This window comes from Hordeum vulgare, chromosome 2H (genome assembly GCF_904849725.1).
Source record: "Hordeum vulgare subsp. vulgare chromosome 2H, MorexV3_pseudomolecules_assembly, whole genome shotgun sequence".
Classification (NCBI taxonomy): domain Eukaryota; kingdom Viridiplantae; phylum Streptophyta; class Magnoliopsida; order Poales; family Poaceae; genus Hordeum; species Hordeum vulgare.
The window spans coordinates 270,961,269-271,105,447 of NC_058519.1; positions in this window are offsets into that span (position 1 = coordinate 270,961,269).

A 144,179-nucleotide genomic window follows, 5' to 3' on the forward strand; every position below is an offset into this window, starting at 1 on the left:
ACAAACAGCAACAAGTACCGCTTTCCACCCAGTGTCGGTGGTGTGATTGGCTCACAAAGATCACCGTGCCACAGGTCCAGTGGCTGGACTGCTGTGTATGTTGCCACTCCTGGAAACGGGAGACGTTGTTGTTTGGCTATCATACAGCCCTCGCATACCTGGTGTACTTGCTCAATTTTGGGCATTCCCTCGGCCATTTCCTCTGCTGCGAGTGATCGCAGCACTCTGAAGTTGGAGTGCCCAAAACGCATGTGCCACAGCCAAGCATCCTCCTTTGCATGAGCAAGCAGGCACACTGGTTCTGTCGGGTGTATGTGTAGGATGTACATCCTATTCTCACTCCTGGGTACACGGGCCAACACTGTCTTTTGCCTGTCCCACACCGTGAGGATTCCATTCTCTCTGGCGTACCTGCATCTATTCGCATCGAGTTGTCCAAGACTAATGATATTGTTCTTCAGCTGCGGTATGAAATAGATGTCAGACAAGACTTTGTGCTCTCGAGTGAGACACTGCATCACCACTGAACCGCAACCACAGATCCGCACATCTAAGTCATATCGAAACTGCACATTCCCTTTAACAACCCTACCCAATTCAGCAAACTTCCCTGCATTTCCTGTCATGTGGTTACTCGCCCCTGTATCCAGATACCACGTGACATCTCGGTCACTTGACAACTTCGGGACGACCTTCTCTTTGTTGAGCAGCACCTGTTCTATCGGTGCCGTCTCCGAAATCCTCAGCTCTTTTACATCATCAGCATACCTGGATCATCTTCCTCTTCTGCCTGAGCGATGTTTGCATTTTCTTCTTTGGCTCCGGGCAGTCAGATTTAAAATGGCCCATTTCATTGCAATTGAAACATCTTACCTTGGTTATGTCAAACATCATGTGTTTCTTTTGCTTGCCGCGGTCGTTGCTCACGCCGTGCCTAGCCCACCAACCTCGACATAGTAACCATGCCCACGGCCACGCCCATGGCCGACACCATGACCGTGTCCGCCACCACTGCTGCTCGCACATGGTACGCCTTTCTTACCCTTCAACAAATGTTCCGGGGCCTGAGTCATGAGCATGAGCTGATAGTCCTGGCCATCAGAACGACGACGTTGGCTTGTCTGGTTTTCCTCGAAGGCTGGCAGACGTATGACAGCCTCAGCCACAGACATCGTCGAGAGATCTCCCCATTGCTCGATGGTGTTGACGATGTCGCCGAACCGCGCGGGAACGACATTGAACAAGGATTCGACAACCGTCTCCTCAATGATCTTCTTGCCAAGAGACCGGATCTCCCCGACAAGGGTCGTCATCTTCTGGATGAACACCAACACGGTCTCGGATTCTGCCATTTCCATCGGATCCAGCTGTCTCTTGAGCTGCTTGATCCGCGCCTTCTTGACGCGTTCCTCGCCGATGAACATGTGCCGAATCGCTTCGCAAGCTTCATGGGCCATTTGGCAGTCGTCCAACACCATCATCACCGTACCGAGTATGGACTGTGACAGAGCGGCAAACGCCTCGTCGTCCTTAACCTGATGGAATTCGGCAGTGCCCTCCAACGTTGGCCACACACCGAATGGACAGATGATAACCTTCATCCTCATTGCCCACAGACCATAATTAGGGTCCGTGAGCATGGGGTACTGGATCGGAACACCACCAGACCTCTCTGGCGTGCGCTGCACGATTGCCGTGGCTTCGTCGCCGGTTCTCTTCGGGGCGGCGTGTACTTTTCACCGCCTCCACTAGTGTCGTCCTTCTTCGGCGAAGTACTCATCGTCAATCACTGCCGCCACAACCACTCTAATCTCTGCCGTCGTGCTCCGCCTCCGTCAACCTGGCAGTGCCAAATGTTGGGGACTCAACCCAGGATTACACACACACACGAGGTGGAAGAACACAGCAAACAAAAATCTGAAACACAACGAGAGCGAGGAGTTTTGCGGTGCGCACACACTTTGCGTGTTTTCTGTTTTTCCTTTTATTCAGATAGCAATAGTATGTCGGAGAATCTTGCCCACGATCTATGTCTTCCGCTCCACCCTGTTGGGAAACCGCGCTGGCCCATGAGGCCTGGCGCGATCGTGGAGGCTAGTCTGATAGCCAGCCCCTCCCGTATCCCTGGTATCACCCTAGATGGGTACTTATCCCTTTCCCCATATCCTTATATAAAAAGAGGAGAGACAATCATTGTAACAGAGATTCAAGATTAATAATGCATTGTTCTTCACTCTACTTCCTGCTGTTCTGTGACTATGTGTGTTCGATTACTTCGTCTAATTCATCTACGATGCCCGCTCTAGCTCCGCAACCTTGGACCGGACTTGCCGGCAGGAGTTGAGGAACACGTCATAAGCACGCTTCGCTCCACCAACTCTCCATCAAGCCTGCGTCAAGCCTGCACCAAGCAGGCTATCGTCGATCGCACGAAGGTATAAATCCGACCCCCGTCTTTGCAAAAATGGATTCCCCTCATTATCACGGTTCCGTTTTTGCGATTTGTTTACTTTTTCGAATTTAATCTACCTATGATGTGGATTTCTCTTTCATGAATTGACTGACGAACACGTCGCGGACCAATGTCGATGTTCATGGATTATGAGAGATTTATTGACTACACCTAGGAAGACGGTGATAAGAAGTATTTCAGATGAGCACGACACCGCCACGATGTACCAGATGTACACGCGTTGTGACGTCCCGCTGACGCACGATCTGTATTTCTTGAGCTGCTACAGTGTCGTTGTCATCACCATGGCCCTGCTGACCACAACCGCGACGTGCTCCTAGCCGCCCGCTGCACCTGAGCCGCTGCCGGTCGCGCCTGCTACGTCGCCGCACCGGCCGCTGGCCGTGCCTGGCCAACAGCGCCTGCGCAGCAGCACCGCCCCGTGTTCCTGAGCCGCTGTCGGTCGCGCCCGCTGCGCCGCCACTGCTGCGCTCGCCTGGCTGCCGCATCTAGCTAGCACGAAAACTGCATCCTGCAGCTGTTGTACGTGCATGCATGGCGTATGTCGCGTTCCGCACCGGCCGTTTGCGTGGCTACCGCATCTAGCTAGCACGAAAACTGCATCATGCAGCTGCTGTACGTGCATGCATGGCTGGCGCGCCAGTCGCCGCTCGCCAGGATGCCGCACAGGTCGCGTGCTGCGCCAGCTGCCGCTCGCCAGGCTGCCGCGCAGGTCGCGTGCTGCGCCAGCCGCCGCTCGCTTGGCCGCCGCGTAGGTCGGCCGCCCCGCCGGCCGCTCACGTGGTCGAAGTCCCGGCCGCTCGCCTGGCTGCCGCGTAGGCCGCCCACCTCGCCGGCCGCTCCCCCGAGTGCAGGCTGCTCCCGTCCCGGTGATGCCGTCAGGAGCAGGCGCCACCGCCCGGGCGCTAGGGAAACCCTAGCGTCGGACACTGGTAGGCAGTGCCGTGAGCAGGCCGGCCCAGTAGGCTGCGTTTTTTTACCCGAGAATTATCTGTTTTTGCTAAAAACACATTTTTGGACTTTAAAATAACTCAGGAATTTGTTTATCGGGCTATTCTTTACGTATTAAATATGCGTAATTTACTATCTCATTTAACATGATTTTATTATATGTTTTATTGCTATAGATTAATTGTTTCTCACTCTTAATCATTAGGTAAATCATATAATAAAAATGTACTACCTCCGTCCAAGTGTCTAGGGCATGCGCGTAGTTCTAGGTTGTTAATTTAACTAGCTAAATATATATTTTATGCGATAAAAATTACATCTTTAGAAACTATATCCCCACATGAATGTAATGATATATTATTTATTACATATAATATATATTTCAATAGTTAAATTAACAATATAGAACTACACGCATGTCCTATACACCTGGACGGAGGGAGTATTAAATAAGAAAATGTAATTTCTTGTTGAATAAGTTTTTCTACAGCGCATTTATGCAAAAGATTACCTGCTGTAATCTCATTATTTTTGCATAAGTTGCACATGGCCGGAATCGTCAACAAGGACTTTCCTGAGTTGGCCCAGACAAGGCTGAACTACCTGAGTTAATCTTCCGACTGCGAGATGTGGTTCGAGGGCAAATGCCTTCTGAGAGCGATTGGTATGTGTCACGCCCAAGATGCGATCATATACTCAATTTGGCATGAGGGCCTCGTCAGGGATAGAAGCGCATCTCGTCGTGTCGCAAGAATGGATATCGTTACAAGTACATGTACTGAAAAGAAGATATATATATATATATAGAATTGGCTTACACTCGCCACAAGCTACATCAGAGTCACAGCAGTACAATACATAAGCATCGTGAATAAGAGCAGGGTCCGACTACGGTCGAAAACAAACAACAAAGAAGAACGACGTTCATCCTTGCTATCCCAGTCTGCCGGCCTGGAACCCATCCTAGATCGATGAAGAATAAGAAGAAGAAGCAACTCCAAATGAACAATCAATGCGCTCGAGTCAAGTAACATTTACCTGTACCTGCAACAGGTTGGGTAGTAATCTGTGAGCCACAGGGGACTCAGCAATCTCATTTCCAAAGGGATCAAAACTACCAAAGCTTAATAGGTGAGGTGAGGTTAAGTGGTGAGGTTGCAGCATCGGCTTAGCATAATATGATGGCTAAACTTATGAGTACAAGAAAATAAGAGGGGGAAGATCTACGCATAACGGACGTGAACTACTCATGATCAAATGAATGATCGTGAACACCTACCTACGTCAGACATAACCCCACGAAAGAGATCCTCGATCGGAGAAGGAACTCACGAAAGAGACAGTCACGGTTAGGCACACAGTTGGCAAGTTTTAATTAAGTTAACTTCAAGTTATCTAGAACCAGTGTTAAACAAAGTTTCCACGTTGCCACATAACCGCGGGCATGGCTTTTCGAAAGATTTAACCCTGCAGGGGTGCTCCAACTAGTCCATCGCAAATTACCACAAGCCGCATAGAAATCCTCAATCACGAAGCTCGCGATCTCGTCGGATTCCCTAGTGGAAAACCTCAACCCTGAGATTACCCAAAGCATCACCGGAATCCCGATGCACAAGATATCTTGTCAAAGGTAAAACTAATCCAGTAAGGCCGCCCGACGTGTCGACGATCCCGATAGGAGCCGCGTATCTCGTTCTCAGGACACGACGGGTAAGCGAAGCGTACGGTGGCCTGATAGAAATCTCCCAAGTTGCCCCGGGTTGGCCCCGTACGGTGCTCTGTTTCGAACCAGCACCATCAGCACTGGCCCCCCTGTATTATGTGAAATTACTCCTCGGGTTCATGACGCCCTATGCTTTCAGTGTTAACAAAATTATTATGTTGGGAAAATAGTACCAATGTCCCCATAACAACCCCGATCGTGTTAGGAGCGCTCAAATATGGAACATAACACCGGTAGTCGAAAACTAAGGGGGCAAAGGTGGAACAAAACACCAGGCTAGAAAGGCCGAGCCTTCCACCTTTTACCAAGTATATAGGTTCATTAAATTAAATAGCAATTAATATGGTGATAATACAAGGAACCCATGTTATCACATGGAAGCAATTACACCTGCAACTAGCAACGCTAACAAAAGGGTTAAGCAAGCAGTAACAAAGCCAATCAGTGGTTTGCTAGGTTGAACAGGTTGAAGGTTTTCATGGCATTGTGGAGAGGCTGATATTTAACATGTGGTAGGCAACGAGACATAATCGATAGAAACGATAAAACTAGCATGACAATGATAGTAATGGTATCTGGGGAAATGGTCATCTTGCCTGAGATCCTGCTTGGAAGAAGAACAACTCCGAGAAGTCGGCGAACCAACGTAGTCGAACGTGTCCTTACACTCCGACACGCTTGCGGAACTCTATCGAGACGGAGCAAACCGGAAACGAACATCAACACAGATATTCACCACACGATGCACAACATGATGCACAACCTACTATGATGCATGATCAGTTCAGTGATGCAAGGCATGGCATGGCAATTCACCTCACGCAAACACTACACATTAAGTGAAGCTCGATATGCAACGAGTTGCATATCGATGAAACTCCACGATTAATTATTTAATTCACTCCCGATTATTTACACGACAATATTAAATCGTTGTTAACATGGCAAGGGGTGAAGCGGTGGTCCTACATGTCATCCTAGTCGGTTAACACGAGGGACTTAGAACGGACGCTACGACACAAGAGACATGCAACACAAGATTATATGCCATGAATGCGTCATGCATGCAAGTTCAAACATCACGGGCAAGAAGAGAAAGAAACATGTGTGGCCACGGCGAGCGAGAGGGAACCATGGCGGCAAGATGGAAACGAAGGCACGACAACGTTCCTATCCCGATAACTCATCGAGATATCGTGCCAACAAATAGGAAGCGTGTGCAGCAACGTTAAATAAAGATGGGGTGATCCCGCTACCGGGTTCCCATGTGTCGGGGGCACAACAAAAGAAGAACACGTGCAGCGGACAACAACTATAGGCACAAACATGCTGTTACATCTCATACATCACATGCACACGGTCACGACACGTTCCAACGGTATACCTCCGAAGCGTGCGAATTGGAGGGGTTCGGTTTGGAGAAGGAGAACCACGGTCGTCGTGGATGTCATGGTACTCGGGTCTCGTCGATGGTAGTCGTACTCTTGGCGTTGTGGTTCACGGGTCTTCGGCGTCGGTAGTCGAACACGTTTCAAAGACGGCCGGGGTCATCGAGGACGTAGTTGTACACGCGATCTTGTCGGTTCCATGAAGGAGGGGATGGTGCACGCGGCGATGGCAAGCGGCAACACAAGCAAGCAATATCTACTAGCATGCAAGCTTAGCAGAAACAGCAGCCACCGCTATAGCAACTAGCACGCTGCAAGCTTCCTAGCAGCAACTAGCACTAGCATGCATCGGCAGCTATTAGCTCGCATCAAGCACTAACAGTCTAGCAGTAGCATCGGCCACGGCAAGTACTAGCAGCAACTAGCAACTAACAACAGCAACCAGCAGCAAGCACTAAGCTCGGCAGCAGCTACTAGGAAGGAATGGCAACAATCATCTGCAGGCAAGCAGCAAAGCATCACAAGCAGGCAAGCACAAGCCAAGCTGGCAAGCTCGGCCAGCAGCAAGCACCAGCATGAGCATCTCCAAGCAGCAGCCCGCAACAGCAAAGCAAGCAAGCATCAACACTTGCAGGCAACAGGCTCGGCAGCAACACATGGGGAACGACGACAGGGAACATCAATCGGCAGGGGGAGCAACATGCAGCTCGGCAGGGAACGGCGCACCGGTGAGAGGTCGAGGGAAGCATGGGACAAGGGCACGGGGCGCGGGGCTCCTGCAGGGGGGCGGCGACAGGTAACCGACGCGAGAGACGGCGAGGAAGGCAGGAGGCACTCGGGCGGATCGGCCTCGGCCAGGGCGGCTGCCGCACGGCCCACGGGACTGGAGCGGGGCTCCTCGTTGTGCCCGTCGTGCCCGAGGCACGGGACATGGAGGCACCGCCACAGGGAGCCGTCGGAGGAGCTCCAGGCTCCGGCTGGCAGGGGAACCTGCGGGGAACCTGCTCGGCGGGGGAGATCCGGCCTGGCAGCGAGGGAACGGCGGGCAGGGCGCGCGGGTCGAGGGGGCCTGGAGGGGAGGAACCGGGAGGAGAGGGGATCGCCGAGGGGGAAGAGGGGATCGGGCAAGCACGGGAGGAAGAGAGGTCGGGAGGAACGGTGAGAGGAGAGGCTGCGCGAGGGGGAGGAGAGAGGGGATCGGGGAGCTAGGGTTGGGCCTGGGATGCTTGGGCCTGGCCTGGCTGGCTGGCTCCCTCCTCTATTTGGGCTTTTTTCCTTTTTAAAACAGAGAAACACACACAAAAAAAAAGGATTTAACAAATACAAAAAAAATACCCTTTGGCTCCTTTAAAAACCACACCCCAACTATAAGAAATAGTTGGGCATTTTTTAAAGAAATAAAAATGAAACCTTTTTATAAGAATAAAATAAAACCCTTTTAACAAGAGAATAAAATAAACCCCTTTTTAGAAATAAAAATGCAACTCTAGTTTGAAATGAAACAAAAGAAGAAATAAGAGAAAAACCCAAGGGATTGCCCCCACATTTAATAGAAGGTTTTTTTTAAAGAAGACGAACCTTTTTTAAATAGGGGTTAAAACGGAAAATTTTACGTAACCACAAAACAAATAAAAGAGGAGAGAGGGGGAGTTCCTATTGCACTCAAGGACACAAAGAGCACTTGAAGCACACACACTCAAAACACCACGCGCAATAGACGATGCGAGATGCCATGCATGATGCGACGATGCAAACTACATGATGATGCAACCAATAAAACTAACCACACGACGGAAACGAAAATAAAGGGGAATCTTATGGAACGTCGGTCTCGGGTTGTCACAGTATGGGGACCCTGCTGGCCCCCACTAACCCCAAGTTTGCGCCAGAAAATGCATAGGCTCTACATTTCCTCCATCACCACCTCTGCCCTACTCTGAAAGACGAGTATATGGCTGAACGGAGTGCTTCTGGCCTTTGGACCTCTCTTAAACAACGGTTTGAGAGGCTGAAGTACATTGTCAAGCCACGTGCAGAGGCAGAGTGGATCCGTCTCAGGTTCGCGGACTTCAAGACGGTTGAGGAGTACAATTCGGCGCTACACCGGATTTGTACAACTCTTCAGCTATGTGGTACTGAGGTTACCGACAGTCAGAAGATTGAGAAAACCCTATCCACTTTCCATTCTGACGTGGTCCAATCCTCACGGAACTACCGCCAGGGGAACTACATGAGGTATTCAGAGCTGATCGACATCCTCCAGGTGACAGAGGCGCATGACGAGGTTCTAAAAAAGAACTTTGTTGCGCAATCACTTGGGGGGAGTTCTCGTGAGGAGGTGAACGCCCTCAAGGTCCGCAAGCCTCTCCAGAAGAAGAGAAGTCGCAAGGGCAAGGAGAAGGGCCCTCAGCCCCCACTCCGGCTAAGCAGCAGAAGCCGGAAAAGGTGGAGCAGAGGCATTAGGGCTGCTTCAGCTGTGGATTGTTGGAGCATTTCTCCCGCTAGTGTCGTGCACCAAAGGAGGTGGTTGCTGCGTACAAGGCTCGGAAGGAGCGTGAGACGCACCTCGCCTTGGTTCCTGAGGAATCACCACTTGCGCCCCCAACGGCAGCCATGATGATTTCTACGCCTCCTCTGGCGCCCCTCGTGGCGACCTCAGTTGTGCCCATAGCGGCAGCCTTGGCGGTCTCTAACGATGCCGACGTTGCCATGGAGGTTGAGCACACTGTCGGCCCTACCGGGCCGCCACTGGATGTTGACGCTGCTACCAAGATGATGACTATCGAGGAGGGACTCACTAGTCTGGAGATCCAGGCTGAAGTCGATGGCTTCTTTCCAGAGTCTACTTAGCCCACCTCGTTAGCTATCATGATTCCGTGTTTTTTTTCAGACAATGCATTTGAATAAATTCGATTTGGTTGTCAGCTCTATGAGAGCACAAAACTTATTCTTTATTTCAGGACGCTTGGATGACATTTATATCATTCATTTATTTCATTATTTATACATGATAGTATGTTATGTTCTGAAATGCGTGCATTTATTATTAATGTATGTTCTTCCTCGTTACATTAATTAGATGTCATATTTTAGAACGCGTGTGGCGCCCGAATGGAGGAAACGTGCCTTGCCGATAGCGCCACTATACATACCATTTTATGTGAAACTAAGTACTTTGAGTCTATTAAAAAATCTCCGGGAAGTATTATGACAATCACCGGCTGCGGTTCGAACATAGTTGGCTCCGGCCGAGCTACTATTATACTTCCCATGGGAAGAACTTTGATCATTCATGATGCATTGTTGTACCCGGAGTCGACTCGTACTCTTTTGAGCTTTAAAGACATCCGTGCTAGTGGTTTCTATTTTGAAACCGATGATGACAATGCCAAGGAGTGCCTCCTCATCACAAAGCGGGATGCAAATGGTAAACATGTTATCGAAAGGCTTCCTTCGTTTGAGACTGGGCTATACTACACCTAGATAGTAGCACCGCCCGTGTACACTACCCTTAAGACCATCTTTAGAAGCTCCGAACTTTTCTGCCTCTGGCATGATAGCTTAGGCCATCCCGGACTTAGGATGATGTGGAACATAATTAACAACTCACATGGCCATAATGCTAACGTGAAAAACATCCCGAATCCCGATGATTTCATATGCTCCGCATGCGCCACGGGGAAGTTAGTCATTAGGGCATCGCCCCTAAAGGTGAGGGATGAAATCCCCGCATTTTTGGAATGTATCCAAGGGGACATATGCGGTCCAATTCATCCCCTGACAGGGCCATTTAGGTACTTCATGGTACTCATCGATGCTTCCCCTAAATGGTCCAACGTTTGCCTGCTGTCAACATGGGACCATGCTTTGCAAAGTTGCTCTCTTAGATCGTACAAATGAGGAATAATTTCCCTGATCATCGTATAAAGTCTATTCGAATGGACAACGTCGGAGAATTTACTTCAAAGGCGTTCGGTGATTATTGCATGGCAACAGGAATCAAAGTTGAGCACTCGGTACCGCACGTTCATACACAAAATGGACTTGACGAGGCATTGATCAAAAGAATTAAATTCATTGCCCGACCGCTCCTTCAGGGTTGTAATTTGCCAACTACATGTTGGGGACACGCTGTGTGACATGCGGCCAAACTCATCAATTTTAGGCCGTCGGCCTACAACATCCACTCTCCTGTTCAGCTTGCGCAAGGGTCGGCACCGAAAATTTCCCACCTTTGTAGGTTCAGTTGCCAGGTATACGTACCAATACCACCACCCCAGCGATCAGCAGTGGGCCCGTTGGTTATAAGACTGTGCCCATAATGTTGGAATTATGCCCTAGAGGCAATAATAAATATAGTTGTTATTATAATTCCTGTATCAAGATAACCGTTTATTATCCATGCTATAATTGTATTGAATGAAGACTCATTTACATGTGTGGATACATACACAAAACACTGTCCCTAGCAAGCCTCTAGTTGGCTAGCCAGTTGATCAAAGATAGTCAGTGTCTTCTGATTATGAACAAGGTGTTGTTGCTTGATAACTGGATCACGTCATTAGGAGAATCACGTGATGGACTAGACCCAAACTAATAGACGTAGCATGTTGATCGTGTCATTTTGTTGCTACTGTTTTCTGCGTGTCAAGTATTTGTTCCTATGACCATGAGATCATATAACTCACTAACACCGGAGGAATACTTTGTGTGTATCAAACGTCGCAACGTAACAGGGTGACTATAAAGATGCTCTACAGGTATCTCCGAAGGTGTTCGTTGAGTTAGTACGGATCAAGACTGGGATTTGTCACTCCGTGTGACGGAGAGGTATCTCGGGGCCCACTCGGTAATACAACATCACACACAAGCCTTGCAAACAATGTAACTCAGTGTAAGTTGCGGGATCTTGTATTATGGAACGAGTAAAGAGACTCGCTGGTAAACGAGATTGAAATAGGTATGCGGATACTGACGATCGAATCTCGGGCAAGTAACATACCGAAGGACAAAGGGAATGTCATACGGGATTATATGAATCCTTGGCACTGAGGTTCAAACGATAAGATTTTCGTAGAATATGTAGGATCCAATATGGGCATTGAGGTCCCGCTATTGGATATTGACCGAGGAGTCTCTCGGGTCATGTCTACATAGTTCTCGAACCCGCAGGGTCTGCACACTTAAGGTTCGACGTTGTTTTATGCGTATTTGAGTTATATGGTTGGTTACCGAATGTTGTTCGGAGTCCCGGATGAGATCACGGACGTCACGAGGGTTTCCGGAATGGTCCGGAAACGAAGATTGATATATAGGATGACCTCATTTGATTACCGGAAGGTTTTCGGAGTTACCGGGAATGTATCGGGAATGACGAATGGGTTCCGGGAGTTCACCGGGGGGGGGGGGGCAACCCACCCCGGGGAAGCCCATAGGCCTTGAGGGTGGCGCATAAGCCCTTAGTGGGCTGGTGGGACAGCCCAAAAGGGCCCTATGCGCATTGGAAGAAAAATCAAAGAGAAAAGAAAAAGAAAAAGGGGGAGGTGGGAAAGGAAAGAAGGACTCCACCCACCAAACCAAGTAGGACTCGGTTTGGGGGGGAGTCCTTCCCCCCTTTGGCTCGGCCGACCCCCTTGCGGGCAAGGTCCCCCCTCTCCCACCTATATATACGGAGGTTTTAGAGCTGATTTGAGACGACTTTTCCACAGCAGCCTAACCACATACCTCCACGGTTTTTCCTCTAGACCGCGTTTCTGCGGAGCTCGGGCAGAGCCCTGCTGAGACGAGATCATCACCAACCTCCGGAGCGCCGTCACGCTGCCGGAGAACTCTTCTACCTCTCCTTCTATCTTGCTGGATCAAGAAGGCCGAGATCATCGTCGAGCTGTACGTGTGCTGAACGCGGAGGTGCCGTCCGTTCGGCACTAGATCGTGGGACTGATTGCGGGATAGTTCGCGGGGCAGATCGAGGGACGTGAGGACGTTCCACTACATCAACCGCGTTCACTAACGCTTCTGCTGTACGGTCTACAAGGGTACGTAGATCACTCATCCCCTCTCGTAGATGGACATCACCATGATAGGTCTTCGTGCGCGTAGGAAATTTTTTGTTTCCTATGCGACGTTCCCCTACAGTGGTATCAGAGCTAGGTTCATGCGTAGATGTCTTCTCGAGTAGAACACAAAAGTTTTTGTGGGCGGTGATGTGCGTTTTGCTGCCCTCCTTAGTCTCTTCTTGATTCCGCGGTATTGTTGGATTGAAGGGGCTTGGACCGACATTAGTCGTACGCTTACGAGAGACTGGTTTCATCGCTACGAGTAACCCCGTTGCTCAAAGATGACTGGCAAGTGTCGGTTTCTCCAACTTTAGTTGAATCGGATTTGACCGAGGAGGTCCTTGGATGAGGTTAAATAGCAACTCATATATCTCCGTTGTGGTGTTTGCGTAAGTAAGATGCGATCCTACTAGATACCCATGGTCACCACGTAAAACATGCAACAACAAAATTAGAGGACGTCTAACTTGTTTTTGCAGGGTATGCTTGTGATGTGATATGGCCAACGATGTGATGTGATATATTGGATGTATGAGATGATCATGTTGTAATAGATAATATTGACTTGCACATCGATGGTACGGCAACCGGCAGGAGCCATAGGGTTGTCTTTATACTAATGTTTGTGCTTGCAGATGCGTTTACTATTTTGCTAGGATGTAGCTTTTGTAGTAATAGCATGAGTAGCACGACAACCCCGATGGCGACACGTTGATGGAGATCAAGGTGTGGCGCCGGTGACAAGAAGATCGTGCCGGTGCTTTGGTGATGGAGATCAAGAAGCACGTGATGATGGCCATATCATGTCACTTATGAATTGCATGTGATGTTAATACTTTTATGCACCTTATTTTGCTTAGAACGACGGTAGCATTATGAGGTGATCTCTCACTAAAATTTTAGGACGAAATTGTGTTCTCCCCGACTGTGCACCGTTGCTACAGTTTGTCGTTTCGAGACACCACGTGATGATCGGGTGTGATAGACTCAACGTTCACATACAACGGGTGCAAAACAGTTGCGCACGCGGAACACTCGGGTTAAGCTTGACGAGCCTAGCATGTGCATACATGGCCTCGTAACACATGAGACCGAAAGGTCGATCATGAATCATATAGATGATATGATTAGCATAGGGATGCTTTCCACTGAAACTATACTCAACTCACGTGATGATCGGACTTGAGCTAGTGTAAGTGGATCATGAACCACTCAAATGACTAGAGAGATGTACTTTTTGAGTGGGAGTTTAGCGAATAATTTGATTAAGTTAAACTCTAATTATCTTGAACATAGTCTAAGTCCACTTTGAATATATTTGTGTTGTAGAGCATGGCTCACGCGACAGTCACCCTGAATTTTAATACGTTCCTAGAGAAAGCTAAGTTGAAAGATGATGGAAGCAACTTTGTAGACTAGGCTCGTAATCTTAAGCTAATCTTACAAGATGGGAAGAAGGATTATGTCCTTAATGCTGCGCTAGGAGATGAACCACCCGCTACGGCTGATCAGGATGTTAAGAACGCTTGGTTAGCACGTAAGGAGGACTACTGAGTAGTTCAATGTGCAGTCTTGTATGGCTTAGAACCGGGACTTCAACATCGCTTTGAGCATCATGGAGCATTTGAGATGTTCCAGGAGTTGAAGTTTATCTTTCAGAAGAACACCCGGATCGAGAGGTATGAGACCTCCGATAAATTCTAAGCTTGCAAGATGGAGGAGAACTCGTCTGTCAGTGAACATGTGCTCAAAATGTCTGGGTGCTCAAACCGTCTAGCTGAGCTGGGGATTAAACTCCCGCAAGAGGCTATCACTAACAGAATCCTTCAATCAGTGCCGCCAAGCTATAAAGGCTTTGTGTTGAACTACAACATGCAAGGGATGAACAAGTCACCCGGCGAGTTGTTTGCGATGCTGAAAGTCGCAGAGTCTGAACTCCGTAAAGAGTATCAAGTGTTGATGGTGAATAAAACCACTAGTTTCAAGAGAAACGGCAAAGGCAAGAAGGGAAATTCAAAAAGAGCAGCAAGCCTGTTGCCAATCCGACGAAGAAACCCAAAGCTGGACCTAAGCCTGAAACAAAGTGTTACTATTGCAAGGGTATGGGTCACTGGAAGCGGAATTGCCCCAAGTATCTGGCAGATAAGAAGGCGGCCAAAGAAAAATCAGGTATATTTGATGTACATCTTATTGATGTGTACTTAACCGACTCTCGTAGTAGTTTCTGGGTATTCGATACCGGTTCTATTGCTCATATTTGCAACTCGAAACAAGAACTGCGGAATAGACGAAGGCTGGCGAAAGATGAAGTGACGATGCGCGTAGGAAATGGTTCCAAGGTTGATGCAATCGCCGTCGGCACAGTTTCACTTCAGTTTCCATCAGGATTAGTTATGAACTTGAATCATTGTTATTTAGTGCCTGCGTTGAGCATGAACATTATATCTGGATCTTGTTTATTGTGAGACGGTTACTCTTTTAAGTCAGAGAATAATGGTTGTTCTATTTCTATGAGTAACATCTTTTATGGTCATGCACCCAATGTGAGAGGATTGTTCATATTGAATCTTGATAGCGATACACACATACATAACATTGAGACCAAAAGAGTTAGAGTTAACAATGATAGCGCCATATTTTTGTGGCACTGCCGCTTAGGTCATATTGGTGTAAAGCGCATGAAGAAACTCCATGCCGATGGACTTTTGGAGTCACTTGACTTTGATTCACTTGACACGTGCGAACCATGCCTCATGGCCAAGATGACTAAAACTCCGTTCTCCGGAACAATGGAGCGTGCAAGTGACTTGTTGGAAATCATACATACCGATGTGTGTGGTCCGATGAGCGTAGAGGCACGCGGCGGATATCGTTATTTTCTCACCTTCACTGACGATTTGAGTAGATATGGTTATGTCTACTTAATGAAGCACAAGTCTGAAACATTTGAAAAGTTCAAGCAATTTCAGAGTGAAGTTGAAAATCATCGTAACAAGAAGATCAAGTTCCTACGATCTGATCGTGGGGGTGAATATCTGAGTTTCGAGTTTGGTGCTCACTTAAGACAATGTGGAATTGTTTCACAGTTGACACCGCCTGGAACACCACAGCGTAATGGTGTGTCCGAACGTCGTAATCGTACTTTATTAGAGATGGTGCGATCTATGATGTCTCTTACCGATTTGCCGTTATCGTTTTGGGGTTATGCATTAGAAACAGCTGCATTCACTTTAAATAGGGCACCACCAAAATCCGTTGAGACGACACCATACGAACTGTGGTATGGCAAAAGGCCAAAGTTGTCGTTTCTTAAAGTTTGGGGATGTGATGCTTATGTCAAAAAGCTTCAGCCTGAAAAGTTGGAACCCAAAGCGGAAAAGTGCATCTTCATAGGTTACCCAAAAGAGACAGTTGGGTACACCTTCTATCTCAAATCCGAGGGCAAAGTGTTTGTTGCTAAAAACGGAGCTTTTCTCGAGAAGGAGTTTCTCTTGAGAGAATTGAGTGGGAGGAAGATAGAACTTGACGAGGTTGTCGAACCTGTCATCCCTCTGGATGGTGGCGCAGGGCAAGGGGAAACTTCTGTCGTTGCGACGCCGGTTGAGGAGGAAGTTAATGATGATGATCATGAAACTCCGGTTCAAGTTTCTGTTGAACCACGCAGGTCGACGAGACCACGTGCTGCTCCAGAGTGGTACGGTAATCCCGTCTTATCAATCATGTTGTTGGACAACAATGAAGCTGCAAATTATGAAGAAGCAATGGTGGGCCCAGATTCCAACAAATGGCTAGAAGCCATGAAGTCCGGGATAGGATCCATGTATGAGAACAAAGTGTGGACTTTGGTGGTACTGCCTGAGGGCCGCAAGGCTATTAAGAACAAATGGATCTTTAAGAGGAAGACGGACGCTGATGGCAATGTGACCGTTTATAAAGCTCGACTTGTGGCAAAGGGTTTTTCACAAGTTCAAGGAGTTGACTACGATGAGACATTCTCACCCGTAGCGATGCTTAAGTCCGTCAGAATCATGTTAGCAATAGCTGCATTTTTCGATTATGAAATCTGGCAGATGGATGTCAAAACGGCGTTCCTTAAAGGTTTCCTTAAGGAAGAATTGTATATGATGCAACCCGAAGGTTTTGTCGATCCTAAGAATGCTAACAAGGTGTGCAAGCTCCAGCGATCCATTTATGGACTGGTGCAAGCATCTCGGAGTTGGAACAAACTCTTTGATGAGGTGATCAAAGCATTTGGGTTTATACAAGTGGTTGGAGAATCTTGTATTTACAAGAAAGTGAGTGGGAGCTCTGTGGCGTTTCTAATATTATATGTGGATGACATATTGCTGATTGGAAACAACGTAGAGTTTTTGGAGAGCATAAAGGATAACTTGAATAAAAGTTTCTGTATGAAGGACCTAGGAGAAGCTGCTTACATTCTAGGCATTAAGATCTATAGGGATAGATCAAAACGCCTGATAGGAATTTCACAAAGAACATACCTTGATAAAGTTTTGAAGAGGTTCAAAACGGAACAGTCCAAGAAGGGGTTCTTGCCAGTTTTACAAGGTACGAGATTGAGTAAGACTCAGTGCCCAGCAACTGATGAAGATAGAGAGCATATGCGCTCCGTCCCCTATGCTTCAGCCATAGGTTCTATCATGTATGCAATGCTGTGCACTAGACCGGACGTTAGCCTGGCCATAAGTATGGCAGGTAGGTTCCAGAGTAATCCAGGAGTGGATCACTGGACAGCGGTCAAGAATAACCTGAAGTACCTGAAAAGGACTAAGGAGATGTTTCTCGTGTATGGAGGTGATGAAGAGCTCGCCGTAAAAGGTTACGTCGATGCAAACTTTGACACAGTTCCGGACGACTCTAAGTCGCAAACCGGATACGTATTTATTCTTAATGGGGGTGCGGTAAGCTGGTGCAGTTCCAAGCAAAGCGTCGTAGCAGATTCTACATGTGAAGCGGAGTACATGGCTGCCTCGAAGGCGGCTAAGGAGGGTGTCTGGATGAAGCAGTTCATGATGGATCTTGAAGTGGTGCCAAGCGCACTGAATCCAATAACCTTGTTGTGTGACAACACGGGTGCCATTGCCTTAGCAAAGGAAGCACGGTTTCACAAGAAGTCCAGACACATCAAACGACGCTTCAACCTCATCCGCGACTACATCGAAGGAGAGGACGTAAATATATGCAAAGTGCACACGGATCTGAATGTAGCAGACCCGGTGACTAAACCTCTTCCACGGCCAAAGCATGATCAACACCAGAACTGTATGGGTGTTAGATTTATTACAATGTAATTCGCATGATGATGTGAGGGCTAGATTATTGACTCTAGTGAAAGTGGGAGACTGTTGGAATTATGCCCTAGAGGCAATAATAAATATAGTTGTTATTATAATTCCTTTATCAAGATAATCGTTTATTATCCATGCTATAATTGAATTGAATGAAGACTCATTTACATGTGTGGATACATAGACAAAACACTGTCCCTAGCAAGCCTCTAGTTGGCTAGCCAGTTGATCAAAGATATTCAGTGTCTTCTGATTACGAACAAGGTGTTGTTGCTTGATAACTGGATCACGTCATTAGGAGAATCACGTGATGGACTAGACCCAAACTAATAGACGTAGCATGTTGATCGTGTCATTTTGTTGCTACTATTTTCTGTGTGTCAAGTATTTGTTCCTATGACCATGAGATCATATAACTCACTAACACCGGAGGAATACTTTGTGTGTATCAAACGTCGCAACGTAACTGGGTAACTATAAAGATGCTCTACAGGTATCTCCAAAGGTGTTCGTTGAGTTAGTACGGATCAAGACTGGGATTTGTCACTCCGTGTGACGGAGAGGTATCTCGGGGCCCACTCGGTAATACAACATCACACACAAGCCTTGCAAGCAATGTAACTTAGTGTAAGTTGCGGGATCTTGTATTACGGAACGAGGAAAGGGACTTGCCGGTAAACGAGATTGAAATAGGTATGCGGATACTGACGATCGAATCTCGGGCAAGTAACATACCGAAGGACAAAGGGAATGACATAGGGGATTATATGAATCCTTGGCACTAAGGTTCAAACGATAAGATTTTCGTAGAATATGTAGGATCCAATATGGGCATCTAGGTCCCGCTATTGGATATTGACCGAGGAGTCTCTCGGGTCATGTCTACATAGTTCTCGAACCCGCAGGGTCTGCACACTTAAGGTTCGACGTTGTTTTATGCGTATTTGTGTTATATGGTTGGTTATCGAATGTTGTTCGGAGTCCCGGATGAGATCACGGACGTCACGAGGGTTTCTGGAATGGTCCGGAAACGAAGATTCATATATAGGATGACCTCATTTGATTACCGGAAGGTTTTCGGAGTTACCGGGAATGTACCGGGAATGACGAATGGGTTCCGGGAGTTAACCGGGGGGGGGGGGGGGGGGCAACCCACCCCGGGGAAGCCCATAGGCCTTGAGGGTGGCGCATCAGCCCTTAGTGGGCTGGTGGGACAGCCCAAAAGGGCCCTATGCGCATTGGAAGAAAAATCAAAGAGAAAAGAAAAAAAAGGAGGAGGTGGGAAAGGAAAGAAGGACTCCACCCACCAAACCAAGTAGGACTCGGTTTGGGGGGGAGTCCTTCCCCCCTTTGGCTCGGCCGACCCCCTTGGGGCTCCTTGAGCCCCAAGGCAAGGTCCCCGCTCTCCCACCTATATATATAGAGGTTTTAGGGCTGATTTGAGACGACTTTTCCACAGCAGCCCGATCACATACCTCCACGGTTTTTCCTCTAGATCGCGTTTCTGCGGAGCTCGGGCGGAGCCCTGCTGAGACGAGATCATCACCAACCTCCGGAGCGCCGTCACGCTGCCGGAGAACTCTTCTACATCTCCGTCTCTCTTGCTGGATCAAGAAGGCCGAGATCATCGTCGAGCTGTACGTGTGCTGAACGCGGAGGTGCCGTCCGTTCGGCACTAGATCGTGGGACTGATCGCGGGATAGTTCGCGTGGCGGATCGAGGGACGTGAGGACGTTCCACTACATCAACCGCGTTGACTAACACTTCTACTGTACGGTCTACAAGGGTACGTAGATCACTCATCCCCTCTCGTAGATGGACATCACCATGATAGGTCTTCGTGCGCGTAGGAAAGTTTTTGTTTCCCATGCGACGTTCCCCTACACATAATCATGTATCTGGACCCCATGACAGGCGACTGTCACACGACTCGTTTTGCTGATTCCATTTGTGAGCAGGATTTTTTCCCGACTTTAGGGGGAGAGAATCAACCCCTTGATGCTAAAAGTCGAGAAGTCACGTGGCAAGCCACGGGAATCCACTCCCATGACCCGCGCACTGATGAGACTGAGAGAGAAGTCCAAAAGATAATAGATTTGTAGTCATTAGCAAATCAACTGCCTGACCACTTTAGTGACTTAAAGACTATGACAAAATCGCATGTGCATGCATGCAATGCACCAGAAAGGGTCAAAATACCAAAGAAGAGTGATGGTATACCCGCTCCCGTCCAAAGGCCAAAAAGGACGAGAGATCCGGCTTCTCAAATCCCAAGTACTCGGGGACGCCTGACGAAAAAGGATACGAGAGATTTATCACAGCCTGTCACCAAAGTGCCCCAAAGTGAAACGGGGAGCCAGTCGAGAGCTGGCACAAGTACAGAAAATTCAGTGCACGAAATTCCGGACTTAAACTTTCCCAAATGGGAAACACAGAGCGGAGATGTGTGCGCACACATCGGCGCGGGAAGTCTGAAGGACCTTGCTCCCAGAATGGGAATTTTGGTAGAGCAAGTATTGGTGACAGATACACTCCATGACGAAATGGCCATAGATTATATTTATACGGGAGAGTCTCTGAACCGAGCAATGTTGATTGTCGACATTAACTTAGCTACGAAAATTGCCTCAATCATAGATCTTGACCCTGATCCTAAAACGCTCCTTGATTGCAAGAAAAGGTCGGATTGGAATAATTGACAGAAGCCATTCACTGCCGAATTATTATCTCTCAACAAAAGGAAGGTGTTTGGACCAGTTTGTCGAACCCCTCCCCACATTCGCCCGGCTAGCCATAGGTGGGTTTTTGTTCGAAAGAGAGATGAAAATAATAAGGTAGTAAGGTACAAAGCAAGGCTTGTAGCTCAAGGGTTCACTCAACAACCCGGTGTCGATTTTGAGGAGACATATTCCCCGGTCATGGATGGAGTTACCTTTAGATACTTGATCTCAATGGCAGTAAACATGGGCTTGCAAATGAAATTGATGGATGTTGTCACTGCTTACCTATATGGTAACTTGGATTCGAACATATACATGAAGGTTCCTGAAGGTATCCCTGTTCCGAACCATGATAGAGCAAACAGGAGTCTATACACTTTCCAACTTCAAAAGGCATTGTATGGACTTAGACAGTCTAGTAGAATGTGGTATAATCGCCTAAGCAATTTCCTTCATTAGAAGGGCTACACGAGTAATACAGATTGCCCGTGTGTTTTTACACGGCAATCCCAAGATGGATTCTGTATAATCTCGGTGTACGTAGACGATCTAAACATAATCGGTACACATGAGCATATTGAGGAAGCGAGTTTCTACCTGATATCGGAATTCGAGATGAAGGACTTGGGTAAAACCAAGTTCTGTCTGGGTCTACAACTTGAACATTCCCCTGATGGGATTCTAGTGCACCAGTCTGCCTACGCCGAGAAGGTGTTCGAAAGATTTGGATTTGTCAAGGCATATCCTTCTAAGACCCCGATGGTCGGGAGATCTTTGCAGCCAGACAAGGACCCATTCAGGCCTAAGGAAGATGGGGAGGAAACTCTTGGACCAGAGGTTCCTTACCTAAGTGCAGTTGGGGCACTCATGTACCTCGCAAATTGCACATGGTCACACATTGCTTTCGCCGTCAATTTGCTAGCTAGGTACAGTTCTAAACCTACCAAGAGACATTGGAAAGGTGTTAAGGACGTCTTCCGCTACCTGCAAGGGACCAAAGATCTCGGTTTATTTTATAGAAGGAATCAAGACCTGTCCCTTATAGGCTATGCCGATGCTGGGTACCTGTTGGACCCACATGATTGCATATCACAGACTGGATATGTTTTCCTTTGCGGTGGAACTGCTTTCTCCTGGGGATCAACCAAGCAAACACTTGTGTCGACCTCCACAAACCACTCGGAAATAATGGCACTATTCTAAGCGTCAAAGGAATGTGTATCGTTTCGGCGGATGGTTAGCCACATTCAACAGACGTGTGGGCTGAACACCATACAAACCCCTACCATTATCTATGAGGATAATGCTGCTTGTGTTGCACAAGTTCAGATGGGTTATGTGAAGAGTAACCTCACAAAACATATTAGTCCCAAGGTCTTCTATGCACAAGAATTGCAACAGATGAACGAGGTGAGAGTCTTGCATACTAAGTCGTGTGACAATCTTTCTGATATGTTCACTAAATCATTACCGGCATCAACTTTTGAGAGGTGTGTGCGTGGAATTGGTATGATGAGACTTAGAGAGATGCAAGGTTCAGGGGGAGAAACTTCACAAATTCGTCACTAAAATCTCGATCCCGATGATTGAGGACTCAACCTGGTGGTTGAGTGGATTGTACTCTTTTTCCCTTGAGTGAGTTTTCCTGAAGTTTCTCACCTAAAGTTTTTAACGAGGCAATTCATGCAATACAACAACGTATACTATGTGCTCTTTCTCCATATTTTTCCCACTGGGTTTTTCAGAGTTTTGAGGCATGGATATACAGATAATTACCCAAGGTGGAGTGTTGGGAAACCGGGCTGGCCCAAGGGGCCTGGCGCGAGCGTGGAGGCTGGTCAGCGTATGAGGTATGTAGCCAGCCCCTCCCGTTTCCCTCGTCTCACGCTAGATGGGTACTTATTCCTTCCCCCCATACCCCTATATAAACAGAGGAGAGGCAATCATTGTAACAGAGATCCATGATTAATAAAGCACTGTTCTCCTCTCTACTTCCTGGTGTTGTGTGACTCTCTGTGTTCGACTACTTCGTCTACTTCATCTACGACGCCCACTCATATGAATAGCAACACGTTTCTGGTTTCATTTATGCATCTTAAAACTGAAAAAGAAAACACTAACTTGACAGGTTCAGGTTCATCAAGGATAACATAACACACGGGATCCACACGCTTTTGCTTTGGATAGCTACGTGCCAGACTCCCAGCCATCCCCTCCTCCACACAATGATGATCTCTTGTTGGGACAAAGAGGTGATATCCAATCATCAGCGCCTGGCGTTGTTTTGGAGGTTTCTACTAACCGGCCCGCCGCGGCTACAACGACTATGGTTGGCGCGGACGCGCAAATTTTTTCGTCCCTCCCCAATGCTCCACCTAACAGCTGCCAGTAGAACCCTGAAGCTGGTCCGCGATAAGAGCAGCCCATTGCTGCCTCTTGAGCTTGCATTGGTTTTTCCCTGGAAGAGGAAAGGGTGATGCAGCACACGAGCAGTAAGTATTTCCCTCAGTTTGAGAACCAAGGTATCAATCCAGTAGGAGAATCGAGGCCAAGTCCAGAGTACCTGTGCAAACACAAAAGAGCTTGCACCCAACGCTATAAAGGGGTTGTCAATCCTTTCAAGATTGATTTCAAAGTGAGATATGAAGCCGGAAAGTGCAACGAAGTAAAAGTGTAAGGCTGAAAATATGGTGTGAAGTAGACCCGGGGGCCATAGTGTTCACTAAAGGCTTCTCTCAAAATAGCAAATAATACGGTGGGTGAACAAATTACTGTCAAGCAATTTACAGAACCACGCGAAGTCATGATGTTATCTAAGGCGGTGATCATACATATAGGCATCACGTCCGAGACAAGTAGACCGATAGTTTCTGCATCTGCTACTATTACTCCACACATCGACCGCTATCCAGCATGCATCTAGTGTATTGAGTTCATGACGAACAGAGTAACGCCTTAAGCAAGATGACATGATGTAGAGGGATAAACTCAACCAATGATGTAAACCCCATCTTTTTACCCTTGATGGCAACAACATGATGCGTGCCTCATTACCCCTTCTGTCACTGGATGAGGTCACCGCACGGTATGAACCCAAAACCAAGCACTTATCCCATTGCCAGAATCATAGACCAAGTTTGCCAAACAAAACCCACAACTCGAAGAGAATTACAAGGATATGAAATCATGCATATAAGAGATCAGAACAAACTCAAATAAGATTCATAGATAATCTGATCATAAATCCACAATTCATCGGTTCTTGAAAAACACACCGGAAAGAAGATTACATCGGATAGATCTCCATGAAGATCATGGAGAACTTTGTATTGAAGATCCAAGAGAGAGAAGAAGCCATCTAGCTACTAGCTATGGACCCAAAGGTCTATGGTGAACTACTCACACATCACCGGACAGGTCATGGTGTTGATGAAGAAGCCCCCCGTATTCGAATCCCCCCTCCGGCAGGGCACCAGAACGTGCCCGAGATGGGATCTTGCGGAGATAGAAGCTTGCGGCGGCGGAAAAGTATTTTCGTGGATCTGTCGCGCAGTTTTGGAATTTTCCTGAATTTATAGGCGGAAGAGGTAGGGCAGACGAGCCACACGGGGCCCACAAGCCTGCTAGGCGCGGCACCCCTGGCCGCGCCTAGGGGGCTTGTCGGGTCCCCTGGTGGCCCCTGCCTTGGTTCTCACGTCCCGTGCGTATCTTCTGTTTCGGAAAAAATCTTTTCAGAAGTTTTAGTCCGTTTGGACACCGTTTAAAATCCTCCTCTGAAAAGGGTCAAAATCACGGAAAAAACAGGATCTGGCACTTGGCACTGAGTTAATAAGTTAGTCCCAAAAAAGATATAAAAGGCAGACAAAACATCCAAGGTTTGACAAGATAATAGCATGGAACCATAAAAAATTATAGATACGTTGGTGACGTATCGAGCATCCCCAAGCTTAACTCCTGCTCGTCCTCGAGTAGGGAAGTGATAAAGACTGAATTTTTGATGTGGAATGCTACCTAGCATAGTTGTCCTTTGTAACTTCTTTCATGTGACATGAATGTTCAGTTCCGTAAGATTCAAAACAATAGTTTGCTATTGACATTAAAACAATAATACTTCAAGCAAACTAGCAAGGTAATCATGAACTTTCGAAATAACAAGGGCAAAGAAAGTTATCCCTACAAAATCAAATAGTCTAGCTGTGCTGCATCATCCTCACACAACTAACTTAAATCATGCACAACCCCGGTATTGGCCAAATAATTGTTTTCGCGCTCTTACTTTCTCAAACCTTTTTCAACTCTCACGTAATACATGGGATATAGCACTATGGTGGAATAGAGTGTGGTGGTGGTTGTGAGACAAAAAGGAGGAGATGGTCACATTGACTCGACGTAATGAAGGGCTATGGAGATGCCCATTAATAGATATTAATTTGAATGAATAGGGATTGCCATACAAAGGATGCACTAGAGCTATTAGTATGTGAAAGCTCAAAAGGAGAACTAGTGGGTGTGCATCCAACTTGCTTGCTCACGAAGACCTAGGGCAATTTTGAGGAAGCCCATCATTGGAATATACAAGCCAAGTTATATAATAAAGATTCCCACTAGTATATGGTGGTGACAAAACGAGCGGCTCTCAATCAAGAAGAACATGGTGCTATATTGAAGCACAAGTGTGGAAAAGATAGTACCATTGTCCCTTCTCTCTTTTTCTCTCTTTTTTTGTTTGGGCTCTTGGGCCTCTTTTTTTCTCTCGTTTTTATTTATTTATTATGGGCTACTTTGGCCTCTCTTTTTTTTATTTCCTCACAAGGGACAATGCTCTAATAATGATGATCATCACACTTTTAATTACTCACATCTCAAAGCTCAGAACGATGATGACTCTATAGGAAATGACTCCGGCAGTGTACCGGGATGTGCAACGATCTAGCTTGGCATATGACGTTGAAACATCTCGCTAGCTATCTTACGATCATGCAATGGCAATATGAGAGTGACGACACAAGTCATGAGATGGAACGGTGGGAGTTGCATGGCAATATATCTCGGAATGGCTATGAAAATGCCATAGTAGGTAAGTATGGTGGCTGTTTTGAGGAAGGCATATGGTGGGTTTGTGCACCGGCGAAAATTGCCCGGTACTAGAGAGGCTAGCAATGGTGGAAGGTGAAAGTGCATCTATACCATGGACTCACTTTAGTCATGAAGAACTCACATACTTATTGTGAAAGTTTTTATTAGTAATCAAAACAAAGTGCTAAACGCATACTCCTAGGGGAAGGGTCGGTAGGTGTTAACCATCGCGCGATCCCGACCACAACACAAAGGATGACAATCAATAAATCAGTTATGCTCCGACTTCCTAACGTAGCGGTTCACCATACGTGCATGTTACGGGAATCACTAACCTCAACACAAGTATTTATAGATTCACAACACCCTACTAACATAACTCTTAATATTACCAAATCCACGTCTCAAAACTAATTGAGAGGAATCAAATTTCTCTTACTACTCAATGCACATGAAGATGGAAGTTTCTGTATCCTCTTTGGGTACCGATCACCTTTGGGACTACATTCATAGCACAAGCCAACTACCAAGTAACGCACCGCCGTGCTCTAAAAGATCTAAGTGAAGCACATAGAGCAAAATGGTCTAGCTCAAAAGATATAAGTGAAGCACAATGAGCATTCTAGCAAATTCATGATGAGTGCATGTCTCTCTCAAAAGGTGTGCAGCAAGGATGATACACAACAAAAAGAAAAGACTCCTATGATACAAGACGCTCCAAGCAAAACACATATCATGTGTTGAATAAAAATATAGCTCCAAGTAATGTTACCGATGGATTGAAGACGAAAGAGGGGATGCCTTCCCGGGGCATCCGCAAGCTTAGGCTTTTTGGTGTCCTTGAATTTGGCTTGGGATTCCTTGGGCATCCCCAAGCTTGAGCTCTTTCCACTCATTATCCCTTTGTCCATGAGAACATCACTCAAAACTTGAAAACTTCACAACACAAAACTAAAACAGAAACTCATGATATCATTAGCACAAGAAAACAAACTACCACCTCTTTAGGTACTGTAGAAATATTGATTTCTATTTATCTTGGTGTTAGATTACTGTATTCTCACTTTTCCATGGATAGTACCCCCGATACTATCCATTGTTTCATCAAAACAAGCAACCAACTCAAAAAAACAGAATCTTTCAAAAACAGACCAGCCTGTAGAAATCTGTATACTTTGTATACTTATCCTACATAAAAAATTCTGAAATATTACGACTGCCTGGGAAAAAGGCATATAAACCAGCAGCAAAAAGAATCAACTCAAAATCTCTTTCTGAATAAAAATGAAAAATAATTTCGTGAGCGAAAAGTTTCTGTCTTTTTCCAGGAGGATCAAACAACCATCACCAAAACTAGTCATAAAGGTTTTGCTTGGCTCAAACACAAAAAGAAACACAAAAGACACAACCATAACAGAATTATGTTGGTGTAGACGCAACAAACATAAAGAAAAAGATAAATTCATTGGGTTGCCTCCCAACAAGCGCTATTGTTTAACGCCCTTAGCTGGGCATAAGGTGATGGAATCACGTATCATCGTCTTTGGTGCTCAAACCATAAGTAGCCCTCATCATGGATTCATAAGGCAATCTTATTTTCTTTCTAGGAAAATGCTCCATGCCCTTCTTTAAAGGAAATTGAAATCTAATATTCCCATCATTCATATCGATGATAGCACCAATAGTCCTTAGGAAAGGTCTACCAAGAATGATAGGGCATGTAGGATTGCGATCAATATCAAGAACAATGAAATCCACGGGTACATAGTTCCTATTTGCAATAATAAGAGCATCATTGATCCTTCCCATGGGTTTCTTGACAGTAGAATCCGCAAGATGCAAATTAAGAGAACACTCCTCAATCTCATTAAAGCCTAGAACATCACATAAAGACTTTGGAATCGCGGAAACAGTAGCACCCAAATCACACAAAGCATTGCATTCATAGTTTTTTATTTCGATTTTGATAGTAGGTTCCCACTCATCATGAAGCTTTCTAGGGATAGAAACTTCCAATTCAAGTTTCTCTTCAAGATATTTTATCATAGCATCGACGATCTGATCGGTAAAGGCCTTGTTTTGGCTATAACCGTGTGGAGAGTTTAGCATGGATTGCATCAAGGAAATGCATTCAATAAAGGAGCAACTATCATTATTGAATTCCTTGAAATCCAAAGTAGTAGTTTCATTACTACTCAAGGTTGTAATATCTTCGACTCCACTTTTAATGCTTTTAGCATGAAGATAGATGAACTCCGAATCATAGTGGATTCATATCCAGCCCCATCATCATTAGGTTTGACACTAGAAAACAAAGATTCAGTGGGAGTCACACCAAGCACTTTAAGATCTTCGTGATTCTCATCACAAATTTCAGGTTTAGCAGCCATTTTATTGACTAAGGTAGCCCGTTTATCAGAAATCTGGCCTACCAATCTTTCAAGACGAGCAAACTGAGAATTTAGCGCAAGGAATTCTTTGGCCATATCATCCACTTCTTTATTCATAAAAGCCAAAAAAGAATTTTGCTCCTTCAGTTCCCTACGGAAGTAACTGTTATAATCAAACTGTGTAGACATGGAGCCTTTAACACTAGTTTTGATTTCTTCCAACCTCGCATAGTATGCATCAAAATCCCTTGGTTGGGCCATACATGTGTTAGCAGGCGGACAAGCGAACAGAAAGCGAACGAGAGAAAAGGACGAACGAAAAAGGCAAGTGAAAAAGGCGAATATTTTTGTAAATTTTTGTTTTTCAGAAGTGGGGGAGAGGAAAACGAGAGGCAAAAAACTAAATGCAAGAGATGAGTTTGTGACACTTACTTGGATGAGTTCTTGACTTGATCCTCCCCGACAACGGCGCAAGAAATCCTTCTGCTGCCTATTGAGCTTGCGTTGGTTTTTCCCTTGAAGAGGAAAGGGTGATGCAGCACAGGAGCAATAAGTGTTTCCCTCAGTTGGAGAACCAAGATATCAATCCAGTAGGAGAATCGATGTCAAGTCCAGAGTACCTACGCAAACACAAAAGAGCTTGCACCGAACGCTATAAAGCGGTTGTCAATCCCTTCAAGATTGATTGCAAAGTGAGATCTGAAGGCGGAAAGTGCAACGAAGTAAAAGTGTAAGGCTGAAAATATGGTGTGAAGTAGAACCAGGGCCATAGTATTCCCTAGAGGCTTCTCTCAAAATAGAAAATAATACGGTGGGTGAACAAATTACTGTCGAGCAATTGATAGAACCGCGCAAAGTCATGACGATATCTAAGGCAATGATCATACATATAGGCATCACGTCAGAGACAAGTAGACCGATACTTGCTGCATCTACTACTATTACTCCACACATCGACCGCTATCCAGCATGCATCTAGTGTATTGAGTTCATGACGAACAGAGTAACGCCTTAAGAAAGATGACATGATGTAGAGGGATAAACTCAAACCAATGATGTAAACCCCGTCTTTTTACCCTTAATGGAAACCACACGATGCGTGCCTCGCTACCCCTTCTGTCACTGGGAGTGGTCACCGCACGGTATGTACCCAAAACCAAGCACTTCTCCCATTGCAAGAATCATAGATCAAGTTGGCCAAACAAAACCCACAACTCGAAGAGAATTACAAGGATATGAAATCATGCATATAAGAGATCAGAAGAAACTCAAATAAGATTCATAGATAATCTGATCATAAATCCACAATTCATTGGATCTCGACAAACACACCGCAAAGAAGATTACATTGGATAGATCTCCATGAAGATCATGGAGAAATTTGTATTGAAGATCCAAGAGAGAGAAGAATACATCTAGCTACTAGCTATGGACCCGAAGGTCTATGGTGAACTACTCACACATCATCGGAGAGGTCATGATGTTTATGAAGAAGTCCTCCGTATCCGAATCCCCCCTCCGGCAGGGCACCAGAATGTGGCCCAGATGGGATCTTGTGGAGACAGAAGCTTGCGGCGGCGGAAAAGTATTTTCGTGGATCTCTCGCGCAGTTTTGGAATTTTCCTGAATTTATAGGCCGAAGAGGTAGGGCAGACGAGCCAGAGGGGGCCCACAAGCCTGCTAGGCGCAGGCCCCTCTGGCCACGCCTAGGGGGCTTGTGGGGTCGCCTGGTGGCCCTTGCCTTGGTTCTCTCGTCCCGTGCGTATCTTCTGTTCCGGAAAAAATCTTTTCGGAAGTTTTATTCTGTTTGGACACCGTTTAAAATCCTCCTCTGAAAAGGGTCCAAATCACCGAAAAATAGGAATTGGCACTTGGCACTGAGTTAATAAGTTAGTCCCGAAAAAGATAAAAAAGGCGTACAAAACATCCAAAGTTTGACAAGATAATAGGATGGAACCATCAAAAAATATAGATACGTTGGAGACGTATCACCCATCACACTCCTACACCATCCCACGATACCCACAGCCACTTTGGACCGCACTAGGCTACTAATAAGGCCAACGTCACCCACGCGTGAGCCCATTCGGGATGCGCCGGAGGCATCACCTGATCTCGCATCTCTGCATGTCGGTGCTGGCCGATTTGCATCCCCAGCAATAATGCTACGCCGCTCCAAGACTCAGACCACGACGAACAGGGCATGGACTCTTGGCGATTTCCTGGCTACAGCAGCAAAGCAAATCGTAGCTACACTAACAGCGCCCGAGAAAAGGCCGTGACGACCCCTCAACTTCACCCCTGGGGGGGCGGGGGGCGGTCATCATCCGCACTACGCTCGCCCAGGATGGTGCCGCCAACTGCGAAACGGCCGGTGATAGTGCAAGTCCTTCGCGCACTCGGTATCATGAGCACCGACAAGAGGATTACTGCATCAGATATGTAGGCATATGATGGCATCTTTGCTGCACCTATCCTGCTTGCTGTCATTTCGGCCATAGCCGTGCTTGTCGACCGCGAGCTCCCTGTTGATGTGCTCCCCCTGTGTTGTCTCCGCATATAGTGTCATAGCCTACGAGACTTAGGCTTGGTGTTTTGGCAATCCTTGTACCATCAATCATCCCTTTATGGATCACGATCTTAAGATTGCAATTTGGAATGTCCTGGCCTAAACATTCATGCACACAGATTTGTTGTCGGCTCCTTGCTGAACTCCACAAATGCATCCATCATGTGTCGCCAAGAGACAAAGATGGCCCTCATTTGCTCCTCCGTGATATTGGACATGCTAGGTTCAGAGTTTGACGACTGCTTCTAACTGCCAGCGATTGACATGAGAGGCGACATCCTCCTCGTCTGGAAGAGCAGGGTCGTGACTATAACGGAGCTAGAACTCTCCGCGAACGTGATCACCTCGTGGATGACGGTCCTCTATGGGCCATAGGAAGAGGGGAGTAAAATTGCATTCCTTCTCCTTGGAGCTACGTGTCATCCAGAGCACTTGCCATGGACCATGGATGCTATGTGAAGATTTTAAGCTAATCTCCCACGATGATGACAAGAATAATGGCAACCTCCATTGACACATGATGGCAGATTCAGGAAGCTGATCAACAATCTCGTGTTGAAGGAGGTTTTCCTCAACGGGTGCCGGTACACCTTGCCGAACGAGAAGTCCACCCCCCCAAATCTTGTGCACCTAGACACAGTGCTCCGTACCTCCAACTGGGAGGACCCCCATGCTGCCTGCACCCTCCGTTTGCTTGCTTCTGTGATTTCAGACGACAGTCCCCTACTATTGGACCGTGCTCTAGTTTCGACTACACATAGACATTTTCACTTTCGGGACCTATGGTTGTGCATGGAAGGCTTCCACCAAACGATGGAGACTGCTTGGACGGTTGTGCATGACGATAATCCATTCCGTATGCTAATGCTTCGACTGCAAGCCCCAACTCGAAAACTCACAAGCTGGAGCTCCCTATCTGTCGGGCACATCAAGCATAAGATGGTAATTTCACACAAGGTTATTTTGCACTTCGACGATGCCCAGGAGGAAAGGCAGTTGACGCACATGAGGATTGGTTACGCAAACAGCTCAAGGTCGCCTACCTCAGCTTCCTGTCCAAGGAGCGCACTTTCGCTTGTCAGCATGCATGGATCGCTGGTCTGAAAGATGGCGATGCTAGCACAACCTTCTTGCATCGACAATGCTCCTTTAGATGGCAGAAGAATACGGTCCTTGGCCTAACCATTGACGGCCAGAGGATCACCCACCACGAGCGCATGGCAGAGGCGGCTTTCACACACTATAATGTGCCTCTATGCACTAGTATTGACCATGAGTGCATGCTGGACCTCTCAAAGCTGATCGCTCCCGCCGACCTAGAAGTTATCGACACCCCCTTTACTGTCGAAGAGATTTGGGAAGCTATCAAACGGCTGCATGCATGCAAGGCACCCTGTCCGGATGGATTCACCGCTCAATTTGTGCAGGCCTGCTGGCGCACGGTACGCTAGGACTTTGTTGATGTCTTCCAACAGCTCTACGCGATGAGAGAATGTGGTATCACCAAACTCAACGAGGTGCTGATCAGCATGCTGCCAAAACATGTGGACGCGAGCACATCAAACGATTATCGGTCTATAAGCCTCATCCACCTGGTGGCAAATATATTTGCAAAGGTCCTCTCCCTATGACTTGCCCCCAAGCTAGGTAGCCAAAATGCGTTCATCACCGGATGAAGCCTAGACGACAACTTTGTTGTGGTTAAGCAATCGGCCAGACTTCTTCACTACTTGGGAGCTCCGTGGGTTTTGTTCACACTCGACTTTGCGCGAGCATTCGAATCCCTAGCTTGACCTTTCCAGATGGAGGCCCTATGGCAATACGGCTTTGGGAATAGGTTCATGGAGTGGATCACCATCCTCCTATCCTCGGCAAGCACGCGAGTTTTGATGAATGGGGAGCCAAGCCCACCCATTTGGCACCGCAAGGGACTCCGACAGGGTGATCCTGTATCACCACATCTCTCCGTGCTCACCATTGACATCCTGTGCACGCTCATCAAGTGCGCTATTGACACCGGAATCATGGCACAGCTCCACCCGAGATGTTTGATCCCTACAATATCCCTATATGCGGATGACATAGTGCTATTCTGTCATTGCTCGACCAATGACATCACTGCTGTGCGCAAGGTTCTAGCACTCTTCGACCGCGACTCCGGTCTAGTGGTTAACTATGCGAAGACCTGTGTCTCGCTGCTCTACTGCGACACGGATCTGGAGACAGACGCGCTGGTAAACCTAGGTTGCCCGATCATCAACCTTTCGATCACCTATCTTGGGATCCCCCTCACCATTTGCACGCACACTACGAGCTAATTGCAGCCTTCTGTTTATGGGATTGCAGGTTGACTCCCCACGTGGAAGGCCAACCTGATGAAGAAAAATGGGAGGCTAGCGCTGGTAAAGTCCGTGCTGAGTGCCATTCCAGTACATAAACTTCTCACCTACATGCCGCCGAAAAGATGCTCCCCAAAATTGAGAAGATTGAGTGCGGATTTGTGGGGACCCCGAGTTACGAGTCGAGATCGCCGAATGAACGTGCTCAATGATCCAAGAGATCAATGCACACCGAGCACACAGATGCCGAATATTAAGAGTCTTACATCCAAACATACCGTTCGATACAACGAATGACCACCATGGTCAAGTCTCACATAGGTAGGGCCTATAAGGCCAATCACACCATTACATCTACTAGAGGAAATCATGGTAATAAACGGGAGCCCATGCCATCAGCCTTCACCAACAAGCATTCTGACTGGGAAGCGTCCTAGTTCGTGTGTCCGTCTCCGATGACGAATTCTTCTCCGAACTCCGGTTCCTCCATGTCTGGTCATATACTAACCAATGGCAAGCCAGTGAGTACTTTGAATGTACTCGCAAACAGACCATGATATGTATAATGCAGTTCGTACGATAGTAAAATAATATCCAGCCTTTGCGGAAAGCAAGTTTTTATGAAAAATGAACATGGTCAAGTATTTGCATGGATATGCATCATAAGATAGATGGTAATCTGAAGTACAGGTCACAGATATCAACATATCTGTTGAGGGTTGAACACCATAGGTTCATCCTATATGCCAAGTCACCGAACTTGTCATATCATCTTTCTCAAATGACACCTTTAAACATACACACACACACTTACTTGGTCTATGTGGAAACAACTAGACATAGTATAAGCAACACCACCCAATTGTCCTTGACCATGGACACGACCATTCGAAAAGTTTTAGACACTGCAAAGGTTGTACACTGTACACACGAGATCTGGGAAACTTCTCTGTCATCCACGACTCGCGGTATATAACATACCTGAGGTAAGTACCCGATCAATGCCTTTCCCCCGACGACACTAGACAAAGAGTCCACTCGATTGGTACCTAGCCCACATGATGTACTTCTTACGAGCACCAACTCTAGACCGTATCATCAATGCAGGGACCAATGGTGTGTCCGGAACACGTCAAAACGTCATAGTCGACCTACCTGGTACGACCCCGTCACAAGAGTGACCCCATATCACTCCCGCCACTAGTAATGCGGGCTCTTTGCTAGCACCGACCAAAGTAATCAACAAAGGCCCGTCCCATAAAGGGGTATCGTGGTTGCACACGTAAGGTTGGGACGGTCCACACATCATAAATCGAATCCCATTTCTGAAACCACTTACACAAATCATTTCCCGGTGCACCACTTCTTCACAAGTGGTCACCCAAGTCAACATCATCACCCTCGGGCATTAATGGCACCCGATAGAGTTTTCGTAAAACCTTCGATATTAACTTTGCGTTACCATCATGATCCACATGCTCTTACTATGCGTAGCACTACCGTCTACTTGTCAACATTTTATCAGCCTGACCCTCATAAATGATAGGGTTAATCTCAATACAAGTGCTCCAGAGGAGCTATTGGAAACACCATGCCTGGGTGCACCGATCATCCTTAACTATATGCATCAGAGTAGAGTAACCAATGTGTTATGCGTAGAAGTTTTTCTTAGACTTGGTCAAAGGGCTGCTTCCCTTGATCAGCTAGGTATCCGGGGTTTTCAGGTCCAAGTCCTTCGTCAAACGCGGAATCTATCATTGTAATAATAGTGATAAAAAGAGAAGCTCGTTGAAAAACAGAGCACAAACTCACTTTAAAAATGTTATCCTATTCTGATAGATCTTTACTTTAGTTTTAAAAATGTTTGTCTCTGGTTTTGATGCAAAAAAGGTATTTTTAAAGCCTCATTAATAGGGGCTAAAATATTTAAACTAGGCATTTTAATCAAAGCCATGTGTAAAAGTTTGTACAAAAAATAGTGCAAGAACACTAATAAAATCTACACATTTTTAGAAGAATTGTGGTGTCAAAATATTTAAATTGAATTAAATATTTAACTTTACAAAAATCATTAGAATCAAAATAAAAAGAAAAAGGAAAAGGGCTTAACCCTGGCCTGGCTTGGCTAGTGGCTGGGCCGGCCCAACTAGCCACCCAGTAGTTAGCCAGCCAGCAACCTAGGTGCGCGCGCGCCGTCCGGTTTAAACCTAACGCGTGGGCCCCTGCGGTCAGCGGCGGTGAGACTATAGAGGGGGATATACTGGCCACCGACATGTGGGGCACGCCTGTTGGGGTCATCTTCCTCCTCTGGACAGAGGGGAGGGGAGGCACGCCGGCGGCGATTCCGACGCCCTCGAGGCTAGGTAACAACAGGAACGACACCGTGGAATCGTCGCCTACCTGCTGGTGGTCGAATGAATGACGTGGAGGCCCTGGGTCACCGAAGACGAGGTGGCCGCGGCGGAGGTGATACGGGTGGTGGTGGAGTTGGGTGCTACAGGCAGGGAAACTCTTGGGGAAGAGGTGGGGAGGCTTGCTGAGCTCTCTACGGTCACGGAGGAGGTGAGAGGAGCGTGAGAGCTGGCCTGTAGCCCGAGATTGACGGAGCTCCAAAGCGGTGGGGCCTCGATCGATCTCGAGCGCCGGAGCTCTCTTTGCTCGACTGGAGTGGCTAGGGCCTCGATTGAGGGCCTGGAGGAGTGGTGTGAGGTGCTGGAGTGAAGGGGGTGGGCCTACTTATAGGCCAGCAACGGTGCACCGAGCGGGGAGTGCTGGTGGTTTCACCCTGGTTGTAGGAGGGGGAGAGAGGGCTCGAGGTCTATACCACGGTTTCACCAACGTGGTTTGAGACCCCACAGACTCAACGAGATAGAGAGCAGGCTCACTGCGCGCATGCTGCGGGGTGCACACTTCTGGCCGAATCTGGCGCGCACGGGCACGCCTCGCTTGGGTCAGCCGAGAGGGGGAGAAGGGGCCCTGGGTCTGCCCTAAGTCAAGAGGTTTGTCGGAGACGCGGAGGGACACCGATGGGAGGTGAGAACCGACCGGGGCTGGCCTCCTTTGCCTCGGGTGCGCCCTGTAGCGGGCCTAGAGCGCAGATTTGGCATGCCACGACATGCAAACGTGCTTTGGGGTGCTTTGGGCCTATCTGGCATGTACGGGGTTTGGCTTGGATGCCCCTTAGCCATTTGGGAGCCGAGGGACTCATGCTGGTCAAAGGAAGTGCTTGGAGAGAAGCTGTCATCCTTGAATCAGAGACTAAATTGGGGATTTTGGCTTACCTGCTTGGAACCAGAGAGGGGCCACTCGTCTCCAGTTGAGGAGTGGTACTCGCAGCTTGGACTAAGAGTTTAGTGGGAAGGGAGTGGGTGTAGAGGGTGTTAAGTGTTGTTTGACCATACTGGGAGAAGGTGTTTGCTATGTGTTTGGGGGTAGTTAATGTGACACCCTGATTTTTTCAATTTTTCTTTCAAAACCTTTTGGAGTTTTACTTGCAAACCTACTGGATTTTTAAATCGTTTCAACAAAGTTGGATTGTGAGTCTCTAATTTTTTTCAAGCAACCCAAACCCCTCCTCCTCTTGCCAAAACCTTTCTTGGATTAGTTTTCAATATTTAATTATTTCCAATAATTCTTTTCTCTACTTGGGGAATTATCGCATCACCATGGGTTGTGAAGCAACCTATAGTTTGGATGCTCTATAAACCCCCAAACTTTTTTCACATCTTCTCATCATCATATGATTCCAAAATCTCCAAAAATATTTCCTTGCCCAATGTAAAATTTTGGCGAGAATAATTATTTCTTTTCTGACCAGAATTGTCCCATTGTGAAGCATCCCTATTTTTCCTATTCTAGAAAGTTCCCAATAAATTTCCCCAGATCCTAGGGATCCTATTTAGCCCCAATATGCAAAAACATTTGACGGTCCATTACAAATTTTGAGCAATAAAGCTCTGTTAAGTTTCTGTTGAATCTGAACATTTGTGAAGGAAGTGCTAGCTAGGGGTGCACTAATGATCTATAAATTTTTGGGCATGTGTGCACTACCAAATAACACTCCTCCACCAAGTTTCACCCTCAGCAGGGCTTGCATGTGAGTGCCCCAAGCTCATTTCCATTCTGGACCAGAAAGATGGTTTTCAAAGGAACTATATTCAATTTTTCTTCAAACCTTTTCAAACTTTGCCAGTTTGTAGTGTTTCCAATGCTGATAACCCCAGACATGTCACCCTGCTCCATCTCTATCTCATTTGAGCTCTAGAACCTCCTCAAGATGGCTGTAGAACCTGTTGTTGATTAGATCCATCAAACCAGAGGGCACCTAGTCGAGCCAGTGGCACAGGGAGGCTAGTTGGTCGAAGGACTACCCTGTAGACATGGTGCGCATGCTTGCGTGGCCTCGTGGTAGCCACACCCGTAGTGATCACGGTGCTGGCAGGCCACAACGCGCGCTCTGTGCGATTCCAGTGGCAGATGTGCTTGCTCGAGCCGTCTCTTGCTGTCCCCCCTTCTCCATTGGTGCCGACGTCGTCCCTGGGAGCCGCATGGCACCTCCCGAAGCCTTTAGGTCGCCGGAGAGAGCCGCTGCCACTCCCATCCAAGCTCCGCCACGGGCAGCACAGTGGGCTTCGGCCACTGTGATCGTCGGCAAGCCATTAATGGCTCCGGACTAGTCCCATCACTCCCCTGCCCTCCTCCATCACTCCCCCACGCCACAACGGCCAACTCCCCGTTCTTGCTCCAGTGGCAAGCCCAAGCCTCACCGCTTCGGGAGAGCTCGCAACGCTCGTCGCTAGCCTATATAAGGCCCTGCCCGAACCCCTCCTAGCCATCGCCTCTCTCCTCCACCCCTGGATTAGCCCTAGAGAACCCCAGCAAGAGCCGAGAGCTCGTCTCTCTCAGCTCCGGCAAAAGGCCCCGCCGCCAAATCGTATCAGTCGCCAGCCACCTCCGCCCTTCCCCAGTCGAATCGAAGGCCACCATCGAGTTCCCCTCGTCTCTCTGGTCCTCCTCGAGCCTTCGGTGAGCCAAACCCCCGCCAGAACCGTCGCCGTCGACGACCACCGTAGCCTCCACCCACCGGAGAAGAAGGGGCGACGCCATCCGTCGACCTCCGGAGGAGCTACGGGTACATGGGGAACTGCCGACGAGAGCCCGATCCATTCCCGTCATCTCCCAGCCCCGCCGTCCTCTATCGCCGGTGAGCGCCGCTGGTGAGCCGCCCTCCTTTGTTCCCTTCTCTCTCTGTTTTAAAAAGGGAAGGCCCCACCTGCTAGTGTCTAAGGCCCGCGCCCGAAGCGGTAAGTGGAGGCGCCTCCTCCACTTTACGCCTTTGACATGGCCCCTGTTACGTTTAACTATTTTTGATTTAATTTCATATTGGACCAGTAACTTTGACCCTTTATAACTTTTTATTCCTAAGAACAAATCAATTAATCTTTTTTTCATTGAGTTGGTACTGAAACCCTCCAATTTCTGGTAGATTTTGGTATTTTTCCCATACTCTCAGAATTTCTGGTTAATAAAAAGTTATTATGTGACATTCTCTTTTGTTTTGCAATTTCAAAATATTTCAGAGGGAAACTTTGGTGAAAACCAGGAGTGTTTGAACAACCCTACTGATCCAGGCAAGCCAGGATATCCATGTGATGTAGTATTTTCATAGCATATCATATTTTCATGGAGTATGCCCATTTATTTGCTATAAAATAAATGCATAGTAAACTATTCAATATAAATAATTCCTCATTTTTATAAACTACTATATTTGAAATAACTTAGTGGTTGATCTAGAGTCACCTATCCGGGCTTAACCGTGCAACAACATTTTGTCGGTATGGGGCGGCCGTGACTTGAGCGGATCGCGTGACCTTTCACCGGTACCTCCAAAGAGGGAGGGTTATGCATGCGTGCTACCCTGATCTGGTAGGAGGTTATAACCCTGTGAGCCCAGTTGAGTTGTTTTGGGCCCGTACCTGGTTGGGACAGTTTTTTTTTGCCACGACGGTGGCAGGTGTCATGAGGACACAGGGCCACCAGGGCAGGACTCCAAGGGAGGATGATTGCCGGTGGTATGATGAGAGAGTCACGGGTTATGCAGGTTTCATTAGAGCAATGCTGGTCGACCCGAATGGGATCACGAGGTCAGTGCTCCATAGTGTGGGTAAAGTGTGCAACCTGTGCAGAGTGTCAAACCTATTTGAATAACCGTGTCCACGGTATTGGACAGCCCGACCAGACCTCAATAGATGATCAACCATATCCGTGTTAGTAATGATGGAAGAACTCTTCAAATGATTAGAGATGCTCGACGAGTATTCTGGGTGTTGTGAGACAACCCAAACATGAATAAGTTGATTATTGGTACAATCACTAATCTTGCTTAATAATTTGCTATATTGATTGCCATGCTATTGTTTGCTGCATTACTTGGTTGTTGTGAGATTGCGACTACATTCCAAGTACTCACCTGGCGTATCATGCCAGATGTAGGAGAAGTCGAGGACGGAGGTCCTCACGGTCCGTACTAGGAAATGTCCACAACAGTGTCCCTGTGGATGGAGTTGCTGCTATGTTCCGCTACTACGTAGAAGTACTTAGTAGTCTCAAGGCCCCACTATGTTTCATAAATAATGTAGATACTCTTGCAGCACCGAGGGTGCCTTTGGCCTCGCTATCCTTGTAAGATATGTACTTGTAACCATATGCTATCAATAAAGTCAGTTCAGTTCTGTTGCAAGTTGTTGAGTGTTTCTAGAAGACATGATCTCTAGGTTGGAAACACTGGTAATCCGGTTCTCTGAGTCGGGGTACCACAGTTAACCTCCACCATTGATGGTGAAAGTTAACATGATTGGGTTTTATGCAAAAGTAGGATGCTCCACCAAATTTGAGCTCGATTGGACAAGTTTGATAGTGTAAAATTGAAAACACCCCCAAATGGGCAGTTTTGTCCTTTCAAAAGGGAATGTGTTTAAATTAATCCCCACAAATCCAATTTTTCGCAGGGTCTCCTCATTTGGGGTGTTGAGCAATCCTGCAAAGTTTCAAGCCATATGGACAAATTTTGCTATGTAGAGTTGCTACAACATGATTCTTGACACGGAAGGTTTTAGGAATATTTGGTGAACTAAACCATCTTTGAATGAGGTGAAACTTGTCATGACCACCAAATATAGCTTGGTAAGCATGCTATAATTTTTTTAGAATTTATTCAAAATATTTCTTTCGGAAATATTTAAAAATCTCAAAACAGACAGAATAGGTTTTCAAGGATTTGCTCATATATTTTGAACAAAAATAGGGGTACAAAATCTTATGTAAGGAGAATATAGGTCCTCTGAGTATCTCCAAATTTTCTCAAATTTTTCTAAGGAAGAAAAATATTTTTCCATTCAGAAATATCATTTCTGGCCTCACAAAAGGACATTCAAATAAAATAGAAAAATATTTTATAAAATAATTATTGTATGATTTTGGAGAGTTATAATAGTGCGTGTCGGATGTCGTGCTCCGCTAAACCCTAAAGATTTGAACTCACGGGCGTGTACGAAGATCTCTCACTAGTTCATCTCACCTAGCTTGCTACTCGCTTGGGATGGCAGGAAACTCACTTGATGGTGAGGAAAACACATAATACTGTAGTTTACCCAGGTTCAGGCCGCTGTGAAGTCGTAAGACCCTACTCTTGCTTTGGTGTATTGCCTCTCATGGAGGTTGGTGGATGAACTCGTACAATGCTTGGGCGCCTTCTTAGGCTGGTCGACCTTGCGTGGTGCTAGTGGGTGAATGAATGGTTTGGCTCACCTCTATGAAGCAACCTATCCTCTATTTATAGTGGCAGCCCCAGTCCTCTCCCTTCATCGTTTCAGCAGGAATGGATCCCATAACAGCCAATTTTGAAGGGGGGCATGCTCCTCTGCCCAAAGGTGGTCTTCACGTGCAGAGTGGCTGCCCGCGCTGCAGGGACGGACCCGGGGATGATGTCTGTCCTACTGGCACGCGGCGACGACCTTGTTGCACCCGAAGGAAAACCTTTGGAAGATGCCATTGGAACCCCGGTACGTCCTTTCCCCTCTTTGAACTGAAGGGGAAAATGTTCCGCCCTGCTGTCTACTTCTTGCATGTCCTTCCCTTGCGACACCCTTGACTCCTGAGGCCGGGCCTCGCCTTGGAATATCCTTTGCTCCAGAGGGGTCCTGAGGAGGCCCCGTGCCGGTCTTGATGTCATCCCTCCTCATGAGGCTTGGTCCCTCACGAGCACCTTGCCTTGAGAGGTGCCGAGCCCGTTGGTTTGCTTGATGAAGTGGGTCGGCCCTGGGCCACAGACTGGCAGGTCTGGGTACCCCCAATCCCAGATAGTCGATAGTAGCCCCGGGGCCCATGGCGTGCTCGGGTTGGCTTCTGAGCAAAGCCTCGGGGGCGACCTGAGACGCCGCGGGCCCTAGATGCTTGTGGGCCAGGCCGAGGCGCGTCACACAGCTGGTGTTGAGTTTTCCTTGTCTTCTGTCTCTACCTGAGTTATTAGGAGCCTTGCTTGTTGCGTCGGTGCATTATTGCTTCCCTTCTCCCACACACGCTCTTCCTCCTTGGTCTTCAACTCCAACCGGCATCCCACAGATCCAGCATCGCAACGCTCCCTCCCCAGTCTAGCGATGGCTCTCGCCGAAAGAAGAAGCGAGAGGCGCAAGGTCCATCCCCGGCTCCTCCGCTCTTGTAGTGCGTCCTTTCCAAGGATGTGGATCTCGCCCTCGTGATTCCATGGACTGCAGCCGAGTACAACGAGTACGGCTGGACCCCGGTCTGTCCTGGATCCAAAGAGGAGCGGCCCACATCAAAGGAGGTGTACCCCTTCTTCCTCCACAGCATCTTCGTAGGGCTAGTGTCGCCTTTCTCCTCGTTGTTCACTGGCATATTGAACCACTACGGGATCCAGGCCCTTCACCTCCAGCCCAACTCCATCTTTCTCCTGTCCGTCTTCGCTTTCTACTACGAGGCTTCGTAGGTGTGCATCCTTCAGTGGCCTTCTTCCACCATTTCTTCAGTCTGCGCCTGCATGACGGAGCCCATTTGTCGGCATGTGTCTCCTTCGTAGCGGCCGAGAGAGGCAACCTGCTCCTGAAGGCCGGGAAGAAGGTAGACAACTTCAAGCAACGTTGGATTCTTATGAGCCTCAAGGACGCCAACCCTCGGTTAGAGGAGCCGAAGGGGTTGCCGGTAAAGACTTCCGCGTGGAGCTCGACGAAGCTTTCTGACCCTCGGGCCACGCCCGTCCTGGAGCGCCTCTCCCGCAACGTCAGCGCCAAGAGGCTGACCAGTTGGATGATAGTGAAGGAATTCTTGGCGCAGCGCCTCGCACCCTTCAGGCCCACTCCAGGCCTCTGTGGGACTACCGTGCTGGTGATGACGAGCTCACGCTATGGTCCCAGGACCTTCCCACTAAGGAGCTGAGCACGGTCGTGGCGATCTTGCTGGGCAGTGACCCTCCTGAGGCTCTGGGTTCGCTGTAACGTCTTGACGGCCGGGCCGACGTGATTGCTGGGCTGCCTGTCTTTTATGAGCGTGGGCTCCTCCCAGCCATGGGCTCCGGTCCGGTAGAGGTGTTATCTGGCGATACCTCCGGTGAGAGGGATTCGAATAAGACCGTCGACGACTGCCCGACGAGCGCGCCACTCCCGTCATAGGCCGTCCTTAGGCGCGAGCTTGCAGATGATGATGTCTCCGGTGAGGTCTCCGTGGGGGTTCCATCGCGCCCGACTAGGACCTCTAGGTCACCCGCGTTGACCCCGTGTGCTACGCGGTCTGCGTCCGTGCCTGCCTACTAGAAGTGCGAGGCTGGGTCATCCTTGGCGCATCCCACCTCCGCTGGTGGAAAACCTGAGGCACCGGTCTCGCCCCCCTCCGTGGGGGTCCTGTTGCTCCCGCCAGTGCGGGGCCGGCAAAGAGGAAGATGTGGATTGACCCCGAAGAGTGAGTCATTTGTCTTGGCATGCTATGCGCGTCCGAAGCCCGCCCTTGGCAGATTCCCTATTTTTCCTGATGTCCAGGGACGTCGTCTCGCCGAGGGCGAAGAGGAAGAAGATGGGCGTCAACCCGAAGGTGACTCCTGACGCACCGCCGACTCTCTCCAACGTGTCGGCGCCAGCCGATGGAGAGGGGTAGGCTCGTTTGGTGACCTCCCATGCCTTGATCATTCCGCCCTCCGAGCCCCCGAAGCGACCTGAGGCGGTCATGGTGACGCCGATGCCCAAGGGGCAGGCTCCAGGGGGCCCTCACCCTACTGATGTGCAATGCCTGTGACCTCCAGGCAGCCTTCGGATCCACCTATTCCTCATGACGCTGCCTCCCCGATGGCACCGTCGGCGACAACATTGGAGGCTCTTCAGGAGGAGGACCATAGGACCTCGGTATTAACCCAGGGTGTGCTGAACGCGGCCATCACTGTCCTGGGCAAGCTCTCATTCGAGATGGGGAAGGGTGAGAGGGAGGCCAAGGCCACCCGGACTGCACGTGACGAGGCGCGGAAGCAAGCCAAGGTGGCTGCCAAAGGCTGCGAAGAGGTGGAGGCCCGCCTGTAGGCCCTCCAAGGGCAATAGGCCAAGCTAGCCGAGCAGCACCGCCTGCAGGAGGAGGGACTCGAGGCCCGCGTGGCCAAGCTTGCCTCCCAGGAAGAGAGGCCGTCCTAAGAGGCTAATCGCCTAGGCATGAAGCAGACACGCTTGGAAGCGCAGGAGAAGGAGGCCGCCTCGAGGAAGGTCCTCCTTGACGCCCAAGGGGAAGACCTCGCCACGGCCGAGAGGGAGAAAGCCGTGGAGCTGGCCTACTTCCCTGACGTCGAGCTCAAGCTTCGTATGGCGCTCCGCTCCCTCTACCGGGAAGGGGTCGACAAGCCTCTGGCCACCCTAGAGGGCGGCTTTGCCGAGCTCGCTCCGGAGCTTGCCGTGGCGCTAGAGGATGCCGTCGTGCAGGTGGACAAGATCTTGGATAGTGAGTGTCGCGACGTCTTCTTCGCAGCCGCGACACGCGTCTTCAGCCACCTGCACCTTCGCGAGATGGGATTTGACCTTGGCTCCGTAATCGTGCTGGTCCCTGCCGAGGACCGCGACCGCGCCGCGGAGGTGGTGAATGCCCCCGTGTTGTAGCTCCTTCGTCTCCAGATGCCGCTGAAGCCGACGACGGGGAAGACAACGCTTGTGACGTCAATGACCAACACCCTGCTGAGGGGGCGACCGGCGGCGGCTCCTCTTGAATTCTTCTCCCTCTCTTTTTCCTGCATTGCACATCGTGCCTCGTGGAGGCATCAAAGTCATTTGCGTTTTCATGAACTTGTCAAGGCCTATAATAACTGAATGCTTGAGTGTTTTCTTCGCCTCATTCCTGTCATGTTTTCTATGTTACTTTGTGGCGGCGGGGCCCGCCCCACGCGTACCTCCCCGCGATTGGACCGATCGAAAACCAAGGACATCCCAAAGGGGGAAGGGGCTACGAGCGCAGTTAGGCCCCTGAGTCGTGATGCTCAGGAGTCCCCCTTGACGCGCGAGCTCCCCTCATGGGGAGAACGCGATGAGGATTTTAAACCTTCAGAACACCTTCAGCACTCGTTTTAGCAAGGCCCGCCCCGCGCGTACCTCCCCGCGATTGGACCGGCCGGAAACCAAGGACGGCCCAAAGGGTAAAGGGCTACGGGCGCAGTTCAGGCTCCTGAGTCGCGATGTTTAGGAGTCCCCCTTGATGTACGAGTGACACCAGCGTTCTTCCTAAGAGATCTGAGGTGGCTTGTTGAGCCCACTAGGCTCTGCGTCGGCAGGGCCCGCCCCGCGCCTACCGCCCCGCGATTAAACCAACCGGAAACCAAGGACGACCCAAAGGGGGATGGGGCTACGGGCGTAGTTAGGCCCGTGTGTGGCGATGCTTAGGGGTCCCCCTTAACATACGAGTGGCTCCGTACCTCCAGTTGTGTGCCCCCCGCATAGGGCGTGGGCATAGTCGCAGGCACACTGTGTTGATCTCCTTGCCACCTACGGGAGTAGCCATTGGTGGGCTGCGTTGATGCCAACTGTGGGCGCAGTCATTGGCGGACTGTGTTGGTGCTAGCGGCGGGCGTAGTTATTGGCGGACAGTGTTGATTGCCTTCGTCTTCTCCCCAGCGCGGAGCGTAGGGCTGCCACTAGGCATGGGATGGACACCTCCGCATCCTCGGGGGTCCCTGGGCATATACAGCCTCGACTCGTTATTACGTGAGAGTGTCACGGTGGGGGTGTATATGGGAGGTCGCGAGGACGCTTTGGCCTCGCGAGTGTACCTACCCGCGAGGCATTAGGCGCCTGATTCCGAAAGTCATTGGTGGACTTTGTTGATTACCTCTGTCTTCTCCCCAGTGCGGAGCGTAGGGCTGCCACTAGGCGTGGGATGGACCCCTCCGCGTCCTGGGGGGGGGGGGGGGTGGGCTTATACAACATCGGCTCATTATTACGTGGGACTGTCATGGTGGGGGTGTATGTGGGAGGTCGCTATGGCCTCGCGAGTGTCCCTACCCCTAGGTCACTTGTGGACTGAGTTGATTTCAGTTGGGTTACTGGCAAACCCGGTCGACTTATTCTTTTTCAGGAGTGAGGTTGAGTATATGCTGCCTCAGGAGACCTGCAAGGATGAGCTTCGATCGGAGCCCCCAAGTGGGGGGCCGACCGCCCGACAATACAAGCAAAGTAGAACGTTAGGGTTCGAAATGGGTGAGGTACAAGCAACTAAAGGGTGTGTAAATGAAAGTATCGGCTCGGGGAGTGCCCTGAGCTCCTGGAGGCTGCCTGGCCTTGAGGGCACCCTCGGACAGGGTGAGCCAAAAAGATACCTGGCAGCAGCAGACAAAAAGTCACCTGGCGGCATGCCGTTGAAGTGCCGAAGGCGCAGTCATCGTGTGATCTCCTGCCTCCGCGGTCGCGGCCCTCACGGGTCCGCCGTCTCCTGAGGCTCGAGGCCTTCGCTCGGCCCTAACATCTCCTCCTCTTCCTCGCCACGCCCGAGCAGGCCGGGCATGAGCATGGCCCGCTGGATACGATGATAGGTGGCAGCCGCATTCCCTAGCCCGAATGGCATGTGGGCACCGGCGGGAGGGTACACCCACCGGTGCTTAGTTGGGGCGGGCCAGGAAGGGCCTTGAGTCATGGCTCTGTCGATTGCGAGCGCGTTGATGCAGATGCGGGGTGATAACCCACAAGTATAGGGGATCGCAACAGTTTTCGAGGGTTGTGTATTCAACCCAAATTTATTGATTCGACACAAGGGGAAGCCAAAGAATATTCTCAAGTATTAGCACTTGAGTTGTCAATTCAACCACACCTGAAAGACTTAGTATCTATAGCAAAGTATCAGTAGCGAACTAGTGTGATAGCAACAGTAGCAACGGTAACCAGTAGCAGCAAAGTAACAGCAGTAGGAGCAGAGTAACAGTAGCAGCAGTTACAGCGATAGCAGCAAAGTAACGTAGCAAGGAACAGTAGGAAAAACTTGTAGGCATTGGATCGGTGATGGATGATTATGCCGGATGTTATTCATCATGCAATAGTTATAACACGGAGAGATATGTAACTAGCTCCAGTTCGTCAATGTAATGTAGGCATATAATCCTTATGTAGTCATACGTGCTTAGGGAAAAGACCTTGCATGACATCTATTGTTCATCCCTCCCGTGGCAGCGGGGTCCTAATGGAAACTACGGGATATTAAGGTTCTCCTTTTAATAAAGAACCAGACCAATGCATTAACACTTAGTGAATACATGAACTCCTCATACTATGGTCATTTCCGGTAGTGGTTCCGGCTATTGTCTCTCCGGGGTTGCCGGGTCATAACACATAGTAGGTGATTACAACTTGCAAGATAGGATCCAGAACACACATATATTGGCGACAACATAATAGGTTCAGATCTGAAGTCATGGCACTCGGGCCCTAGTGACGAGCATTAAGCATGGCAAAGCAGTAGCAACATCAATCTCAGAACATAGTGGATACTAGGGATCAATCCCCGTCAAAACTAACTCGATTACATGATAGATCTCATCCAACCTATCACCTTCCAGCAAGCCTACGATGAGATTACTCATGGATGGTGAAGAGTATCATGGAATTGACGATGACGGAAGGTTGGTGATGACGATGGCGACGATCTCCCCTCTCCGGAGCCCATAACGGACTCCAAATCTACCCTCCAGAGGAGGAACAGGAGGTGGCGGCGCCTCCGTACCGTAAAACGCGAGGAACTCTTGTCCTTGATTTTTTTCGGATGAAAGGGACTAAATAGAGTTGTGATTGGAGGCGGTGGAGCAACATGGGCCGCACAAGCCTGCCCTCACGAGAGCTGAGTAGACGCGCGCCAGAGCTCGCCCTCGAGTTGTGCTCGAGCGCCAACCTCGCCTCACTGATCAGGCTGGGGATCTTCCTGGTGGGGGCCCCGAGGCCCGACCGAGGGGGGGCGCCGAGCGCGCCTTCCTATGCAATGGGAGGCATGGCCCCGTCCCCTGGCACGGAGCCCAGAGTCCCAGGGCACTCCGTGGGGAGGAGTTCCTTCTTCTTCTTGTGTGGGTCCTCGTGAAGCGGTTCGTCTTCTTCCTCATTCGAGCGCTCCGTTGCCACGCGCGGTACGCTTGCTCGAGTGTGCTGATGGCATCCTTCTCGTCGCAGGCAATGGTGATCACGCAGTCGCTCCCCGACATCTTGAGGACGTTGTAGCCATGGTGGGTCACTACCGTGAACTCACGAAGAGCAAGGTACCCAAGGATCGCGTTGTACGGCAGGTGGTTGTGCGTGACGTCGAAGACGATGATCTCAGTGTGGTAGTTCTTGCGCTTGCCGAAGGTGACTGGCAGATGCACCTGCCTGATGGGCATGGTGGACCCATCCGTGACTCCTGAGAAGGGCTTGGTCGGCACGAGCTGTGCATACGACACCTGGAGTTTCTCGAAGGTCTCGATCAAGAGGACGTTGAGCCCCGCTCCACTGTCGGTAAGCCTTTTGGTGACGAGGATGTTGCTGATGGTCGGGGTGCACATCATGGGGAGCTTGCCGGCCATGAAAGAGCACCTCAACTGATCACTTTGGTCGAATGGAGTGGTGGTTTGGGACCAGTTGAGGGCGCGCATCGCTTCAGGCTTTGGGAGTTCGACATTCACCTCCCGTGCGAACTGGTTGAAGGCGCGGTTGGAAGCCGGGGTCTGGGGCCGCATAAGATGGAGGCCACCACCCTGACCTCCTAGAAGCCCCCCCAGCCCCATCGTCCTGCCTGTCTTCATCCCTCCTCCTGGGTGGAGGAGGCAGAGGAGGTAGTCCATGCCCATGAGGGCGAACCTCACGAGGTTGACCGCGTCGTTGCCCCTCCTGAGGGTCGTCACGCCAGCGCTCCTCCTGAGCCTGGCCACGCAAGCCGTCCTCCTGAGGCTGGCCGCGCCAGCGGTCTTCATGAGGCTGCTCGCGCCACCCCTGACGCGGCTCTCGGTCGTCCCAGCGGCCTCCACCTCGGGCGGGGCTTCTGTCCCCCCCCAGTCTAGGGCGCCTGCTGAAATGCTCGGCACGGGCCAGTCGGAGCTCTTGGCACTCGAAGGTATCATGGTAGTTGGTGCCGTGGAATATGCACATTGCCCCCTCATGACGGACGCTCTCCTCCTTGGATGTACTTCACCTTACGCTGGGCTGTGAGCACCGCAGGAGCCTTGCGCTTCACCTCCTTAGCCTTGGCCTTCTTCTCTTCTGGTTCTGCCGCCTTAGGCCCCAGGAGAGACAGGGGACCTTCCTCAGCGCTGGCACACTTGTTTGCCAGTTTGAACATCTCGAGTGCGGTGCTCATTTCGTCACTCATGGTGAGCTCCTCCGTCATCTTCAGGTCGCTGACTCCATCGGAGAAGGACAAGATGATGGGTTCGTCCGACGCCTTGGGGATCTTGAGGCTCATGACCATGAAGCGTTGTATGAACTTGTGCAGGGTCTGCCCCTCCTGCTGCTTCATGCGCCGCGGGACATTCACGGTAGGTGCACGGTCGCGGGTGCCCTGGAAGTTGGCGATGAAGCGCTCGCGCGGGCTGTTTCATGAGGTGATGGATGCCTTCGGTAGGTTGAGGAGCCAAGAGAGCGCTCCCCCTTGAGCTCCATGGGGAACCAACACACCATGAGCTTGTCGCCTCCTCCTGCCACCCCCATGCTCAGCGTCTAAAGTTGCTGGAACTCTACCAGGTCCAGTGTGTCGTCGTAGCGCGGGGGCAGGTCGGGTTTGAACTTGCAGGGCCACGAAGTTTGGTAGAGTTCTGGGGCGATGGCGAGGCATCCCACTAGTCCGACGGGTGTAGCGTGTGCGGGGGCGACCGAGGCCTGTTGCTCCAATGGGTCTGCTTCGGGCAGGGCGTGCTCATGGTCCGGGACATGCAATGCCGGGAGTGCGCGCGTCGGCGCCCGGTCGAGGAACCACCTGAGAGCTTACTTAGTCTCCTCGCCTCACCCTAGGCTCGCGAGGTTGGTCGCGGGGACGAGCTTCCTGTCTGGGCTCGGGATGCACGTCTCGCCGCGGTGGTGGGGGCGATGCATCTTGTTCCTTGTTGTTTGCTTGGGACGGGTGGGGCCAGAACGAATAGGGGAGCGCTGCGGAGTCGCCGCCGGCGTCAATGAGCTCCTCGATGCGCTGGAGCAGTCGTGGTGCCGGTCAGGGGCGGGTCAGTAGCGGAGGAGCTCGGTGGACATGTCAGGCGCGGGCCACCCGTGTGGCATCTCCGGCCGGGAGTGCGAGGTCGCCCCAGAGGCCCGTACGAGCGACGGAGTGGCGGTTCGGCCGTCGCGGTGCTCGGTAGCCGACAGGGACGAGCCCTGTTGTTCTTGAGCACGGGGACCGTGGCGGAGTTAACTACGAGCAATGGTGACCGGTGTGCGCCGGTGGGGCCTGCGGGCGCCGTCTGAGTGACGTGGGCAACGCGACGTTCGGCGCGAGCCCGGCGAGCGTCAACCATCGGAGCGACGAAGCTTGGTGAAGCCGGAACTTGGAGAAGACCTTGACTCACCCCCTACCTGGCGCGCCAAATGTTGCATGTCGGGCTCCGCAAAACCCTAAAGATTCGAACTTAGGGGCATGTACGAAGATCTCTAATTCGTTCGCCTCACCTTGCTCGTTACTCGCATGGGATGGTAGGAAATTCACCCGATGGTGAGGGAAACAGAAAACACAACAGTTGACCTAGGTTCGGACCGCTGTGAAGTGTAAAACCCTACTCCAGCTTTGGTGGATCGCCTCTTGCGAAGATTGGTGGATGAACTAGTACAGTGCTTGGGCGCCTCCGGAGGCTAGGTGGCCTCGCGTGGTGCTAGTGGGTGAATGAATGGTTCAACCCCCCTCTACGAAGCAATCTATCCTCTATTTATAGTGGCGGCCGCTGTCTTGTTCTCTCATCCTTTTGGTGGGAAGGGATCCCATAGGAGCCAATTTTGAAGGGGGACAAGGGAACATGCTGCCCTGCCCAAAGGTGGTCTTCGCGTGCAAAGTGGATGCATGCGCTGCAGGGACGGGCCTGGGGATGACGCGTGTCCTGCTGGCGGGCGGCGACGGCCTTGTTGCATCAGAACGGAAACCTTGGGAAGATGCCTTTGGAACCCCGGTAACTCCTTGCCCCTCTTTGCACTAAAGGGGAAACTGTTCCGCGCTGCTGTCTGCTGCTCGCCTGTCCTTCCCTTGCGTCACCCTTGACTCCTGAGGCCGTGTCTCGCTTCGAAATATTCGCCACTCTAGAGGGGTCCCGAGGAGGCCCCGTGCGGGTCTTGATGCCATTCCTCCTTGTGAGGCTTGGTCCCTCACGAGGGCCTTGCCTTGAGTGGTGCTGAGCCCGTTGGTTTGCTTGATGAAGTGGGCCTGCCCTGGGCCATTGGCAGGCAGGTCGGGGTACCCCCATTCCGAGAACGCCGACAGTGCCAAAATCAGAATACAATCTTTGGGTGAAGGCACTCCCTTGGAGTCAGGGACTTGTAGTGCAAACCCAAAGCAAGGTTTTGAAATAATCAAAAATGATAAAAGGATCTTTTTTGAAATATCATGTTATAAAAATATTGTTTTTGGATCCACTCACTCAAGCATACACACAAACAATGGAAATCATGGCACTCATAGCACTTTCTTAAAATGTTTTAATAAACTCTGGTTTTGAAGAGACTACAGTTGAAATAAGGTAAAAACAGGGTGTGACAAACCTATCCCCCTTACAAGAATCTCGTCCCCGAGATTCCGAAGCTAGGTGCTAAAAAGGTACGGAAATTTGGATCGGAGATACTCTTCATGCTCCCATGTCGCTTCTGCTTTGGTTTGGTTGCACCACTGAACCTTGAAGTACTTGATGGTGCGGCTCTTGGTACAATGCTCACCTTCTCCCAGGATGTGGATCGGCCCCTCGCGATAAGTGAGGTCAGGTTGAAGGTCAATGGCTTGATGGTCGAGGTCCTTATAAAGATCTGGTCGGTTTGGTGCTTGAAGGCACTTCTGAAGTTGTGACACGTGGAAGACGTTCTGCACACCCAAAAGTTCCGGAGGTAGCTCCAACTGGTATGCAACTTCTCCACGCCTTGCCGTGATCTTAAAAGGTCCAATGAACCTTGGAGCAAGTTTCCCTTGACGTGGAAACGCTTAGTAGCCTTAACGGGTGTGACGCTAAGTACACCTGGTCTCCGAGGTTGAACTCCACTTCTGTGCGGTTAGAATCCGCATAGCCCTTCTGTCGAGACTTGGGTGCTTTCAGGTGTTCCCTGACAAGTTGTACCTTGTCTTCTACTTCACTAAGAACGTCTAGCCCGAAAGTCAATCCTTCACCAGTTTCGGTCCAGTTGAGTGGGGTGCGGCACTTCCGTCCGTATAGCACTTCAAATAGGGCCATGTGGAGACAGGACTGATAGCTGTTGTTGTATTAGAACTCAGCCAATGGCAGACAGTATTCCCATTTGGTCCCATGTGCTAAGACACAAGCACATATCATATCCTCAAGTATCTGATTCACTCGCTCTGTGTGTTCGCCCTTGTGTGGGTGGAAGGCAATGCTGAAAGAGAGCTTGGTTCCCAGAGCTTCTTGGAATTTCTTCCAGAAGTTTGAGGTGAACTGCGTGCCTCGGTCAGATACAATTTCCTTGGGAACTCCATGTTGGCTCACAATACGATGGATATACAGTCTAGCCAATTGGCTACCATCGTAAGTGGTGTTGACCGAAATAAAATGGGCCACCTTGGTTAGGTGGTGAACAATGACCCATATTGTGTCGTGTCCTTTGCCTGACCTGGGCAGAGTGGTGATGAAGTCCATGCCGACTCTGTCCCATTTCCATTCGGGCACCTAGAGAGGTTGTAGCATCCCACCAGGTCGCTGGTGCTCAGCCTTAACACGTTGCCACACATCGCACTTGGCAATATAGGACGCTATTTCCCTCTTCATGCCATGCCACCAGTATCTTTCCATGAGGTCTTGATACATTTTGGTCCCACCGGGGTGGATTGAGTAGGGTGTGTCGTGGGCTTCTTGCAAGATTAAATTCTTGAGTTCAGCCTTGTTGGGTATGCATAAACGTTTCCCAAACCAGATAACTCCTTGTTCATCCACTGAGAATTCTGGGGCCTTCCTTCCTGGAACTTCTTCTTCATGCCTTCAATGCTCTTGTGTTCCTTCTAGTCCTCTTTGATGTCGTCTGCTAGAGTGGGTTTGACTTCGAGGTTATCTAGGAATCCTGGTTCAACCAGTTCCAACCCGAAGCTCTCCAGCTCGTCATATAGGGCGGGTAGCCTTTCCTTGATTATAGCATTCAAGGTGCAGGCCTTCTGGCTCAAGGCATCCGCCACCACATTGGACTTACCGGGGTGGTATTGAATGCTGAGGTCGTAGTCTTTGATCAGTTCGAACCATCTTCGCTGCCTCATATTCAACTCCCTTTGAGTAAAAATATACTTCAGACTCTTGTGGTCGGTGTATATTTCACACCGCTTCCCCATAAGGTAATTTCGCCATGTCTTCAGGGCATGCACTACTGCTGCTAACTCGAGGTCATGAGTGGTGTTGTTCTCCTCATGCAGGCGTAGTTGCCATGACAGGTAAGCCACGACCCTACCGTCTTGCATTAGGACGCCACCAAACCCGATTCTAGAGGCGTCACATTATATCACGAACTCCTTGTTGATATCTGAATTAGCCAGTACTAGGGCGGTGGTCAACCTCATCTTCAGTTCCTGGAAGCTTTCTTCGCACTCCGGCGTCCATCCAAATTTTTTTCCCTTCTTCAAGAGCTGAGTCATTGGTAGGGCGATGCGAGAAAACCCTTCCACGAACTTCCGGTAGTATCCCGCTAGTCCAGCGAAGCTTTTGACTTCCTTCACATCGATTGGCAACTCCCAGTTGGTTACCGTGGTAATATTGGAAGGATCAACTACCAATCCGTTTGCCGTCATGGTACGACCCAAGAATCCAACTTCGTGCAGCCATTTGCATTTGCTAAATTTAGCATAAAGTTGGTGCGCTCGAAGTTTTTCCATCACTAGCCTCAAGTGTTGTTCATGTTCTTCTTCAGACTTGGAGAAGATAGTACGTCATCGATTAAGACGACAAGAAACTTATCCAGGTATTTCATGAAGACTTTGTTCATGAGGTACATGAAGTATGCTGAGGCATTGGTCAACCCAAACGACATGACTGTGCACTCGTATAGACCGTATCTGGTCACAAATGCTGTCTAAGGTATGTCCTTGGGTCGGATCTTCAGCTGGTAATATCCAGATCTGAGGTCGATCTTGGAAAATACCTTGGCCCCATTTAACTCGTCAAATAGGTCTTTAATCTTGGGGAGTGGGTACTTGTTCTTTATCGTGACTTCATTGAGGGAATAGTAGTCGACGCAGAGCCTGATAGTCCCATCCTTATTGGACATGAATAGAACAGGTGATCCCCAATGTGATGCACTCGGACGGATGAATCCCTTCTTGAGTTGCTCATCCAATTGCTTCTTCAACTCTGCTAGCTCTTAGGATCCCATCCTATAGGGCTTCTTATAGATTGGCCTTGATCCGGGCATGAGCTCAATGATTAACTCAATGTCTCGGTCAGGAGGCATCCGAGGCAGCTCATCAGGAAAGACGTCCGGGTATTCACAGACTACTGATACTCGGTCCAACTCTTCTTCTGAAAGGCAAATAACCTGAGGGACTTGATTGGAGGTAGGTTCAGGGACATGCTTGACTTTGACCCCTTGGTCACTTGCCATGGTAATAGCCCTCTTGGCGCAGTCTAGTATGCTTTGGTGCATGGCCAACCAATCCATACCAAGGATCACGTCAAAGCCTTGCGACTTAAGGACGATGAGATCGGCTATGAAGCTTATCCCACTGATGTTGATCCAAACTCCTCTAAATCCTAGGTTGGTCCTTAGCACTGCTCCCGGGGTATGTACTGCCATTTGTCCATTAAGGACGGTAGGCCTAAAACCACCTTTTTAGCAAACTTTTGGGTGACAAAAGAATGTGAAGCACCACAATCAAACAATATTGTTGCTGGGGTGGAGTTAACGAGGAACGTACCCAGAATGTAGTCTGGGTCCTTCTGGGCTTCTTCTGCGGAGATGTGATTCAACCGTCACCGGCTGTGATATTGCTGGTTGTGGGGAGCCTAGTTCCTGCTTGGTGCTCCATGACCTTGTTCTTGATTAGGCGCATTGGGGCATGGTGGATCGGGCTTCTTGCTGGGGCACTGCCTGGAATAGTGCCTAGTCTGACCACATCCAAAGTCGGTAACTTGCCCTGGAATATTGGGCTTGACTCCACTGCTGTTGGGAGGATTGATTGCTGGCTTGGGGTTGGCATGCTACTGGGACTGATAGTTCTGGCGGAACATATGTGCTTTGTACTGCTATTGCTGATACCTAAGTTTTTGCGGGGCAGATTGCCACGGACGTGCCTTCTAGTTACTGGAACCTCTATTGCCCATCATCTTACGCTTGCGGGTGTCATCCATCGCATGACGCTTATCCTCCAGCATTAGGGCCTTGTTTAACAGATCGCAGAAGGTCCGACATTCACAAACAAAAAGCTGATACTGAAGCGACTGCTGAAGTTCTTCCATGAAGCGTTCCACCTTTGCAGATTCTATATTGACGTCTTCCGGTGCATATCTTAACAAAGGGTTAAACTTCTGCAGGTACTCCTCGACTGTCCCGCCACCTTGCCTCAGACCTTGGAATGGCCGCTTCTTAATGGTCATCATTCCAAGGGAATGTGAGCGGCGCGGAATCCTTCCTTGAAGACAGTCCAAGAGATAGCCTGCCCTTCCCGCATAATTTGGAACCCGTCCCACCAAGCCCTGGTCGTGCCTCCGAGACAATGAGAAGCATAAAGGACTTTCTCGCAGTCGTCAGTGCATTTAACCAGCACGAGGAGGACTTCAATGGTGCGAATCCAATCATCGGCATCCAGGGGTTTAGTTGTCTCCATGAATATGTGAGGCGTACTCCTCAGAATCTCAGACAGAGTGGAATGACCGTTGCTATTTCCGTTTTGCAGCGGATTGTTCACTAAGACTTGAGCGGACTGCTGGATGGCGGCATTGTTGGCTTGTCGTTCCTCTTGGAGATCTTGGAGGAACCGAGCCACGGCATGCTCTCTGGAGGAGGCGGTGGCAGCGGAATGTCGCCTTGCTGCTGCTCGGGGTGATCTCCAGCTTGGGCAGACCCACCGGTTCCTGGCTGCTGGCTAGAAGTGCCAGTGCTGGGATTGTCGAAGGTGGTGGTGCGAGGAGAGATCACCATCCTGTTTGGGAGTAGATAGGTCAATATTCCGAAGTAGTTGGGGGAATCATCAAGGGATGACGCGCCTAGATAAGGGGATTTGGTACAGCGCAAGTGTGTGAGACAACCAAAAAGGTTTGAGGAACCTCATGCAAATACTCAATTAAAATAGGTGATGCAGTCTCTTACATGCTTCCTAACACAGTAATGTGGCTCGCACCGAAATATGAACAGGATGCACACAACACTCATGGTTCTCTTGAACCGATACACGGACTCGACTTTGCAGGGGATACTCCTATCTCGCCTAATACGTTCCTCTAAGTGGCAAACTGATCGGTCTCGTATGCAGGTTCTACATGGTATTCTTCTTCATCCTCGTTGGTGTCTTCTTACTTCGGAGGTGTGGGGGAAGGAACATGTCCATCACGGCGTGGCTTTGTTGGTGAAGAGGTGAGGAGTTCAGTGTATTCTTCCGTGGTCAGACGACGACTCTGTATAAGAGTGGCCTGGAGCGGTGGTATTCCTCCTCGGAAGGCAACGGTAGGCTGCCCTTCGGGTGCTCCTTCCTTCTTGATCTTGCATGTCTTCATCTTTTCCTGGCGAAGTAGGTCCTTGACTTGGCGTAGTTCTTGGCGAAACGTCATAGATTACTTGATCAGAAGATGAGTCAGGGTGTCGGGCTGTAGTAGGTCTGAAAACTGAGGCGTCCCGTCTTCTTGGGATGGGTTGAGCATCCAGCCCCTGTCAAAGATGTCCTTAACAAAAGGCAGGTGACGAGTAGCCGGCTCGTTGGCCATCTCGGGAAAGACATCGCGGAGATGCACGAGCGCCTCTCGTGCTGCTGTCTGCACTGCAAAAACTAGGTTCTCCATCTGTGGTCCTTAAAAGAACCAACTAGTTGGGGAGTCGTTTGCCTTCACTATCATGTCTATGTGATATTCCTTTGTGTCCGCGTTGACCCAGTGCTCGCGGTAGAGGAAATTGGGCGTGTGGCACACTTGACACTTCTCCAAGTTGTCTCCCAAAAGCAGGGGAAAGGCGGTTTCCAGAAGCGTCTCAAGTACGACGACCATCTACAAGGTTTTTACGAGAGGGTTAGAATTTTGTGGATGGTATGAAATGGTAGTAGGGTGTAGAAAATCTCGAGTGTAAGGGCTGAGTGTGCTAATCGTCTCGGCTATCGTCCATGTTACCTAAGGCTTCCTATAGTCAGGATCGCTCTGATACCAGCTTTGTGGGGACCCCGACTTACGAGTCAAGATTGCCGAATGAACGTGCTCAGTGATCCCAGAGATCAATGCTCACCATGGTCAAGTCTCACATAGGTTGGGCCTATAAGGCCAATCACACCATTACATCTACTAGCGGAAATCTTGGTAATAAAAGGGAGCGCATACCATCAGCCTTCACTAACAGGCATACTGACTGGGACGCGTCCTAGTTTGCGTGTCCGTTTCCGATGATGAATTCTTCTCCGAACGCATGTTCCTCCATGTCTAGTCAATAGCATAACCAGTGGCAAGCTAGTGAGTACTTTGAATGACCTCGCAAACAGCCCATGATATGGATAATGTTGTTGGTACGATAGTAAAATAATATGCAGCCTTTGCGGAAAGCAAGTTTTTATCGAAAATGAACATGGTTAAGTATTTGCAGGGATATGCATCATAAGCTAGATGGTAATCTTAAGAACAGGGCACAAATAACAACATATCAGTGAACACCACAGGTTCACCCTATATTCCAAGTCACCGAACTTTGCATACCATCTTTCTCATATAACACCTTTAAACATACACACACACACTTACATTGTTTATGCGGAAACAACTGGGCATAGTTTAAGCAACACCACCCAACTGTCCTTGACCAGGGACACGGCTATTCGAATAGTTTTACACTCTGTAGAGGTTGTATGATGTACCCACGAGATTCGGTAAACTTCCATCTCATCCACGACTCGCGGTATATAACATACCCGAGGTAAGTACCCGATCATTGCCTTTCCCCTGACGACACTAGACAAAGAGTCGACTCGATTGGTACCCAACCACATGATGTACGTCTTACGAGCACCAACTCTGGACCATATCATCCATGCAGGGACCAACGGTGTGCCCGGAACACGTAAAAACAGCATAGTCGACCTACCTGGTACGACCCCGTCATGAGAGTGACCACATATCACTCCTGCCACTAGTAATGTGGGGTCTTTTCTAGCACCAACCAAAGTAATCAACAAAGCCCCTTCCCATAAAGGGGTATTGTGGTCGCACATGTAAGGTTGGGATGGTTGACACATCATAAATCTAATCCCATTTTCGAAACCACTTTCATAAAACATTTACCGGTGCACCACTTCTTCACAAGTGGTCACCCAAGTCAACATCATCACCCTCGGGCATTAGTGGCACCCGACGGGGTTTTCATAAAACGTTTGATATCAACTATGTGTTACCATCATCATGCACATGCTCTTACTATGCATAGCACTAATGTCTACTTGTCAACATTTTATCAGCGTGACCCTCATAAATGACAGGGTCATCCTCAAAGCAAGTGCTCCAGAGGAGCTATCGGAAACACCATGTCGGGGTGCACCAATCATCCTTAACTATTCGCATCGGAGTAGAGTAACCAATGTGTCATGCATAGAAGTATTTCTTAGACATGGTCAAAGGGCTACTTGCCTTGATCAGCTAGGTATTCGGGGTCTTCGGGGTCTTCGGGTCCAAGTCCTTCGTCGAACACATAATCTACCGTTGTAATAATAGAAATAAAAATAAGAAGCTGATTCAAAAAACAGAGCACAAACTCACATTAAAAATGATATCCTATTCTGATAAATCTTTACTATAGTTTTAAAAATGTTTGTCCGTGGTTTTGATGCAAAAAGGTATTTTTGAAGCCTCATATATAGGGGCTAAAATATTTAAACTAGGCATTTTAGTCAAAGCTATGTGTAAAAGTTTTTACAAAAATTAGTGCAACATCACTAATAAATCCTACACATTTTTAGAAGAATTGTGGTCGAAAATATTTAAATTAAATTAAATATTTAACTTTACAAAAATAATTTAGAATCAGAATAAAACTAAAAAGGAAAAGGGCTTAACCCTAGCTTGGCTCGGCTAGTGGCTGGGCCGGCCCAACTGGCCAACCGCCCAGGTAGCCATCAGCAGCGCAGGTGTGCGTGCGCCATCAGGTTTAAACCTGACGCGGGGGCCCCTGCGATCAGCGGTAGAGAGAGGAGAGGGGGGGAGAGATTGGCTACGGAGAGGTGGGGCATGCCTGTCGGGGTTGTCTTCCTCCTCTGGACAGAGGGGAGGAGAGGCACGCTGGCGGCGATTTCGACGCCCTCGAGACCAGGTGACGGCAGGAACGGCACCATGGCATCATTGCCTACCTGCTAGTGCTCGAATGAATGACATGGAGGCCCTGGGTCGCCGGCGATGAGGTGGCCGTGGTGGAGGTGATTCGGGTGGCGGCGGAGTTGGGTGCTACGCGCAGGGAAACGCTTGGGGAAGAGGTGGGGACGTTTGCTGAGCTCTCTGCAGTCATGGAGGAGGTGAGAGGAGCGCGAGAGATGGCCTATAGCCCAAGATCTACAGAGCTCCGAAGCGGCGGGGCCTCGGTCGATCTCGAGCACTGGAGTTCTCTCTGCTCGAATGGAGTGGCTAGGGCCTCGATTGAGGGTGATACGCCTCCAACGTATCTATAATATTTTATGGTTCCATGTTATTATCATGTCAACTTTGGATCTTTTATATGCATGATTATGCTATTTTTGGGACTAACTTATTAACTCAGTGCCCAGTGCCAGTTTCTGTTTTTTCCGTGTTTTTGACCTTTTTCAGAGAAGAATATTAAACGGAGTCCAAACGGAATAAAACCTGCGAGATGATTTCTTCGATAACAGAAGATACGGAGGGGACTTGAGAACAAAAGCAGGAGACCTCGGGGGAGGTCACCAGCCCCCTAGCCGCGGCCTGGGGGGCGCCGCGCCTGGCAGGCTTGTGGACCCCACGTGGCTCCTTTGCCCTACCTCTTTCGCCTATAAATTCTCTAAAATCCCAAAACCAAAGAAGAGAGCCACGGAAATAGTTTTCCGCCACCGCAAGCTTCTGTCTCCGTAAGATCCCATCTGGGGACTGTCCTGGTGCCCTACTCGAGGTGGATTCAGACACGGAGGGCTTCTTCATCAACACCATTGCCTCTTCGATGATGCGTGAGTAGTTCACCATAGACCTTTGGGTCCATAGCTAGTAGCTAGATGGCTTCTTCTCTCTCTTGGATCTTCAATACAAAGTTCTCCAAGATCTTCATCGAGATCTATCCGATGTAACTTTCTTTTACGGTGTGTTTGTTGAGATCCGATGAATTGTGGATTTATGATCATAGTATCTATGAATATTATTTGAGTCTCCTCTGATCTCTTATATGCATGATTTCGTATTCTTGTAATTCTCTTCGAGTTATGGGTTTCGTTTGGCCAACTTGATCTATAATTCTTGCAATGGGAGAAGTGCTTGGTTTTGGGTTCATACCATGCGGTGTCCTTACCTAGTGATAGAAGGGGTAGCGAGGCACACATCGTGTTGTTGCCATCAAGGGTAAAAAGATGGGGTTTATATCATATTGCATGAATTTATCCCTCTACATCATGTCATCTTGCTTAAAGCGTTGCTCTGTTTTTTATGAACTCAATACACTAGATTCATATTGGATAGCGGTCGATGTGTGGAGTAATAGTAGTAGATGTAGAAAGTATCGGTCTACTTGTCTCGGACGTGATGCCTATATGTATGATCATTGCCTTAGATATCGTCATGACTTTGCGCGATTCTATCAATTACTCGACAGTAATTCGTTCACCCACCATAATACTTGCTCAAGGGATAAACCAACGCAAGCTCAAGAGGTAGCAAGGGTCTGGAGGAGTGGTGTGCAGTGCTGGAGTGAAGGGGGTGGGCCTATTTATAGGCCAGCAATGGTGCACCAAGCGGAGGAGGGTCGGTGGTTTCACCTCAGTTGCAGGATGGGGAGAGAGGGCTCGGGGTCGATACCACGATTTCACCAACGTGGTTTGAGACCCCATAGACTCAACGAGAGAGAGAGGAGGCTCAGTGCACGCGTGCTGAGGGGCCGCACACTTTTGGCCGAATCTGGCGCATGTGGCCACGCTTTGCCTGGGTCTACAGAGAGGGGGAGAAGGGGCCCTTGGGCTGCCCCGAGTCAGGAGGTTTGTCGGAGACGCGGAGGGACACCGAGGGGAGGTGAGAACCGACCGGGGCTGGCCTCGTTTGCCTCGGGTGCGCCCTGTAGCGCGCCTAGAGCACAGATTTGGCATGCCACGGCATGCTGGCATGCTTTGGGGTGCTTTGGCCCTATCTGGCATGTCCGTGGGTTGGCTTAGTTGCCCCTTAGCCGTTTGGGAGCTGGGGGACTCATGCTGGTCAAAGAAAGTGCTTAGAGAGAAGTTGTGAGCCTTGATTCAAGGACTACATTGGGGATTTTGGCTTACCTGCTTGGAACCGGAGAGGGGCCACTCATCTACAGTTGAGGAGTGGTGCTGGCAGCTTGCACTAAGAGCTTAGTGGTGAGTGGGTGTAGAGTGTGTTAAGTATTGTTTGACGATACTGGCAGAAGGTGTTTGCTATGTGTTTGGTGTAGTTAACCTCCACCATTGATGCTGAAAGTTAACGGGATTGGGTTTTATGCAAAAGTAGGATGCTCCACAAAATTTGAGCTCCATTGGACAAGTTTTTACAGTGTAAACTTGAAAACACCCCCAAATGGACAGCTTTGTCTTTTTAAAAGGGAATGTGGGTAAATTAATCCCCACAAATCCAATGTTCGGCAGGGTCTCCTCATTTGGGGTGTTGAGCACTCCTGTAAAGTTTTAGGCCATATGGACAAACTTTGCTATGTAGAGTTGGTGCAACTTGATTCTGGACATGGAAGGTTTTAGGAGTATTGGTGAACAAAACCATCTTGCAATGAGGTGAAACTTGGCATGACCACCAAATATAGCTTGGGAAGCATGATATAATTTTCTGAGAATTTATTGAAAATATTTCCTTTGGAAATATTTAAAAAGGTCAAAACAGACATAATAGGTTTTCAAGGATTTTCTGAAATATTTTGAACATAAATAGGGGTTGAAAATCTTATGTATGGAAAATATATGTCCTCTAAGTATCTCCAAATTTTCTCAGATTTTTCTAAGGTAGAAAAATAATTTTCCATTCGGAAATTTCATTTCTGGCCTCAGAAAAGGGCATGCAAATAAAATAGACAAATATTTTAGAAAATAATTATTTTATGATTTTGGAGAGTTATAATAGTGCCAAAATCCGAATACAATCTTTGGCTGAAGGCACTCACTTGGAGTCATGGACTTGTAGTGCAAACCCAAAGCAAGGTTTTGAAATAATCAAAAAAATGAGAAAAGGATCTTTTTGGAAATATCATGTTATAAAAATATTGTTGTTGGATCCACTCATTCAAGCATACACACAAACAATGGCAAATATAGAACTCATAGCACTTGCTTAAAAAGTTTTAATAGACTCAGGTTTTGAAGAGACTACAGTTGAAATAACGTAAAAATAGGTTGTGACAGGATTCCTATGGGTCGGCCATGCCACTGCCACGTCATTTGGCGCCGCGTCTATTGACCTATATTGAACAGAGGCTTGGGAATTCAGGATCTGGAGCGTGTAATCACCTGGGATGATTTCAAGCAAGGATTTCGTAATGCCCATATCCCGTGTGGGATTATGGCCATCAAGAAGCAGGAGTTTCGAGCGCTAAAGCAAGGAAGTGGATCATTCAAGCAGTACCTGTAGAAGTTCAACCTATTATTGGGGTATGCACATGATGATGTTAGCACTCACATGGCCAAGCTAGAACACTTCATGGAAGGGCTTCACACTACTGGAAATCAGGTTTTTGCCGTCTCCTAGCTGATGGCAAAGAGTGTCTTTGCCGTCAACTCCCACAAAGCAGATGGCAAAGAACTGGTCGATGGCAAAGAAGGTCTTTGCCATCAGTCAATTCTTTGTCGTCAGCCGCAGACGGCAAAGATGAGGACAACAGACGGCAAAGTTTTGGGTTGGTCCCTCCTAGCCGAGGAAAGGGTAGGTCAAACTAGAGTCGTTTCTTTGCCGTCTGCTAGCAGACGGCAAAGAGTCTTGAGGCAGACGACAAAGAGTCTAGACCACCCTTTGCTGTCCGCCAGCAGACGGCAAAGCTACTGAATTTACTAACGTCCGTCCCGATCCGCCCCGACCCTCTCTCTCTCTCTCTCAAACGCCCACTCTTTCCCGTCCTCTCCCCCGACCCCCACCGCCGCCACCACCGTCACGCCGCCACCCCTGCGCCCCCGACGCCACCCCGGTGCCCCACAGCCCCGCCGCCGCCGCCCCACCGCCCCAAGCACCGCCGCCCTGGTTCCCCACAGCCCCCCGACACCGCCGCCCCACCGCCCCCGGCGCCGCCCCGCAGCCCCAACACCACCGTAGCCGCCACAACACCCCCAGCCTCGCCGCCGACGACGCCACAGCCGCCCCTGCCGGTGAGCCCCCACAGCCCCACCACCCATGGGAAATTAACTTGTTGTTATTTAGTTTTCTGAGGAAGAAGAAGAACAGGAGGAGGAGGAGGAGGAGAAGAAGAAGAAGAAGAAGAAGAAGAGAAGAAAAAAAGGAGAAGAAGAAAAGAAGAAGAGAAGAAAAAAAATAAGAAGGAGAAGAAGAGAAAAAAAAGAATGAGTAGAAGAAGAGGATAAAGAAAAATAGAAATATAAATAAGAGGAAGAGGAACAAGAAGAAGAAGAGAAGAAGAGGAGAAGAAAGAGGAAAAATGAAAAGAAGAAGAAGAGAAGAAGAAGGAGAAGGAGGAGGAGGAGAAGGAGCCCTCCTTCTTCTCCTTCTTCTCTCCTCCTTCTTATTTTTTAGCTTGTTTAGCTAATTATCCTGCAAAATGACATAATAAGCTAAAATCCTTGGTTAACTCATGAATATTATATTCTTACCTTGTTTTTCTAAAAAATGACATAATTAGACATAATTAGAATATTTGTGTTGATCGGGTGGATTTACATGTGATAGTTGTCTCGTCGGTGTGAGGTCTGCTGTGCGAAGACCTCCCCGTGCGTTGTACGAGCTCCTCCCCTGCATTTGTGGGTCAGTACAAATTTTATCTCCTCCTCGCCCCTTCATTTACTATGGCTCGGTTTCCGGATGAAACTTTCTAGATTTAGGTAATTGAATTAATTTATCAGTATGCGTGACCAGTATGTGTGTCCCGTTCGGAAGGGCGACATCTATAAATATGCATGTCTTTGCATATTTATAACCGCCATCCTTTCGAATTGTCCAACATTATCCATGGACAGCCCGAGTATGTGTAGATTAGGTTCGTTTTCCCGTATGTTGTGCTCTGGATCTGATGCGGAATTTCGTCAGTGGCTCCCTATTGTTCTCCGGATGCACATCCTCTCTGTTTATTGCGGAGACGTGTATCAGGAGAACAGCGGGGAGGTGCTGCCGAAATTTTGCGTTGGATCCGGAGGAGAGCATGGGAAAACGAACCCAATCTACACATACTCGGGTGGGATTAGGACCTATATTTACCTATGAGAATGTAGGTTGCCTAGACGTAATAAAAATGGCGAACCTGATGAACCGATGAATATAAATGCTAAATTATGTATAAATATATTTCTTCTATCTTTAGTAGCTAGGCAAGATGAGTGATCGTGCGTGGATGTATACCGGTCACCCTAGTCATAAAGAGATGACGAAAGAAGGGTTTGTAAAAACAAAGGAATTTGTGAAAGCCGCATTCGCAAATGGCCAGGAAAGAAACTATTGCCCCTGTCCTGGATGCGACTACTATAAAAAGACGACAGAGGCTGTAATGATTAAACACCTGCAGAGGAGGGGTTTTAAGCCTAATTATATGGTGTGGACATTTCATGGTGAGTCTATACAACGCACAAGAGCTGAGGTGGTCCGTCGTCGCACCGATGAGCATGGTACCGGGATCGAAGACATGGTGCAAGACTTTGATGATGCTCGGGATTCGGAAGATGAGATGGAGGAATCTGCAAAGGCCTTTTATGAAATGTTGGAGTCTTCAAAACGTCCTCCCCATGAGCACACTGAGCTTTGTCAGCTGGATACAATTGCACAAGTAATGGCTCTGAAGGCTCAGTTCAACTTGGGAAGAGAATGCTACGACGCGATGATGACACTATTTGGACGCTTCTTACCCAAAGGCCATGTCATGCCTGCAAACCTGTACCAGTCGGACAAAACACTTTGTGTACTTAAGATGCCCTATGAGAAGATAGATGCATGTGAGAAAGGATGTGTCTTATTTAGGAAGAAGTATGCACACTTGGACTATTGTCCCAATTGCGAGTCTTGCAGGTATCTTGTGGTAGACAACAGTACGGTTGAGAAGAGGCAGACCAAAATCGCAGTTAGTGTTCTTCGGTGTATGCCAATCGTACCAAGACTTCAACGTCTTTTCATGGTCGAAGAGACAGCCAGACAGATGACATGGGGAAAATTGGGCAAAAGAACCGAACTAGATGCGGATGGGAATAAGATGGTGTTACACACATCGGATGGGGAAGCGTGGAAACATTTCGATCGATTGCATCAGGATAAAGCGGCAGATCCAAGGAATCCTCGAGTGTGCATCGCCATGGATGGTTTTAATCCCTTCGGCATGACGGCAACCAAATATAGTTGTTGGCCTGTATTTGTCATTCCACTCAATCTCCCCCGGACAGATTATGCAAAGAAAGAACATATTTCTGACGTTGATAATTCCAAGGCCCAAATGGCATAAGAACCTTGGTTAGCTCAGGAATATTATATTCTTAGCTTGTTTTCCTCTAAAATGGCATAATTAGCCCATATAGCTCCGAAAAGACATAGTTAGCTAATTGAGCTCCAACAAGAGGAGAAGAGGAGAAGAAATAGGAAAAATGAAAAGAAAGAATAAGAAGAAGAAGAAGAGAAGAAGGAGAAGGAGGAGGAGGAGGAGGAGAAGGAGGAGAAGGCCAAGGACCTTCTAGTCCTTCTCCTCCTCCTTCTCCTCCTTCTTCTTGATTTCTTCTTCTTCTCCTCCTCCTCCTCTTTCTTCTCCTACTTCATATTCTCCTTGCCTTAATTTCCCCAACAATGACATAATTAGCCCATTTAGCTCCAAAAAGACATTATAAGCTCAAAATGGCATAAGAACCTTGGTTAGCTCAAGAATATTATATTCTTAGCTTGTTTTCCTCTAAAAAGGCATAATTAGCCCATATAGCTCCAAAAAGACATAGTTAGCTAATTGAGCTCCAAGAAGAGGAGAAGAGGAGAAGAAATAGGAAAAACGAAAAGAAAGAAGAAGATGAAGAAGAAGAGAAGAAGGAGAAGGAGGAGGAGGAGGAGCAGAAGGAGGAGAAGGCCAAGGACCTTCTAGTCCTTCTCCTCCTCCTCCTCCTTCTTCTTTATTTCTTATTCTTCTTCTCCTCCTACTCTTTCTTCTCCTCTTTCATATTCTCCTTGCCTTAATTTCCCCAACAATGACATAATTAGCCCATTTAGTTCCAAAAAGACATTATAAGCTCAAAATGGCATAAAAACCTTGGTTAGCTCATTAATATTATATACTTAGCTTGTTTTCCTTTAAAATGGGATAATTAGCACATATAGCTCCAAAAAGACATAGTTAGCTAATTGAGCTCTAAGAAGAGTAGAAGAGGAGAAGAAATAGGAAAAATGAAAAGAAAGAAGAAGAAGAAGAAGAAGAGAAGAAGGAGAAGGAGGACGAGGAGGAGGAGAAGGAGGAGAAGGCCAAGGACCTTCTAGTCCTACTCCTCCTCCTCCTCCTTCTTTATTTCTTCTTCTTCTCCTCCTCCTCTTTCTTCTCCTCTTTCATATTCGCGTTGCCTTAATTTCCCCAATAATGACATAATTAGCCCATTTAGCTCCAAAAATACATTATAAGCTCAAATGGGATAAGAACCTTGGTTAGCTCAAGAATATTATATTCTTAGCTTGTTTTCCTCTAAAAGGGCATAATTAGCCCATATAGCTCCAAAAAGACATAGTTAGCTAACTGAGCTCCAAGAAGAGGAGAAGAGGAGAAGAAATAGGAAAAATGAAAAGAAAGAAGAAGAAGAAGAAGGAGAGAAGAAGGAGAAGGAGGAGGAGGAGGCGGAGGAGGAGAAGGAGGAGAAGGCCAAGGACCTTCTAGTCCTTCTCCTCCTCCTCCTCCTTCTTGTTTATTGCTTCTTCTTCTTCTCCTCCTCCTCTCTATTCTCCTCTTTCATATTATCCTTGCCTTAATTTCCCCAATAATGACATAATTAGCCCATTTAGCTCCAAAAAGACATTATAAGCTCAAAATGGCATAAAAACCTTGGTTAGCTCATTAATATTATATACTTAGCTTGTTTTCCTTTAAAATGGGATAATTAGCACATATAGCTCCAAAAAGACATAGTTAGCTAATTGAGCTCTAAGAAGGGTAGAAGAGGAGAAGAAATAGGAAAAATGAAAAGAAAGAAGAAGAAGAAGAAGAAGAGAAGAAGGAGAAGGAGGAGGAGGAGGAGGAGAAGGAGGAGAAGGCCAAGGACCTTCTAGTCCTACTCCTCCTTCTCCTCCTTCTTCTTTATTTCTTCTTCTTCTCCTGTTCCATATTCTCGTTGCCTTAACTTCCCCAACAATGACATAATTAGCCCATTTAGCTCCAAAAAGACATTATAAGCTCAAATGGCATAAGAACCTTGGTTAGCTCATTAATATTATATACTTAGCTTGTTTTCCTCTAAAATGGGATAATTAGCCCATATAGCTCCAAAAAGACATAGTTAGCTAATTGAGCTCAAAGAACAGGAGAATAGGAGAAGAAATAGGAAAAACGAAAAGAAAGAAGAAGAAAAAGAAGAAGAGAAGAAGGAGAAGTAGGAGGAGGAGGAGGAGAAGGAGGAGAAGGCCAAGGACCTTCTAGTCCTTCTCCTCTTCCTCCTCCTTCTCCTCCTTCTTCTTTATTTCTTATTATTCTTCTCCTCCTCCTCTTTCTTCTCCTCTTTCATATTGTCCTTGCCTTAATTTCCCCAACAATGACATACTTAGCCCATTTAGCTCCAAAAAGACACTATAAGCTCAAAATGGCATAAGAACCTTGGTTAGCTCATTAATACTATATACTTAGCTTGTTTTCCTCTAAAATGGGATAATTAGCCCATTAGCTCAAAAAATACATAGTGAGCTAATTGAGCTCCAAGAAGAGGAGAAGAGGAGAAGAAATAGGAAAAATGAAAAGAAAGAAGAAGAAGAGGAAGAAGAGAAGAAGGAGAAGGAGGAGGAGGAGGAGGAGAAGGAAGAGAAGGCCAAGGACCTTCTAGTCCTTATCCTCCTCCTCCTCCTTCTCCTCCTCCTTCTTTATTTCTTCTTATTATCCTCCTCCTCCTCTTTCTTCGCCTCTTTCATATTCTCCTTGCCATAATTTCCCCAACAATGACATAATTAGCCCAGTTAGCTCAAAAAATACATTATAAGCTCAAAATGGCATCAGAACCTTGGTTAGCTCATTAATATTATATACTTAGCTTGTTTTCCTTTAAAATGGGATAATTAGCCCATATAGCTCCAAAAAGATATAGTTAGCTAATTGAGCTCTAGGAAGAGTAGAAGAAGAGAAGAAATAGGAAAAATGAAAAGAAAGAAGAAGAAGAAGAAGAGAAGGAGGAGGAGGAGGAGAAGGAGGAGAAGGCCAAGGACCTTCTAGTCCTCCTCCTACTTCTCCTCCTTCTTCTTTATTTCTTCTTATTATCCTCCTCCTCCTCTTTCTTCTCCTCTTTCATATTCTCCTTGCCTTAATTTCCCCAAAAATGACATAATTAGCCCATTTAGATCCAAAAAGACATTATAATTTCAAAATGGCATAAGAACCTTGGTTAGCTCATTAATATTATATACTTAGCTTGTTTTCCTCTAAAATGGGATAATTAGCCCATATAGCTCCAAAAAGACATAGTTTGGTAATTGAGCTCCAAGAAGAGGAGAAGATGAGAAAAATAGGAAAAACGAAAAGAAAGAAGAAGAAGAAGAAGAAGAGAAGAAGGAAAAGGAGGAGGAGGAGGAGGAGAAGGCCAAGGACCTTCTAGTCCTTCTCCTCCTCCTCCTCCTCCTTCTCCTCCTTCTTCTTTGTTTCTTCTTATTCTTCTCCTCCTCCTCTTTCTTCTCCTCTTTCATATTGTCCTTGCCTTAATTTCCCCAACAATGACATAATTAGCCCATTTAGCTCCAAAAAGACATTATAAGCTCAAAATGGCATAAGAACCTTGGTTAGCTCATTAATATTATATACTTCGCTTGTTTTCCTTTAAAATGGGATAATTATCCCATTTAGCTACAAAAAGACATAGTTAGCTAATTGAGCTCCAAGAAGAGGAGAAGAGGAGAAGAATTAGGAAAAATGAAAAGAAAGAAGAAGAAGAAGAAGAAGAGAAGAAGGAGATGGAGGAGGAGGAGGAGGAGGAGAAGGAGGAGAAGGCCAAGGACCTTCTAGTCCTTCTCCTCCACCTCCTCCTTCTCCTCCTTCTTCTTTATTTCTTATTATTATCCTCATCCTCCTCTTTCTTCTCATCTTTCATATTATCCTTGCCTTAATTTCCCCAACAATGACATAATTAGCCCATTTAGCTCCAAAAAGACATTATAAGCTCAAAATGGCATAAGAACCTTGGTTAGCTCATTAGTATTATATACTTAGCTTGTTTTCCTCTAAAATGGTATAATTAGCCCATTTAGCTCCAAAAATACATAGTTAGCTAATTGAGCTCCAAGAAGAGGAGAAGAGGAGAAGAAATAGGAAAAATGAAAAGAAAGAAGAAGAAGAAGAAGAAGAAGGGAAGACGGAGAAGGAGGAGGAGGAGGAGGAGGAGAAGGAGGAGAAGGCCAAGGACCTTCTAGTCCTGCTCGTCCTCGTCCCCCTTCTCCTCCTTCTTCTTTATTTCTTCTTCTTCTCGTCCTTCTCCTCTTTCTTCTCCTCTTTCATATTCTCCTTGCCTTAATTTCCCCAACATTGACATAATTAGCCCATTTAGCTCCAAAAAGACATTATAAGCTCAAAATGGCATAAGAACCTTGGTTAGCTCATTAATATTATATACTTAGCTTGTTCTCCTCTATAATGACATAATTAGCCCGTTTAGCTCCAAAAATACATAGTTAGCTAATTTAGCTCCAAGAAGAGGAGAAGAGGAGAAATGAAAAGGAAGAGCAAAAAGAAGAAGAGAAAGAGAAGAGAAGGAGAAAGAGAAGAAGGAGGAGGAGAAGAAGAAGAGAAGAAGGAGAAGGAGCAGAAGGAGCCCTCCTTATTCTCCTTCTTCTTCCCTGCTTCTTCTCCTCTTCTTCTCCTGCTTCTTCTCCTATTCTCTTCCTCCTTCTCCTTCTCCTTCTCCTCACCCTCCTCCTTATTCTTGTTTTTTCTTCTCCTTCTTCTCTTCCTGCTTCTTCTCTTTTTTCTTCAATTTAGCTTATTTTTCATATATATGTTGTTGTTGTTCTTCTTCTTCTGACTTTCTTATTCCCATTTTGTAGATTGGATGTACTACATGCATGGAAGCTGGCATTGGAGTGCTTTAGTTCCCATTTTTATTTGAGTTGATGAACAATGTGGAACTATATGTATATGTATATATGGATGAACAATATATGTGCAACTATATGTATGTATCTATGGATGAAACTTTGTATGTGTTGGTTCTTTTGATATACGGGATGTATGTTGATGAACAAATGGCATTGATGAGCTTTATATGCATATCATATATGTGTTGTGACCTATTTATCATATATGTCTATGAATTATATATATATGTTCTTTGAAATAGAAAAAATAAACAAAAATGTGACAATATAGGCTCTTTGCCGTCTGCCAGCTGGTGGCAAAGTTCTTTGCCATCAGCTGACCGACGGCAAAGGTGCCACATGGCACCCAGCTGTGCTCCCTGGGTGTCCATATAGTGTCTTTGCCGTCTGCTTCCTATGGGGGGGGCAGACGACAAAGAAGAGGGCACTGAGGAGGGGGGAGTAGGGGTAGGCAGACGAGAAAGAATGGAGCGTGGGGAGGAGGTGGAGGCAGACGACAAAGAAGAGGGCGAGGTAGATGGCAAAGCCTCCGTTAGCCCCTAAGAGAGGGAACATCTGTCGGCTGCCGTCTCGACCTCTTTGCCACCTGCTCTTATGAAGAGCTGACGGCAAAGCTCTTTGTCGTCCGCTTCGGTGAGGCTGACGACAAAGAAGCTACAATGCCATCGTAGGCTGACGCAGAATTTTTGCCGACAGGTGGCAGACGGCAAAGACCTTTGCCATCGGTGGAGTCCTCTTTGCCGTCTGTGATGGCAGATGGCAAAGAAGTTGATTCCTGTAGTGTCAACAATCGCTACAGTATCAACTTGTTGTTTGTGACTGCCAAACCTTCTTCGAGGTGGTGAACAAGGCCCTCATGTTTAAACATAAGCGTCATGCCATGGAATACACACGCAAATGCAAGATGATCAACATTGATGGTTCTAGCAACATGAAGACTCGCCCCTCGCAATCATCCCTAGTGGAACCAAACTATCACCCTCAGCAATCCACGACTCTTGCACCTCGTTCGAGCTACCAGCCTCCGCCGTATGCCAACCCCAGGACGACATACAACCCTCCCAACAAGAACAATGGCGGCAAGACTAACAACTTCTGATAGATCACATGCTTTGGGTGTGGTCAGCCTCAACACATCTCGAGGCAGTGCCCCAACAAGAAGCCATATGCACCGCGCGCCAACGCGCCCATCCAGGTACAAGGCCATGGAGCGTCACCGAGGAATCAAGCTCCCCGCAACCTGTCCAACAATGGAAAAGGCCGTGTGAATCACGTCTCCGCTGAGGAAGCCCAGGAGGACCTGGGTGTCATACTGGGTACGTTCATTGTCAACTCAACCTCAGCAACAATTCTATTTGATTGTGGTGCTTCGCATTCTTTTGTTACCCAAAAGTTGGCACTAGAGAGTGGCTTGGAGCCTACACCTTTGGGTAGTTACATGATGGTACAAACCCTGGGTGCAGTAATGAGGACCAAGATAGGGTGTAGAGGAGTTGGGATCAACATCAACAGGTAGGCTTCTTAGCAGATCTCATCGTCCTAGAGTCACAAGGCATGTACGTGATCCTTGGCATGGATTGGTTAACCAAGCACCAAGGCTTGTTGGACTGTGCCAAGAGGACTGTTATGATGACCAATAACCAAGCAGTCATGGTCAAGTACGTTCCCAACCCTACCTCCAATCAAGCTCCTCAGGTTAATTGCCTTTCAGGTGTTAAGATGGATCAAGTGCGTGTGGTATGTGAATACCCAGATATATTTCCTAACGAGCTTCCCAGAATGCCACCACATTATTGAGCTAATGTCCAGAGTAGGACCCATCTATAAGAAGCCCTATAGAAAGGGGTCTGAAGAGTTGGTTGAACTGAAGAAGCAACTAGCTGAGTAGATCAGAAAAGGATTTCATCCTAATACCTCTCCTTCGGGAGCGCCTATTGTACTTGTGTCAAAGAAGGACGGAATAATCAGGTTCTGTGTTGATTACCGCTCCCGCAATGAAGTAAAAATGAAGAACAAGTATCCACTCCCCAAGATTGAAGACCTGCTCGATCACCTGTATGGTGCCAAGGTGTTGTCCAAGATCGACCTCATGTGCCTCATGAACAATATATCACCTATATCCCGAAGACGGCGTTTGTGACCATATATGGCCTGTAAGAATACACGATCATGTCATTTGGGTTAACCAATGCCCCATCCTACTTCATGTGCCTCATGAACAATGTCTTCATGGAGTATCTAGACAAGTTTGTCATTGTCTTCATCGACGACATATTCGTTTTCTCCAAGTCTGAAGAAGAACATGAGAAACACTTGAGGATGGTGCTAGAAAAGCTTCGAGAGCACCAACTTTATGCTAAGTTCAGCAAGTGTGAATTCCGGCTACATGAAGTTGCATTTTAGGGCCATGTGTTGACAATAGTTGGATTGTCAGTTGACCCTGCCAAGATTGAAGCGATGACTAAGTGGCAATCGCGGACCAACGTGAAGGAAGTCAGGAGATTCATCAGACACGCGGGATACACGCCCAACCTATGATTCAACTTTTGAAGAAGGACAAGAAGTTCGAATGGACGCCATGTGAGGAAAGTTTCTAGGAGAGCAAGAAGAGGTTGAAAAAGGCCTCTGCTCTGGCCACCCCTTGTATTCACAAGGAGTTTGTGATATATTATGATGCATCAAGGACCAGGCTTGGTGGTATCCTGATGCGAGAAGGGAGAGTCATGGCATATCTGTCTAGACAGCTACGTCCTCATGAAGAGAACTATGCCACTCAATATCTTGATCTGGCAGAAGTGTTTCATGTCTTGAATACATGGCGACATTACCTTCTGGGGAAGACATGTGAGGTATACACAAACCACAAGAGTTTGTAGTATATTTTCACTAAGAAGGAATTGAACATGAGGCAGTGAAGATGGTTGGAGTTGATCAAGGATTACGACCTCAGTGTTCACTACCACCCCAGGAAGGCCAATGTGATAGCAGATGCCTTGAGCAGAAAGACTTGTTCCTTGAATGCTATGATCAAGGAAAGTCTACCCCCATGTATGAGGAACTTGAGACCTTTGAGTTGGAGCTAGTCGAACCAGGATTTCTGGCCAATTTGGAAGTGAAGCCTAGATTGATAGACAATATCAAGGAAGCTCACAAGGGACACGAGAGCATCAAAAGTATCAAGAAGAAGATCAAGGGGGGCAAGGCCCCATGATTCTTAGTGGATAAACAAGGAGTTGTATGGTTTGGGAACCACATTTGCGTACCCAACTAAGCTGAGCTAAAGAACCTGATATTGCAAGAATCACATGACACTCCATATTCCTTCCACCCTGGGGGAACCAAGATGTACCAGGACCTGAAGGCAGGATTCTGGTGGCATGACATGAAGAGAGAGATTGCCCCTTATGTTGCAAAATGTGACATGAGCCAGAGGATCAAGGCTGAGCATCAGCGACACGCTGGACTGCTACAACCTCTACAAGTTCCTGAATGGAAGTGGGACAGAGTCGGGATGGACTTTATCACTGGTCTACCCATATCGAGCAAGGGACATGATTCCATTTAGGTCATTGTCGATGACTTGACCAAGGTGGCCCACTTCATTCCCGTCAAGACGACCTACACTGGGAACTAGTTGGCAAGTTTTTACATCAAATGGCTTATAAGCCTCCATGGGGTACCTAAGGATATCGTGTTAGATCGAGGTAATCAGTTCACCTCGAGGTCCTGGAACAGATTCCAGGAGGCCTTGGGAACCAAGCTATCCTTCAACACCGCTTTTCTCCCCCAGACAGACGGATAGACGAAATGAGTAAACCAGATACTCGAGGACATGCTCTGTGCTTGTGTCCTGGCATATGAAGCCAAGTGGGAAGACAGTTTCCCATTTGCCGAGCTCTCCTACAACAACAGTAATCATTCCAGCCTCCAAATGGCACCATTTGAGGTGTTTCATGGTCAGAAGTGCCGCACTCCCCTCAACTGGTCATAAACCGAAGAAGGTCTGGTCTTTGGACCATATGTCCTCCGTCAAGTAGAAGAGCAAGTTCAACTCGCCAAGGAATGTCTATAGCTCCCCAAATCAAGACAGAAGAGCTATGTCGACTCCCATTGCCGAGACATGAGTTTCCGTGTTGGGGACCATGTATATCTTCCAGTTACGCCTCTCAAGGGAACGAAGCGCTTCCACGTCAGGGAAGCTTGCACCAAGTTACGTTGGCCCCTTCAAGATCACCGACATGCAAGGAGAAGTTGCCTACCAGCTAGAGGTGCCATCCGAACTTTCGGACGTGCACAATGTTTTCCACGTGTCGCAACTCCGGAAGTGCCTCCAAGTTCCCAATCGCCCCAGGCTCTACAAGGATATCGATCATCAAGCCATCGATCTTCAGCCAGACCTCACTTATCGAGAGATACCAATCCGCATTCTAGATGAAGCCAAGAGTTGCACGAGAAGCCGCACCATAAAGTATTTCAAGGTCAAGTGGAGCAACCACACTCAAGCAGAAGCAACATGGGAACGTCAATACTACCTTAGATCAAAGTTTCCTTCTCTCTTTAGCGCCTAGCCGAGGCATCTCGGGGACGATATTATTATAACGGGTATAGGTCTGTCACCCCCTGTGTTTGTACCACTTTTTCCACATGTGTGTTTTATAAAAGCTGCAACCAAGTAAAACTTTTTGCATGTTTGTAATGGATGATTTTGTTGTAACTTGCTTGTGTGACTGATTGAGTTTTAAATCACTATAGTTGTTCTGCTCTCTAAAACCACCTCCTTGACCCCAAGCTCTTGCCCAATGATCATGCCATGTGAATAGAACCAAAAACCCAGTTTTGAAAATTATCATTTTAACAATAGGCATTTATTTATTTTTAGTTCTCCCAAAAGCCCTGATTTCGGATTTGCACTGCAAGTCCCTAATTCAGGATGCATGTTTTACACCAAATATTTTAGAGGATCAATTCTACATATAAATTATGATGATGTGAGTCAAAAATGTCGTAACCGCATAAGATGAGATCATCATAACTTTCACTATCGTCACTCGTGGGTCCATTCTATCCCACCTCATCCATGTATTGAACTGTCTTTTATAGCACTTCTCTGTTGGGCTATTTTTTCATCTTACTTTTATATTGGGCTAGTAGTTTATCCTCCATGCTTGCTAATGGGCTGGTTTGTGGTCTTTCAAAAAGGCCCACATTTTAAGATTGTAACATTTTGCATAAAAACTATCTAAAAAAACTATAAAAACTTCCCTCCAATTCTTATCAAAAAGGGAAAAAATTCCCTCCCGAAACTTCCCCGAAATTCCACGCGCCAAACCGCACCCCCGGGCACACGGCCAAAACTTCCATCCACCCCCTGCGCCCTTTTCCTGCATCATCCGCTGAGATGTGGGCCGTCTCCGTGTCCAACTCCATATGCTTCCTTTTCCTCTCCCCCTCTACCAGCCCCCCACCAAAACCCTAGATAGCGAGGGAGCCAGGCCAGGCGACGCGAGGCGCGATGTTTGGGTATCAGAAGGCACCAGAGATTGACCTCGAGGCCGGCGGCACCTCCGCGCCGCTCTACCCGGGGATGACGGAGGACGCTCCCCGTTCCCAAACTAGCCACCGGCCGCTTCTCCCCAACCCCGACGCCGGACTCCTCTCCCTCCGCCCTTTGCCTCCCTCCTCCGCTGCTGCATCCCCGGCCTCCGTATCTTGCTCCTCCCCATGGCCCAGATCGAGCCAACAAGGTCTGACCACGGCCAGATCTAAGCCTGGCCGCGAGAACCACGCCCCGGTACCGGGAGAGGAGGTGGGACAATTCCATGGTAGAGGAGCTCCTTTTCCACCACCACGCAACTGCAGGGGAGCTCCTTCTCCGTCCCTACCTTCACTGGACGCTGACCCGAGACCAACAGCAGCCGCAACCCTTCCCATGAACACCCATGGCGATCGTGCTCAAGTCCGCAGCAGGTGCAGTCATAACCCTCTCATCCTCAAGAACTAGAGCAGGGAAAGGAGGATCTTCATCTTCTCAACAAGGGTACCAATCCATCTTCCCCTTCTCTTTTCTTCTTCTTCCTCTATTTTTCTTCTGCATCTCCACTTCTGATGCGTGCGATTTGTGCAATCTATTTGCTCCCATTAAATTAATGTGATATGGTTGTGTCAAGGAAGGAAGGAGGCCACGGAGAAGCTGTTGTGCGTTGGATTTGTTTGGATTTGGTTCCCCTGTTGCCAAGGTGAACTCATCTCTCGCCTCTCTCTCCCTCTATTCAAGTAATTCACTAGAGAATACATGAGGAAGGAGAATCATGTATTTCATCAGAGAAAGAATCATTTTGCAGTCATCAATCTCTCTGATGTATATTTCATCTCCTGCTAAAATCTTAGCTTGCAATTTACGGAAGAAATGTTGAACCTTCGCACGTGAACTGCGCTAGCCAAGTGTTAATTACTTATTGTAGTTCTTGTCATGGTAGCAGCCATGTGTACTGCAGTACCTGTGTATGTTGAGTTCATGCAAATATTAGGATTATGATTATGAAAGGAAGCCACTATTGATATTAGGATTATGATTGAGCACTAATATCACGCGATTATTTTGTTTTCTCCTTGCATTAGCCACTGATTCATTCCTCATGTCCTCGAATGATTGCTAGATATGTCTATGGATGGAATTTTCATTTGGTCTTGTATGAGTATCCACAATAGTTTTGCATGACAATAGATTAGTACTGAATGCAAACCACTTCTAACACTGGGAATCTGTCCTTATGTTCTCCACACAAGCATTAGCTCATACAGATGGTGTTTTCATGAGTATAGAACACCTTATTTATATAAATTTTGAATTCCTACTTATGATGCAAAGCAGAAGTATTGTCTTCGCATGTGCCTCTTTGGTACTGCAGGCAACAATTGAATGCAGTGATTCGTTCATCCATCCGTTAAGTACATGATCCTATTGAAATGTGCACATATGTAGGAGACATGTGCACATATATATGAGACATGTGTCAAGAACAAGGTTAATCGAGCAAAAGTCAAGTTTGCGCAGAAAACTGGTTCAAGATGCTATGTCGCTCATGTGCATGCAACTGTAAGATCAACACTATTGTTCCTTCAGTTGTTTTCCATTAGGCATAAGCATCAATTTGTTGCAAAAGCTAATGGTTGGGTTGTTGTTGAAAAACATTTCAGCAAGAGCAAAGAAAGGGTGAACAGTTGTCTGAAGTTGACATTTTCAAGGCGACACACAACAACACCAAACATGGATTCTCAGAGGATGTTCAAGTTGCTATAGTAAGTAATCTTCCTTGGATGTGCTATACCGCTATATGCCCTAGGAGTGAAAAACATGGATTTATTTTGGGATGAGCCACTATAAGTAGTATATGCATCATCTCCTTTTGTGTCCAGCATTTTATTGTAACAACCAGTAAAATGCCTATTTTACTTTGTATTATTATCCTGCTATGCAGAGTCTAAAATATCTTGATTGCTCGGCCTATCAGAATATGGAATACCACACTTTTTATGTGTTGATACATGCTCCTCTCCCTGGTTCTATTAACATGAAACAAGTATTGTTCATACATGCTTGATTTGAGGAAATCATGTTCCTATCTTAGTTTCTGGAAGCATATGTATAGCATTATTCTTTCTGTATCCATGTGATAATAGCACTGTAATTGTATGATGCTACCTGTGTGATGTGAGGACATCCTCGTCCTATGCCTTATCATGCTTAGGTCTCTTTTGGTTGTCTGATGTAAATACATAGCACATAAACTAATTTGGTTTTGGCTGTGATTTCACAAAAATATGCAATGAAGTTTTTGATTTGCTAATGGCCAGGTTGTGACGTGGGAGACCTCTGAGGCATGTTTGTGAATATCATTGCTTCTTGTATGTTTAATTTGTCCAGAATAACTACTGCAAGTTTGATACCCAGAACTCTTTCTTAGTGGTGAAATAGTGTGTGCAGTAAAATGTGCAAACCATCTTCAACATCGCATGCAGTGCATAGTTTACTTATGTGAATATTGTATTTACCTGCTCTCTTACCTGATGGTGGTGCTTTCCTCATTATTGTTTGCTTATTTTGCTTTCTTTCTCATGGATCCAAAAAATTTCTCAATGCATCCATTATCTTTTAGACTGAGATGGAAGAGAAGATGATTACTCCTGTACAAGAAGGCGAAGAGCGAAAGTCTTCTTTTTCAGTTGTTACGGAAGTTCTGACCAAGCATCGCGCGTCAAGCAAAACAGATTTTGGTAGCAGTTTTTGTGCACTTGATAACAAATTTTGTGATAGCACTAGGTTTGGTAGCAGATTTTGTGATAGCACTCGGTTTGGTAGTAGATTTTGTGCACTTGGTTGTGTAATTTTGTACCAGATTGTGCTACACGTTTGGTAGCAGATTTTGGTTTTGCTACAGGTTTTGGCTATATTATCAGATCGTGGAATGTGGTTCAAACTTTGTGATGTCAGGTGTCATTTATAGATGCTTCAGATTTATGTGTATGGGCTTCAAAGTTGTATGGGTTATTATTTATAGATCCATTAACAACATAAAAGAAAAAAAATGCTGAATTGAAAAATGAAAAAGGCCAAAACTGAACTGGACCAAATGTATTGGGCACTAAAAGGCCAGGGCCCAAATTATAATGATAAGAAAATTCGACAAAATATTAGAAGTGGCTGTAAATAGGCTAAGGCCCCAAAAGAAGCCCAATAAGAAAAAGCCAAAAAAAATAAAACCAGCCCATGTGATCAATTGAAATGGGTTGGGATGATTTCAGCCATGACGTTTTGATTTCGTAGTAATTTTGCCATGTAGAACTTCCACGTAGGATTGGGTTAGATTGCCAACAACGATTAGGATCGTCGTAAAGGTTACGACGATCCAGCAATCTTCGTAAAGGTTACGACGATTTTGATCAAAACGTCGCTGGTGTCTGTTTTTAACGCCTCGTTTTTGACGCTTGGTTTTCCGTCGTAAAATCATCGTAAATTAAAAACCATGACGATGTTGCGACGAAAATATAGCGTGGTGTATTAGCATATTTATTGTAGTGAAACCCCACAGATCGTACGTGTGGACCGTTGGATGCCCCTAGATTGAACGACAATCCTCATCCCTTTTATCAGCACATGTAGTTGTGATTCAGATTTGATTTGTATGCAAAAAATGCACGTCTTCATTTCAAAATTAGCAAGTCTTCATTTAAAACGAAATTATGTTGTTTGTGCACACGAGCACTTAGAGGCTACCGTTTGCATAGACCTTTCCGTGCGACGACCACGAATCTTTTTTCACCCTTCACACCTAGGTCGCCAAACCACCTCCTCCCGTCTACCCCCGTTTCACTCAATAGTCCACCCAATCTCCATCACGAGCTCCACCCACCCAGATCCACAGAAGAACCCTCTCTGGTGCCACCGTGCTCAACCCGGTCGTGTGCCTACTCTTCAATATCAACCCTACCTCCACTGCCCATGCCTCGCCATGTTCGTTTGCTCGCCGGGCACCCTCGAGCATATAGATCTTGTAACCCTCTCCTCCCCTATGGTCCTGCTAGGTTTGCACAAGAAACCTGTTAGTTACTGCTCTCCATTGCAATGAGGCATATTTCCCCACAATCCCTCTTCTTATTTCGTTCAGTATGTTCCCAAATTGACTATAAAATAATGGAGAGCGTATATATGTTCATCATCTACTTTCCTAACTACTCCCTGTGTACCAAAATAATTGTAGTTGGGGAGAACTAGATTAGTTCTCCCCAACTACAATTATTTAGGTACAAAGGGAGTACTACATATAAGCTATATTTGTTCCAATTAGTTATTATCGATTTACAGATCCTTTGCGCCCGAGTTACACAAACTTAACAAATTACCCGTACATTTTCTAAATTATTGCATGACATGTTTAGACAAGTTCATACCAAGTTGTTAGCTTTATGCTTATCCTCCTTTCCCGAATTTCACATGTGTTCTATGTAGATGTAGAGTAGGAGCGATAGCACTCATGCTTCAGGCGATGTATCTTCATGTGAGTCTGACAACCCTAGGTCTCCAGCGGATGGTGAGGGATCAAGAAAATTGGAAGGAGATAGAGCTTCAGCAATTACCCATCCGGTCACGACATGAAGAAACGCTCCAAGGAAGCCCACACACCAGCCTAAATGTGTATATGAAGTAACTGGCATCGATTTAAAGTCTTGGGCTCCAACTAAACCAGATAAAGCACGCACAAGGTTCAGGAGTGTGTGTGGATTTGTTGGCAGGGTAAGGCTCAACATTAATCTGCCGGGATTTTGTAAGGCTGACACAGAAACACGGCAAAGGATAGTCCGGGAGATCATGGATCACTTCGACATTCAAAAGCAACGGATAATGCAGGTGGAACACGCTACACCGAAGAAGGCTAGGGATGCTTCAAGAGACTGGAAGCACGTGTTGTACAAGAAGTAGTTGAGTGAAGGCAAGAACCCAATCCCCGCATACCCCCAAATAATGAAGGCAAACTGGGTAGATTTCAAAAGGGACATGTCAATTGAAGAGTTCACTATGAAGAGAGCCAAGCAATCGGAACTTCGCAAGAGGAACACACACACCCACCATATGGGTGTGGCAGGATACTACGACATGAAATCGAGATGGGACCAGGAGGACAAAGAAGCAGTAGTTGCAGGTCGGAAACCGGCCTTTAGTGAAATCAGGGGCGATCATGCTAGAGACTACTTGCGGGAACGTGCAAGGAGGCGTGATGACGGAACCTATTACTTTGAAAACTCACGTGGTTAAGAACTATATCACGTGATGTTAAAGGCTTCCAAGATCCTTGGAAGGTTCTACAGGAAGTCAGGGTCATGTAACATTCTGTCCGATGATGTGGAAACAAAAGACCCCCTCGGCCATGCAAGGAGTATAGGTGTCAACGTCCCGCACAAGATGGCTTTCACACTCACAAAAGAAGAGAGGCTCATCATGACAAAAGTGAGGAGTGAAATGAAGGAGAATGAACTATATGAAAAGTTAAGGAATGACATGTATCTGACAGTTTCAAATGAAGTTGAGGAGTCAATGATGATGCAGAAAACTCTAACACTAACAGATAGACATCAAATGGGAGGGGAGGCGAGTATGGAGGATGCTGGTTATTGCGCGACAAAACTGCACGATAGTAGCTATGCATCAGCTGACCTGAGCGACAATGAGACTGCAGCTGCTCATGATGATGTTATATCTGATCTATCTGGAATTAAAGACAGACTAAGGGGCATGCATACACATTATGAAGGTATGTTAAAATGTGCAACAACGTGGCTTTGCCCACCCTTCTTGGAAGAGGGCCTCTTGTTGGACAATGTGAAATTGAAGCCAGGCCGTGTGAAGTGCTACGTGACTGAAGTAAACCCTAGATTTGATGAATTTGCCGTGAAGAATGTCCTAAGGGACTTTGATGAACAAAGGACATTGGAAGAAGCATTTTTACATCACATCCAGGGGCCACAAAAGGAAATAGAATCCACCGATGAGATCCCTGAAGCCCCAGCAAGAGCCACCAATGTCACCCTTCAACCTGTGACACTCTCCTTGCCACAACATCTCCCGTGTTCTTCTCCCAAGGAACCTAATACTCATAATACGATGGCTGATGCATCAACCTATGATCAGCCCGCCCAACTTTCTACCATACAGGCGATGTCATTGTCCGCTAAGAGCTACCAATGGCAAGGCCTACAACTATTGAAGACACGCCACCAGTTCAGATGTCGGCCGCTGAAGCAGCAGGGGAGACTCGGCTGCATCACATGCTCAGCAGACCAACCTGGTGGAGTAGACTGGTAAGCAGTCTAATGCTTCAGAACTATGTGCAAAGAAGTTTGGAGGCTGAGAACCGATTGCTCATCACTCCGTTGGTCCGCATCCGCGTGATTAGCATACCAATGCACCAGTAATACCTGCTTAGCAAACCAATGCGTTGGCACAACCTCCTCAGCACACCTACAAGTTGGCACCACATGGGTCGAAACCTCACGTAGCTACAATGCTTGGCCAGCACTCCGATGCCTCTGCTCCTACAACCCAACAATCCATCGAAGCAGCACTACCAACTTAGGAGTGCGGCGTAGCTAAACCGTGTGCTAAGTAGTTTGTTGCATCTTTACCGTGTGTTCAGGAGTCTGCCTTTCATCCATCCAGACCTTGTACTAGAAGTGCTTCAAGTACCAAGAAGGAAGTGGGAAAAAAGTCTGCACCCATGAAGAAGCTGCACATGAGATCGAAGAGGAATGAGAAGGATTGCCTCTTACTTAAGGATCTCATCACCCAGAACCAAATTAATAGCAAGTTGTTCGAATGAGAGAGTAACATTATTTCTGAAAAATAGGATTGACCCTTGTTAGAAATAAAGTAGACATACTTGAAGCACGCAAGAACATCCATGGCTAGCCATTTCTTGTTGGCGAAAACTTTGATGAGTGTAGTTCCAGTTGCGGCGAGTTACATAAACATTGCATGGATCAATTTTTAGTTGGTCATCATGTTCTGCTAGTTCACTACAGTAGAGATCATTTCTTACATGATCCTGGTTCCACAAGTGTGGATTTCGAGGACTTACATCTCTTCTTGAACTTTAACATGCTGGATGCCACTCTTGTTAGATGCGTGATTTTGTAAGTACCTAACAAACTTTGATCAACTGCTCCATACAAGGCTATAAATGATAAACATCTAACTGCATTTTATTCCTACCAGGGGATTGACCACGCAAAAAAGTAAAAGGGAGACTGTGTATTTCATAGGTATTGCATTAGCAAATGGCACAACATTACATGGTAAGGATCAATGGGAGTGGGCCATTAACACGGTCGCCTGTATCTTCGAAAACACTTCCCATGCAAAATCATTTCTGTGGCCATGTCATGAATGGTACGTCAAATAAACAACCATGCATACACTGATTTTCTTTTAGTCTTTGAAATAATACATAAGTTCATAGTTTTCTTAATATGTAAAAATCACTTGATCTTGGTATTCACTTTTCCAAACGACAACAAAGTTTACTACATGGATTCTGCGATATTGTCAATAAAGGCTAAGGATCAGATGCATCTTCATCAATTCATGATAGGTATTGAATTCTGTGAAGTTGAAATTAATTTTTTATCATATTTGGTTGAAGAATTGATGTTGTGAAAATTCATCTTCATTTGGAGTGTGTATGCATTGTGGAAAACTAAACTAGGGAACCTTTTCAAGAGGGAACTACCTCTGCAGCACGAGATCGTTTCTCGGGTAACACACCGAAATTTGTTATATTTGGAAAATGTATCCAATAGTATGCATATACCTTTTCTTACGCTAGACAAATGTTCAAGCTTCTAAATAAACCTCTTTCTATTTCTTTCCAAATAAAAAAAATACATCTAACACCGGTTAGGTTGTTCCTAACAGGGAATATACATTACTAATTCTGTACAAAAAACTTCAGTGTCCTCAGCAACAAGCAGGGACCAACCTTTGTGGATATTATGTTTCCAAACACATGATCTCATTCTACAAATCTGTTGATAGTTGTGAAGACGCTTGCCGATTAGTACGACTATGTCTATCTTAATTAATAGCTTCTACTCAAGTCATATGGCACATTCTGATCTTAAAAATACTGTAGCTCATCTTACAACCGAGGAGCCTTGAACCGCTCCTCACTAGTGAATTGTTGATGGTTCGGAAATTTATCAACAACTTCTTCCTGAATCACTACATCCATCCCACAAGTGATAACGAAGATTTCAACATGCCTTGTCCTAAAACATTGAGTAAGAGTTAGCCGCTAAACATATAGGTATGTATCCATTGTTTTAGTTTGATGAGGTCTTCGTATTTCGTACACTACGATTAATATGTAATCCCTATATGTGTTGAAAAATCATTGGAATTTAACTACCATTTGTTTAATCAGAATTTTTACAAAATCTGTTGAAGGTTCCTCCTGTGGACACTATTTGTTCAGTTGCATATTGTGGTGAATATGCTTTTTGCATGCCGATTCAAATGTGACATTTTTTTCTTTAAACTGACAATTGCTACACACACGGTTGAACTAAATGAGTGTCTGCGATCCACATCGGAAAGCATACATCAATCACTGCGGAACCGTCGGTAGTACACAACAGATCACAGGCGATTTGCAGCACTACTACATGTGTGTAGGGGCTCGAGAACCGTTCGAGATACCACATTATCGCACACGAGATCTTAGAGTAAACCATGCTCAATGTAAAATACATTCCCACTCGTAAATTATTCAGGAAACGCGTGGGATCCCAAACAGAAATCACACCACACTCATACCGCAACCATCGACAATAGACAGCAAATACCAAACGATCTGCAACAATTGTATGTGTGCGAAGCGGCCCTCGAACCGTTTCTGAAGAAACATTATTGCACACGGTGATTTTTTGCAAACCTGTGCGATAGTGTCATGCATGGCCCGTGAGTTCCGCACAAAACTCGTGTGCGATGGGGAACATATCACACACAGTTTATAAGTTAGCCTATGTGCCCTAGATAATGTTTCCTAAACGGTTCAGTGCGCAACACCATTTGGTTTCAGTGCATCATGGGAAACGTTTGGTCACCAGTCCCACACGTGTGCTAGGATGTGGCGATGTGTTGTTGCATCACATACGATTACATTTGGCAATGTGTTTGCATCATGGTCCCTTATCCCCAACGTTTTTTGGTTCGTGCGGAAAGGAACCCCCTATCTCCCATAGTCACTAGGTGACGAAGTAAAATGCCGTCACGGAAAGGAGTTAAAATCCGTTTGTATAGCACGTTATTTCACAAGTGGTAGTCGGATCATCAACGTCTACACCACCAGAAACAATAGCAAACATCTCATCGAAAGACGGGACACCTTTGCCTCTATCAAGTGGTATGAGCGTTCCAGGCTGCTTGGTGAGATTTTACTAGTTTTTCATAGTTTGGATTGCATCTCTTCTTCATACGTATAGTCCATGAAAAAGCCATGAAAAATTAGGGTTAGTTCATCCTATCCGAACCAATCTGAGCCTTTTGCGATTTTCTGTTCGCTGTTTTTCTTTGTTGAATTTGTGGTTGCATCGTCGTATCGAGTTGCTGGTCTTAGCGTCTAGTCTTTTAGAGTTTTGAGTTATGTTCACAGGTTGTCATGCGGCTACCGCACCATCTTAATCGCTGCCATATACCACCACTACACCAAATACATCACCACTACCATAGACCACCACCACACCAGGTACATCACGGCTACCATATACCACCACCGCATATCTTCCACCAATCCGAGTAATATATACCACCACATATTCGCCATCAAGCCAATCCGAGTCCACCTCCATAACAGATTCACTACTAGTCTGAGTTCCACCAAATTCATATCCATGACCAATCCTAGTCCGGGTATAGTATTTGCTGCTCTATTGTTGATTTCCATATCATGCCATACTATGTGTCATGATCAAGTTGGACTCCTAACTTTCGTGTTTCCCGCAGTAGAGAAATAGGTTTAGTTCAAAAAAAACTAAGTGTAGAAAATTCTCGTTAGGCAGTTTTTAGACTATTCTAAGATTTCTTCGGAAAAAATTGTTGCTGCGCGAAAAAGCAAAAAAAGTAAAAAAGCAAAAAAACAGAATTTTCTCCTCCCTTGTTTACGTACAACGGCGTGGTTTTGTTAGCATTCTAGGCTCACGTCTCTAGCACAGTCTAGCAGAGGACCAGCACAGTGCCGTTGTTGAGCATTTATTCAACTTTGCATCTGTCAATTCATTATTGGTGACCCCTTTTGCTACCATATTTTAAGCCATCCCAGCTCCACATACATCTACGTCGTGTGTTTGACACCACCTACCAATCGCTCTATCCAAGCATTGAGACTTTTGAGTACAACGGTGGCCAATCACCACCTGTTGCTGGGTAACAACCAGTAAGAATTTGGGGTTTGCTTGACGGATTTGTGACACACCACCACCACCACTTCCAAGTAGTTTCGATGTTCATATTATTGTGTGTTCCTATTGCGGCTAACCATGCCAGGATCACAAGATGATCAGCTCGACTGGGAGGGTATGACCTACAAGGAGCTCCATGATAAATTTTAGCAAATGATGGGTGACCAGGTACAAGACTTAGTGACCAGCCTTGGAGAGGCGTTCGGGAAGCTATATAGTTGGAGAGGAGGGTCGACACCAAGATTGATGATAAATTCAATGAGGTGCTTGCACGTCTACCACCACTAGCTATAGCTAACGTCCCTCTCCAACAACAACAACATCAACAATGCCTGTATTTCATGGGACGAGCGCAACGTGTGCCTCTCGAGCAAGGCCAGAATTCTGGAGTTGTTGCTTCTGCAACAATTTCGGTAGCTGCTGCTATTGTTGTTGAGAAGAATGTGGATTATGATGGTGATCATGATGACGAGGGAGAGGTTCCTCCAAATGAGCACCAGGGACAACCACCACCAACACAAGCACCGAGTCATCCACATGGATACAATCGCAATAGTAGGGCTGGACCACCACCTCAGGTGCGGGATCATGACTATCTCCCTAAACCTAAATTGAAAATTCCTACATATGATGGTAGATATGTTCAAGATATATATATTACATGGGAGTTAGACACACAACAATGTTTTAAATGCTTACAACTTCCTGAGGACATACGTGTTGCTACTGATGTTTGTTTATTCACTAGTTTTGCTTGTGTTTGGTGGTCCGAACATTGTAGAATACATCATGGTAATATTCCAATTTCTTGGGCTGCTTTGAAAACTCCTATGCGTACTCGTTGGGTTCCACCATATTATCAACGTGAACTACTTCAAGAATTGCAGCGTTTAAGATAAGAAGAAAAAAATGTAGAAGAATATTACAAGGAATTACAAACTGGCATGATTAGATGTGCTATTGTTGAGGAAAATGAAGCTACGCTTGCATGTTTTATGGGTGGATTAAATTGAGCTATCGATACTATTTTAGAGTATATGGAGTATAATACTATCACTCGTTTAGTCCATCTTGCTTGCAAAGCTCAACATGAAGTGCAGGATCAACAAGTATTAGCCAGAACTGATTTTTTCTGCAGGTCGCACTTCATCATGGACGCCACGAACCTCTTCTTCTTCCACATGTCCTGTTGCAGCACCGCCTACTTCAGCCACCAACTCGAACCGAGATACCAGCAAACATACACTTGGCCCACCCTCCGCCAAAAGCACATCCTCTCAGCCTGCACATAGCTCTTCTTCATCCATTGCAACCACATGGCTAACACATGAGGTTATATGTCATCGTTGCCACGGTGGAGGTTACGATGCGAGAGACTGCCCATCCAAGCATGTGATGATTGTTAGTAAGGATGGTGGATATGACTCTGCTAGTGATTATGATCAGGAGACTGTAGCTCTTGTTTCAAGTGAAGAACCGGGCGTGTTTATATTGAACAAGAGACACAATACATGGCTGCTGACTACATCGACATGTATGAAAGTTTAGTTTCTCAACGTGTTTTGAGTGTGCAGGTAACACATGCTATGAAAATCATAGACACAATTTGTTCCATACAAAGGGAGTTGTGAAGGAATATGAGCAATGCAATAAGCCTAATAAAACATCATCTAGTGTTACATTTGAAATAATATTGAAGAGTGGTTGTTTACTTGCTACTAAATTTGATATTACTAATCTGGATTTTACTACATCTATTTGCTATGCATTTGTGTGCAAACAGGTACTATTTTCATTTGAGGACATGCCTCCCTCTTTGCATGTTGTTCTCACTATTATTTTTCAGGAGTTCGCTGATGTCTTTCCACAAGAAGTGCCACCGAGATTACCACCTATTAGAGGGATTGAGCATCAGATTGACTTAATTACTGGTGCATCACAACCCAACCATGTAAATACCATAGCAATCTAGTGGAGACGAAGGAGACTATGCGTCAAGTACAGGAGCTACTCCACAAAGGTTATATACATGAATGCCTTACTCCTTGTGTTGTTCCTATTATTCTAGACCCAATAAGGGATGGTACATCGTGTATGTGAGTTGATTGTAGAGGCATTAATAATATTACTATTTGTTATCATCATCCTATTCGTAGCCTACATGATATGCTTGATGAATTAAGTTTCTCTATAATTTGCTCCAAAGTTGATTTGCGTATGGGATACCATCAAATTCATATGATATTGGGAGATGAATGGAAAACAACATTTAAAACCAAGTTGAAATTATATGAGTGGTTTGTCATGCCTTTTGGGTTAACTAATGCACCTAGTACCTTCATGATATTATTGAACGAGGTTTTACATGCTTTCATTGGATGATTTGTAGTAGTCTATTTTGATGATATGCTGATTTATAGTAGATCCTTGGAAAAGCGGTTAGAACATTTACGTGATGTTTTCAATACTCTATGTGATGCACGTTTGTTCGGTAACCTTGGGAAGTGCACCTTTTGCACCAACCTAGTATCTTTTCTTGGCTATGTTGTTACTCCACATGGAATTGAAGTTGCTAAAGCCAAGATTAAAGCTATTGAGAGTTGGCTGCAGCCCAAAACGGCCACACAAGTGAGGAGTTTTCCTGGCCTCATTGGTCTCTATTGGCGTTTTGTGAGAGATTTCAGCACCATTGTCGCACCTCTCAATGAGCTTACAAAGAAGGATCTACCTTTTTCTTGGGGTACGACATAGGAAGAAGCCTTCACGGTATTGAAAGATAATTTAACACATGCTCCATTACTCCAACCTCCTGGTTTTAATAAAAATTTCGAGCTTGAATGTGATGCTAGTGGAGTTGTATTAGGAGGTGTGTTATTACAAGATATTAAACCCGTTGTATAGTTTTCTAAAAAATCGATTGGGCCTAGTCTGAATTATTGTACTTATGATAAGGAATTATATGCTCTTGTGTGCTCTTTAGAAATATGGCAACATTATTTGTGGGCGACATAATTTGTTATATATTATGATCATCAATCTATGGAATATATAAAAAGTCAAGCAAAACTTAACCATAGACATGCCAAATGGCTTTAATTCGTTGAGACTTTCCCTTATGTCATTAAACACAAGAAGGGTAAAGAAAATGTTATTGTTGATGCATTGTCTCATCGTTATACTATGCTTTCACAACTTGACTTTAAAATATTTAATTTCGAGACCATCATTGATCAATATGTGCATGATGTTGAATTTATAGATGTATTGCGGAATTGTAAAGAAGGGAGAACATGGAACAAGTTCGTCTTTAATGATGGATGTGTATTATGTGCTAACAAGCTATGCATTCCAGATAGCTCCATTCGTCTTTTGTTGTTGTAGGAGGCGCAAGAAGGAGGATTAATGGGACTCTTTGGCGTGAAGAAGACAGTGGATGCACTTGCTACACATTTCTTATGGCCAAAGATGAGATGGAATGTTGAGCGGTTTGTTGCTCGCTAAGTAACGACTCAATCCTCATGGTTTGTATATGCCTTTGCGTGTACTTAGTGTTCCTTGGGACGATATATCTATGGACTTTGTTTTAGGTTTACCTTGAACACAGAAGAGGAGGGATATTATATTTGTTGTCGTAGATAGATTTCAGAAATCACACTCTTTATACCATGTCATAAAAGTGATGATGCTGCTAATGTTGTTGATTTGTTCTTTCATGAAATTAATCGCTTGCATGGTGTGCCAAATACAATTGTTTTAGGTCATGATGCTAAATTTATTACACACTTATGGGGATATTTATGGGCTAAGTTGGGGACTAAACAACTTTTTAGTTCTACATCACCCCCAAACTGATGGACAAACTGAAGTAGTCAATAGATCATTGTCTACTATGATTAGGGTTGTCTTGAATAATAACTTGAAAATGTGGGAAGAATGCATGCCTCGTATTGAATTTTCTTATAATCGTTCATTGCATTCTACTACCAAGATGTGCTCTTTTGAAATTATGTATGGTTTCATATGTCGCGCACCTATTGATTTGTTGCCTCTTCCATCTTCGAAGAAGGACAATTTTGATGCCAAGCAATGTGTGGAATTGATATTAAAAATGCATGAGGTAACTAAAGAAAAAATTGAGCATAGGAATGCTACCAACAAACTTTCTGGAGATAAGGGTAGAAAACATGTTGTCTTTGCACCTCAATATCTTGTTTGGTTGCATTTGTGTAAGGATAGATTTCTCGATTTGTGCAAGTCAAAGCTAATGCCACATTATGATGGTCCTTTTAACGTGTAAGAGAAAATAAACGATAGTGCATATAAACTTGAGGTCCCTGCAGAGGTTTTGGTTAGTCCCACTTTTATCATTACAAATTTGAAGCCGTATTTCGGTGAGGTAGATGAGCTTCTGTCGAGGACAACTTCATTTCAATAAGGGGAGGATGATGAGGACATGAATACCATTGTTACACCCACATCTCATGTTGCTATACATACTAGACCCACTACTAGAGCTCGCGCACGTCAATTGAATTACCACATACTTTCGTTTCTTGGAAATCATTCTAATGTTCATGAACATATGATGCTGCCTAAATTAGATACTTTTGTTGTACTTACGGATGAAAGACCTAGAACGGACAAGAAGGATGGCCATTGGAGCGGTATCAAGCATAGAGGAGAAGGTGCGCATGGGGAAAGAACAATGAAGTTTCCAGTGGTGATTTTCGCATTTTGAAGCCACCATAATGAGAGCATGAAGGCTTGGATGAAATATACAAGATGCCACTTCCAAAATTTCGTCCATATGCTATTACAGGTGTTGAACCACCTTATTTTTGGGCCACGCCCTTGTAATTAGAAAATACCACTTTATAGGCTGCTTTTAGAGTCTGTATGTGTGCGGAAACTAAGATAGGGTTGCTTTCGGACCCCTCCTCCAAGGGGTCACGAAATTCCTCTCTATTCCCCACATATAGAGCCCTTATGGTGCCATGTAGACTTGAGTTTTGTTTATATTACAAGTTTGCCATAGTTGCAACTTTGTGTCCTTCGTTTGTGTTCTACCACCAAACCAAGACATCACAAAACCCCACTTTCATCAATAAAGATTTCCTCTTATATTTACAGTATCCACGTATCCATATTGCAATTACAATTTCTTGCTTGTTCTTCGATTGCGTGCAGGAAATAGACCTTCGTGGTCAAGTTGATCATGCTCCGGTGTGGTCAATAACCTCTCGGAGTTGGTTTAAAGATTGCTAAGGCGCGACGTCCTTGCAAGTTTGTAGTTAGATTGTCAAAGTCTACTCCACCAAAAATGATAGCCACCATCTCATCAAAAGATGGGATAGCTCAGAGATTTATTCCACCTTTTCCGCCTTAGTTTCCTTTTACCGGTGTTATCTTCCGTATTGAGCCGTACTAACATTCTTGGCGTTGTTATGGCAACCACCTTGATTATTCGCTTTGGGATAGAACTCTTCCGGCAAGGCCCAACATTGGTACAGGGAGTAGCTACCCTGTGGATAATTAATCGACAAACTGGGATAGTTCTCCTCACGGGTGTTGGTCCAAACAATGCATTGTGTGGGTCCACCCCGCCGAAACTTGGGGGATTTCTATCTGGCCACCATACGCGTAACTTAGTGGGTACTGCTCCTACCAGGATATGTACTGTTGGGCGGCCTTGCTTGAATTATTTTACCTTTAGCAAGTGTCTTGTGCACCGGGATCCTGAGGATACTTTGGGCTATCTCAAGGTTGAGGTTTTCCACCGTAACTTGTGTATAGTCTGTGATGGATTAGTTGGAGCACCCCTACAGGGTAAAATCTTTTGGAAAGCCATGCATGCGGACATGTGGCCACTTGAGAAATGTTTAACAACCGATTATAGCAAACTTGAAGTAACTCAATTAAAATACACCAAGTGTGTGCATAAGTGTGATCGTCTCTTTTTGAATGAGTTCGGGAAGAGAACATGGCGGGGTTATATTTGAATCGTAAGTAGGTGTTCAAGATCACTTCTTGATCATAACTAGTACACGTTCGTTTATGCATAGAATACTCATCTTATTCTTGTACTCGTTAGTTAGCCACTTAAACAAGCGTAGTGCTTTGTCGGTGATGCGAGGTCGACACCTATGGGAATCAACGTGAAACCCTTGTGATCGTAGGGCCGGGAGAGGTGACGTGAAGAGCAGAGCTAAAGATCAGCACCCGACAAGCCTTTTTACCCAGGTTCGGGCCACTTACGCGTAAAAACCTACGTCCTGTTTGTCTGGTTGTACTAACGTTTTGTTGTTTATTGTTACAGTGATAGTGGATGATCGTCTTATGAGTCAATGTCCAAAGAGTCTAACCCCTTATGAATGAGCTAACGGCCTCCTTTTATAGGCAAAGGGGTCACCTACAGTGCTCGATGGTAGGTTCACGAGGAGTTACAGTGAACCTAGAGCGGTGCTTATCCAACTACCGCTGTCAGGTGCATTAAATGCACGTCTTGTCCTTGTCAGTGATGTACTGGTGAAGACATGTATCCAGGTGTTTTGACACCTGGATGTTGCGCTGGCACATGCGGAATGCGCTGGAACTTGGGGGCGGTGGCACTGTGCAAGGGCGGTTGCCCACCATTGGCCAACCCTGTCATCCCGGCAAGGAGCTTGTCGGGGCCTTGGGTCTTCATCCTGACAAGGGAGCTTGCTAGGGGCTTTGGTCGTCATCCGGAAAAGGGGGCTTGCCAAGGACTTGTACTTGGTGAGGTTCATCACGCCTACCAAATGGGCGCGGCCTTGGTCATCCTCCCGGCAAGGCAGCCTTGCTGAGGCCTTGATAATCTCGGGGGTTGCATTTCGACTAGGTCTTGCCACACCCTACCAGCAGGGGCTCTCCGTGCCCGTGCGCAAGTCTGGGGAACTAGGGACCCCAGTCTTTAGTGCACCGTCAGGAGCCCTCGGGCCTGGGCCATACACGCATGCGAAGCGTTGCTGGGCCAGGCCCAAAGAGGTGCACGGTCGTTTGTGGCTGGATCTGCTAGCGGTTGCTTTTCCCCACGTCGCGCATCGGATGCGCGAAGTGGGAGGTAATGCGCGGAGTGGCCTTTCCACCTCTTGAAATGCCTCTGCCACGCGCGTGGCATGCGTAGTCATGGATGGACATGTGGTATACGTGGTCTTGAAAGGCGCAGTAGTGGCTGGGCCCATCCGTGCATGCATTGGTATAACATGGCGGTTCTCTGTTCGCGCGTGATCTTGAGTGATTGGGCGAGAGGAGTGGTGGCTTCTTGAGCAAGGGAGGTTAGCCCCTGCGCCCCGTCCTATAAATTAGGAGGGTTTGCGAGGGGTTTTGCTCACCCAACTCCTCCTGAATCCACCAACTCCTCAGCCTTGGCCTTCATAATCTTCTTTTGTTTGTAGGTGGCGCTCGCCCCTAACTATGGTTAGGGGACGGCGTTGACCACCGTCAGCCGGTATGGCGGCAAGAGGATCCCGTTCGGATCATGCTACGACTTCCGGGGGCGCCGCGATAAAAGACGTCCCAAGTGCTCGTGGTGGAGGAAGGGCGAGGGGCCGTTGTCATTGTGGAGGCCGAGGCCGGGGGAGGCGGAGCGCTAATCCAGCGCCTCCGCCTTCCTCGGGGCTTGCCCCTGTGGCGGTCCTTCATGTTGCTTTAGGGGCGCCCACGTGTGCTTCTTGGTTGCTGCGAAGAGGGCTTGAGCGGCATTGACTGCTCCGCTTCGAGGGAGGGTGGCGAGGGGGATGGCAGCGGCAGTGGCGCTCTTAGCAGGTCGGGAACCTGGGGGGTCAAGTTGGAGTACGATTCCCCAAGCTCCGACTGACTGTTGGCCCTGCCGCTGGCGTCTGCTCACGCCTCTCCACCTCCTTGCCGGATCCCACATCGACGCCTCGTCTTTGAGGCAGTGCGACCATTGGCTCCGGCCCCTTCATCTCCTCCGGCGGTGCTCTCCACTGTGCAATGCTGGTCCAGGAGGGGCCAGCCAGGGTTGCGCAGTGGGCCAGCCCACGTTTTGTCTTCCTAAACTCCAGTCCGGCGAGTATAGTTCCTCTCAAGAACAATAATTATAGGTTAGAGTAGATCATATCATCCATGCAATATATTTGAGAGTATCCCAAACAAATGAATGAAAAAATTGTTTTCCCTTCGTCTGATTCTATTATTTGTATGATTCGTCCTTGCATTCTTTGGGAGCTTGCCGGCAACTACCAGCAAGGCTCCTTGCCGCGTTCAGTGCAACCATGGAAATCGCCAAGCACAGCTAGACACGAAGCAGAGAATCTCTCTACTTCAGATCTGAATCTTAAACTTAAAACTTATCTTCTCACACCGTGGTTGCATGGCTCGTCGATCTTTTGCCGGGGAGTCAGAGCCTTCGGCAAGCAGGAAATTATCGCTCCCGGTAGCTTTCTCTCTAGCAAGGACTTCTTGTTGATGGTCCGCGACCGTCGCTTGGAGGAAAAGCCGTCCAGGGTGTAACCCCTTTACTTCTCTCTTGCTAGGCTATGCTTGTGGAGCCCCCGAGCGCATCTTGGGTGACGATGCGACGCTCTGAGGGGCACAACACTTATGTTGGAGTGCATGCCCGGGCTTCAGGACCGTTTCACGCATCCTCAATGACTATGCATCACTACAAAGTGGTGCGTCCGCCGGAGTATGCACTGAGGCCTCTGTGAAGCTTCCAGGTACGCACTTGACAGCTGCGCGCTGGCCCCGAGCGACGCATCGGCCCGACGGCGCCGCCTTTGGAGCCTCCGCCTCCCTACCTTGCGCTCATGCAACAATGCACTCGCGCAGGCCTTGGTAAGTCGTAGCAGAACAGAGCGTCCGCCGCGGTACCCCGTTTTCGGGGAACCACAAGCAACGCCCAAACTTCGAAGAACCTGGTGTTGAGTTTGCTCTAATTCACGCACAACTCCTCACCCCCTGCCTGGCGCGTCGAAGATGTCGGTGATGTCGAAACCTATGGCAATCAACATGAAACCCTTCGGATCGTAGGGCGGGGAGATGTGACGTGAAGAGCAGAGCTAACGATCAGCACCCGACAAGCCTTTTTAACCAGGTTCGGGCCGCTTATGCGTAAAACCCTACACCATGCTTGTCTGGTTGTATTAAACGTTTTGTTGTTGATTGTTACAGTGACTAGAGCGGTGCTTATCCATCTACCGCTTATCCAGTGACTAAAGCGGTGCTTATCCAGTGACTATTAATGATCATCTTATGACTCAATGTCCAAAGAGTCTAACCCCTTATGAATGATCTAAGGGCCTCGTTTTATAGGCAAAGGGGTCACCTACAATGCTTGATGGTAGGTTCACGAGGAGTTACAGTGAACCTAGAGCGATGCTTATCCATCTACCGCTGTTAGGTACATTAAATGCATGTCTTATCCTTGTCAGCGATGTGCTGGTGAAAACACGTATCCAGGTGTTTCGACACCTGGACGCTGCGCTGGCGCATCCAGAATGCATTGGACCTTGGGGGCGGTGGCACCGTGGCAAGGGCGGTTGCCCACCAGTGGCCAGCCCTGTCATCCCAGCAAGGAGCTTGCCGGAGCCTTGGGTCTTCGTCTCGGCAACGAAGCATGCCGGGGGCTTCAGTCGTCATCCCAGCAAATGGGGCTTGCCGAGGTCTTGTACATGGTGAGGTTCATAACGCCTACCAAATTAGCGCGGCCTCGGCCATCCTCCCAGCAAGGCAGGCTTGACGAGGCCTTGATAATCTCGGGGGATGTATTTCGACTGGGTCCTGCCAAGCCGTGCCGACAGGGGCTCTGCGCCCGTGCACTAGTGTCGGGCACTAGGGACCGCAGTCTTTAGTGCACCATCATGCTTGCGGCAACATTGATACGTCTCAAACGTATCTATAATTTTTGATGGTTTCACGTTGTTATCTTGTCATCTTTGGATGTTTTATGTACCTTCTATATCTTTTTTTGGGACTAATTAATTCAGTGCCAAGTGCCAGTTCCTATTTGTTCTGTGTTTTTGGCTCTTTTCAGATCTGATTTTGGAACGGAGTCCAAACGGAATAAAATGCCCGAAATGGTTTTTTCCCGAACGGAAGAAGATCAGGGGGCTTGTGGGCCAAGCCAGGAGGGCTAGAGGGAGCCCACAAGCTCCCACTCCGCCACGAGGGGGAGGCGGCGGTGGCAGGGCTTGTGGCCTCCCTGGCAGCCCCCTGACCTAGATCTTTGTCCTATATATTAACTAAAATACAACAAAAAATCAGGGGAGCCTCGTAAATACTTTTCCGTCGCCGCAAGCTTCCGTTTCCGCGAGGTCACATCTGGAGACCCTTCCCGGTGCCCTGCCGGAGGGGACTTCTTCATCATCATCGTCGCCCCTCCAATGACTCGTGAGTAGTTCACTTCAGACCTATGGGTCCGTAGTTAGTAGCTAGATGGCTTCTTCCCTCCCTTGGATCTTCAATACAAAGTTCTCCATGATCTTCATGGAGATCTATCCGATGTAATCTTCTTTGGCGGTGTGTTTGTCGAGATCCGATGAATTGTTGATTTGTGATCAGATTATCTACGATATAAAATTGAGTCTTTGTTGATTTCTTATATGCATGATTTGATATCCTTGTAAGTCTCTCCGAGTCTTGGGTTTTGTTTGGCCAACTAGATCTATGATTCTTGCAACGGGAGAAGTGCTTGGTTTTGGGTTCTTACCATGTGGTGACCTTTCCCAGTGACAGTAGGGGCAGCAAGGCACACATTGAGTAGTTGCCATCAAGGTAACAAGATGGGCTTTGTCGTTGATATGAGATTGTCCATCTACATTATGTAATCTTGCTTAAGGCGTTACTCTGTTCTTTTGGACTTAATACACTAGATGCATGCTGGATAGCGGTCGACGTGTGGAGTAATAGTAGTAGATGTAGACAGTATCGGTCTACTTGTTTTGGACATGATGCCTATAGATATAATCATTGCCATAGATATCGTCACGACTTTGCGCGGTTCTATCAATTGCTCGACAGTAATTTGTTCACCCCCGTGTACTTGCTTTCATGAGAGAAGCTACTAGTAAACACTACGGCCCCCGGGTCTATTCACATCTATTGTTTACACCTCCGCTTTTACTTTGCTTTGTTACTTTGTTGCTTTCAGTTCTCACTTGGCGAACAATCTATAATGGATTGACAACCCCTTTATAGCGTTGGGAGCAGGTTATTTGTGTTTGTGCACACGCTTGTGATACTCCTTCACTCGATCGATACCTTGGTTCTCAAACTGAGGGAAATACTTACCATCGCTGCGCTACAACACCCTTTCCGCTTCGAGGGAACATCAACGCAAGGCTCCAATGCCACGGGGGAAATCCTTTGTATATTTGCGTAGGAAGTCCCTTAAGGCGTAGCCGTAGCAGAAGGATTCCTCGTGCCATCGACACACCTATTTCTCGCGCCATTGGAAGGAATTTTGTTGCAGTAACCCAACTGACATCAAGACGTATTTCTGGCGCCGTTGCCGGGGAAGGAGAGATCTATCCAAGTAGGTCTCACAAAATTATATCTTGCATTTACTTTTTTGCGAGTTGCCTCTCGTTTTCCTCTCCTCCACTTCACATTTGCCTTTTTCGTTTGCCTTTTTCGTTCGCCTTTTTGTTCGCCCTTTTACCTCGCTTCCTTTCTGTTCGCTTGTGTGCCATGTGCCTTCAATATGCTTGCATCTTCGCTTGCTGAAAATCTAGTTATATGGATCCTCATCCACTTGCTAATCTCTTTAAGAGACCCACTTATGTGGTACGAATTGCTAGTAAGTTGAGTGCACTTGACTATCTTTATGGAGTTTTGCTTGAGATGCATGAATCTCAAAACATTGACAAGGAAATTTATGAAGAGATTCACGAGGGCTCCTTGGATGAAAAGCATGATTGCAATGATTTCACTATAAATTCTATTACTGACAATCATGCTAAAAATATGCAAAACCCTAAGCTTGGGGGTGCTAGTTTTGCTTTGTCCACTACTTGTTGCAATAATCATGATTGGGGTGATGATCTTTCTTATGATCTTCAAAATTTGTTCAAACCTCATGATGAATGTGATATTTGCAACAATACTGAAAGTGGGATTGGAAAAGTCATGACTTTATTTCATGATAATCCCCCTATTTTTAAAGAGCATCAACTTTGCATGCTTGTGGATCATGAAAACAATATCCCATGGGATATCTATATTCTTGAATTTGAATATGATCCCACATGTAATTGCTATGAGAGAGGAAAATATTTTGGTAGAAACTTTCATGTTACCAAATCACCTCTCGTGATGTTGAGATTGCTCTTGTCTCTTTCTTATTCCTTGCATTTGGTAACTATTGGTTGTCTTGAAAATCTGTTTTCCTATAAAATTGCTATGCATAGGAAGTATGTGAGACTTAGATGTGATTTTCACGTGCTTTAGGATGCTCTCGTTGTGCTTCAATTCTCGTCTTTTGTGAGAGCATCATTGAATGCCTAGCTAAGGGCGTTAAACAAAAGCGCTCGTTGGGAGGCCACCCAATGAATCTATCCTTTTTCTTTCTGTTTTGTGTTTTCACAGTTTCATAATTCTGTTATGTTTGTGTTTTTTATGTTTCTTTCTGCGTTTGTGCCAAGCAAAACCGTTATGATTAGTCTTGGGGATGATCTTTTGATCATGCTGGAAAAGACAGAAACTTTGCGCTCACGAAAATAATTTTCTTTTTTTTTCTATAAGAGATTTTGAGTTGATTCTTTTCGCTGGTGATTGCTACGCAAATTCTTCAGACTGTCGAAATTTTGCAGAATTTTGGAAGTACCAAAGGTATATGAAATATACATATTTCTAAAGACTGGTCTGCTGTTAACAGATTCTGTTTTTGTTGTGTTGGTTGCTTATTTTGATGAAACTATGGATAGTATCGGGGGGTATTAGCCATGGAATATTGAAAATACAGTAACCCAATATCAGCATAAGTAGAATTTAAGTTTTCTACAGTACATAAGTAAGTGGTGGTTTGTTTTCTCATACTAATGTTATCACGAGTTTCTGTTTAAGTTTCGTGTTGTGAAGTTTTCAAGTTTTGGGTGAAGTTCTTATGGACAAAGAGATAAAGAGTGGCAAGAGCTCAAGCTTGGGGATTCCCAAGGCACCCCAAGAGCTTCAAGGATGCCGTAAAAGCCTAAGCTTGGGGATACCCCGGGAAGGCATCCCCTCTCTCGTCTTCAATCCATCGGTAACGTTACTTGGGGCTATATTTTTATTCACCACATGTTATGTGTTTTTTCTTGGAGCGTCTTGTATCGTAGGAGTCTTTTATTTTTGTTGTGTCACAATCATCCTTGCTGCACACCTAGAGAGAGAGAGACATGCACACACCGTGATTTTGTCGAGCTTCACTTATATCTTTTGGTAGACAATTCAGCTCACATGTGCTTCACTTATATCTTTTGAGCTAGATACTTTTGCTCTGTGTGCTTCACTTATATCTTTTAGAGCACAGCGGTGCGTGGCTTGGTAGTTTAACTATGATTTGAAAGTAGTCTCAAAAGGGGTAGTTATCCAAAGGGATACGAAAACTTCCACCTTCATGTGCATTGAATAGTTAGAGAAGTTTGATTCGTCTCAATTAGTTTTGAGTTGTGGTTTTGGTAATATTGAAGTTATGCTAGTAAGGTGTTGTGGATCTAGTAATACTTGTGTTTAAGTTAGTGATTCCCGTAGCATGCACGTATGGTGAACCGCTATGTGATGAAATCTGAGCATGATTAGTCTATTGATTGTCATCCTTTGCGTGGCGGTCGGGATCGCGCGATGGTTTATACCTACCAACCCTTACCCAAGGAGTATGCGTTGAATGATTTGTTTCGATTACTAATAAAACTTTTGCAACAAGTATATGAGTTCTTCATGACTAATGTAGTGTCCATGGTTTATATGCACACCCACCTTCCACCATCACTATCTTCTTAGTGCCGTGCAACTTTCGCCGGTGCACAAAACCCACCATTAGCCTCCCTCAAAACAGCCACCATACCTACCTACTATGGATTTTTCAAAGTCATTCCAAGATATATTGCCGTGCAACTACCAACATGACATGTGCCACCACATCTACATTGCCATTGGATGATCGTACGATAGCTAGCATGATGTTTCCGTTAATGTCTATGCCATGCTAGATCATTGCCACGGTACACTACCGAAGGCATTCCATATAGAGTCATTGTTGCTGTAAGTTTTGAGTTGAAAGTGTGATGATCATCATTAATGGAGCATTTTCCCATGTGAGGAAATAAAAGAGGCCAAAGAAGCCCACCAAAATAAAAAAAGAGGCCGAAGAGCCCACCAAAAAAATGAGAGAAAAAGAGAGAAGGGACAATGCTACCACTTTTTCCACACTTGTGCATATTAAGCACCATGATCTTCATGATTCAGAGTCTCTCGTTTTGTCACCACCAAATAGCTAGTGGGAAGTTTTCATTATATAACTTGGCTTGCATATTCCAATGATAGGCTTCCTCAAAATTAACTTAGGTCTTCGTGAGCAAGCAAGTAGGATGCACACCCATTAGTTTTCTTTAAGAGCTTTCACATACTCGTAGCTCGAGTGCATCATTTGTTTGGCAATCCCTACTCAATCACATTGATATCTATTGATGAGCATCTCCATAGATCATTGATATGCCTAGTTAATGTGACTATCTTCTCCTTGTTTGTCTTGCAACCTCCACCACACTCCACACCACTTATAGTGCTATAACCATGGCTCACGCTCATGTATTGCGTGAGAGTTGAAAAGGTTTGAGAAAGTAAAGGTGTGAAACATTTACTTGGTCAATACCGGGGTTGTGCATGATTTAAATTCGTTGTGCAATGATGATAGAGCAAAGCCAGACTATATGCTTTTGTAGGGATAACTTTCTTTTGGCTTTGTTATTTTGAAAGTTCATGATTACCTTGCTAGTTTGCTTGAATTATTATTGTTTCCACGTCAATAGCAAACTATTGTTTTGAATCAAATGGATGTGAACATTCACGTCACATAAGAGGAGTTACAAAGGATATCTATGCTAGGTAGCATGAAAGCATCAAAAATTCAATCTTTATCACTTCCCTACTCGAGGACGACCAGGAGTTAAGCTTGGGGATGCTTGATACGTCTCAAACGTATCTATAATTTTTGATGGTTTCACGTTGTTATCTTGTCATCTTTTGATGTTTTATGTACCTTTTATATCTTTTTTGGGACTAACTTATTAATTGAGTGCCAAGTGCCAGTTCCTGTTTTTTCTGTGTTTTTGGCTCTTTTTAGATCTCATTTTGGAACAGAGTCCAAACGGAATAAAATCCCCAAAATGATTTTTTCCCGAACGGAAGAAGATCAGGGGGCATGTGGGCCAAGCCAGGAGGGCTAGAGGGAGCCCACACGCCCCCACTCCGCCACTAGGGGGATGCGGCGGTGGCACGGCTTGTGGCCTCCCTGGCACCCCCTGACCTAGATCTTTGGCCTATATATTCCCTAAAATACAAAAAAAAATTAGGGGAGCCTCGAAAATACTTTTCAGCCGCCGCAAGATTCCATTTCCGTGAGATCTCATCTGGAGACCCTTCCCGGCGCCCTGCCAGAGGGGACTTTGGAGTTCGAGGGCTTCTTCATCATCATCATCGCCCCTCTAATGACTGGTGAGTAGTTCACTTCAGACCTACGGGTCCGTAGTTAGTAGATAGATGGCTTCTTCTCTGTCTTGGATCATCAATACAAAGTTCTCCATGATCTTCATGGAGATCTATTCGATGTAATCTTCTTTGGCGGTGTGTTTGTCGAGATCCGATGAATTGTGGATTTGTGATCAGATTATCTATGATATATATTTGAGTCTTTGCTGATTTCTTATATGCATGATTTGATATCCTTGTAAGTATCTCCATGTCTTGGGTTTTGTTTAGCCAACTAGATCTATGATTCTTGCAATTGGAGAAGTGCTTGGTTTTGGGTTCTTACCACGTGGTGACCTTTCCCAGTGACAGTTGGGGCAGCAAGGCACACATTGAGTAATTGTCATCAAGGGTAACAATATGGGCTCTGTCGTTGATATGAGATTGTCCATCTACATCATGTCATCTTGCTTAAGGCGTTACTCTGTTCTTTTGGACTTAATACACTAGATGCATGCTGGATAGTGGTCGACGTGTGGAGTAATAGTAGTAGATGCAGACAGTATCGGTCTACTTGTTTTGGACGTGATTCCTATAGATATAATCATTGCCATCGATATCGTCACGACTTTGCGCGGTTCTATCAATTGCTCGACAGTAATTTGTTCACCCACCGTCTACTTGCTTTCATGACAGAAGCCACTATTAAACACTACGGCCCCCGGGTCTATTCACATCTATCGTTTACACCTCCGCTTTTACTTTGCTTTGTTACTTTGTTGCTTTCAGTTCTCACTTGGCAAACAATCTATAAGGGATTGACAACCCCTTTATAGCGTTGGGAGCAGGTTCTTTGTGTTTGTGCAAGCTCTTGTGATACTCCTTCACTGGATCGATACCTTGGTTCTCAAACTGAGGAAAATAATTACCATCGCTGCGCTACATCACCCTTTCCACCTCGAGGGAACACCAACGCAAAGGTCCAAGGCCACGGGGGAAATCCTTTGCATATTTGCCTAGGAAGTCCCTTAAGGCGTAGCCATAGCAGAAGGATTCTTGGTGTCGTCGACACACCTATTTATGGCGCCATTGGAAGGTCTTTTGTTGCAGTAGCACAGCTGACATCAAACATCACCACTTAATCATACCTCACCTATTAGCTTAATTATACTTGGTACCTTGGGGTGATGAGATTGGTGAGTCTCGTGTCCCACAGATTACTACAACACAACAGGTACACATACAAATGAGATTGAGCGAGATGATACTAGCCAACTCTAGTGGGAGTATGAAGAGGAACATAGTCACATGTACGTGACATATCGAGATGATTAGGAGGGATGCCTTGCTTGGCTACCTCGAAATAGGAGGATAGATGTCATATTTTTCCATTTGATTTCACCCGTAGTCGGATCCTATTCTTATGGATGGTGTTTCTATGGATGATTGTACTGGAATGATGATATTGAGCTTGGGGCCAGTGTAAGCCAACTCCATATACTCATACTCTCTTTATATGTATATGTATGTGTGATGATATCTATTCTTTTGAAACAACGAGATGCGCTTCTATCCCTATTGAGGCCTTGAGACATGATGAGGACAGTACTGCATCTTGGGTGTTACAAGTAATTTTCTATTTTGTGTATGTCAATGCATTTTTCTGTTATTTTCTAGTATTTTCAGTAATAGGGAAATCTTGCATAATTATTTGTGGCATTTTTCCAAACAGTAACATATGCTTATTAAATATATTATTGGGGTAGAAAAATCCAAGGAATTTAACTGTAGCATTAGTATTGTATTTTGAGAAAGTTATAGGCATTTTTATCATTAATAGGCCTTTTGTTATTTTTGAATGATTTAATCTATGCACCGTGTGGATGAAGTTTGTACATGATATACGGATATGTGTACTTGCTCGTAGTAATTTTTCAATTCCATGAAATCCATGTATAGCAATAGATTTCACCTTGTAAACATGCCTACCTAGTGTTCTAATCTTGAGCTAAGTAAAATAAGACTAAGTCTCAAATCTGTTTAACAACTTAGTGGTTTGTCTTGCTAGTAGCCATTGATCTATTGGTTCTTTGGGCATGATCACTTTGGATGTTTTGTAATGCATGTTGTGGACTATCATTTTGTGCCATTTATTGCCTTGAAAGGACTTGGCATACTTCCTCCGTCACAATTTATAAGGTATGCATGTGTACCTAGGTAGTCAATTTGACGTATATAAAATATATTGTTTAACATAAAAATTATATCAGTAGAAAATAGAACATCTAAAGTTTCTAATGATATTTTTTTATAATATATGCCTCTCATTAAGTTGGTCAAATTGACCACCTAGATACACGTACCGGACTAATAAACTGAAACAGGGGAAGTAATATTTATTTCTAGCATCAAACATGCTAACCTGTTAATTTTTTTTGCTGATGTCCACCATAATTTTCACTATGTTTGAGAATATGTAAATTTGAACATTGCATGTTGTGTGGACAATAGCCTTATTTTTGTGAATCATTTTCTCATGCTTATGTTGAATGAAATGTAGTCCATTGTGTCCACTACCATGCTATGCAATTCCATTCCACGAAAAGGTATGTAGCTTATTTAAATATTGTCATGAATACGCTTTAATGTTAACTCTGGTTGTGAAAATTTGTGGCTTTCACTAAATCCTTATGTGCTATATTTTCTCCACATGTCGTGGGCTTCATAGCCATTAATACATGACTCTTATCATCATGATCCTTTTGGATGAAATGATTTCTATATATTAAGCTACAACCACATGGCTTGTTGCACATTTTAAGTTCTTGTAGCTTGCTATTTCGATGTTCGCAAAGTGCTATGTTATTGTAGTTGACAGGTTGCATTGGATTTTTTTTGGTCATTGTGAGAGTCTTGTGCATTGGATTTTTATCACATTTATATCTATTTCATCTAAATTTTCATTTCTTATCTCGTGGCAAACTTGGGATGCCAAGATTTTGCGTCTATCCTTCCTCAAATACTGTTATATCATCGTTTCCTTCTTTGTCTTCTCATGAGTGCCCCAATAGATCCGTAGCTTCAAATGCGACGTTCTTTTATTGGTTCACATCATTTTCATGTGTAGCTTCCATGCACATGTTCATGCATGTCCAAACGATTAAGATTCTATTATGTCCAGAATACTAAAGTCTAATAATATGCATGTGAAATGTAACTATTGTAGGGTTGCCATGCTATATTCAACACATGATCATGCATCATAGTTGTTTGCACATTATGCCATGATTGTGTGTTTATTGTATGTTGTTATTTATTTTGGGTAGTAACGAGTGACGAAGCCGAGTTCGAGGAACCCTCGAGAATGCTTACAAAGAGGAAGCTTACTATCCCCCCGAAGAAGCACAAGGCATGATGATCATTACCTTGGATAGAGTTTCTTATTTTGAGATATGCTAGTTAGCTCATTTATACCGCAATGTCTTGCTGCCTACCACTTGTCTATCAAGCCTCCCACCATGCCATGGTAAGCCTCTAACCCACCACATCGTAGCAAATTGTTGTTTGGCTAAGTTACCGCTTGCTCAGCCCTCACCACTAGAGATGATGCCTACTGTGAGTAGCCAAAGTATGTCATGCAATAGCAAAAAACGTAACATAATACACCTTCTTGACGTTTATGGGTGTTAGAGCATCATCATAGAATCCCCCGCGACAAATTACTCCTAGTGACGGTGCCCAGACTTTACGTCACTAACATGGAACCTTTGATGATGTTTCTACAGCATCATCGACCTCGTATTTGAGTCACAGCAAAAAAATGTCACATGTTTGATGAAAATATGCCATAGTTTACCATATTTACTGATGAAGCAACGTCACTAACTTATTGCTATGTCAGCATAGGACAATGATTAATACGAACTAATCCTGATATATTTAATTGATTTTAACTTTAAATGAAAATGAATTATCCAATCCAATATAATACAAATTCATAACATGGTAATTATTTAATTCGCATCACATTATATTGGTAAGTTGAAGCAAAATGACATTAACCAAAATTAATGAAAACTATAAATTCAACCATCAAAGCCAAATCGTCTTCTCAATAGATGTGATAGTAAGAACTACACTGATTCATAAGTTTGACACTCGTGACAATAAACAAATTGTAAACTAATATTTGGATGACTAATGACCACAAAAGCGTTGTCATGGTGGCCTTCATGCACCATGAGATTAGGGCCGCTAAGTTGATTGAGTTCTTAAGAGAAAACAATCAATTTGTCCATTTCTTATTGCTTCTTTTGTAGGTCTTAATTCTTGCGTGACTAGTTTCTTCGAATTCTTCTTGATGCTTCATATCCATCTCTTCAAGTGCTCCCTCTTATGTTTCATGTCCCACTATTAACTCCCCTCGGCTCCTATAAATTAATGAAACACGATAGCAGTGAATCTTCATTAAATGAAAACAAGCAAGACAATAAGGTACAAGAGTAGAACTAAGAATCTTACAATCTATCAAACTATAAATCTGAATTAGACAAGTTTTATACATTATGAAATATGAAGGCAAGCATGAAAGTTGGCCAATGAAATAGTAAACCAGAGAATAAGTAATAATGGTTAAAGAGCACTCATAAGAGAGAGCAATATTTCATTGAAGAGCATGCAATCTGTTGATACTTGTGATCTACGTCGGGTTTTCCGTGAAGGGGAACGGGTTATCACAACACAATGTGGGTAAGTATCTCCCTAAGTTAAGAAACCAAGGTTTATAAAACCAGTAGGAATATCAACCACAACCGTCTTCAGTGTTTGCACACAAAAGAAGAAACAACTTGCACCCAACGCGGGCAAGAGGGTTGTCAATCCCCTTGGTCTCATTATTTCCAAGCAAGTGAGATGTGATATTCACTCCAATGACCATGTGTATGTAAGCATCACATCCATAAACAAATATGCCGACTCCTCCCTGCACATATTACTATTACTCCACTCATCGACCGCTATCGAACATGCATCTAGAGTATTAAGTACAACAGAATAATGCATGGAGAACAATGACATGATGTAGAGAAAGTAAACTCAAGCAATATGAATAAACCCCATCGTTCTATCCTTAGTAGAAGCAACACAAAGACACATCTTGTCCCCTTTTCTCCCTGGGATATAGAAATTCCCAAGGTTAAACCTACTACAACACACCTCTCTCACCGAAGAAATATCAATCTAGTTGGCCAAACTATTTCAACAGATCGGAGAGAATTGTGAAGCTATCATAATCATGCACATAAGAATCATATAAGTATTTATAGGAGACTCACATATTTATCATGAATAATGTTAACATAAACCCACAATTCCTTGGATCCCAACAAACGCACAACACAAAAGGAAGTACATCATGTGGATCCAAGCGAAGATGCGATGATCATTGTATTGAACACCATAGGGAGGGAGATATTTCCATCTAGGTACTGGCCATGGACCCGTAGGTCTGTGATGAACTACTCACACATCATCGTGAGGGCAGCAAGGTTGATGATGAGGCCCTCCGTGATCGATCCCCCTCTGGCAGGGTGCCTTAACAGAGCTCCATATGGCCTCCCATCGGAACAGAGAGTTGCGGCAGCGTAAAAAGTGTTTTGGGACTCCCCCTGGTGTTGCTAGGGTAAAAGAGAAATTATAAGCGAGAGAACAGAGTCGGGAGGGCCACGAGGGAGGCACAAGCTATGAGGGTGCACCCCCTAAGGCCGCGCCCTGTTGGCTTGTGGGGCCCCATGCAGCCTCCAACCTTCTTCCCATAATCCTCGGTCTTCTTTTGATCTTGAAAAAATCACCAAAAAATTTCACATCAATTGGGCTTCATTTGGTATGCAAAACCTGAAAACTGAAAAACATTCAGAAAACAAAAACTAGCACTGGACACTGGGTCAATAGGTTAATGCTCAAAAATAATATAAATTGGTAAATAAATAATCCAAAATTTTCTAAAATGATAATATATTAGCATAGAACAGTAAAAAATTATAGATACATTGGAGACGTATCAATCATCCCCAAGCTTAATGCCTCCTGATCCTTCAGTAGGTAAATAATAAAAATATAATTTTTGATTTGATCTGCTATTCATGATGCAACCTTATGCATGTATGCTAAGTGAGAAACGATGAATTAACAAATATTAACACAACAATACTTATACGTATAAGAAGCCAAATCATTACTCTGTCAAAGTATACGATCCTCAAAGATTGTTTAACCCCTATCCATCTTATTATATTAGCAAGGCATGGCTCCATATTCACCACATTAATACAAATGTCAAGCACTACAATGTCGAGGTCAGGCAATTGGATCGCACTTTTTCAATATGCATCAAATTTTTATTCTTCATGCAATACATGAGCGTGAACCATTGGACATAGCATAAAAGGTGGAATAGAATATGGTGGTAGGTTTCAAAGGGGTACAGGTGGAGAAGATTGTCTCACATTAACTAGGCGTACTAACGGGCTATGCAGTTACCCATTGATAGATATCGATGCAAGCAGTAGGGATTGCCATGCAAATGATGCACTAGATCTAGAAGTGTATGAAAGCTCCACTGAATCTAAGTGGGGTGTGCATCCAACTTGATTGCATGTGATGACCTCGGGCATTTGAGGAAGTCCGTCATCGGAATATACAAGCCAAGTTTAAGAAAAAGTGATTCCCACTAGCATATGAATGATATAACATGATACTCTCTATATGTAGAACAAGGTGACACTTTGATGCACAAGTGTGGTAAAAGATAGTAGCAAAGTTGAAAAGACCTCGATGACGCCTAGAGGGGGGGTGAATAGGCTATTTAAAAACTTCTTCGGATTTGGCTTGAAAATAATGCGGAAATGAACTAAGAGGGTACTTGTCAAGCACAAATCCTAAATGCACTAGGCATTGCAACGTGTATCAACAACACGATCTACCAAGATGGACACAATACAGTTACTAACAAGCACAAGTAAGTTACACAAACTTACTTGAGCTATATCACATGACAAGTAGGTGAACAACACAAGATACTAGATCACACTATATCACACGATATATCAAAGGCTGCAAGTATGAACGTGTGGATATAGAGGGTATGCTTGAATGATTAATCTTGTACAAGAAATAGCCAACTCAATATAATGAGCACAAACAATATGCAATGTATGTATGCTCAAGTAACGCAAGTAAACCACAAGTAAGGAGTTAGGGTTAAGGATAACCAAGGTCAATGAGACGAAGATGTATCCCGATGTTCACTTCCTTGGAGGGAAGCTAGTCACCGTTAGAGAGGTGGATGTTACCACGAAGGCACACCAACGCCACGAAGGCTCACCCTATTCTCCCTATGAGATAACACCACGAAGGCGTTTCTCAACCAGTAGTGGTAAGCCTTTGAGGTGGCTTCCAAACCCTCACAAATTTTCCGTGGGGTAATCACACGGATTGATTCCTCTCCAAAGAACTCCTACCGCCTAGGAGTCTCCAACCTCCAAGAGTAACAAGATCAAGGGGAATGCTCAAAACTTGCTCAAATCTCAAATAGCTTGGGTTGAGAGGAGGAGAGGGAGACGATCTATCTTTTGATTGGAACAACTCTCAAAGGGGCTCACAAATGCTCTTGGGATCTAAGATTTGGTGTGAGCAAATGTGGGTGAGGTAGAAGTGTGTTCTTATGAGGATAAGGCTGTGTTGGGCTCCCTCTAACGAAGTGGGAGAGGGGTATTTAAAGTGGGGAGAGAAAAACAGCCGTTGGGGACACTTTAAGTCACACAAGGTCCGGACGTCCGGCAGTTCTCGGAAGTCCGGGCGTTCGCAAGGGGTCGGACGTCCGACCAGGGTCGGTCGTCCGAGGGATGTAGCTATGACTGGAAACACTGTGAATTGAATAGCGACCGGACATCCGGAGAAGGCCGGAAATCGAGTTATTCGACTCAACTTCTTCTGGTGGGAGGTTCCAGATTTCCGAAAGGGGACGGACGTCCGGCCCTCGGACGTCCGGAGGGAGCCAGAAATCTGAGTTATAGAGCTCATGTTCTTCTGGTGCAGGGCTCCGGATTTCCGAAGCCTATCGGCCGTCCGACCCTTGACCGGCCCTCGGATGTATGGAGGGAGCCGGAAGTCTGAGTTATATGGCTCAAGTTTCTCTGGTGCATACTTCCGGAATTCCGAAGCTGGTCGGATATCCGGGCCTCGGACGTCCGGAGGGAGCCGGAAGTCCGAGTTATATGGCTCTGATTTCTCTGGTATAGGATTCCGGATTTCCGAAGTAGTCGGTCGTCCTTTATGGGTTGTATGAGATCTTCCTTTTGACACAAGGCCATAGAAGCACACCTAACCCCCACATAGGACTCTCACAAAGACCATGGGTTAGTACACCAACACGTAATGTACAATGCTTACCATACCATGGGATCACTTGATCCCTCTCGGTACATCTTATACGCTTTGTGTGTTGATCATCTTGATTTACTCTTTGTCGAAGATCTTGATCAACCTAGTGTCCTTATGACCATTCTATGGATAATACCTTGAATACCATCTTGGTCATCATATTAACTCCTTGAACCCAACAGATGGACTTCAAGAAGTGCCTATGGACAAATCCTATAAATATAACTTAAGGCAACCATTAGTCCATAGGAATTGTCATCAATTACCAAAACTACATGTGGAGATATATGCTCTAACAATCTCCCCCATCTTGGTAATTGAAGACAACCACTTAAAGAGAGTTTATATAAGAAATAAGCATAACCAAGTGCACACATACAAGGTAATAATGCATGCGTGAAGACGTAAATGCTTACGCAATAAAAGAAAAACCCTCTAAACATATCCAAAGTAAACTCTCTAAACTTCTCCCCCATTGGCATCGATTGCCAAAATGGAAAAAAAGTTTAGAAAGTCAATATAGTAGGTGGTCCTCCAAAAGGTGTGTACTTCTCAGCAAATGAGTGCAGAGAAATACACAAATACAATGATAAGTAATGGGAGGGAAACAAACTATATTGAGGACCCAAAGATTGCAAATAGAAGGATCATATGCCACAAAGACATAGAAAAATAGAGGCAAGCAATCAAAAGATTCCTGATGGAACAAACAATCATATGGTCCTTCGAACCACATGAATAGAAGATATTATGATAAAGGCAACAGAGTGTTTTATCAAAAACTAGAGAAGCTCCCCATGATTTGTGCACTAATACGAGATTTTTGTATTTGATACAGGTGCACAAAATAGGATCGTTGCTCCCCCAAAATTAATAAAAACACACAACGAGTGCAAGAAGATAGATGAGACAATAAGCATATCGATTGCACAAAACAAATGGTTGAGCAACATATAAAAGAAGCAACTTAAGAATAGGCTCAACCAAAGTAATGTGTGTGAGACATGGCAAAGCACTTGAAAAGACTAAGATAAGGATGAGCATTACTCATCAACATAGTATTGATGAAATGAGATACAAAGTGCAAGACATATCATTCCCACACACACATACTAGAAAATGGGTTCACAAGCTTACTAATAAACAAAATAAGAACCAACGCTTGTGGCAACCCATTGTAAGATAGGAAGTAAGAACCTTATCAAGAGGAGGGATACTAATTGAAATGGCAAAACCCTCATCAAGACAAGCATGAGAAAAAATGATCTTCACGACCAAAGAGTGCATCAAGATGTAGGAAAATAAGATACACACTCAAAACAAATCTTTTCATGAAGCCACCAAAAACTGAAAAAGGAAATGTAACGATGGACGTGAAAGAAAAGAGGATATCAATTAGAGATGTAACTTCTCTTATGTGTAAAAGATTCTAAGTAGAAGACAATCATGATGATATATATCCACAAAGAAGGATATACACACAAAATGGTTACCAGAAGGAACAAACTAGATATCCAAAAAAAGGAAGTCATAAATATATCAATGAGATCTTTTGCTTGGAAGCATAGCACATGGCCTAATATTTTATTATTGTATACTATGAACTTCCAACATACGAACATCAAAGACATCCCAACTAGCAGTAAGACATCATCGTTCGGATGCTTTGAGAAAGCAAACAAGTACTACAACAACGAATCAAGAGATTCATGCTATGACGCAACCTGGAAAAGAAAAGACAGGTTGGGGCCTTTGCAAGAAAAGAATGCATGAAGTGGATACTTGTTACCGAGACAACATTGGATTGATGTAGTAGATAGTTGTTCTTTGATCATCCTAACTTGGCTCCAATAATCACATGGTCTCAACGCCTTCCTTATAGGTGAGCCGAGCATCCAATGCATCTCCAGTTGTTCCTGGAACAACAAAACAAACAAAATGGTGCCCAACTCATTGGGACCAAAGAGTTAGAAAACCAGCAATACATAGGACAAACTCCACATACATATGTGCATATAGATATGAATTTGAATTTCATGCACACTTTAGCCAATTTATGACAAGGTGGAGTTTCCCCTATATATTGGGTCAAACAAGGAAAACAAGCAAAAGAAGTTGTATATAGTAGCTAGATACGCATGCTCAAGACTCTCAAGAATCAACTCAACACAAAGTTGATAAGTCACCAAAGGACAAGGTATCAAGTGATAATAAGATCCTAAAACAAAAAGAACTATCACTTGAAGGATATCAATTAAAAGATACCTCAAGGAATGAGATATCTATTGACACATGCCAAATAGAAGGCAGCAAGAAACCAATTGAAGGAAAATAAACACGAGGTATCTAGTTTCCAAAAGAGAGCTAGGTTCCAACAAACCAAGCCCTCCACAAATTTTCATGATGGCACAAAGCATCATAAGGAGCAAGACTTGCCTCCCATCAACACACAATTGATGGGGATCAAAAGATTTTATGATGGGTGAATAAAGAGAGTGTTCTAAAGAAAATAGGATAGCTCCCCCAAGGGACGTGCATTATATAGAATTTGCATTTGAATACAAAACGCACACGATGGGGTCATCACTTTCTCTATATCTATAAAAACACTAGACATGTTAAAATAGATTCATAAGAGGCAAGGAAGACAAACGAAACACAAAATCCAATGTAAAGATGATTAGCAATTCCTATCACATGATGGGAATACCAATTGTCAAGGACAAGAAGTATTTTCGAAGTGATACTCATTGGTAGATCACAAATATATCCAAGATCATTTTTACCCATAAAACGCAAGCAAATGACACTTGTAGAGCTAACATGCCACCTAGGAACAAGATAATTTACAATATCAACACTAAGTGGCAACACGTCAAATGTACACATTTTCTAGGTTTGTAATATGCACATAGCATATTACTCCCCCATAATGTGATAAACCAACAACATTAACAAGTGGCAAATTAAAACCAACAAGTGATACTTAATGGACCATGTAGAATTTGAATTTCTCATGAGTAAGACATACCACATAGAAATTAGATAATCTTGAAGTATCAAAACTAAGTGGTATTCCCCATGTATACACATTTATAGGATTGTGAGGTGTGCAAAGCACATCACTCCCCCACAATGGAATAATCCATTAATCTCTCACAATAGCCAACAAAAAAATATAAACAAGATGCAAAAAGGCTCAATACAAGACTCACATGTACATGATCTGCAAACCAACATACCCATACTCGATTACTCAAGATAAGCAAGTTGGAAGCACAACATATACAAATGCATGCAAGGTACAAAACAACAACATGCAAAGGGGCGAGAACCTAACAATGTAAACAGTTGAAGTATAAGTTACCGTAAGGAGGCACATTGGATATAAGATAGAAACTCGATAATCCAAATGACTTGGCTTGAGATAATATGAATGATGAAGACCCCTTAATTCTTCATTATGTATCCAAGTATCTAATGTCCTCCATAGTCACCTATTGATCAAGTTTGAGCTTGTTGGTCCCCAACTACGTTGGGTCCTAAGAGGTTAATCACAATAGGCTTGGCAACCCAAATGGTTCTTTTCTTGACACCATTTTGAGTACCAACAAACTTGGCAAACACATTGCCAACCTTATCCTTCCCAAGGGAATAGATATCATAAATAGTGATTGGGTTGGATAAGTTACCTCTCGCGCAAGACGAAGCGACGTGACCCTTCTTACGACATAAGTAGCAACATCTACCCTTTGTTTTCTTCCAAGTTGATTTCTCACCTTGGGGAGTGTTGGCTTGGGTCTTATTGGGAAGAGGCCTTCCTTCAACTTGTATTTGAGTGTGTGATTGAGTTTGTGGCCGCTTCCCTTGTTGCTTGTGACTTTGAGACTTCATCTTCAAAGGGCAAGATCTAACATGGTGCCCCTTAACTTTGCACTTGAAGCAAATGATTTTGGCCGAATTCTTAACTCGTTCTAGCCCACTCTTGTTCTTCTTTGAGTTCACTCCAACATCATTTTTGTCATTTGTTGATGTTTGCTCACATAGGACGTTGTTGAGTGTGGACATCCCTTCATGACACTGTTCCAAGTCTTTCTTCAAAGAAGTGACTTGGGCCTTGAGCTCTTCGATTTCCTCTGCATGGTTAGTTTTAATGCAAATACTAGAGGAAGTGTAAGTTTCATTGTTAGAGCAACAAGGCAAGGAAAGTAATTCATCACACGAGGTAGCAACATTATGAGTAGACGAATTACGAGGACTAACACATGGAAATATAGTACTTTGACTAGAAGTAGTGCAATTGTCCACATGAGGCTTATTTGATGTTACCTTGGTGATGATAGCCTCATGAGCTAACTTTTGCACATTATAGGATGTTAGAAGATCGGCATGAGAGCTTGTGAGCATTACATGGTTTTGTTCCAACTTCCCATAATTGCTAGTTAGTAAATCAAGTTGAGCACGTAGCTCAATATTCTACTTCAATGTTGATACTTCAAATGAGGTAGAGTTAGATGTACAAGTATCATCAACAATATGAGAGGAGTAAGTAGCAAACAGAGACTTCTCATGAGTAGATTGAAGCTCCTCATAGATCTTAGAGGTTTTGATGAGCTCTCCCTTGACATTATTGCATTCAAGGAGAAGGACCTCAAAATCCTTTTTATGTTTATCATGAGCAACTTCAATCTCTCCTTTTGAAGATCTTAAGTATCTACATGCTTGATGACTCTTCTCAAGTTCATGTTCAAGTTGTTCACTTTTAGCTTGTTCATGATTAAGTGAATCATTACAATTTTCAAAGTAAGCAAGAACATCTTGGAATCTTTGAAGAGCGTTATTTTTAGCTTTATGAAGAATTTTACTGATCACATAGATATTTTCGGTCAAATCATCATCATCATCCTCATCGCAAATATCATCGTTATTGCACAACAAAGATGATACCTCATTATTACCTCTTGCCATGAGGCACATGTGAACTGGAGGAGTTGATGATGATTCTTTTGGTGAATCAGATTCTTCATTAGTCAAAGGTACTTCATATTTCTTGATTTCCCCTAAATGATTATTCATAGAGCAACTAGGGAGAAACAAGATATTTTGATCAAGAGGACACGAGGAAGCAGGCATATCACCAAAGACATTTGTCGAGGGATCTTTAGGTGAAATGCTTGACCTATCAGCACAATAATTTACACTATGTGTGGTGCTAGATATACTTGTGTCCATAGAGGCTATGACATTTTCATCAACATATATTTCTTCACTCACCATGTCATTACCTTGTGAGATTGAAGATGCTGAGGTGTGCAAGCAATCGGATATGGAAGTAGTGGTGGACTCTTTAAGATCGAAAAGAGTGAAGAGCTCATGCACCAACTCCTTCATCATAATATCGTCTTCATCAAGATTGGACCCACCATATATATCTTCAAGTTTAGTCCAAACTTCATGAGCTGACTTGCGGGTCGAGATAGACTTAAACACTTCAGGACTTATGGTTCGTTGAATGGCAAGAAAAGCCTCACAATCAAGATACATCTCATTAGTAGATGAAGATGCATCATCCTTTTTGTCGGCAATCCCTACAAGAACAATTCGTAAAGTATTTGGGCCCATGGCCCGAAAGTGATGAAGCATACGAATTCTCCATAGGGTATAATTTGTGCCATCAAAGTCAAAGATGCCATTGTGCAGTAATCCAATAGTCGACATCGATACTCTCTAGGTCGTGAAACCTAATTAAAGAGAGACCTAGCTCTGATACCAAATGAAAAGCCCTCGATGACGCCTAGAGGGGGGGGGTGAATAGGCTATTCAAAAACTTCTTCGCATTTGGCTTGAAACTAATGCGGAAATAAACTAAGAGGGTACTTGTCAAGCACAAATCCTAAATGCACTTGGCACGGCAACGTGTATCAACAACACGATCTACCAAGATGGACACAATACAGTTACTAACAAGCACAAGTAAGTTACACAAACTTACTTGAGCTATATCACACGACAAGTAGGTGAACAACACAAAATACTAGATCACACTATATCACACGATGTATCAAAGGCTGCAAGTATGAACGTGTGGATATAGAGGGTATGCTTGAATGATTAATCTTGTACAAGAAATAGCCAACTCAATATAATGAGCGCAAACAATATGCAATGTATGTATGCTCAAGTAACACAAGTAAACCACAAGTAAGGAGTTAGGGTTAAGGACAACCAAGGTCACTGAGACGAAGGTGTATCCCGATGTTCACTTCCTTGGAGGGAAGCTAGTCACCGTTAGAGAGGTGGATGTTACCACGAAGGCACACCAACGCCACGAAGGCTCACCCTATTCTCCCTTTGAGATAACACCACAAAGGCGTTTCTCAACCACTAGTGGTAAGCCTTTGAGGTGGCTTCCAAACGCTCACAAACTTTTCCGGGGGGTAATCACACGGATTGATTCCTCTCCGAAGAACTCCTACCGCCTAGGAGTCTCCAACCTCCAAGAGTAACAAGATCACGGGGAATGCTCAAAACTTTCTCAAATCTCAAATAGCTTCGGTTGAGAGGAGGAGAGGGAGACGATCTATCTTTTGATTGGAACAACTCTCAAAGGGGTTCACAAATTCTCTTGGGATCTAAGATTTCGTGTGAGAAAATGTGTGTGAGGTAGAAGTGTGTTCTTATGAGGATAAGGCTGTGTTGGGATCCCTCTAACGAAGTGGGAGAGGGGTATTTAAAGTGGGGAGAGAAAACCAGCCGTTGGGGACACTTTAAGTCACACAAGGTCCGGACGTCCGGCAGTTCTCAGAAGTCCGGGCGTTCGCAAGGGGTCGGACATCCGACCAGGGTCGGTCGTCCGAGGGCTGTAGCTATGACTGGAAACACTGTGAACTGAACAGCGACCGGACATCCGGAGAAGGCCGGAAATCCGAGTTATTCGACTCAACTTCTTGTGGTGGGAGGTTCCGGATTTCCTAACGGGGACGGACGTCCGGCCCCCGGACGTTCGGAGGGAGCAGGAAATCCGAGTTATAGATCTCATGTTCTTCTGGTGCAGGGCTCCGGATTTCCGAAGCCTGTCGGTCGTCCGACCCTTGACCGGCCCTCGGACGTCCGGAGGGAGCCGGAAGTCCGAGTTATATGGCTCAAGTTTCTCTTGTGCATAGTTCCAGAATTCCGAAGCTGGTCGGATATCCGGGCCTCGGACGTCCGAGGGAGCCGGAAGTCCGAGTTATATGGCTTTGATTTCTCTGGTATAGGATTCCGGATTTCCGAAGCAGTCGGTCGTCCGGCCCTCGGACGTCCGGAGGAAGCCGGATGTCCGAGGCACTGGTTCTGTTTTCAGATAACAGCAGAGCAGTGGAGATGTGGTCTGAGTAGAACAGTGGAGATGTAGTTTGAGCAAGTTCATCGCAAAACCTGTGATCCCCTCTTAATAGTGCACGATCCGTGAAGACGCAAGAATCATAAAAGGGGTACTGATGATCCATACTTGAGTGTATACTTTTATTCGCTGATCATCACTCCGCACAACTAACGTCAAAGGAACTGATACCTTTGAGTTAGCCCTTTCACTTGAGCTTAATGTTGTTGTTCCTTCTTGGCTCAAGTTGAAAGCAAGACATGATGAAGTCTTCAAGTAGCTCTCCCATACACAATGTGGAAAGCCTAGGTTATGTATTCATCTTCATTTGTCCACCATGTGAACATCCACAAGAAACAAGCTTATCTTCATCTTGTCCTTGTTAGCACATGAGCTTGTCCTTACCAACATATGATCATTAACAATAGTTTCAATGATATATTCGTGATGATCCAGTTGAACTTGCACAACACAATCTTGATGACGATCGCCACTTGACGTCATCCTTCATGGGTTGTATGAGATCTTTCTTTTGACGCAAGCCCATGGAAGCACACCTAACCCCCACATAGGACTCTCACAAAGACCATGGGTTAGTACACCAACACGTAATGTACAATGCTTACCATACCATGGGATCAGTTGATCCCTCTCGGTACATCTTATACGCTTTGTGTGTTGATCATGTTAATTTACTCTTTGTCTAAGATCTTGATCAACCTAGTGTCTCTATGACCATTCTTTGGATAATACCTTGAATACCATCTTGGTCATCATATTAACTCCTTGAACCCAACAGATGGACTTCAAGAAGTACCTATGGACAAATCCTATAAATATAACTTAAGGCAACCATTAGTCCATAGGAATTGTCATCAATTACCAAAACCACATATGGAGATATATGCTCTAACAAAAGTGCCTTCTCTCTTTTTCTCTCATCATTTTTTTTCTTTTTCATTTTTTTATTACGGAGGGCTCATTTTGGCCTCACACATTTTTATTTCCTCACTGGGATAGTGCTCTAATAGTCATGATAATCACACTTTTATGTAGTTACAACTCAATATGAAAACTGATAGGAAGATACGACTATGTATAACTGCCTCTGACACTGTACCAGGATGTGCAAAGATCTAGCATGACATGTATCAAAGAGTATAATGAACAGTGGCTTTGCCAAAAATACAATCTTAGCTCTATATGATCATGCAAAGCATTATGATGATGAATAAACTAGTCATGTGAAGTGACGATGGCATTTGCATGGCAATATATCTCAGAATGGCTATGGAAATGCCATGATAGGTAGGTATGGTGGCTGTTTTTAGGAGTATATAAAATGGTTTATGTGCGAGAGAGTGTGTCATGTCACGGGATTTGGATGTACCGACGATAGTTGCACTTATCCTCAAGGTGTGAATAGGGGATGCACTGTACTAGAGAGGCTAACAAATATGACTAGGTGGGATTATGTCCATGGTATCACATTAGTCATGAATAAATCTTGTACCTATTGAAAAGTTTTATTAGTTTTATCACAAATCAAAGTACTACTCGCATGCCCCGAGGGAGAGGATTGGTAGGAATTTACCACCGCGTGACTCCGACTCAAAACAACACTAGGATTACAATGAGAAATAGAAATGATCACACATCATCACCATGCCCTTTTAATTTTTTATATCAACAAGAAGTTTAACATCTCTTAATATATGCACCTATCTAAATTAATAATAATGCACTCACAACTTTTTCATATCACCGCATGAATATCATTAACACACAATTTCTCTATATGTGCTACATGATGGTTCTAATTATAATTCACTCAATATCCATTATTTGTTATCTAGTCTTATGACCCATGCAAATTACCGTCACTATTTACCCAAATTTCCAACAAATATAAGTAAAGAAAAAGAGCATAATATTTCTATAAAATCTACACGCCACCGTGCTAAAAGTATATAAGTGAAGTACTAGAGAAACTTCTAAACTCAAAAGATATAAGTGAATCACATAGAGTATTCTAGCAAATTGTGATGATGTGGTATCTCTCTAAAATAGGTGTATCCAGAAAATGATGATTGTGTCAAACTGATATTTAAAAAAATAAAATCAAACGACGCTCCAATCAAAACTTATATCATGTGATGAATAATAATATAGCTCCAAGTGACATACCGATGGATTGAGACGAAAAGAGGGGATGCCTTCCGGGGCATTCCCAAACTTATATCATGTTTTTGCACTGTATTAATTCTACTCATCATGGAAATTATCCCAAAGGATTTAATTGGAACAAACACTAAGTAAAACACAGAAAACAATTATTAAATATGAAATAATCATGTTATCACAAACAAACCAAAAGTAAAAAAGCAAAAAAAGATAACTATTGGGTTGCCTCCCAACAAGCTATATTTTTTCACGCCCCTAGATAGGTATATTGCATAGTTTCAAGTGTTGTCATCTTTGAGAGAGTGACCCAATCATATTAACTTTTTTCAGCAGCAAGCTTTCTGATAGGTAAGCAAAAATAATAAAAGGTACTAAATAGCACAACATTAGGATCCAAAAGGTCTACTTTGGGAGGAACATGAGGCTCTTCCATAGGTTTCTCGTAAGTGATAGTTAGTTGTATAAGTTCCTATGGAGGTTTCTGCTTAATTTTATTTGAATGTCATAATCCAATCCAAGTTTTGTTACAGAAAATTGATCATTGTGTTCAGAAATCTTATCAACTAATACATTAAATGGTACCATCTTTCTAAGGTTCTCATCATAAGCAACATTGTCCGTGGATCTTAGTTTTCTTATTTCTTCCAACTTAGAAAGAATTAACTCTATGGGTGGGCACTCACCGTTGACCCTATAATGAGAAAATGTATCCCTAGCTTCTGGTATGATATTACTAAATTATTTACAAAGGAATATAGTAGCTAGATGTTTAGTGGAAGATTCATGGATATTAGAGAATTCTAGGAACAACCATTGTATAAAAGGATGCATGTGCACAAATTGTCTCTCCAATTGTAATATAAGAAAAGATATCGCATATGCATAACTTGTAGTTCTAGCAACAATAGAACCTCCTATCAACGATAATGATCCCGCACAAGTGAAAAAAATCTTGGATCACACACTTTCCAATAATATTACCACTACCTATGCGGAGTTTCTTAGATTGCATAATAGGTTCCACCTTAGGAGGATCATCATTCGGAAGATGATCAAGTTTTTCATTAGCAACTTCAACTAAATTTGTCTATCATTATCATCATAATGTGAAGTTGGTAAATGAAGGGTTTCCTCACTAGAGGCCCAGGCATCACTAATTTCAAACTCAGACATGATAGCAACTTCCAAGCAAACTAGAGAGAGAGGATGCAATCTAGTGACAAGCAAGCAAAGGTAAATATTTTTGTATTTTTATTTTTTAACGAAAAGCTAAATATACCAGCAAATAAAAAGAATGACAAGTGAATGAAAATTTGTATGGAGTTATTTGGTAGTTGGTGATGATATTCCCCGACAATGACGACAGAAATCCATCCTCATACTTGTGATCTGCGTTGGATTTTCTGTGAAGAGGAACGTGTAATCGCATCACAATGTGAGTAAGAATCTCCCTCCCTTATGAAACCAAGATTTATTGAACCAATAGGAATATCAAACACAACCGTATTTAGCGGTTGCACACAAAAGAGCAAACAACTTGCACCCAATGCAGGCAAAAGAGTTGTCAATCCTCTTGTTCTTGTTACTTGCAAGCGAGTGAGGTGTGTAGATAATTGTAGATAACAAGATAAAACAAAAACAAGTAAATGGCAGCAATTTATTGAAGGTTTTATCAATATGTTGTTAATAGACCCGGGGGGCATAGTTTTCCCTAGTGGCATCTCATGAAAAATAGCATACGGTGGGTAAACGAATTACTATTGGGCAATTGACCAAAAAGCAGATAGTTATGTGATACTCACGGAAATGACCATGTGTATATAGGTATCACACCCATAAACATATAGGCTGACTCCTTTCTGCACCTATTACTATTAATCCACTCATCAACTGCTATCCAACAAGCATCTAGAGTATTAACTGAAACAGAGTAATGCATGGAGAACAATGACATGATGTAGACAAAGTAAACTTAAGCAATGTGAATAAACCACATCATTTTATTCCTAGTAGCAAAAACACAAAGACGCATCTTTTCCCCTTCTTTCACTAGGATATAGAAATTCGCCAAGTTGAACCTACTACAATGCACCTCTCTCACGAAAGAAATATCAATCTAGTTGGCCAAACTATTTAAATAGATCAGAAAGAATTACGGAGCTATCATAACCATGCAAATAAGAATCATATAAGTATTCAGAGGAGACTCATATATTTATAACAAATATTTTGAACATAATCCCAAAATTCATCAGATCCCAACAAACGCACCACACAAAATCTATTACATCATGTGGATCAAAGTGAAGATGCGATGATTATTGTATTGAAGGTCAAAGAGAGAGAGATTGCCATCTAGTTACTGGACATGGACCCGTAAGTCTATTATGAGCTACTCACACATCATCTGAGGGCAAAAAGTTTGATGAAGAGGCCCTGTGTGATCGGCACCCCCTTTGACAAGGTGCCGGAAAGAAGCTCCATATGGCCTCCCATCGGAACAGACACTTGTGTTGGTGTAAAAAGTGTTTTCGTACTCCATCTAGTGTTTTAGGGTAAAAGAGAGTTTATAAGCCACAAAACAGAGTCAAGAGGTCCAAGAGGGAGGCACAAGCCATCAGGGCACCCCCCCCAAGGCATGCCCTATTGGCTTGTGGGCCCCTCGTGTGGCATCCAACCTTCTTCTGATACTCCTCGGTCTTCTTTTGGTCCAGAAAAATCACCAAAAAGTTTCAGGTCAATTGGGCTTCGTTTGGTATGTGAAACGTGCAAATTGAAAACATTCAGAAAATAGCAACTCACACCGAGCAGAGGGTCAGTAGGTCAGTGCTAAAAAATAATATAAATTGGTAAATAAATACCCCAAAAGTTTTCTAAATGATAATATATGAGCACTGAACAATCAAAAATTGTAGACACATTGGAGACGTATCATCTGTGCATCAACATAGCACACGCCTCACCCCTATGTTTATCTTCTACATGAAAGGCTTCTTTCCATCTCACTCTCCAGAACGAGTAGCATGGTTGTAGTACGTGAAGCCACAATAGATGAAAAATACTAGAACCAAATGAATAGCGAAAGGACATGGCCTCTAATGGTATCTACACTAACTAAATAAATTTTAATTAAAGCTGTATTTATTTGAACCTAAAAATAGGCAGCCATTTGACATGTGCGTACTTATTTTCCTGAAACACACATGAATATGTAATGCAGATAACTTAGAACGTCAATACAAGATGTACTAATATTGCATATATAAATAATGCAAATATAGATTGTCTCTGCTTTGGTATTCAAAATATAAACAAAAAATTGTGTAAAGCAGTATTGTAAACTGGAAACATTTTTAATAGGCAGTCATGCATCGAACACTATATTAAAAAAATCAATGCATTGGGATCTAACAAGTATTCCAATTAGCATGCAAGATACTTGTAGGGCACGGTCGGGGAGAAGCAATCAGCAAGCCTTAGAAAACAAGGCAAGAAAGTTTAGGAAAAAAAACAGTGAAAATTTATATTACTATGGGTGATGTCATAGCTTAGAAAACCATAAACTCCATTACAATTATTTTCATAGTTTAGAAAACCTAAAAGAATATGACAACCAGGTAAAACATATAGCCAACATGCAATAAACGATGAAGTGCAACCCCAAATAAGCAATATAGTGGACCCTATAGGCTTGTACACCCAGATGGAACAATGGATTACTACTACAATATAGATATATCAAGATGAAGTGAATTATTTCTTAAATTGCTAAAATAGAAAATATAGAGAATGTATGCCAGAATTCTAGAACATGTTGAAATAAATAAATTCCATGGACGTCAAGCAAACATCCATCGGTATATAGAGCATATAGAATTTAATAAAATAACACATCATTGTACAGTATGTGCATACTTGAGTTGAGCACGATGTAGCCTTGTAAAAATAGTCATTCAGTATGTGTTTTGCTCAACATGAAAAACATAGAACAATAGTTCTACGATATATTAATGAAAATCAGAGAGAAACAATTACAAGCCTTAAAAAGCCAGAGTTATGAATATATCAACCTATTCCTTCTCTAGGGATAAAAAAGAAGGAATTGCAAATTATTATTGATCCACTACCGAGAGAGTTGAAGGTGTTTCTCTTTAATATTGAATTGGACAAGGTTAAGGTCTTTATTAAAGAAGAAACTCCAGCCTTAAAATTGTGTATGGAAGACCTCTAAAAACTTTCCATTTCTTGGAATCCAGATATTCCAACATCCAACAATGATAATCTCTACGGCGAACTTGCTATGTAGATGTTCTATTGCAAATTTTAATTCTTCATATATTGGAGTTCCCCTTTTCTTTCCACGTGATAATGAATTCTAGCAGTGTTGAGCAAAGTTGCAGTGTGAAAAGAGATGCATAACAATTTCATCAGCATTTTGATTGCAGTTTGGGCAAAAGGGGTTTTCCAAGTGTATCCCTTTTATTTGTAACAATGCCCATGTGTTTATTCTTTCATCCATAACTAGCTACAAGAAGATCTTATGCTTCAGTCTGCTCTTACTTTTCCAAATAATTATGAAAATTGGGTGTTCCTGTGATCTTTCAATCAACTTGTTATAAATCTAAATGGAGGAAAAATTGGCTTGTTGTCTCCCTTGGTTCCATATATATTTTCTTGAGGGAGACATGTTTGGAATCAAGCCTCCTAATGAATTGAATTGAAGGAATGCTTGAGTTGAAAGAGGTAGATGAAATAGAGCAGCCCAATCAGAGGCATCACAATATTTTTGGACAAAGATGCCAGGGTTCAAGACAAAAGAGTGAAGTTCAGGAAATTTGTATTGAAGTAACTCTTCTACCCACTTATCTAGTTAGAAGAGAGCAGTCTTTCGAGAAAGCATCTTCCATGAGGTAATGCTTTTAAAGTCTTCTAGAAGTGCAATGTGAGCTTTCCACCAGAAGGAGCCCATTTTATAATTTGTTGCTCGTCCTTGATAATGTTTCTCCCATATTAGCTTAACTCTAGAATGTCTGCCATGTTTATAAATTTATGGAGATTTTTAATAAGCAATGCTTTGTTGTGAGTTTTAATTTCAAGACTCCCCAGTCCTGCTTGAAGTTTCAGCATGCAAACTTTTTCCAAGCAATCAATAATGTTCCTTTGTCCTCCATCCCAAATTTTCTCCAAAATAAGTTTTTGAGGAGCTTCTTGAGCTGATCAATTAGTCCTGCACGCTGAGTAAGAATACTCATAAAGAAAATAGTAAGAGTGGCAAATATTGATTTGATAAGAAACAATATTCCATCATAGGGTAGCAAAGTTGAGCACCCAGATAGTCTATTGTCAATTCTCTAAATTATTGGGCTGAAATCTTCTACTTTTGGCTTTGAGGTGCTCATTAGAAGTCCTAGGTATGAGAAGGGGAAATTGCCCCTCTTGGATCCCAATATAGCTAGAAGATCAAGTAGAAGTCTTCATGAACATTGATTGGCACCAAGATGGATTTTTCATAATTTAGCTTCAATCTAGTAAAGGCAGTGAAGTGCATAAGCAAGTTATAAAGGTGATTGTGTTGCATTGGATAGGCATGAAGAGTGAGAATGGAGTCATCATCGTACTGAATTATGGGAAACTAAGGGAAAGCCTCACTTGATATTGGCCATTCAATTAGATTACTTCTCATGGCCTCATCAAGGATGGACTGCAGAAGATCAACTCTAGAAGAAAAAGAAGGGTGGACAGGGGAGATCCTTCTCTAACTCCTATTTTGCAGTGGAAATTCTTCTGAGGCACTACTAAAATTCAGAAATTTGTCGTCTGCCACGGCGGACGGCAAAGGGGGGAACCACGGACGGCAAAGGCTTTGTCGCCGGTCAGCAGACGGCAAACTAGATGGTAAAAAAAATCCGGTGAAGAGGTTCTTTGCCGTCTGCTTTTGTAAAGCGAACGACAAAGAATCTTTGCCATTGTCATAGCCCGATGCCGACGCCCAGAAGATTCCCCTGTATTTCCCTTTCCGTCGTCTGGTTATTTTATTTTGTTGCATCGTCATTTAGTTTGCATCGTCGCATCATGCATGGCATCTTGCATCGTCTATCGCATGTGGTGTATTGAGTGTTGTGCTTCGAGTGATCACCGAGCCGTAGAGCGATAGTTGTTCCCCCTCTCTCTCCTCTTATTTCGTTTTTGTGGTTTTTCCTAAAGTGCAGTTTTAACCCCGTCAAAAGATTCGTCTTCTTTTAAAAATGTCCTTTTATTAAATGTGGGTGCAACCCTTGGGTTTAATTTTATTTCTCCTTGTGTGTTATTTAAAACCCTCTCTTTTTCTTTTATCTTTTAAAGAGCTCTTATTTTATTCTTTAAATAAAAGAGGTTTTATTTTATTCTCTTGTCAAAAGGGGTTTAAATTTTATTCTTTTGTAAAAGGGTTTTAATTTAATTCTGAAGAAAAAGGTTTCATTTTTATTTTGTTTGAAAAGCCCAAACTATTTCTTATAGTGGGGTTTGTTTTAAAGGAGTTAAAAAGTATCTTTTTATATTTGTTATAAAAAAAATCCTTTCCTTTTGGTGTTGATGTTTTCTTTTTTTTAAAGAGAGCAAATAGAGAAGAGGGAGCCTACCAGGCCCAAGGCCTCCCCCAACCCTAGCGCCCCTCCAGCCCAATCCCCCTCGTCCCTCGCGCCGTCTCCCCCTCTCGCGCAGCGCCGTCTCCCCGATCCCCTCTTCCCCGCCGAGCTCAGCCCCGCCTCCTCGCTGCTCGCCGCGCCTCCCCGTCGCTGCCATACTGCCGCCCTGTCGCTCGAGCAGCCATGCTGCCTGCACCATCCCCGCGTGGCTGCGTCATGGCCGTTCACCCCTGCGCCCGGTGCACCACGCCTCCTCGGCGACCTCCTCCGCCTCCCCTCGCCCTCGGCCGGTACTCGCCGGTGCGCGACCTTCACCCCGTCGCGCTAGCTCCTCTCGCTGCTCGCCTGCTCCGCGCCGCGCCGCCGTTCTCCGGTGCTCGCGCCGGCTTGCTGGTCGCTGGAGCCGTGCGCCCCTCGCCGTCGTGCCCTCTCCTTCGCCGGTGCGCCGCCCCGCCGTGCTCCACCCCGCGCTCCGCCGTGCGTGCCTGCCTCGCTACTCTCCTCCACCGGCGCCGCCCCGGGACCAGCTCCTGCCGCCGGTGTGCTGCGTGGCCTTCCCGAGCCAGCCCTGTGCCGTAGACCACCAAGCCCGGCCTCCTGCTCCTGCTGCCGTGTTGCTGCTTGTTGCCGAGCGTCGCTGTGCTGTGTCTACATGTTGCTGCTGTCAACATGTTGCATGTTGCTGTAGATGCTAGTGCTGTCGGGCATGCTGTTGCTATGCCATCGCTGCTGCTGTGGTTGCATTTTGCGTGCATGTGCTGTCTTGCTTGCTGCCGCTCCCGTTTGTTGGCTGTTGCTTGTGCTGATGCTCTTGCCGCTTGCGTGCGTGCCCTACTGATGCACGTTGCTGCTGCCCTGCTTGCCCTGTCGGTGCATGTTTTTCTAGCTGCTGCTTTGCTAGCTTGCCGTTTAGCTAGATGCATGACGTAGCTTGGTGTTGCTGGTAGCGTAGTCTGAGTCAGATGCTAGTGATGTTGCTGGCGTTGCTTATTTGCTGTTGCTTGCTTGCGTGTTGCCGTTGTCCATGCTGCTGTAGTTTGCATGCTTGCTAGCTCGCTAGTTGCCGTAGCTTACATGCTAGTAGATGTCGTTGCTTGTTTTGCTGTGTTGCCGCTTACGTGGCCGCGTGCGCCGTTTCCCTCCGCCGTGGAACCGACAAGATCACCGTGCACAACGACGACCCCCGACAATCTTCAGAAGACGTGATCGACTACCGACGCCGAAGACCGTGTACCACGACGCCGAGCGAACGACTACCGTCGACGAGACCGTGTACGACTACTTCCACGACGACCACGACCTCCACGACGTCCGCTTCGACCGAACCGCTCCGATGTGCACGCTCCGGAGGTATAACGTTGAGACGTTGTCGTGTACCGTGTACAAGTGATGTATGAATATATGTATGTATGCACCGTATGTTGCCCGTTGCCCGTTGTCTTCTTTCGTCGTGCCTCGACACATGGGAACCCGAGATACGGGATCGCCCCATCTTTATTTAGCGTTCCTGCACCCGCTTCACATACGTTGGCACGATATCTCGACGAGTTATCGGGATAGGTACATTGCTGTGGCATCGTATCCGTCTTGCCGCCATGGTTCCCTCTCGCTCGCCGTGGCGACGCCTGCTTCTTACCCTTCTTGCCCGTGTTGTAACTTGCATGCATGTCGCATTCATGGCATGATATCTTGTGTTGCATGTTCTTGTGCCGTAGCTCCGTTCTATGTTCCGCGAGTTATACCGTCTAGGATGACTCGTAGGATCATCGCTTCACCCTTGCCATGTTAAAAAACATTTCATATTGCCGAGTAAATAATCGGGAGTCAATTAAATAATTAATCGTGGAGTTTTGTCGATATGCAACCCGTTGCATATCGAGCTTCACTTAATGTCTAGTGTTTGTGTGACGTGAATTGTCATGCCATGCCTCGCATCTTTGAACTGTTCATGCATCATATTAGGGTATGCATCATGTCTTGCTTTTGCTGTGGTGAATATTTGTGTTGATGTTTGTTTCCGGTTTGCTCCATCTCGATAGAGTTCCGCAAGCGTGTCGGAATGTGAGGACCTGTTCGACTACGATGGTTCGTCGACTTCTTGGAGTTGTTCTTCTTCCAATTGGGATCTCAGGCAAGATGAGCGTTTCCCCAGATACTATTACTATCATTGCCATGCTAGTTTTATCGTTTCTATCGATTATGTCTCGTTGCCTACCACATGTTAAATATCAGCCTCTCAACAATGCCATGATAACCTTCAACCTGTTCAACCTAGCAAACCACTGATTGGCTATGTTACCGCTTGCTTAACCCTGTGTAGCGTTGCTAGTTGCAGGTGCAGATGCTTCCATGTGAAAGCATGGGTTCCTTGTTATATCACCATATTAAATGCTATTTAATTTAATGCACCTATATACTTGGTAAAAGGTGGAAGGCTCGGCCTTTCTAGCCTGGTGTTTTGTTCCACCTTTGCCCCCTTAGTTTCGGCTACGGTGTTATGTTCCATAAACGAGCGCTCCTAACACGATCGAGGTTGTTATGGGGACCCCCTTGATAATTCGTTTTAGATTAAAGCTGGACTGGCAAGGCCCAACATTGGTACTACATTTTCCCAACATAATAACTTTGCTAATACTGAAAGCATAGGGAGTCATGAACCCGAGGAGTAATTTCACATAATACAGGGAGGGCCAGTGCTGATGGTGCTGGTCCAAAACAGAGCACTGTGCGGGGCCACCGCGAGGAAACTCGAGGTTTGGCCCTCGTACGCGTAGCATATCCGTCGTGTCCTGAGAACGAGATACGCGGCTCCTATCGGGATCGTCGACACGCCGGGCGGCCTTGCTGGATTAGTTTTACCTTTGACGAGATATCTTGTGCATCGGGATTCCGGTGATGCTTTGGGTAACCTCAGAGTTGAGGTTTTCCACTAGGGAATCCGACGAGATAGCGAGCTTCATGATTGAGGATTTCTATGCGGCTTGTATTAATGTGTGATGGACTAGTTGGAGCACCCCTACAGGGTTAAATCTTGTCGGAAAGCCGTGCCCGCGGTTATGTGGCAACGTGGAAACTTTGTTTAACACTGGTTCTAGATAACTTGAAGTTAACTTAATTAAAACTTGCCAACTGTGTGAGTAACCGTGACTGTCTCCTTCGTGAGTTCCTTCTCCGATCGAGGACACGGTGGGGTTATGTCTGACGTAGGTAGGTGTTCAGGATCATTCATTTGATCATCAGTAGTTCACGTCTGTTATGCGTAGATGTTCCCCCTCTTATTTCTTGTACTCGTAAGTTAGCCACCAAATATATGCTTAGTCGCTACTGCAACCTCACCACTTAACCTTGCGTCACCTATTAAGCTTTGCTAGTATTGATACCTTTGGAAATGAGATTGCTGAGTCCCCTGTGGCTCACAGATTACTACAACACCAGTTGCATGTATAGGTAAAGATTACTTGACGCGAGCGCGTTGATTGTTCATTTGGAGTTGCTCCTTCTTCTTCTTCTTCATCGATCTAGGATGGGTTCCAGGCCGGCATCTTGGGATAGCAAGGATGGACGCCGTTCTTATTTTTCTCATTTGTTTTCGTCCGTAGTCGGACCCTGCTCTTGCTCTTGATGATTATGTAATGTAGTGATGTGACTCTGATGTAGCTTGTGGCGAGTGTAAGCCAATTCTATTTCTATCTCATCTTTTCAGTACATGTACTTGTAGTGATATCCATTCTTGCGACACGACGAGACGCGCTTCTATCCCTGACGAGGCCTTCGTGCCAAATTAAGGATAGGGTCGCATCTTGGGCGTGACAAATTGGTATCAGAGCAAGGAACGACCTAGGAGCCCCTTGATTGATCGAACATGGCCGAGTCGAGTCTAGTGAAAAACTGCTTTGAGTCTAGTTATATATCGGAGGGTAGGATTCTTTTTTCTCCTCTTCTATGCTCTGGTGAGGAATCTTGACGTAATATTTTAATTCTACTCCTCTTCTCTCTCAAAAAAAAATTAGGATCACGCGGATATTTTTGAGATCTATATGATGCCGATGTGACGGAGTTCTGTCTTGGTGCCTCCTATCTGCTTTAAGTTTCAGGGGAGTTGAGCTCCAGGGGATTCTTGAGCACATCGTTATCATTCAGGTTTCTTAGTATTTCAGAACGAAGGATGTTCGTAATTGCTTCAATACTAGTAGTGCACTACTGAAATTCAGAAATTTGCCGTCTGCCAAGGCGGACGGCAAAGGGGGCTACCACGGACGGCAAAGGATTTGCCGTCGGTCAGCAGACGGCAAAGTAGACGGTAAAAAAAAATCCGGTGAAGAGGCTCTTTGCCGTCTGCTTTCACAAAGCGGACGGCAAAGAATCTTTGCCATGAGGGGGCGGACGGCAAAATAAGTGGGACGGCATATATTGCAACGTCCCCGTTAAGTGTTAACGGAGGCCTCCCCCCTTTGCCGTCTGCCTCCCCCCCTTTGCCATGTGGTGGCACACGGCAAAGAGGGGAGAGAGGGGGGGCAGATTCCCCCCTTTGCCGTCTGCCTCCCCCCCCTTTGCCATGTGGTGGCAGACGGCAAAGAGGGGAGAGAGGGGGGCAGATTCCCCCCTTTGCCGTCTGCCTCCCCCCCCATTGCCATGTGGTGGCAGACGGCAAAGAGGGGAGAGAGGGGGGGCAGATTCCCCCCTTTGCCGTCTGCCTCCCGCCCTTTGCCATGCGGGGGTAGACGGCAAAGAGGGGAACCAGCCCCTTTTTTATTTGTTTTTTGTTATATCCAGCATTTTTAACAATAATCAGGATATATATATATTTGACATAAATAAATATCTTTCCGTACTCATAACCATATTAAAATAACTCTCATCCATAGTGCATACATATTATGGAAGTTACATCCGTACCAAACCATATATTACACTAGTTTCATCCACGTGCATACAATGTTTCATATATTCATATACTACAATAGTTTCAATACAACACATGGTACAAGAAATCATCTTCAAGCATTCCATTAACCAAGCTTCCCGTGAAGTGAAGGTAATCTGCAAAATGACAAATAAGAAAGTTAGAAAAATAATACTAGATGAAGTAGTGTATATATAGGTTATTTCGGAGAGAAATTAGCTAAGTATAGACCATTTAGGAGCTAACTAAGCTAATTATGTCATTTAGGTGGAACCCTAGCTAACTATAGGAGAAGAGAAAGAGAAGAAGAAGTAAAAGAAGGAGGAGGAGGAGGAAGAGGAGAAGAAGAAGAAAAAGGAGGAGGAGGAGGAGGAGGAGAAGGAGAAGGAAGAGGAGAAGGAGAAGAAGGAGAAGAAGGAGAAGAAGAAGGAGAAGAAGAAGGAGAAGGAGCGGGAGCTCCTTCTCCTTCTCCTTCTCCTTCTTCTCCTTCTTCTTCTTATCCTTTTGTCCCCTTCTTCTTCTCCTCCTCCCTCTCCTCCTTCTTCTTTTCCTTTTTCCTCTTCCTTGCTTTCATTTTCCTCTTTTTCTATTCTTGTCCCCTTCTTCGGGCTAAATTGGCTAAGAATGCCTTTTTGGAGCTAATTATGTCATTTCGAGGATAATTAGCTAAGTATAGGTCATTTTTTATTAAATAGGCCATTTTGGAGCTAACTAAGCTAATTATGTCATTTAGGTGGAACCCTAGCTAACTATAGGAGAAGAGAAAGAGAAGAAGAAGTAAAAGAAGGAGGAGGAGGAGGAAGAGGAGAAGAAGAAGAAAAAGGAGGAGAAGGAGGAGGAGGAGAAGGAGAAGGAAGAGGAGAAGGAGAAGAAGGAGAAGAAGGAGAAGAAGAAGGAGAAGGAGCGGGAGCTCCTTCTCCTGCTTCTTCTCCTTCTTCTTCTCCTTCTTCTCCTTCTTCTTATCCTTTTGTCCCCTTCTTCTTCTCCTCCTCCCTCTCCTCCTTCTTCTTCTCCTTTTTCCTCTTCCTTGCTTTCATTTTCCTCTTTTTCTATTCTTGTCCCCTTCTTCGGGCTAAATTGGCTAAGAATGCCTTTTTGGAGCTAATTATGTCATTTCGAGGATAATTAGCTAAGTATAGGTCATTTTTTATTAAATAGGCCATTTAGGAGCTAACTAAGCTAATTATGTCATTTAGGTGGAACCCTAGCTAACTATAGGAGAAGAGAAAGAGAAGAAGAAGTAAAAGAAGGAGGAGGAGGAGGAAGAGGAGAAGAAGAAGAAAAAGGAGGAGGAGGAGGAGGAGGAGAAGGAGAAGGAAGAGGAGAAGGAGAAGAAGGAGAAGAAGGAGAAGAAGAAGAAGAAGGAGAAGGAGAAGGAGCGGGAGCTCCTTCTGCTTCTCCTTCTCCTTCTTCTCCTTCTTCTTCTTATCCTTTTGTCCCCTTCTTCTTCTCCTCCTCCCTCTCCTCCTTCTTCTTCTCCTTTTTCCTCTTCCTTGCTTTCATTTTCCTCTTTTTCTATTCTTGTCCCCTTCTTCGGGCTAAATTGGCTAAGAATGCCTTTTTGGAGCTAATTATGTCATTTCGAGGATAATTAGCTAAGTATAGGTCATTTTTTATTAAATAGGCCATTTTGGAGCTAACTAAGCTAATTATGTCATTTAGGTGGAACCCTAGCTAACTATAGGAGAAGAGAAAGAGAAGAAGAAGTAAAATAAGGAAGAGGAGGAGGAAGAGGAGAAGAAGAAGAAAAAGGAGGAGAAGGAGGAGGAGGAGAAGGAGAAGGAAGAGGAGAAGGAGAAGAAAGAGAAGAAGCAGAAGAAGAAGGAGAAGAAGAAGGAGAAGGAGCTCTCCTTCTCCTTCTTCTTCTCCTTCTTCTTCTCCTTCTTCCCCTTCTTCTTATCCTTTTGTCCCCTTCTTCTTCTCCTCCTCCCTCTCCTCCTTCTTCTTCTCCTTTTTCCTCTTCCTTGCTTTCATTTTCCTCTTTTTCTATTCTTGTCCCCTTCTTCGGGCTAAATTGGCTAAGAATGCCTTTTTGGAGCTAATTATGTCATTTCGAGGATAATTAGCTAAGTATAGGTCATTTTTTATTAAATAGGCCATTTTGGAGCTAACTAAGCTAATTATGTCATTTAGGTGGAACCCTAGCTAACTATAGGAGAAGAGAAAGAGAAGAAGAAGTAAAAGAAGGAGGAGGAGGAGGAAGAGGAGAAGAAGAAGAAAAAGGAGGACGAGGAGAAGGAGAAGGAAGAGGAGAAGGAGAAGAAGGAGAAGAAGAAGAAGAAGAAGGAGAAGGAGAAGGAGAAGGAGCAGGAGCTCCTTCTCCTTCTCCTTCTCCTTCTTCTCCTTCTTCTTCTTATCCTTTTGTCCCCTTCTTCTTCTCCTCCTCCCTCTCCTCCTTCTTCTTTTCCTTTTTCCTCTTCCTTGCTTTCATTTTCCTCTTTTTCTATTCTTGTCCCCTTCTTCGGGCTAAATTGGCTAAGAATGCCTTTTTGGAGCTAATTATGTCATTTCGAGGATAATTAGCTAAGTATAGGTCATTTTTTATTAAATAGGCCATTTTGGAGCTAACTAAGCTAATTATGTCATTTAGGTGGAACCCTAGCTAACTATAGGAGAAGAGAAAGAGAAGAAGAAGTAAAACAAGGAGGAGGAGGAGGAAGATGAGAAGAAGAAGAAAAAGGAGGAGGAGGAGGAGGAGGAGAAGGAGAAGGAAGAGGAGAAGGAGAAGAAGGAGAAGAAGAAGGAGAAGAAGAAGGAGAAGGAGCGGGAGCTCCTTCTCCTTCTTCTTCTCCTTCTTCTTCTCCTTCTTCTCCTTCTTCTTATCCTTTTGTCCCCTTCTTCTTCTCCTCCTCCCTCTCCTCCTTCTTCTTCTCCTTTTTCCTCTTCCTTGCTTTCATTTTCCTCTTTTTCTATTCTTGTCCCCTTCTTCGGGCTAAATTGGCTAAGAATGCCTTTTTGGAGCTAATTATGTCATTTCGAGGATAATTAGCTAAGTATAGGTCATTTTTTATTAAATAGGCCATTTAGGAGCTAACTAAGCTAATTATGTCATTTAGGTGGAACCCTAGCTAACTATAGGAGAAGAGAAAGAGAAGAAGAAGTAAAAGAAGGAGGAGGAGGAGGAAGAGGAGAAGAAGAAGAAAAAGGAGGAGGAGGAGGAGGAGGAGAAGGAGAAGGAAGAGGAGAAGGAGAAGAAGGAGAAGAAGGAGAAGAAGAAGGAGAAGAAGAAGGAGAAGGAGCGAGAGCTCCTTCTCCTTCTCCTTCTCCTTCTTCTCCTTCTTCTTCTTATCCTTTTGTCCCCTTCTTCTTCACCTCCTCCCTCTCCTCCTTCTTCTTCTCCTTTTTCCTCTTCCTTGCTTTCATTTTCCTCTTTTTCTATTCTTGTCCCCTTCTTCGGGCTAAATTGGCTAAGAATGCCTTTTTGGAGCTAATTATGTCATTTCGAGGATAATTAGCTAAGTATAGGTCATTTTTTATTAAATAGGCCATTTTGGAGCTAACTAAGCTAATTATGTCATTTAGGTGGAACCCTTGCTAACTATAGGAGAAGAGAAAGAGAAGAAGAAGTAAAACAAGGAGGAGGAGGAGGAAGATGAGAAGAAGAAGAAAAAGGAGGAGGAGGAGGAGGAGGAGAAGGAGAAGGAAGAGGAGAAGGAGAAGAAGGAGAAGAAGAAGGAGAAGAAGAAGGAGAAGGAGCTCCCGCTCCTTCTCCTTCTTCTTCTCCTTCTTCTTCTCCTTCTTCTCCTTCTTCTTATCCTTTTGTCCCCTTCTTCTTCTCCTCCTCCCTCTCCTCCTTCTTCTTCTCCTTTTTCCTCTTCCTTGCTTTCATTTTCCTCTTTTTCTATTCTTGTCCCCTTCTTTGGGCTAAATTGGCTAAGAATGCCTTTTTGGAGCTAATTATGTCATTTCGAGGATAATTAGCTAAGTATAGGTCATTTTTTATTAAATAGGCCATTTAGGAGCTAACTAAGCTAATTATGTCATTTAGGTGGAACCCTAGCTAACTATAGGAGAAGAGAAAGAGAAGAAGAAGTAAAAGAAGGAGGAGGAGAAGGAAGAGGAGAAGAAGAAGAAAAAGGAGGAGGAGGAGGAGGAGGAGAAGGAGAAGGAAGAGGAGAAAAAGAGGAAGTGCCCTTCTTCTCCTTCTTCTTCTTATCCTTTTGTCCCCTTCTTCTTCTCCTCCTCCCTCTCCTCCTTCTTCTTGGAGCTAACTAAGCTAATTATGTCATTAGATGGAAGTCTAGCTATTTTGCAGCTAACTAAGCTAATTATGTCATTAGATGGAAGTCTAGCTATTTTTTATTAAAACACTAGAAATAACATACCTAAGTTAGGGTGAAGCACGGTGGCTCTGGCTTGTTTCACCTGGAGAAGGCCGCCCTGGAGAAGGCTCGACTGTAGAAGGGTCGTGCGATGCGTTTCGGGACATATTCTGCACCAAACATCGTTTGCAATGTGTAGTTAGCATGAGGACACTCTTAAGATCACTCCACTGAAATGAAACTCACCGTCCCCGCCACGTTAATGACTGGCATCGGCGGAGGGACTTGGCCGTTCTTCTCGCACATAGACTGTACATTTGGTTTCGACAAGTCAAACTTTTTATTTATTAATGAAACGGACATTCAAATGCAAGATTTGAAATAACATGAAGAAGAAACTTACCACGAAGAGCTCGTATATGGCCCTGGTAGACGCTTCATTCCGTGCCCTCTCCGCCTCCACCAATGCAGTCGTCCTCTCCTCCAGCTCCCTAATTTCCTTATCCTTCTCCGCCATAGCCGCCTGCATTGCCGCTCTCTCTTTCTGAATAGCAGCCTGCAACACAACTCATTGTTAGCAATGTAATCATATTGGTTCCAACGCACAACATAATGCGGAAAGATAGTTGAGTCCATTAAACTAACCTCGATGGCGAGCTCGACTGGCTGTGGACGACGTGTTATCTCCGGACAAGAGCTCGTTTGGCGTGCCTTTATCTGCCGGAGAGTGCTAGGACAACGTCTAAGGCCGTCTCCAATGGCGAGCGAGCCATGGGGCCTCCCGTTGCCAGCTATCATCACCAGCTCTGGATCAATAGGCCCCTCGCTCGGGTTAAAGTCCTCCCCTTTCCTCGCCTTCCCGTGATCTCTGTACTTCACGAGCTTGTCGTGGGAGGAGATGTTGGTGAAGTTTTCTGGATGCTCGAGGTCAGACTGAGAGAATGCCTTGACCTTCTTGTACGAGGCAGTATGGGCCATCGCATACAGGTCGTACATCTGTGGCGCCTCCGTCTTATTGTGACGCGCCTAAAAGAGAGAGAGCAGAAAATTGTATTGGTAAAGGGCTCAAGATAGCATTAAGAATGAATTGCATGAGGCATGAAGCAAACCACATACCCAGTTCTCGCCAAATTGGATTAAGTTGACGCTCCCTTGATGGTGTGGCACGCCAACCATTTTGCCACGCCTCTCCTTGGCGTTGTTGTGGCTGGTCTCCCACGTTTCGGAGCACCACTGGTCCACCAAGGCCTCCCAACAATCCATCTTATCCACACACCATCTCGGGGGCACCTAAGTTAATAAAGAGAAAATTGAGTGCGTAAGAACCAAATCAAGGAAACTAACTACAAAGCCTTAATAATATGTAATTACCTTCATGTAATGCTCCTTCTCCATCTTAGCATCACGGCACTTCGCCTTATCAATGCTAATACGCCGCGTGGCATAGTAGTCTCGAACAGCCTGCACCCGAGCCTTGTGCCGAAAGTTTTGAAGTAGGCGGCGACATTCGGTTTCGATAACCTTTGCCGCGTCGTCCTCGTATCCCTCCTCACACCTGTAGAAGGTCTGCAAATGAGACAACACCGATTAGTACAATAAATAGCTATGGTTAATTTATAATTGTGTGAAAGAGAAATTACCCAAAACTTTCGGATCACCATGTCCGCCCTCGTGTCACACAAAACACCGTCGATCTCCACCTCCGGCGGGGCCGGGGCACCCAAGTAGTGCTCCCAGGTCATCCCTACCTCTCGCTCCCGACCGGGCAACGTAACCAACCCTGGGAAGTTTTGACGGCAAAGAACACCGAGGACGCTGTTGGGCTTGCGGACACCCTTGGCAACAATCCAACCCCTACAGTATGACAAATTGCAGCCAAAACATTAGATATTTGAGAAAACGCGAAGGCAAAAGGTTAAATAAGAGTAAATTAACTTACTTGTCCCCATTTGGCCTAATCGACCACCTCTGGTCGGGGGTCGCTGGCACGAGCGGGAGCCCCGAACTACCACGCTGGTAGACGGTATGCCACTGGGTATCCCCCTCACCCAGCTCCTCGTCGCTACCAGCATGGCCAGTTGGCTCAGGCCAGGTATCCCACTGGGTCTCTTGGGACGTACCCTCATCCCTGCTGTGCTCCGCAGTCGTGTGGAAGGAAGCCTCTGGGACACGAGTCTCGTGGGTCAAAGGCTCGTCGACCTAAGGCTCGTCGACCCGAGGCTCGTGAACCGGAGACCGTGTAGCCTCCACCTCAGACGAATCCACCCTAGAAGTCCTCCTGTGCTCAGGTGAATCAGCTTGGGGTGGTGGCGGCGACCATGTAGCCCTACCTCTCCCGCGGCCACGTGTACCTTTAGTACAACATAAATACCAACATGAGTAATAAAATACCAATATGCATACAACATGAGTCCAACATAAATACCAACATGAATACAACGTGTACCTTTAGTGCCTCTCGGCTTCGCGGGTGGTCGACCTCCTCTCACGGGGGCCGCTCCTTGCATAGTAGAGAGCAACACTCTCCGAAGAGGCGAGGCAGGAATGGAAGTACCCATCCCATCACCCGCCGACGAAGAAGCAGCCGCGGCATGCTTTCGACCCTTTCCCACCATCTTTCAACACCTGTCATGACAAAGAGTAAATGAAATTAGTACAACATAAATACCAACATGACTAATAAAAATTGAATACCTAACATGAACTCAAAATTTATATATAGTATAATAGTTGAATACCTGACATGAACTAATAACAATCGTCCTCGTCTATATATGCTTCGGGGTCAATAAATGCATCATGATCATCACTATCATCAATAAATGCATCATCATCATCACTATCTAGAAGAACATGTGGAAGGCCACCATTATGTAATCGGTCAAGAAGTGACAGGTCATCCGCAGCAGTAACCTCTTCTTCTTCCAGCTCTTCCTGTTCGGGCTCAGGGGTTAAGACGGATTCACTGTCGGTGTCTACTTCAATGTTCTGGGGTGAAGTAGAGCGGTTCTTGAAACGTTTCTTGGACATACGTGTTTCTTGGAAGAATTCCCCTTCATATGTGTCTGGGTTAATGTGAGGTTCGTAATCCTCTTCATTGAGGGTAGGTGGTCTAAAATGTGGTGGCACTTCATAAACGACATCCCAACCTTTGAGATTTGGATCAGTTTGGCAGGCCCACGGTAGATAGAAAACTTGTGTCGCCTGTTGAGCCGTAATATAGACATCGGGAACATCTAAGTGGGTGTTTTGGTTGATTTCGACTAGTCCTATATGTTCATGAGTCCTTCTAGTCTCCCTCGGCTCAAACCAATAACATTTGAATACTACGACGGTCGGTGGGTTTTCACAATAGAATAGAAGTTCATAAATTGCTTCAACCCTTCCATAATACTCGGTGTCTCCTTCACCGATAGCAGAGACAGAACAATTTGTAGTCTTTAGGTCGGGCATAGATAGCTCTTTGCCAAAGGTACGAAAGTGATACCCGTTGATGTTGTATTTGTCAAATGAACGGACCTTATAGTCAAAACCATTAGCGACTTGTCTCAACTCGGCGTCCATAGACTCTGCATCAGCCTACAAGTTTAATACGAAAGAATGGATGCATTAGCCGCAAATTAGACCAATAAGTCAAATGGGCCCTTAATGGTAATTAATTACCCTTTGTTTGAACCAAGAGATGAAACCAGGATAGTCGCCTCCATGCTTTGCGAGAAGCTCATACTCTTCGACGGAATCCTTTTCGATGACCGCTCCATCCGAGAATTCGGCGACGTATCGACTATATCAAATATCCGGGAATAAGAGTGGTTCAAAGCAATTAGAAGTTGCGGAACAATAAATTACCGAGAACTTACTCGATGTACGGCCGCACTTCTGTTAGGTTGGTGAAGATATACAATGAAATGGTCCGCCATTCTTCGACATCCAACGATTTCCCTTTCGAAGCACCGGATGGTGCGAGCTTACCTTTGAATAGGCTGAGGTTGGATCGAACTTTTTCTCGATCGCCATCATTGTACCGAGGCTTCGGGTTATGCAAATGATAATTTTTGGCTTCATAGTGTGCTGTCACGAAGTTTGCCGCCTCCTCAGTAATGAATGCCTCGGCCATCGATGCTTCAATTCTATGTTTATTTTTACACTTAGCTCGAAGCGTCTTCTGCATCCTCTCAGTTGAGTAGCACCATCGATTTTGAACGGGCCCCCCCATTCTTGCCTCGGTCGGGAGATGCAAAATCAAATGTTGCATTGGATTAAAGAAGCCCGGTGGAAAGATCTTTTCTAATTTGCAGACCAACTCCGGCGCCAACTCTTCCATTTCATCTAGCACGCCAGGCGATAGTTCTTTCGCACAAAGAGAACGGAAGAAATAGCTCAGCTCTGCCAGTACTAGCCATTCATCCTCAGGGATAAAGCCACGCAACATCACCGGCATTACCCGCTCAATCCATATGTGCCAATCATGACTCTTGAGCCCAAATATTTTCAATTTCTCAAGACTCGCTCCCCTCTTTAGATTCGCAGCATACCCATCGGGGAACATCAACCGCATTTTCACCCACAATAGCATTTCCCTCATAGCTGGCCTTTCAAGATTGAACCATGCCTTTGGCTTCGCTATGCTTTGCTTTCCTTTCCGTTGTCGCAAGTTTTGCAACGGTCTATCACATAGAGCCTCCAGGTCGATTCTAGCCTTAGGATTATCTTTTGACTTCCCCTCTATGCCGAACAATGTACCAAAAATGGCCTCTGCAATATTCTTTTCAGTGTGCATCACGTCAATGTTGTGTGGGAAAAGGAGGTCTTTGAAGTAAGGGAGATCCCATAAGCATGACTTGTGAGTCCAGGCGTGTTCCGTATTATACCCTTTGAAGTATCCTGGACGCAAAGGATCGGGCTCGAGAGCGTTTAACTGATCAAGGGTCCGTTGGCATGTCAACGCAGCTGGTGCAGTGTTTTTGACAACTCTACCTTTGATGAAATTCTTCTTGTCTTTCCTGAACTTATGGTCAGGATCCAGGAATTGTCTATGCATGTCGAAGCAAGAATACTTGCGACCAGCCTGCAGCCAACGGAACTGAAGAGCTGCCTTGCATGTGGTGCACGGGAACCTTCCATGCACACACCAGCCAGCGAATAGCGCAAACGCCGGATAATCATGCGTCGAGTACATGTACCACACATGCATTTTGAAATTTGTTTTGGTAGCCGCGTCGTAGGTCTTGATCCCATTATCCCAGGCTTCTTGCAACTCATCCTTAAGCGGCTGCATGTACACATTCATATTCTTCCCCGGATAGTTGGGCCCTGGAATTATCAACGTCAGGAAAATGTTCTTTCTTTTCATAATCTCTCCGGGTGGCAAATTTAGTGGAATGACAAATACAGGCCAACAACTGTATTGTGCTGCCGTCATACCATACACATTGAACCCATCTGTGCTGATGGCAACTCTAGGTTGCCTTGGATCTTCCGATTTATCCTTATGTAATGCATCGAAGTGCCTCCATGCAAAACCATCTGAAGTGTGTACCAGCATCTTGTTCCCATCCGCATCTAGTTCGGTTCTTTTGCCCAATTTGTGCCATGTCATCTGTCTGGCCGTCTCTTCGACCATGAAAAGACGTTGAAGTCTTGGTACGATTGGCAGATATCGAAGAACACTAATGGGGATTTTGGTCTGATTCTTCTCACCCATGCCGTTGTCTACCACAATATACCTGGAAGAATTGCAAATGGGGCCATAGTTCAAGGCCGCATACTCAAGCCTAAATAAGGCACATCCATTCTCACAGGCATGTATCTTCTCATAGGGCATCTTTAGTACACGGAGGATTTTCTCTGATTGGTACAGGTTTGCAGGCAGTACATGGCCTTTGGGTAGAAAGCGTCCAAATATCGTCATCATCGCGTCGTAGCATTCTCTGCCTAGGTTGAATTGAGCCTTCAGAGCCATTACTTGCGCGATGGCATCCAGCTGACAAAGCTCAGTCTGCTCGTGGAGAGGACGTTTTGAAGACTCCAGCATTTCATAGAAGGCCTTTGCAGATTCCTCCATATCATCGTCCGAATCCCGAGCATCATCAAAGTCTTGCACCATGTCTTCAATCCCGGTACCATGCTCGTCGGTGCGACGACGAATCACCTCAGCTCTGGCACGTTGGTCAGACTCACCATGAAAAGTCCACACCGTATAATTAGGCGTAAAACCCCACTTCTGCAAGTGTTTACCCATTTCAAACTCTGTCTGCTTTTTCCAGTTGTCGCAGTTGGGACAGGGGCACCATGTTTTTTGCTGGCCATTTGCAAATGCGGCTCTCACAAACCCCCTGGTTTTTGTTAACCATTCATGGGTCATGTCTTTCTGACTAGGATGACCAGTGTACATCCAAGAACGATCACTCATGTTGCCTAGCTACCTATGGGGGCACAAGAAATAAATACATAATTCATCATCTATATTCATACGCTAATCAAGTTTGTCAGTTTTATTACGTCCATGCAACCTACACGCTAATAGGTAAAGATAGGTCCTAATCCCACCCGAGTATGTGTAGACTGGGTTCGTTTTCCCATGCTCTACTCCGGATGCGACGCACAATTTCGGCAGCACCTCCCCGCTGTTCTCCTGATACACGTCTCGGCAATAAGCAGAGAGGATGTGTACCCGGAGAACAACAAGGGAGGCACTGACGAAATTCCGCATCGGATCCGGAGCACAGCATACGGGAAAGCAAACCCAATCTACACATACTCGGGTTGTCCATGGATAATGTTGGACAATTCGAAAGGATGGCGGTTATAAATATGCAAAGAAATGCATATTTATAGATGTCGCCCTTTCGAACGGGAGACGCATACTGGTCACGCATACTCATGATTGAAGAAACCTATAGCTAGCAAGTTTCATCGGCACGAAGACCGGAACAGAGCAAATTAAGGGGGTAGGAGGAGAAGTCATTTGTGCTCACCAACAAACGTCCAACGCACGTGGAGGTCGTCGAACAACTGCACATTGAAATTCACCCGATCAACACAAATACGATGTTTTTATAATTAACATGATCGGAAAATATGTGACCTAACTCATAATTTTCAAAACTATGACCCCGTGGGCCTCTGGAAGGCCGAAAAGCACCTTCTCGTTCAAAAGAAGGCAGAAGAGGTGTCGGGGGTCGGGGCTTAGTGGCGTCGGGAGTCAGTGCCGTCGAGGGTCGGTGGCATCGGTGGTCGGGGGGTTAGTGGCGTCGGTTGTGGGGGGTCAGTGGCGTCGGGGGTCCAGGGTTAGTGGCGTCGGGGGTCCAGGGTCAGTGACGTCGGGTGAAAGTGGCGTCGGGGGTCGGGGGTTGGTGGCGTCGAGCGTCGGGGGTCGGGAGTCGTGGGCCGAGGGGCTGGGTCGGGGGCAGTGGCGTCGGGGGTCGAGGGTTAGTGGCGTCGGGGGTCAGTGGCGTCGGGGGTCGGGGGTCGGGGGTCAGTGGCGTCGGAGGTCGATGGTCGGGGGTCAGTGGCGTCGGGCGTCAGGGGTCGTGGGTCAAGGGTCAGTTTCGGGGTGCCGGGGTTCCCTTCTCCTCTTCTTTCTTCTTCTCCTCTCTCCTCTTTTTCTTCTTCTTCTTCTTCTTCTTCTTCTTCTTCTTCTTTTTTCTCCTCCTACTCCCCCTCCTCTTTTTCTCCTTCTATTCTTTTTCTTCTTCTTCTTCTTCTTCTTCTTTTTCTTCTTCTTCTTCTTTCACCTCCTCTTTCTCCTCCTCCTCCTCTCCTCTTCTTCTTCTTCTTCTTCTTCTTCTTCTTCTTCTTCTTCTTTTTTCTCCTCCTCCTCCTCCTCCTCTTCTTCTTGTTCTTCTTCTTCTTCTCCTACTTTTTTTCCTTCTGCTTTTTTTCTTCTAACCTAACTAACTAACCTAATTAGCCTAATAATCTAACCAAATAAACTAACTAAATTACCCTATATATAATAAAAAAGACTAACCTAATAAACTAACTAAAGTAATTAACTTTTTTAAAAAGAAAAGCAAAAAAAACTCACCGGCAGGGGGCGGCGGCAGGGGGCGCCGGCGGCACGGGGGCGCGCGGCTGGGGGCTCGCCGCAGGGGGCGTTGGCGGCAAGGGGCGGCGGCAGGGGGCGGCAGCGGCAGGGGGCGCCGCGCGGCAGGGGGCGCCGCGCGTCAGGGGGCGGCGGCAGGGGGCGGCGCGCGGCAGGGGGCGGCGGCAGGGGGCGGCGCGCGGGAGGGGGCGGCGCGCAGCAGGGGGCGGCGGCGGCAGGGGGCGGGGGTGGGTCGCCGCGGGAAGGGGCTCGCCGGGGGGTGTGGGCTCG